Source organism: Ischnura elegans, chromosome 3 (genome assembly GCF_921293095.1).
Source record: "Ischnura elegans chromosome 3, ioIscEleg1.1, whole genome shotgun sequence".
Lineage (NCBI taxonomy): Eukaryota > Metazoa > Arthropoda > Insecta > Odonata > Coenagrionidae > Ischnura > Ischnura elegans.
The window spans coordinates 59,291,559-59,413,454 of NC_060248.1; the positions used below are offsets into that span (position 1 = coordinate 59,291,559).

At 36.8% G+C, this 121,896-nt stretch overlaps 1 protein-coding gene across 2 annotated transcripts; it reads right to left on the reverse strand.

The window, feature by feature from the left end:
• Positions 1–49,085: 49,085 nt before the first annotated feature.
• LOC124155870 lies at positions 49,086–117,851 on the reverse strand. Of its 2 annotated transcripts, none has more exons than XM_046530027.1 (14): positions 117,512–117,851; positions 86,609–86,899; positions 81,994–82,180; positions 80,708–80,830; positions 79,354–79,553; positions 70,641–71,146; positions 68,687–68,888; positions 66,552–66,738; positions 63,602–63,796; positions 62,585–62,776; positions 60,533–60,639; positions 54,471–54,638; positions 52,807–52,960; positions 49,086–50,516 (listed from the first exon to the last, which is right to left on the reverse strand). In XM_046530027.1, the coding sequence occupies exons 2-14, from the start codon at positions 86,897–86,899 to the stop codon at positions 50,302–50,304; spliced, it is 2,727 nt and encodes a 908-aa protein (XP_046385983.1). In that variant the 5' UTR covers positions 117,512–117,851; the 3' UTR covers positions 49,086–50,301. The 2 variants fall into 2 exon arrangements, with proteins under 2 accessions (XP_046385983.1, XP_046385984.1); XM_046530028.1 differs by lacking the exon at positions 117,512–117,851 and adding an exon at positions 92,042–92,283.
• Between the last annotated feature and the right edge of the window lie 4,045 nt (positions 117,852–121,896).

Genomic DNA, 121,896 nt, shown 5'->3' on the forward strand with positions numbered 1-121,896 from the left:
CGAATATTGACATAACTTGAGAATTATTTGAGATACATGAATGAAATTTGGTGAATGGGTACATATTGGTATTCCTCATAACGCACAGGGGAAATACGTTTTGTATGTCGTCTCACATTCGATATATATCGAATCCGCTTTTCATTAAAATATATCGAATTGCTATATCACATAGTATTTAGCATCCACGGGCATAGTTGTAATGGTAATAGATATTTGATGACCATAGAACGCAACTTCAATCAATAGCAATGAGTATTTCACTGTACCGATGTCAGTATAATCCCAAGTTCGATTCGATTATTACGGCAAATACGTTAATTGATATAACTTGATAAGTATTTCAGGTAGATCAAAGAAATTTGGTACATGGGTACATATTGGTATTCTTCTTAATCCAATAGTGAAATATGTTTTGTATGTAGTCTAACATTCGATATATATCGAATCTGCGTTTCCTTAAAATGTATCGATTTGCTATACCACGTAGGTTTTTGCATCCACGGGCATAGTTGAGAAGGTGAGAGATAGTGGATGACCATAGAATGAATATTAATCAATATCTATTAGCATTTTACATTATATATGTAAGTTTTTTTCGAAATATCGATTCGATTACTATAACAAATACGAATATTGACATAACTTGAAAAGTATTTGAAGTAGATGAATGAAATTTGGTAAATGAGTAAATATTGGTATTCCTCATAATGCAATTAGGAATGATGTTTTGTATTTAGTCTCTCATTCGATATATATCGAATCTGCGATTACTTAAAATGTATCAAATTGCTTTATATCATAATATTTAGTATCCAAGGGCATTTTTGAGAAGGATTATAGATAATGGATGAATGTGATGAATCCGTATGGATATAATGATGATAGTTTGAATAGACTTGCGTATTTTTCAACACAGATGTCGCATTAAGCATAAGTTCGATTCGATTATTGTAGCAAATATGCAAATTGACATATCTTCATAACTTTTTCAGTTAGAGGTATGAAATTTCGTGTGTGAGTACATATTAGTATTCCACTTGCTGTCAAATAGAAAATAATGAAGACAATGGGCTAAGTTACAATTAATATCAAATAAGAGTTTTCATAAAATTAATCGAACGGCTTTACCTTTGACATGGTGAATTTTTCGAACTTTTCAACAACTTATGGACCCAAGACCAAACTACTTAGGACACAACGATACACACTATACCCACCACGACACGCTTGAAGAATTCAAGCATTATATACTCGTTACATATATAAAAGCTGCATTCGGATTAACCATTGACTCATTGATACAAATTCACAGCCTTAACTACCGGGCCGATCGAGATGAAATTTTTGGTGGTAAAACTAAAAAAAAATTCATCGGGAGGAAAAATCTCAAAATCCCGAAAAGTGCGATATTTTTCGATATATATCGAGTTGAATTAACATGGCAGCCTTATGGGACAAAAACTATTTCCTTAATTACGACTAAACTTGGCGTCTCAGGGTAATCGTCTCCCATTGACGTAAACTAGATTTTTTGGTCAATTTTTTGGTACCTTCGTTTTTCGTCGAACTCTTACGATCACTGTCGAAATAATTTTTGAAAATCGACAATGCTTTTCTTATGGACCAACTTTGGAATTTTTTTTGACCCACTTGCAAAAGTAGTAGGACCGTCGCCGCCTAATAGAATTTATCTAATTTTTTACCTGATTTTTTGGCTATCTCGGAATTTTCGTATGTCGAATTGATTCCGATTTATTAGCATTATCGAAATAACATTGTCGAGATAGGACGATCGATGAATATCGATTTGAGAGCTGGCGCTTCAAAATTAGGCTATTCAGCTCAAAAAAGCATGCCTACAAACGTACCTTCGGTACGTACAGGTTTTCATTTTTATTTAGATTTCGTAATATTTAACGAGTTATTTCATTCCGAATTTTTCCCAAATTATTTTTTGAGCCCGCGGCAATCGCCGCCATTCCTCTCCGCCAAACGGGCGGTGGTCGGTCTATGGAAGAAATACACGCATTTCCCTATCCCATTAATGTATTTAGGCGGGTGAAATTTTCGGAGGGCTAACATAGGTCTATACCCAGTAAAGCCTCACGGCATAACTTTTTAAAGTATTGATTTTTTCATTACGTATTCGGTATCGCATGTACAACAGTCATTTGTTATATATACGGATTTCCCATTGACATTGGCCATAGGCTTAGAAGGTGAATTTACTGCAATGGTGTAATGGAAAAGAGCATAACTTCCAAAGTATTTCACCTAGGCCTATGAAATTTGGCAGATAGGTACATCATTGTATTGTTATTATGACCATATAAAATTTAGTCCAACAATGTCCGTCACTTTCGATATATATCGAACCTACGTTTTCTTTAATTCTATCGAATGTTAATAACTTATTGGAATACTCATCTCCGGGGAAAAGTTGTGCCGGCATTATATGTAAAACGACCAACCAATTGAAAAAAAAACAGATGACATGGATATTACAGAGAACCGGTGTCAGTATAATCGATTTTCGATTCGATTATTATAACTAAAATGAATATTGAGATAACTTTATAAGTATTTGCGGTAGATGAATGAAATTTGGTAAATTGGTACATATTGGTATTGCTCATAATGTAATGGGGAAATTTGTTTTGTATGTAGTCCCTTATTCGATATATATCGAATCTGCGTTTTCTTAAAATATATCGAATTGCTATAACACATACGATTCGGCATCCACGGGCATATTTGCGATGGTAATAGATAGTGGATGACCATAGAAAGATTTTCGAATCAATATCTATGAGCATTTTGCCGTACAGATTTCAGTGTAATCGAACGTTCGATTCGATTATAAGAAGAAATAGGAATATTGACATAACTTGGGATGTGTTTGAGGTAGATGAATGAAATTTGGTAAATGGGTAGATATTGGAATTTGGCATCATGCACAGGGGATATACGTTTTGTATTTTGTCTCACATTCGATATATATCGAATCTGCGTTTTCTTAAAATATATCGAATTGCTATAACACATACGATTTGGCATCCACGGGCATATGCGCGATGGTAATAGATAATGGATGACCATAGATGGAATTTCGAATCAATAGCTTTGAGCATTTTGCCGCACATATGTCAGTATAATCGAACGTTCGATTCGATTATAACAAGAAATAGTAATATTGACATAACTTGAGAAGTGTTTGAGGTAGATGAATGAAATTTGGTAAATGGGTACATATTGGTATTTGGCATAATTAACAGGGGATATATGTTTTGTATGTCGTCTCACATTCGATATATATCGAACCTTCGTTTTCTGCAAATGTATCGAATTGCTATACTACGTAAAAATTAAGCATCCACGGGCATAGTTGTGATTGAAATAGATAGTGGATCACCATAGAATGAAATTCGAAGAAATAAATGTGAGAATTTTACCATACAGATGTCATTATAATCGACGTTCGATTCGATTATTTTATGAAATACGAATATTGACATAACTTGAGAATTTTTTGGTTACATGAATGAAATTTGGTGAATGGGTACATATTGGTATTTCTCATAACGCACAGGGGAAAAACGTTTTGTATGTCGTCTCAAATTCGATATATATCGAATCCGCTTTTCATTAAAATATATCGAATTGCTATATCACATAGTACTTAGCATCCACGGGCAAAGTTTTGATGGTAATAGATATTTGATGACCATAGAACGCAACTTTAATCAATAGCAATGAGTATTTCACTGTACCGATGTCAGTATAATCGTAAGTTCGATTGTATTAATATCGCAAATACAAATATTGATATAACTTGATAAGTATTTCAGGTAGATCAAAGAAATTTGGTAAATGGGTACATATTGGTATTTCTCATTATGCCAAGGGGAAATACTTTTTGTATGTAGCCTCACATTCGATACATATCGAACCTTCGTGTCCTTAAAATGTATCGATTTGCTATACCACGTAGGTTTTGGCATCCACGGGCATAGTTGAGAAGGTGAGAGATAGTGGATGACCATAGAATGAATATTAATCAATATCTCTGAGCATTTTACTTTATGTATGTAAGTATATTCGAAATATCGATTCGATTATTATAACAAATACGAATATTGACATAACTTGAAAAGTATTTGAGGTAGATGAATGAAATTTGGTAAATGAGTAAATATTGGTATTCTTCAAAATGCACATAGGACATATGTTTTGTATTTAGTCTCTCATTCGATATATATCGAAAATGCGATTACTTAAGGTGTATCACATTGCTTTACAACATAATATTTTGTATCCACGGGCATATTCGAGAAGGTTTATAGATAATGGATGAATAGAATGAATTTGTATGGATATTTTGATGAAAGTATGAATAGATTTGTGTATTTTTCAATACAGATGTCACTTTATTCATAAGTTCGATTCGAATATTGTAGCAAATATGCAAATTGACATATCTTAATAACTATTTCAGTTAGAGGTATGAAATTTCGTGTGTGAGTACATATTAGTATTCCACTTGCTGTCAAATAGAAATTAATGAAGACTATGGGCTAAGTTCCAATTAATATCAAATATGAGTTTTCATAAAATTAATCGACTGGCTTTACCTTTGACATGGTGAATTTCTCCAACTTTTCAACAACTTATGGACCCAAGACACAACTAATTATGACACAACGATACACACTATACCCTTCACTAACACGCTTGAAGAATTCAAGCATTATATACTCGTTACATATATAAAAGCTGCAAATTCATTGATGACTGACTGATTCATCATAATTCCCAGCCCAAACTGCCGGGTCGATCGAGATGATATTTTCGGTTGTAAAACAAAAAAAATATTCATCGAGAGGAAAAATCTCAAAATTCCGAAAATTGCGATACATTTCGATATATATCGAGTTGAATTAACATGGCAGCCTTATGGGACTAAAACTCTTTCCTTAATATCGTCGCGAATAAAAGTCCCAGAGACATCTTCTCCCATTGACGTAAACTAGATTTTTTGGTCGATTTTTTGATACCTTGGTTTTTCATCGATCTCTCTCGATCACGGTCGAAATAATTTTTAAAAATCGACAATGCTTTTCTTATGGACCAACTTTGGAATTTTTTTGACCCACTTGCAAAAGTAGTGGGACGTTCGCCGCCTAATACGTTTTTTCTAATTTTTTACCTGATTTTTTGGCTATCTCGGAAAATTCGTATGTCGAATAGATTCCGAGTTATAAGCATTATCGAAATTACATTGTCGAGATAGGACGATCGATAAATATCGATTTGAGAGCTGGCGCTTCAAAATTAGGCTATTCAGCTCAAAAAAGCATGCCTACAAACGTACCTTCGGTACGTCCAGGTTTTCATTTTTATTTAGATTTCGTAATATTTAACGAGTTATTTCATTCCGAATTTTTCCCAAATTATTTTCTTGAGCCCGCGGCAATCGCCGCCATTCCTCTCCGCCAAACGGGCGGTGGTCGGTGCCCGTAAGTAATACACGCATTTCCCTATCTCATACGTGCATGTATACGGATGAAATTTGGAGAGGGCTAACATGGTTATGATCCCAGTAAAGCCTCACCACCTAACTTTTTTGAGTATTGATTTTTCATTACGTATTCGGTATCGCATATGCAACAGTCATTTGTTATATATAGGGATTTCCCATTGACATTGGCCATAGGCTTAGAAGGTGAATTAACTGCAATGGTGTAACGGAAAAGAGCATAACTTCCAAAGTATTTCACCTAGGCCAATGAAATTTGGCGAATAGGTACATCATTGTATTATTATTATGACCATATAAAATTTAGTCCAATTATGTCCAACACTTTCGATATATATCGAACCTACGTTTTCTTTAATTCTATCGAATGTTAATAACTATTTGAAATACATATCTTGAGAGTTACTTATGCCGGCATAACATTTTAAACGACCATCCAATGGAAAAAAAACAAATGACATGCGTATTTCCGAGAACCTATGTCAGTATAATCGAATTTTCGATTCGATTATTATAACTAAAATGAATATTGAGATAACTTGATAAGTATTTGAGGTAGATGAATGAAATTTGGTAAATTGGTACATATTGGTATTCCTCATAATGCATAGGGGAAATATGTTTTGCATGTAGTCCTATATTCGATATATATCGAATCTGCGTTTTCTGAAAATATATCGAATTGCTATAACACATACGATTCGGCATCCACGGGCATATGTGCGATGGTAAGAGATAGTGGATGACCAAAGAATGAATTTCGAATCAATAGCTATGAGCATTTTGCCGTAAAGATGTCAGTGTTATCGAACGTTCGATTCGATTATAATAAGAAATAGAAATATGGACATAACTTGAGAAGTATTTTACGTAGATGAATATAGTTTGGTAAATGGGTACATATTGGTATTTGGCATAATGCACAGGGGAGATACGTTTTGTATGTCGTCTAACATTCGATATATATCGAATCTGCGTTTTCTTCAAATGTATCGAATTGCTATACTACGTTAAAATGAAGCAGCCAAGGGCATAGTTTTGATGGTAATAGATTGTGGATGACCATAGAATGAAAATCGAGTCAATAGCTATGAGCATTTTGCCGTACAGATGTCAGTGTAATCGAAGTTCAATTCGATTATTATATGAAATACGAATATTGACATAACTTGAGAAATATTTGAGGTAATGAATGAAATTTGGTGAATTGGTACATGTTGGTATTCCTCATAATGCTCAGGGGGAATATATTTTGTAAGTTGAGTTACATTCGATATATATCGAATCTACGATTGCTTAAAATATATCGAATTTCTATACCAGGTAGAATTTAGCATCCACGGACAAAGTTGAGAAAGTAATAGCTAGTGGATGAAAGGAATGAATAGAAATGGAGAACATAATAAAAGTATGAATTCATTTGCGTATTTTTCAATATAGATGTCACTCTCATCACAAGTTCGTTTCGATATTAGTAGAAAATATTCAAATTAACATATCTTCATAACTATTTCAGTTACACCAATGAAATTTGGAGTGTGTGTACATATTAGTATTCGGCTTACTTCCCAATCGAATATAATGAAAATAACAGGCTAACTATCGATTTATATCGAATATAAATTTTCATAAAATATGTCCAATTGCTATAACCTGACGTGGTCGAATTTTCAAACATTTCACCAACTTATGGACCCAGGACTAGGCAACTTCTGACACTACTCGATCTCAATACCCTTCACTAACACGCTTGATATATTCAAGCGCATATCGACTCGTTACATATATAAAAGCTGCAAATTCATTGATGACTGACTGATTCATCATAATTCCCAGCCCAAACTGCCGGGTCGATCGAGATGATATTTTCGGTTGTAAAACAAAAAAAATATTCATCGAGAGGAAAAATCTCAAAATTCCGAAAATTGCGATACATTTCGATATATATCGAGTTGAATTAACATGGCAGCCTTATGGGACTAAAACTCTTTCCTTAATATCGTCGCGAATAAAAGTCCCAGAGACATCTTCTCCCATTGACGTAAACTAGATTTTTTGGTCGATTTTTTGATACCTTGGTTTTTCATCGATCTCTCTCGATCACGGTCGAAATAATTTTTAAAAATCGACAATGCTTTTCTTATGGACCAACTTTGGAATTTTTTTGACCCACTTGCAAAAGTAGTGGGACGTTCGCCGCCTAATACGTTTTTTCTAATTTTTTACCTGATTTTTTGGCTATCTCGGAAAATTCGTATGTCGAATAGATTCCGAGTTATAAGCATTATCGAAATTACATTGTCGAGATAGGACGATCGATAAATATCGATTTGAGAGCTGGCGCTTCAAAATTAGGCTATTCAGCTCAAAAAAGCATGCCTACAAACGTACCTTCGGTACGTCCAGGTTTTCATTTTTATTTAGATTTCGTAATATTTAACGAGTTATTTCATTCCGAATTTTTCCCAAATTATTTTCTTGAGCCCGCGGCAATCGCCGCCATTCCTCTCCGCCAAACGGGCGGTGGTCGGTGCCCGTAAGTAATACACGCATTTCCCTATCTCATACGTGCATGTATACGGATGAAATTTGGAGAGGGCTAACATGGTTATGATCCCAGTAAAGCCTCACCACCTAACTTTTTTGAGTATTGATTTTTCATTACGTATTCGGTATCGCATATGCAACAGTCATTTGTTATATATAGGGATTTCCCATTGACATTGGCCATAGGCTTAGAAGGTGAATTAACTGCAATGGTGTAACGGAAAAGAGCATAACTTCCAAAGTATTTCACCTAGGCCAATGAAATTTGGCGAATAGGTACATCATTGTATTATTATTATGACCATATAAAATTTAGTCCAATTATGTCCAACACTTTCGATATATATCGAACCTACGTTTTCTTTAATTCTATCGAATGTTAATAACTATTTGAAATACATATCTTGAGAGTTACTTATGCCGGCATAACATTTTAAACGACCATCCAATGGAAAAAAAAACAAATGACATGCGTATTTCCGAGAACCTATGTCAGTATAATCGAATTTTCGATTCGATTATTATAACTAAAATGAATATTGAGATAACTTGATAAGTATTTGAGGTAGATGAATGAAATTTGGTAAATTGGTACATATTGGTATTCCTCATAATGCATAGGGGAAATATGTTTTGCATGTAGTCCTATATTCGATATATATCGAATCTGCGTTTTCTGAAAATATATCGAATTGCTATAACACATACGATTCGGCATCCACGGGCATATGTGCGATGGTAAGAGATAGTGGATGACCAAAGAATGAATTTCGAATCAATAGCTATGAGCATTTTGCCGTAAAGATGTCAGTGTTATCGAACGTTCGATTCGATTATAATAAGAAATAGAAATATGGACATAACTTGAGAAGTATTTTACGTAGATGAATATAGTTTGGTAAATGGGTACATATTGGTATTTGGCATAATGCACAGGGGAGATACGTTTTGTATGTCGTCTAACATTCGATATATATCGAATCTGCGTTTTCTTCAAATGTATCGAATTGCTATACTACGTTAAAATTAAGCAGCCAAGGGCATAGTTTTGATGGTAATAGATTGTGGATGACCATAGAATGAAAATCGAGTCAATAGCTATGAGCATTTTGCCGTACAGATGTCAGTGTAATCGAAGTTCAATTCGATTATTATATGAAATACGAATATTGACATAACTTGAGAAATATTTGAGGTAATGAATGAAATTTGGTGAATTGGTACATGTTGGTATTCCTCATAATGCTCAGGGGGAATATATTTTGTAAGTTGAGTTACATTCGATATATATCGAATCTACGATTGCTTAAAATATATCGAATTTCTATACCAGGTAGAATTTAGCATCCACGGACAAAGTTGAGAAAGTAATAGCTAGTGGATGAAAGGAATGAATAGAAATGGAGAACATAATAAAAGTATGAATTCATTTGCGTATTTTTCAATATAGATGTCACTCTCATCACAAGTTCGTTTCGATATTAGTAGAAAATATTCAAATTGACATATCTTCATAACTATTTCAGTTACACCAATGAAATTTGGAGTGTGTGTACATATTAGTATTCGGCTTACTTCCCAATCGAATATAATGAAAATAACAGGCTAACTATCGATTTATATCGAATATAAATTTTCATAAAATATGTCCAATTGCTATAACCTGACGTGGTCGAATTTTCAAACATTTCACCAACTTATGGACCCAGGACTAGGCAACTTCTGACACTACTCGATCTCAATACCCTTCACTAACACGCTTGATATATTCAAGCGCATATCGACTCGTTGGATAATATAAAGCTGCATTCGGATTGATCACTTATTCATTGATACAAATTCACAGCCCAAACTGCCGGGTCGATCGAGGTGAAATTTTCGGTGGTGAAATTAAAAAAATATTCATCGGGAGAATAAATCTGAAAATTCAAAAAAGTTCGATACTTTTCGATATATATCGAGTTGAATTAACATGGCAGCCTTATGGGACTAAAACTGTTTCCTTAATTATGACATAACTAGGCGTCTCAGGGTAATCGTCTCCCATTGACGTAATCTAGATTTTTTGGTCGATTTTTCGTTACCTTAGATTTTCGTCGATCTCTTTCGATCATTGTCGAAATAATTTTTAAAAATCGACAATGCTTTTCTTATGGACCAACTTTGGAATTTTTTTTGACCCACTTGCAAAAATAGTACGTCGTTCGCCGCCTAACACGTTGATTCTTATTTTTTACCTGATTTTTTGGCTTTATCGGAACTAACGTATGTCGAATAGATTCCGAGTTATTAGCATTATCGAAATAACATTGTCGAGATAGGACGATCGATAAATATCGATTTGAGAGCTGGCGCTTCAAAATTAGGCTATTCAGCTCAAAAAAGCATGCCTACAAACGTACCTCCGGTACGTCCAGGTTTTCATTTTTATTTAGATTTCGAAATATTTAACGAGTTATTTCATTCCGAATTTTTCCCAAATTATTTTCTTGAGCCCGCGGCAATCGCCGCCATTCCTCTCCGCCAAGCGGGCGGTGGTCGGTCTCCGGAAGAAATACACGCATTTCCCTATCCCATTCATGCATTTAGGCGGGTGAAATTTGCGGAGGGCTGACAGAACTATACCCAGTAAAGCCTCACGGCATAACTTTTTAAAGTATTGATTTTTTCATTATGAAACCAGTATCGCATAGGCGACACTCATTTGTTATGTATACGGATTTTGCATTGACATGGGCCCATGTTTAGAACGTGACTTTACTGCTATGGTGAAACGGAAATGAGCATAACATCCAAAGTACTCCACCTAGGCCTATGAAATTCGGCCAGTAGGTACACCATAGTATTCCAAATATTACTATATAAAATAGAGACCGTAAATGGACATCACTTTCGATATATATCGAAATTACGTTATCTTGAATTTTATCGAATGCTACTAACTTTTTGGAATACTCATCTCCGTGTGTTGTTGTGCCGGCATAACATGTGATACGACCAACCAATGGAGAATAAAAACAAATGACATGCGTATTTCATAGAACCGGACTCAGTAAAATCGAATATTCGATTCGATTATTATAACTAAAATGAATATTGAGATAACTTTTTAAGTATTTGCGATAGATGAATGAAATTTGGTAAATTGGTACATATTGGTATTCCTCATAATGGAATGTGGAAATATGTTTTGCATGTAGTACCATATTCGATATATATCGAATCTGCGTTTTCTTAAAATATATCGAATTCCTATAACACATACGATTCGGTATCCACGGGCATATGTGCGATGGTAATAGATAGTGGATGACCATAGAATGATTTTCGAATCAATAGCTATGAGCATTTTGCCGTACATATGTCAGTGTAATCGAACGTTCGATTCGATTATAATAAGAAATAGGAATATTGACATAACTTGGGAAGTATTTGAGGTAGATGAATGAAATTTGGTAAATGGGTAGATATTGGAATTTAGCATCATGCACAGGGGCTATACGTTTTGCATTTTGTCTCGCATTCGATATATATCGAATCTGCGTTTTCTTAAAATATATCGAATTGCTATAACACATACGATTTGGCATCCACGGGCATATGCGCGATGGTAATAGATAATGGATGACCATAGATTGAATTTCGAATCAATAGCTTTGAGCATTTTGCCGCACATATGTCAGTGTAATCGAACGTTCGATTCGATTATAATAAGAAATAGGAATATTGACATAACTTGAGAAGTGTTTGAGGTAGATGAATGAAATTTGGTAAATGGGTACATATTGGTTTTTGGCATAATGAACAGGGGATATACGTTTTGTATGTCGTCTCACAATCGATATATATCGAACCTGCGTTTTCTTCAAATGTATCGAATTGCTATACTACGTAAAAATTAAGCAAACACGGGCATAGTTGTGATTGAAATAGATAGTGGATCACCATAGAATGAAATAAGAAGAAATAAATATGAGAATTTTACCATACAGATGTCATTATAATCGAAGTTCGATTCGATTATTATATGAAATACGAATATTGACATAACTTGAGAATTATTTGAGATACATGAATGAAATTTGGTGAATGGGTACATATTGGTATTCCTCATTACGCACAGGGGAAATACGTTTTGTATGTCGTCTCACATTCGATATATATCGAATCCGCTTTTCATCAAAATATATCGAATTGCTATATCACATAGTATATAGCATTCACGGGCATAGTTGTGATGGTAATAGATATTTGATGACCATAGAACGAATTTTAAATCAAAAGCAATGAGTATTTCACTGTACCGATGTCAGTATAATCGTAAGTTCGATTCGATTAATATCGCAAATACGAATATTGATATAACTTGATAAGTATTTCAGGTAGATCAAAGAAATTTGGTAAATGGGTACATATTGGTATTTCTCATTATGCCAAGGGGAAATACGTTTTGTATTTAGCCTAAAATTCGATATTTATCGAATGTTCGTTTCCTTAAAATCTATCGATTTGCTATCCCACGTAGGTTTTGGCATCCACGGGCATAGTTGAGAAGGTGAGAGATAGTGGATGACCATAGAATGAATATTAATCAATATCTCTGAGCATTTTACTTTATGTATGTAAGTATATTCGAAATATCGATTCGATTATTATAACAAATACGAATATTGACATAACTTGAAAAGTATTTGAGGTAGATGAATGAAATTTGGTAAATGAGTAAATATTGGTATTCTTCAAAATGCACATAGGACATATGTTTTGTATTTAGTCTCTCATTCGATTTATATCGAAAATGCGATTACTTAAGGTGTATCACATTGCTTTACAACATAATATTTTGTATCCACGGGCATATTCGAGAAGGTTTATAGATAATGGATGAGTAGAAAGAATTTGTATGGATATTTTGATGAAAGTTTTAATTGATTTGTGTATTTTTCAATACAGATGTCACTTTATTCATTAGTTCGATTCGATTATTGTAGCAAATATGCAAATATACATATCTTCATAACTATTTCAGTTAGAGGTATGAAATTTCGTGTGTGAGTACATATTAGTATTCCACTTGCTGTCAAATAGAAATAAATGAAGAGAGTGGCCTAAGTTCTTATAAATATCAAATATGAGTTTTCATAAAATTAATCAAATGGCTTTACCTTTGACATGGCGAATATTCGAACTTTTCAACACCTTATGGACCCAAGACACAACTACTTATGACACCACCATATCTCCTTACCCACCACGACACGCTTGAAGAATTCAAGCATTATATACTCGTTACATATATAAAAGCTGCAAATTCATTGATGACTGACTGATTCATCATAATTCCCAGCCCAAACTGCCGGGTCGATCGAGATGATATTTTCGGTTGTAAAACAAAAAAAATATTCATCGAGAGGAAAAATCTCAAAATTCCGAAAATTGCGATACATTTCGATATATATCGAGTTGAATTAACATGGCAGCCTTATGGGACTAAAACTCTTTCCTTAATATCGTCGCGAATAAAAGTCCCAGAGACATCTTCTCCCATTGACGTAAACTAGATTTTTTGGTCGATTTTTTGATACCTTGGTTTTTCATCGATCTCTCTCGATCACGGTCGAAATAATTTTTAAAAATCGACAATGCTTTTCTTATGGACCAACTTTGGAATTTTTTTGACCCACTTGCAAAAGTAGTGGGACGTTCGCCGCCTAATACGTTTTTTCTAATTTTTTACCTGATTTTTTGGCTATCTCGGAAAATTCGTATGTCGAATAGATTCCGAGTTATAAGCATTATCGAAATTACATTGTCGAGATAGGACGATCGATAAATATCGATTTGAGAGCTGGCGCTTCAAAATTAGGCTATTCAGCTCAAAAAAGCATGCCTACAAACGTACCTTCGGTACGTCCAGGTTTTCATTTTTATTTAGATTTCGTAATATTTAACGAGTTATTTCATTCCGAATTTTTCCCAAATTATTTTCTTGAGCCCGCGGCAATCGCCGCCATTCCTCTCCGCCAAACGGGCGGTGGTCGGTGCCCGTAAGTAATACACGCATTTCCCTATCTCATACGTGCATGTATACGGATGAAATTTGGAGAGGGCTAACATGGTTATGATCCCAGTAAAGCCTCACCACCTAACTTTTTTGAGTATTGATTTTTCATTACGTATTCGGTATCGCATATGCAACAGTCATTTGTTATATATAGGGATTTCCCATTGACATTGGCCATAGGCTTAGAAGGTGAATTAACTGCAATGGTGTAACGGAAAAGAGCATAACTTCCAAAGTATTTCACCTAGGCCAATGAAATTTGGCGAATAGGTACATCATTGTATTATTATTATGACCATATAAAATTTAGTCCAATTATGTCCAACACTTTCGATATATATCGAACCTACGTTTTCTTTAATTCTATCGAATGTTAATAACTATTTGAAATACATATCTTGAGAGTTACTTATGCCGGCATAACATTTTAAACGACCATCCAATGGAAAAAAAACAAATGACATGCGTATTTCCGAGAACCTATGTCAGTATAATCGAATTTTCGATTCGATTATTATAACTAAAATGAATATTGAGATAACTTGATAAGTATTTGAGGTAGATGAATGAAATTTGGTAAATTGGTACATATTGGTATTCCTCATAATGCATAGGGGAAATATGTTTTGCATGTAGTCCTATATTCGATATATATCGAATCTGCGTTTTCTGAAAATATATCGAATTGCTATAACACATACGATTCGGCATCCACGGGCATATGTGCGATGGTAAGAGATAGTGGATGACCAAAGAATGAATTTCGAATCAATAGCTATGAGCATTTTGCCGTAAAGATGTCAGTGTTATCGAACGTTCGATTCGATTATAATAAGAAATAGAAATATGGACATAACTTGAGAAGTATTTTACGTAGATGAATATAGTTTGGTAAATGGGTACATATTGGTATTTGGCATAATGCACAGGGGAGATACGTTTTGTATGTCGTCTAACATTCGATATATATCGAATCTGCGTTTTCTTCAAATGTATCGAATTGCTATACTACGTTAAAATGAAGCAGCCAAGGGCATAGTTTTGATGGTAATAGATTGTGGATGACCATAGAATGAAAATCGAGTCAATAGCTATGAGCATTTTGCCGTACAGATGTCAGTGTAATCGAAGTTCAATTCGATTATTATATGAAATACGAATATTGACATAACTTGAGAAATATTTGAGGTAATGAATGAAATTTGGTGAATTGGTACATGTTGGTATTCCTCATAATGCTCAGGGGGAATATATTTTGTAAGTTGAGTTACATTCGATATATATCGAATCTACGATTGCTTAAAATATATCGAATTTCTATACCAGGTAGAATTTAGCATCCACGGACAAAGTTGAGAAAGTAATAGCTAGTGGATGAAAGGAATGAATAGAAATGGAGAACATAATAAAAGTATGAATTCATTTGCGTATTTTTCAATATAGATGTCACTCTCATCACAAGTTCGTTTCGATATTAGTAGAAAATATTCAAATTGACATATCTTCATAACTATTTCAGTTACACCAATGAAATTTGGAGTGTGTGTACATATTAGTATTCGGCTTACTTCCCAATCGAATATAATGAAAATAACAGGCTAACTATCGATTTATATCGAATATAAATTTTCATAAAATATGTCCAATTGCTATAAACTGACGTGGTCGAATTTTCAAACATTTCACCAACTTATGGACCCAGGACTAGGCAACTTCTGACACTACTCGATCTCAATACCCTTCACTAACACGCTTGATATATTCAAGCGCATATCGACTCGTTACATATATAAAAGCTGCAAATTCATTGATGACTGACTGATTCATCATAATTCCCAGCCCAAACTGCCGGGTCGATCGAGATGATATTTTCGGTTGTAAAACAAAAAAAATATTCATCGAGAGGAAAAATCTCAAAATTCCGAAAATTGCGATACATTTCGATATATATCGAGTTGAATTAACATGGCAGCCTTATGGGACTAAAACTCTTTCCTTAATATCGTCGCGAATAAAAGTCCCAGAGACATCTTCTCCCATTGACGTAAACTAGATTTTTTGGTCGATTTTTTGATACCTTGGTTTTTCATCGATCTCTCTCGATCACGGTCGAAATAATTTTTAAAAATCGACAATGCTTTTCTTATGGACCAACTTTGGAATTTTTTTGACCCACTTGCAAAAGTAGTGGGACGTTCGCCGCCTAATACGTTTTTTCTAATTTTTTACCTGATTTTTTGGCTATCTCGGAAAATTCGTATGTCGAATAGATTCCGAGTTATAAGCATTATCGAAATTACATTGTCGAGATAGGACGATCGATAAATATCGATTTGAGAGCTGGCGCTTCAAAATTAGGCTATTCAGCTCAAAAAAGCATGCCTACAAACGTACCTTCGGTACGTCCAGGTTTTCATTTTTATTTAGATTTCGTAATATTTAACGAGTTATTTCATTCCGAATTTTTCCCAAATTATTTTCTTGAGCCCGCGGCAATCGCCGCCATTCCTCTCCGCCAAACGGGCGGTGGTCGGTGCCCGTAAGTAATACACGCATTTCCCTATCTCATACGTGCATGTATACGGATGAAATTTGGAGAGGGCTAACATGGTTATGATCCCAGTAAAGCCTCACCACCTAACTTTTTTGAGTATTGATTTTTCATTACGTATTCGGTATCGCATATGCAACAGTCATTTGTTATATATAGGGATTTCCCATTGACATTGGCCATAGGCTTAGAAGGTGAATTAACTGCAATGGTGTAACGGAAAAGAGCATAACTTCCAAAGTATTTCACCTAGGCCAATGAAATTTGGCGAATAGGTACATCATTGTATTATTATTATGACCATATAAAATTTAGTCCAATTATGTCCAACACTTTCGATATATATCGAACCTACGTTTTCTTTAATTCTATCGAATGTTAATAACTATTTGAAATACATATCTTGAGAGTTACTTATGCCGGCATAACATTTTAAACGACCATCCAATGGAAAAAAAACAAATGACATGCGTATTTCCGAGAACCTATGTCAGTATAATCGAATTTTCGATTCGATTATTATAACTAAAATGAATATTGAGATAACTTGATAAGTATTTGAGGTAGATGAATGAAATTTGGTAAATTGGTACATATTGGTATTCCTCATAATGCATAGGGGAAATATGTTTTGCATGTAGTCCTATATTCGATATATATCGAATCTGCGTTTTCTGAAAATATATCGAATTGCTATAACACATACGATTCGGCATCCACGGGCATATGTGCGATGGTAAGAGATAGTGGATGACCAAAGAATGAATTTCGAATCAATAGCTATGAGCATTTTGCCGTAAAGATGTCAGTGTTATCGAACGTTCGATTCGATTATAATAAGAAATAGAAATATGGACATAACTTGAGAAGTATTTTACGTAGATGAATATAGTTTGGTAAATGGGTACATATTGGTATTTGGCATAATGCACAGGGGAGATACGTTTTGTATGTCGTCTAACATTCGATATATATCGAATCTGCGTTTTCTTCAAATGTATCGAATTGCTATACTACGTTAAAATGAAGCAGCCAAGGGCATAGTTTTGATGGTAATAGATTGTGGATGACCATAGAATGAAAATCGAGTCAATAGCTATGAGCATTTTGCCGTACAGATGTCAGTGTAATCGAAGTTCAATTCGATTATTATATGAAATACGAATATTGACATAACTTGAGAAATATTTGAGGTAATGAATGAAATTTGGTGAATTGGTACATGTTGGTATTCCTCATAATGCTCAGGGGGAATATATTTTGTAAGTTGAGTTACATTCGATATATATCGAATCTACGATTGCTTAAAATATATCGAATTTCTATACCAGGTAGAATTTAGCATCCACGGACAAAGTTGAGAAAGTAATAGCTAGTGGATGAAAGGAATGAATAGAAATGGAGAACATAATAAAAGTATGAATTCATTTGCGTATTTTTCAATATAGATGTCACTCTCATCACAAGTTCGTTTCGATATTTGTAGAAAATATTCAAATTGACATATCTTCATAACTATTTCAGTTACACCAATGAAATTTGGAGTGTGTGTACATATTAGTATTCGGCTTACTTCCCAATCGAATATAATGAAAATAACAGGCTAACTATCGATTTATATCGAATATAAATTTTCATAAAATATGTCCAATTGCTATAAACTGACGTGGTCGAATTTTCAAACATTTCACCAACTTATGGACCCAGGACTAGGCAACTTCTGACACTACTCGATCTCAATACCCTTCACTAACACGCTTGATATATTCAAGCGCATATCGACTCGTTGGATATATTAAAGCTGCATTCGGATTGATGACTTATTGATTGATACAAATTCACAGCCCAAACTACCGGGTCGATCGAGTTGAAATTTTCGGTGGTAAAAGTAAAAAAAAATTCATCGGGAGGAAAAATCTCAAAATTCGAAAAAGTGCGATACTTTTCGATATATATCGAGTTGAATTAACATGGCAGCCTTATGGGACTAAAACTATTTCCTTAATTACGACATAACTAGGCGTCTCAGGGTAATCGTCTCCCATTGACGTAAACTAGATTTTTTGGTCGATTTTTTGGTACCTTCGTTTTTCGTCGAACTCTTTCGATCACTGTCGAAATAATTTTTGAAAATCGACAATGCTTTTCTTATGGACCAACTTTGGAATTTTTTTTGACCCACTTGCAAAAGTAGTGGGACCGTCGCCGCCAAATACAATTTATATAATTTTTTACCTGATTTTTTGGCTATCTCCGAATTTTCGTTTGTCGAATAGATTCCGAGTTATTAGCATTATCGAAATAACATTGTCGAGATAGGACGATCGATAAATATCGATTTGAGAGCTGGCGCTTCAAAATTAGGCTATTCAGCTCAAAAAAGCATGCCTACAAACGTACCTTCGGTACGTCCAGGTTTTCATTTTTATTTAGATTTCGTAATATTTAACGAGTTATTTCATTCCGAATTTTTCCCAAATTATTTTCTTGAGCCCGCGGCAATCGCCGCCATTCCTCTCCGCCAAACGGGCGGTGGTCGGTCTCCGGAAGAAATACACGCATTTCCCTATCCCATTCATGTATTTAGGCGGGTGAAATTTGCGGAGGGCTGACAGAACTATACCCAGTAAAGCCTCACGGCATAACTTTTTAAAGTATTGATTTTTTCATTATCAAACCAGTATCGCATAGGCGACACTCATTTGTTATGTATACGGATTTTGCATTGACATGGGCCCATGCTTTAGAAGGTGACTTTGCTGCTATGGTGAAACGGAAATGCGCATTACTTCCAAAGTATTTCACCTAAGCCTATGAAATTTGGCGAAACGGTACATCATTGTATTGTGCATTTGACCATATAAAATGTAGTCCTTTACTGGTCATTACTTTCGATATATATCGAAACTACGTTTTCTTGGATTTTATCGAATGCTAATAACTTATTGGAATACTCAACTCCGGGGATAGTTGTGCCGGCATAACATGTGAACCGACCAACCAATGGAAAAAAAAACAAATGACATGCGTATTTCCGAGAACCTATGTCAGTATAATCGAATTATTCGATTCGATCATTTTAACTAAAATGAATATTGAGATAACTTGACAAGTTTTTGTGGTAGATGAATGAAATTTGGTAAATTGGTACATATTGGTATTCCTCATAATGGAATGTGGAAATATGTTTTGCATGTAGTCCCATATTCGATATATATCGAATCTGCGTTTTCTTAAAATATATCGAATTGCTATAACACATACGATTCGGCATCCACGGGCATATGTGCGATGAAAAGAGATATTGGATGACCAAAGAATGAATTTCAAATGAAAAGCTATGAGCATTTTGCCGTACAGATGTCAGTGTAATCGAATGTTCGATTCGATTATAATAAGAAATAGGAATATGGACATAACTTGAGTAGTATTTCACGTAGATGAATGAAATTTGGTAAATGGGTACATATTGGTATTTGGCATAATGCACAGGGGATATACGTTTTGTATGTCGTCTCACATTCGATATATATCGAATCTGCGTTTTCTTGAAATATATCGAATTGATATACTACGTAAAAATTAAGCATCCAAGGGCATAGTTGTGATGGTAATAGATTGCGGATGACCATAGAATGAAATTCGAAACAATAGCTATGAGCATTTTGCCGTACAGATGTCAGTGCAATCGAACGTTCGATTCGATTATAATAAGAAATAGGTATATTGACATAACTTTAGAAGTGTTTGAGGTAGATGAATGAAATTTGGTGAATGGGTACATATTGGTATTTGGCATAATGAACAGGGATTATACGTTTTGTATGTCGTCTCACATTCGATATATATCGAACCTGCGTTTTCTTCAAATGTATCGAATTGCTATACTACGTAAAAATTAAGCATCCACGGGCATAGTTGTGATTGAAATAGATAGTGGATCACCATAGAATGAAATTCGAAGAAATAAATATGAGAATTTTACCATACAGATGTCATTATAATCGAAGTTCGATTCGATTATTATATGAAATACGAATATTGACATAACTTGAGAATTATTTGAGATACATGAAAGAAATTTGGTGAATGGGTACATATTGGTATTCCTCATAACGCACAGGGGAAATACGTTTTGTATGTCGTCTCACATTCGATATATATCGAATCCACTTTTCATTAAAATGTATCGAATTGCTATATCACATAATATTTAGTATCCACGGGCAAGGTTGAGAAGGTCATATACAGTTGATGAAAAGGATGAATGGAAAGGTATAATATGATGAATGTATGAATAGATTTGCTTTTTTCTCAATACAGATGTCACTTTATTCATTAGTTCGAATCGATTATGGTAGCAAATATTAAAATTGACATATTTCCTTAACTATTTCAGTTAGAGGTATGAAATTTCAGGTGTGAATACATATTAGTATTTCACTTACTGTTGAATAGAAACTAATGAAGATAATTGGCTTACTTTAAATTTATATCAAATATGCGTTTTCATATAATATATCGTATAACTTTAACTTGGTGTGATGGAATTTTCTAAGTTTTTACTAACTTATGGACCCCGGACTAGGATACTTCTGACACTACTCTACCTCCATACCCTTCACTAACACGCTTGAAGAATTCAAGCATTATATACTCGTTGGATATATTAAAGCTGCATTCGGATTGATGACTTATTGATTGATACAAATTCACAGCCCAAACTACCGGGTCGATCGAGTTGAAATTTTCGGTGGTAAAAGTAAAAAAAAATTCATCGGGAGGAAAAATCTCAAAATTCGAAAAAGTGCGATACTTTTCGATATATATCGAGTTGAATTAACATGGCAGCCTTATGGGACTAAAACTATTTCCTTAATTACGACATAACTAGGCGTCTCAGGGTAATCGTCTCCCATTGACGTAAACTAGATTTTTTGGTCGATTTTTTGGTACCTTCGTTTTTCGTCGAACTCTTTCGATCACTGTCGAAATAATTTTTGAAAATCGACAATGCTTTTCTTATGGACCAACTTTGGAATTTTTTTTGACCCACTTGCAAAAGTAGTGGGACCGTCGCCGCCAAATACAATTTATATAATTTTTTACCTGATTTTTTGGCTATCTCCGAATTTTCGTTTGTCGAATAGATTCCGAGTTATTAGCATTATCGAAATAACATTGTCGAGATAGGACGATCGATAAATATCGATTTGAGAGCTGGCGCTTCAAAATTAGGCTATTCAGCTCAAAAAAGCATGCCTACAAACGTACCTTCGGTACGTCCAGGTTTTCATTTTTATTTAGATTTCGTAATATTTAACGAGTTATTTCATTCCGAATTTTTCCCAAATTATTTTCTTGAGCCCGCGGCAATCGCCGCCATTCCTCTCCGCCAAACGGGCGGTGGTCGGTCTCCGGAAGAAATACACGCATTTCCCTATCCCATTCATGTATTTAGGCGGGTGAAATTTGCGGAGGGCTGACAGAACTATACCCAGTAAAGCCTCACGGCATAACTTTTTAAAGTATTGATTTTTTCATTATCAAACCAGTATCGCATAGGCGACACTCATTTGTTATGTATACGGATTTTGCATTGACATGGGCCCATGCTTTAGAAGGTGACTTTGCTGCTATGGTGAAACGGAAATGCGCATTACTTCCAAAGTATTTCACCTAAGCCTATGAAATTTGGCGAAACGGTACATCATTGTATTGTGCATTTGACCATATAAAATGTAGTCCTTTACTGGTCATTACTTTCGATATATATCGAAACTACGTTTTCTTGGATTTTATCGAATGCTAATAACTTATTGGAATACTCAACTCCGGGGATAGTTGTGCCGGCATAACATGTGAACCGACCAACCAATGGAAAAAAAAAACAAATGACATGCGTATTTCCGAGAACCTATGTCAGTATAATCGAATTATTCGATTCGATCATTTTAACTAAAATGAATATTGAGATAACTTGACAAGTTTTTGTGGTAGATGAATGAAATTTGGTAAATTGGTACATATTGGTATTCCTCATAATGGAATGTGGAAATATGTTTTGCATGTAGTCCCATATTCGATATATATCGAATCTGCGTTTTCTTAAAATATATCGAATTGCTATAACACATACGATTCGGCATCCACGGGCATATGTGCGATGAAAAGAGATATTGGATGACCAAAGAATGAATTTCAAATGAAAAGCTATGAGCATTTTGCCGTACAGATGTCAGTGTAATCGAATGTTCGATTCGATTATAATAAGAAATAGGAATATGGACATAACTTGAGTAGTATTTCACGTAGATGAATGAAATTTGGTAAATGGGTACATATTGGTATTTGGCATAATGCACAGGGGATATACGTTTTGTATGTCGTCTCACATTCGATATATATCGAATCTGCGTTTTCTTGAAATATATCGAATTGATATACTACGTAAAAATTAAGCATCCAAGGGCATAGTTGTGATGGTAATAGATTGCGGATGACCATAGAATGAAATTCGAAACAATAGCTATGAGCATTTTGCCGTACAGATGTCAGTGCAATCGAACGTTCGATTCGATTATAATAAGAAATAGGTATATTGACATAACTTTAGAAGTGTTTGAGGTAGATGAATGAAATTTGGTGAATGGGTACATATTGGTATTTGGCATAATGAACAGGGATTATACGTTTTGTATGTCGTCTCACATTCGATATATATCGAACCTGCGTTTTCTTCAAATGTATCGAATTGCTATACTACGTAAAAATTAAGCATCCACGGGCATAGTTGTGATTGAAATAGATAGTGGATCACCATAGAATGAAATTCGAAGAAATAAATATGAGAATTTTACCATACAGATGTCATTATAATCGAAGTTCGATTCGATTATTATATGAAATACGAATATTGACATAACTTGAGAATTATTTGAGATACATGAAAGAAATTTGGTGAATGGGTACATATTGGTATTCCTCATAACGCACAGGGGAAATACGTTTTGTATGTCGTCTCACATTCGATATATATCGAATCCACTTTTCATTAAAATGTATCGAATTGCTATATCACATAATATTTAGTATCCACGGGCAAGGTTGAGAAGGTCATATACAGTTGATGAAAAGGATGAATGGAAAGGTATAATATGATGAATGTATGAATAGATTTGCTTTTTTCTCAATACAGATGTCACTTTATTCATTAGTTCGAATCGATTATGGTAGCAAATATTAAAATTGACATATTTCCTTAACTATTTCAGTTAGAGGTATGAAATTTCAGGTGTGAATACATATTAGTATTTCACTTACTGTTGAATAGAAACTAATGAAGATAATTGGCTTACTTTAAATTTATATCAAATATGCGTTTTCATATAATATATCGTATAACTTTAACTTGGTGTGATGGAATTTTCTAAGTTTTTACTAACTTATGGACCCCGGACTAGGATACTTCTGACACTACTCTACCTCCATACCCTTCACTAACACGCTTGAAGAATTCAAGCATTATATACTCGTTATTATATATTTAAAGCTGGAAATTCATTAAAATTGCGTGATTGACCATAATTAGCAGCCCAAACTACCGGGCCGATCGAGCTGAGATTTTTTGTGGTAAAACTAAAAAAATATTCATCGGGAGAAAAAATCTGAAAATGCCAAAAAGTGCGATACTTTTCGAGATATATCGATCTACTTTAACATGGGCTCTTATGGAAAAAAAATAAATTTGCGATATGACCCACTTTAAATCGCCGCACGCGGACGAGATCCAAATGGGAAACATTAGTTTTTTGGCCGATTTTTTTGGCATGGGTTAGAAGCTTCCAAGTCGAGCCGATTTCGATATATCGATTTACACGCGTTCTTATGTGATTTCGATTTGAGAGCTGGCGAACAAAACTTAAGCTATGTAGCTCGCGAAGATGTTGGCACAAGCCTACCTACTCGGTAGACTTTGGGTTTTCTTTTTTAATTAGGTATTGTAATAGTTAATGAATTATTTCATTTTGAAATTTTCCCAAATTATTTTTTTGGCTTCCCGGCGATCGCCGCCATTCCTCCCCGCCAAACGGCTTGAGGTCGGACTCGGTAAGAAAAACGCGCATCGCCTTATAGGAGGGAGCATGGCAGTAGACGGGAGAAATACGATAAGTATGGGACGATACCCAATCAACCATCGCGGTTCATTCTTCGAAATGCATTGCTCTTTTGTTTTCAAATTATTATTATCTTAGGCCTCATGCACCATGGATGGGTATATGAGTTTGATATAAGGGCCGCCATTGCCTGTTCGGTGAACCTATGCTGCCATTGAAAAACGCGAATTTGCACTACTTGGTTGGTATTACAGGTAGACCAATGAAATTTGCAGGAATGGTACATCTTGGTATTCTTCACGGAGCAATGTTAAACATACTACTGCTGGTGGGTTCACCTTCGATATATATCGAATCTACGTTTTATTGTATTTTAACGAATGCTAATAAGTACTTGGAATATTCATAAATGGGGACAGATTAGCCAGCCTAACATTGAGAAAGACCAAGAAATGGAATACCAACCAATGAAATTGCGTATTTCAGAGTTCCGGGGTCAGCATAATCGAAAGTTCGATACGATTATTATACCAAATACGTAAAGTAGCATAACTTCTTAAATATTTTTGATAGACCGATAAAATATGGTTATTTGGTACATCATAGTATTCCTCATAATTCACTGAAAAAATATAATTTGTATGTAGTCTCATATTCGATATATATCGATTCTTCGTTTTCTTAAAATGTATCGAATTGCTATACCACATAGTATATAGCATCGAAGGGGTAAGTTGAGGTGGTATTAAATAGTTGATGAGCGTAAAAAGAATTCTGAATCATTAGAATTGCGCATTTCACCATACAGGTGTCAGTGTAATCGAAAGTTCGATTCGATTATTATACCAAATAAGTAAATTGGCATAACTTGATACGTATTTTCGTTACACCAACGAAATTTGGTAAATGTGTACATCTTGGTATTTCTCATGAAGTACACTGGGAATAAGTACTGTATGTAGTCTCACATTCGATATATATCGAATCTGCGTTTTCCAAAAATATATCGAATTGCTATAATACTTAGGATTTAACATCCACGAGCATAGTTGAGAAGGTAATAGATAGTGTAGGACCATAGAATGAAATTCTAATCAATAGCTATGAGCATTTTACTGTACAAATGACAGAATAATAGAATGTTCGATTCGATTATTATAACAAATACGAATGTTAACATAACTTGATAAGTATTTGAGGTAGATGAATGAAATTTAGTAAATGAGTACATATTGGTATTCCTCATAATGCACAGGGGAAATATGTTTACTATGTAGTCTCACATTCGATATATATCGAATCTGCCTTTCCTTAAAATATATCGAATTGCTATAACACATAGAATTTAGCATCCACGGACATAGTTGAGAAGGTAGTAGATAGTGTACGACCATAGACTGAAATTCTAATCAATAGTTATGGGCATTTTACTGTGCAGGTGTCAGTATAATCGAAAGTTCGATTCGATTATTTTACTAAATACGTAAATTGCCATAACTTAATAAGTATTGCTGTTAGACCAATGAAATTTAGTGAATTGATACATCTTGGTATTACACATAATGTGTTGTGTAAATATGTTTACTATGTAGTCTCATATTCGATATATATCGAATCTGCGTTTTCTTAAAATATATCGAATTGCTATAATGCATGGGATTTAACATCCACGGGCATAGTAGAGAAGGAAATAGATAGTGTACGACCATAGAATGAAATTCTAATCAATAGTTATGGGCATTTTACTGTGCAGATGTCAGTATATTTGAAAGTTCGATTCGATTATTTTACTAAATACGTAAATTGCCATAACTTAATAAGTATTACTGTTAGACCAATGAAATTTGGTGAATTGATACATCTTGGTATTACACATAATGTGTTGTGTAAATATGTTTACTATGTAGTCTCATATTCGATATATATCGAATCTGCGTTTTCTTAAAATATATCGAATTGCTATAATACATGGGATTTAACATCCACGGGCATAGTTGAGAAGGAAATAGATAGTGTACGACCATAGAATGAAATTCTAATCAATAGCTATGAGCATTTTACTGTACAGGTGTCAGTATAATCGAAAGTTCGATTCGATTATTACAATAAATACGAATATTGACATAACATGATAAGTATTTCAGGTAGATGAATGATATTTGGTAAATGGGTACATATTGGTATTCCTCATTATGCACAGGGGAAATATGTTTTGTATGTTGCGTCAAATTCGATATATATCGAATCTGCGTTTCCTTAAAATATAACGAATTGCCATACCGCATAGAATTTAGCATCCACGGGCATAGTTGAGAAATTAATTGATAGTCGATGAATAGAATGAATAGAAATGTATAACCTAATAAAAATATGAATAGATTTTCGTATTTTTCAAAATAGATGTTACTTTTTTTAAGTTCGATTCGATTACTGTAGAAAATATTCAAAACGACATATCTTCATAACTATTTCAGTTAGACCAATGAAATTTGAAGTGTGTGTGCATATTAGTATTCCTCTTACTTCCCAATAAAAATGAATGAAGAGAATGGACTACCTTTAGATTTATATCGAATATGCGTTTTCATAAAATATGTCGAATTGCTTTAACATTACGTGGTGAAAATTTCGAACTTTTTACCAACTTATGGACCCAGGACTAGGCTACAATTGACACCACCATATCTTCTACCCTTTACACACCCGCTTGAAGAATTCAAGCACCCAATCGACTCGTTACATATATAAAAGCTGCAAATTCATTGATGACTGACTGATTCATCATAATTCCCAGCCCAAACTGCCGGGTCGATCGAGATGATATTTTCGGTTGTAAAACAAAAAAAATATTCATCGAGAGGAAAAATCTCAAAATTCCGAAAATTGCGATACATTTCGATATATATCGAGTTGAATTAACATGGCAGCCTTATGGGACTAAAACTCTTTCCTTAATATCGTCGCGAATAAAAGTCCCAGAGACATCTTCTCCCATTGACGTAAACTAGATTTTTTGGTCGATTTTTTGATACCTTGGTTTTTCATCGATCTCTCTCGATCACGGTCGAAATAATTTTTAAAAATCGACAATGCTTTTCTTATGGACCAACTTTGGAATTTTTTTGACCCACTTGCAAAAGTAGTGGGACGTTCGCCGCCTAATACGTTTTTTCTAATTTTTTACCTGATTTTTTGGCTATCTCGGAAAATTCGTATGTCGAATAGATTCCGAGTTATAAGCATTATCGAAATTACATTGTCGAGATAGGACGATCGATAAATATCGATTTGAGAGCTGGCGCTTCAAAATTAGGCTATTCAGCTCAAAAAAGCATGCCTACAAACGTACCTTCGGTACGTCCAGGTTTTCATTTTTATTTAGATTTCGTAATATTTAACGAGTTATTTCATTCCGAATTTTTCCCAAATTATTTTCTTGAGCCCGCGACAATCGCCGCCATTCCTCTCCGCCAAACGGGCGGTGGTCGGTGCCCGTAAGTAATACACGCATTTCCCTATCTCATACGTGCATGTATACGGATGAAATTTGGAGAGGGCTAACATGGTTATGATCCCAGTAAAGCCTCACCACCTAACTTTTTTGAGTATTGATTTTTCATTACGTATTCGGTATCGCATATGCAACAGTCATTTGTTATATATAGGGATTTCCCATTGACATTGGCCATAGGCTTAGAAGGTGAATTAACTGCAATGGTGTAACGGAAAAGAGCATAACTTCCAAAGTATTTCACCTAGGCCAATGAAATTTGGCGAATAGGTACATCATTGTATTATTATTATGACCATATAAAATTTAGTCCAATTATGTCCAACACTTTCGATATATATCGAACCTACGTTTTCTTTAATTCTATCGAATGTTAATAACTATTTGAAATACATATCTTGAGAGTTACTTATGCCGGCATAACATTTTAAACGACCATCCAATGGAAAAAAAACAAATGACATGCGTATTTCCGAGAACCTATGTCAGTATAATCGAATTTTCGATTCGATTATTATAACTAAAATGAATATTGAGATAACTTGATAAGTATTTGAGGTAGATGAATGAAATTTGGTAAATTGGTACATATTGGTATTCCTCATAATGCATAGGGGAAATATGTTTTGCATGTAGTCCTATATTCGATATATATCGAATCTGCGTTTTCTGAAAATATATCGAATTGCTATAACACATACGATTCGGCATCCACGGGCATATGTGCGATGGTAAGAGATAGTGGATGACCAAAGAATGAATTTCGAATCAATAGCTATGAGCATTTTGCCGTAAAGATGTCAGTGTTATCGAACGTTCGATTCGATTATAATAAGAAATAGAAATATGGACATAACTTGAGAAGTATTTTACGTAGATGAATATAGTTTGGTAAATGGGTACATATTGGTATTTGGCATAATGCACAGGGGAGATACGTTTTGTATGTCGTCTAACATTCGATATATATCGAATCTGCGTTTTCTTCAAATGTATCGAATTGCTATACTACGTTAAAATGAAGCAGCCAAGGGCATAGTTTTGATGGTAATAGATTGTGGATGACCATAGAATGAAAATCGAGTCAATAGCTATGAGCATTTTGCCGTACAGATGTCAGTGTAATCGAAGTTCAATTCGATTATTATATGAAATACGAATATTGACATAACTTGAGAAATATTTGAGGTAATGAATGAAATTTGGTGAATTGGTACATGTTGGTATTCCTCATAATGCTCAGGGGGAATATATTTTGTAAGTTGAGTTACATTCGATATATATCGAATCTACGATTGCTTAAAATATATCGAATTTCTATACCAGGTAGAATTTAGCATCCACGGACAAAGTTGAGAAAGTAATAGCTAGTGGATGAAAGGAATGAATAGAAATGGAGAACATAATAAAAGTATGAATTCATTTGCGTATTTTTCAATATAGATGTCACTCTCATCACAAGTTCGTTTCGATATTAGTAGAAAATATTCAAATTGACATATCTTCATAACTATTTCAGTTACACCAATGAAATTTGGAGTGTGTGTACATATTAGTATTCGGCTTACTTCCCAATCGAATATAATGAAAATAACAGGCTAACTATCGATTTATATCGAATATAAATTTTCATAATATATGTCCAATTGCTATAACCTGACGTGGTCGAATTTTCAAACATTTCACCAACTTATGGACCCAGGACTAGGCAACTTCTGACACTACTCGATCTCAATACCCTTCACTAACACGCTTGATATATTCAAGCGCATATCGACTCGTTATATATTTAAAGCTGGAAATTCATTAAAATTGCGTGATTGACCATAATTAGCAGCCCAAACTACCGGGCCGATCGAGCTGAGATTTTTTGTGGTAAAACTAAAAAAATATTCATCGGGAGAAAAAATCTGAAAATGCCAAAAAGTGCGATACTTTTCGAGATATATCGATCTACTTTAACATGGGCTCTTATGGAAAAAAAATAAATTCGCGATATGACCTACTTTAAATCGCCGCACGCGGACGACATCCAAATGGGAAACATTAGTTTTTTGGCCGATTTTTTTGGCATGGGTTAGAAGCTTCCAAGTCGAGCCGATTTCGAGATATCGATTTACACGCGTTCTTATGTGATTTCGATTTGACAGCTGGCGAACGAAACTTAAGCTATGTAGCTCGCGAAGATGTTGGCACAAGCCTAACTATTCGTTAGACTTTGGGTTTTCTTTTTTAATTAGGTATCGTAATAGTTAATGAATTATTTCATTTTGAAATTTTCCCAAATTATTTTTTTGGCTTCCCGGCGATCGCCGCCATTCCTCCCCGCCAAACGGCAAGTGGTCGGACTCGGTAAGAAAAACTCGCATCGCCTTATAGGAGGGAGCATGGCAGTAGACATTGGGAACTTGCATTGGGTATGTATACGGAGATTCTTAACCAAAGACCACGGTCCATTTTTCGAAATGCGTTTTTCTATTGTTTCCAAATTAATATCTGCTATCTCATGAATATGGATATGCATATGAATACAGGATGGGTAGGACCATTGGCTCTTAGGGTCCCCTATGCCGCCATTGAAAAAAGCAAATGAACATAACTCTGTTGGTGTTTAGGATAGACCAATGAAATTTGGCAAACGGGTACATCTTGGTATTCTCCATACAGCAATGTTTAAATGACTACTGTTGGTGAGTTAACGTCCGATATATATCGAATCTACGTTTTCTTGAATATTATCGAGGGCTAACAACTTTTTGGAATATCCATCGCTTGAGATGGTTGTGCCAGCATAACATGAAGAATGACATACTAATGGAATATAACCCAATAGAAATGCGTATTTCAGAGTACCGGTGTCAGTTTAATCGAATGTTCGATTCGATTATTTTACCAAATACGTTAATTGGAATAACTTGGTAAGTATATTTGTAAGGCCAACGAAATTTGGTAAACTGATGCATCTTGGTATTACTCACAACCTGTTGTGTAAATATGTTTGCTATGTAGTCACACAATCGATATATATCGAATCTGCGTTTTCTTAAAATATATCGAATTGCTATAATACATAGGATTTAACATCTACGGGCAAAGTTGAGAAGGAATATTATAGTGTAAGACCACAGAAGGTAATTTGAATAAGTACCTTTGCGCATTTTACTCAACAGGTGTCATTATAATCGAGAGTTCGATTCGATTATTATAGCAAATACGAATATTTGTATAACTTAATAAGTAATACTGTTAGACCAATGAAATTTAGTGAATTGATACATATTGGTATTACACATAATGCATTGTGTAAATATGTTTACTATGTAGTCTTATATTCGATATATATCGAATCTGCGTTTTCTTAAAATATATCGAATTGCTATAATACATAGGATTTAACATCTACGGGCAAAGATGAGGAGGAATATTATAGCGTAAAACCACAGAAGGTTAATTAAATCAGTAGGATTGCGCATTTTACTGTACAGGTGTCAGTATAATCGAAAATTCGATTCGATTATTATAGCAAATACGAATATTGGTATAACTTAATAAGTATTACTGTTAGACCAATGAAATTTAGTGAATTGATACATATTGGTATTACACATAATGCATTGTGTAAATATGTTTACTATGTTGTCTCATATTCGATATATATCGAATCTGCGTTTTCTTAAAATATATCGAATTGCTATAATACATAGGATTTAACATCTACTGGCAAAGTTGAGGAGGAATATTATAGTGTAAGACCACAGAAGGTAATTAAATCAGTAGCATTGCGCATTTTACTGTACAGGTGTCAGTATAATCGAAAATTCGATTCGATTATTATAGCAAATACGAATATTGGTATAACTTAATAAGTATTACAGTTATACCAATGAAATTTAGTGAATTGATACATATTGGTATTACACCTAATGCATTGAGTAAATGTGTTTACTATGTTGTCTCATATTCGATATATATCGAATCTGCGTTTTCTTAAAATATATCGAATTGCTATAATACGAGGGATTTAACATCCACGGTCAAAGTTTAGGGAGAATATTATAGTGTAAGACCACAGAAGGTTATTTGAATCAGTAGCATTGCGCATTTTACTGTACAGGTGTCGGTATTATCGAAATTTCGATTCGATTATTATACCAAATAAATAAATTGGCAATTCTTGACATGTATTTATCGTAAACCAACCAAATTTGGTAAATAAGTACATTTTTGTATAATCCTCATGATGAACTTTGAGAATAGGTACTGTATGTAGTCTAAAATTCGATATATATCGAATATTCGTTTTCTTAAAATACATCGAATTGCTAAATCTCATAGGATTTAACACTCACGGGGAGAGTTGAGTAGGAAATAGGTAGTGGATGAGCAAAGAATTGAATTTTTAACACTAGCAATGCACATTTCACTTTACAGGTGTAAGTTTAATCGAAAGTTCGATTCGATTATTATACCAAATAAGTATATTGGCATAACTTGATAAGTATTTTTGTTACACCAACGAAATTTGGTAAATGAGTACATCTTGGTATTCCTCATGATGTAAAGTGGGAATACGTAAGGTATGTAGTCTCACATTCGATATATATCGAATCTGCGTTTTCTAAATATATATCGAATTGATATACCACATAGGATTTAACATCCACAGGGAAAGTTGAGTAGGAAATATGAGGTGGATGACTAGAGAATCAAATTTGAATGAATAGCATTGCGCATTTCACTTTACAGGTGTCAATTTAATCGAAAGTTCGGTTCGATTATTATACCAAATAAGTAAATTGGCATAACTTGATAAGTTTTTTCGTTACACCAACGAAATTCGGTAAATGAGTACATCTTGGTAATCCTCTCGACGTACATTGAGAATAGTTACCGTATATAGTTTCACATTCGATATATATCGAATCTGCGTTTTCTTAAAATATATCGAATTGCTATAATACATAGGATTTAATACCTACGGGCAAAGTTGAGGCTGAATTTTGTTGTGGATGACAATAGAATTAATTCTGAATGATTTCAATTGCGAATTTTATCTTACAAGCGTCCGCATAATCGAAATTCCGATTCGATTATTATAAGAAATACGAATATTGACATAACTTGATAAGCATTTGAGGTATATGAATTAAATTTGGTTAATGGGTATATGTTGGTAGTCCCCATAACGCACGGGGGAAATATGCTTCTTATGAAGTCTCACATTCGATATATATCGTTTATGCGTTTCCGTAAAATATATCGAATTGCAATACCACATAGCATTTAGCAACAACCGGCATAGTTGATACGGTAATAGATAGTGTACGACCATAAAATGAAATTCTAATCAATAGTTATAAGCATTTTACTGTACAGCTGTCAGAATAATCGAATGTTCGATTCGATTATTATAACAAATACGAATGTTGACATAACTTGATAAGTATTTGAGGTAGATGAATGAAATTTGGTAAATAAGTACATATTGTCATTTCTCATAATGCACAGGGAAAATATGTTTATATGTTGTTTCATATTCGATATATATCGAATCTGCGTTTCCTTAAAATATATCGAATTGCTATAGCACATAGAATTTAAAATCCATGGGCATACCTGATAAGGTAATAGATAGTGGATGACCATAGAATGAAACTCTAATCAATAGCTATGAGCATTTTACTGTACAGATGTCAGTATAATCGAAAGTTCAATTCGATTATTATAACAAATACGAATATTGACATAACTTGATAAGTGTTTGAGGTAGGTGAATGAAATTTGGTAAATGGGTACATATTGGTATTCCTCATAATGCACACGGTAAATATGTTGTCTATGAAGTCTCACATACGATAAATATCGAATCTGCGTTTCCTTAAAATATATCGAATTGCTATACCACATCATCACTATCGAAGGGCATAGTTGAGAAAGTAATAGATATTGGATCAATAGAATGAACAGAAATGGATAACATTATAAAAACATGAATAGAATTGCGTATTTTTCAATACAGATGTCACTTTATTCATTTGATTCCATTATTGTAACCAATATTCAAATATATATATTTTCATAACTATATCAGTTAGACCAATAAAATTTGGTATGTGAGTACATATTAGTATTCCACGTACTTTTCAATAGAAATCAATGCAGAGGATGGACTATCTTTCGATAAATATCGAATCTGCGCTATCATAAAATATATCGAATTGCTTTGACATTACGTGGTGGAATTTTAGAACTTTTCAAAAACGTATGGACACGAGAGTCGAAACCACGTGACACAATTATGTTTTCTCTACCCTCTCCAACCCGCTTGAAGAATTCAAGCACCCATCCACTCGTCCACAATTACAATCGAAGTAATGCCATAAATGTTAAAAATATTCAAACCCCCTATGTTGGTGGGTGAGTAGATTTAAAGTAATAAAAATATAGGTCCAAAAATGTCTCCATCTATGACAGGAAATTTTTTTGCAGCAGGATGAATTAATAACAGAGGAATAAAAAAATATCAATGATGCTTGATGCATTGAAAATGTAAAAATAATTTTCAATTTTATAAAACCGTGCCCAATTAGTGGGATAAAAGCTCTCAGGAATTAAAATATCTTTTTTATCCGTCTGTAAACATGAAGAAAAAGACCAAGACAATACCCTAATGACTCTGCTAAAATACACAGCACTTATACAATTTCAATGTGTATAACTGAGCTCACTTAGCATTTTTGACCCGACAGCAAAGTTGTATAAAGGTCTTCGGATGTCGCGGGAGGGTCGATAAAATATCAGGTAAATGCCTTTATTTTGTTAACTGAGCGTGTGAGTGTACAAAAGTGGGCAGTGGATTTTCATGTAAAAATAAATAGGGGTCAACTTTTGAATATCAATACAAATTTCAAAAAGAGTCGCTCTGATATTTTTTCAAGCAATATGAATTTGAATCACTCACAAATTCAATTTCAAAAACGCAGATAATTAGAGGTGTTAATATGATTATATGGGATCAAAATGCCGCATAACATTCAGTTATGCAATGATTTTTGAATTTTTGGATTCCTGATATAGTTCTGGTTGAGAATTTGCGCTAAGGAAAATGAGTGTGCGAATTATAAACGATTAAATTGTACGGGACAGTTTTTGTGATAACGGGATATTTTATTCTCAATTTGTACGGCTGGATTGCTTCGAAAATAAAGATTAACGCGATTTTAACTTTATGGAGAGCGTTATAAATAAAAGAAGCTGACATCTATGAAAAGTAATGGACTAGAGTAAAGTTGTACATTATGAGAACACGAATTTTTATGTGATAGGCGATAGTGATACGCACTTCAGTCAGATTGATACATGGCTGCTTCTTTCAGCATACTGTCGTACTGGGCGTGAAAACGCCCTAGATTTCTTCGAGGCCAGCAACATTTTTTGCAGGAGGTGAAGTTTGTTGACCAATCCAGTATAGTGCGCAATATGAACGAGCAGCAAGCTTGGTCGATCGCTTACAATTCATGCCTTGTTTCAATTGAACAAAAAGCTGACAGTTAAGATTAAAATAACCTCTATGTAGACGCCATTGACACCTACCGAGCTGACCTTAGTACTGTAAACCTCTACCCCAGTGCTGGCCACTTTCAATACTTTTGCGTAATTTCTTGATAACCAACCTATGATGCGAGGAATGGGTGTTTGGTATCATTCTAAAGAATGAATTTCTTTTGTTTTTTTTCATTTATATTTTAAAGGTTAAGATTCAGAGGTTTACCAATTTGTTAAAAAAAATGGCAAACTACGATTTTCAATGGACGGATGGCGTAATATTTCGCCCTAAGTAAAAATTGATGGATTTCACGTGGCGTAATCATTACCACACCTTTTTATCATCTTTATGTCTGAATTTCATAATTAACAATGTAGAAAATTTTCTGTGCATTAATTCACATGAATCTAATCCCATTTTCAATATATACCTTTGCGTTTAATTAAACGGGAGTATTGGGGGAGTATCAACAATACGATTGCGCTATCTCACCCATTTTGAGATTTTTTTAGACAATAATAATCGCACAATTTCGTCCAGACTTATTTATCATCCTTAAAAGTCCAGAGTATTAAATAAAATGTCGAAAAGACTGGATGTCCAAGAAAAAACGTTTTCATGGTTACTAATAAGTGCACACAAAAAATTGTTTGCGTTGCCATAGCTCAGTAACTAAGGAGGGTCCTCAACCTCTTAATTCAACGGAAAACTTCGTTAAGATCACGACTGATCCGAGACATTTTTAGTGGTGTTTTGATTGCCACCCAAACTTTCCCTTCCCATTCCATTGGCTCAAAAACTCGGGGTTATTAGATCAGCTGCACGAGGATCTGGATCCGAGGCGGTGACCCCTCCCCCACCCCCAAGATGCTGCTCACGACGCGTCACAATTGATTCCTTGGTTCGGCGTCCCCTTGGTCCGTTAGAGACGAGGAATTCACCGAACAGAACGAGAGAAAGTCTCCACGTTTCCGTCACTTCCAAAGGTCAGTGGGTCGCTCGTCCATGACCTAGGACAATGAAAAGCGATGGCGTTCCAGCTACCTAATACTACACTATCACTGGCACAGAGGCTCTAGCAAGTAGCGCAATAAACTTTCTTTATAGGCTTACATTTAAAACACGTTACTATTACGTAGTGTGCTGTAAAATAATGCACTTCAGACCCAAACCAATTCTGGAAATTAATTTTAAACGGTAACAAAAGAGATAGACAACAGTTATCATTTTTAAAGTAAAATGTTTCGCTGCATCACATAGTGCTGAACTTATGGAACACCTTCGTAATTTACGGTGGTTTGTAGTCTTATTTACTGAATCACTTTACATATTCGTTATTTTATAATCATTAGTGTTTAAGGCGTTAAAAAATTAGTTTTACATGCCAAATTCGATAAGTAATTCTAATTTTCAATGACAATGTTGAAAATATTACCTTGAATTTTTGACGATATTTGTCATTTGAAGAATAGTTATAAAATGCTTGGGCTGGAATTTCCGAACTCATTGTTTTATACAAGATGGTTTAACTAGCCTATAAGTTCCAGACACAACTTCATTAACGCAGGTCATCGTTATAGTCTAGAAATCAGATTTGCCTAAAATGAAAGGTATAGGAAATCTCCAGAATATTGTTTTATCCGTTTACACGAATCCATTTCCATTATTCTTCAATTTTATCTTCATTATACGAGGTGCGTCCAAGTTTTAAGGCCTCCAATTTTTTTCTCCAGGCTGGAAACAAATAGAAATATGTGTACTGATTTAAAGTTAGCGCGCACTCTTTGTCAATACGTAACGGAGATGTATGTACTGTAGGACTGATTGAACTCTTTCGGCAGCATGTAGCGTGAGATCTGTTTAAGATACTTGAAATGAAGTTTTCCTTACACGAGCAGCGTGCAATCATTCGTTTTCTGCATTTACATCGTCTGAAATCAATGGCGTAGCCACGGGGGGGGGTCTCCGGGCTACAACCCCCCTTGAGCCATTAGAAGAGGCGCCAAAAAACGAGTAAGATGGCCACGTCAAATAAGTTTTAATAAATACTCGTACAAAATTACTGTTTTTGAGTCCTAAAAATCCCATTTTCAAGGTCCAAAATCCCAAAAATCTCCGAGGGGGGACCCCATTTGCCCTGGGGTGTTTTCCATACACCCTGGAAGCACCTCGAAATCTTAGGTTAAACCCCAACCCATTTCAAATCCTGGCTACGCTACACTGTAAAAACATATGAAATTGATCGAAAGTAAAAGGAGACATGTGGTGATGGTCTTAGGATTGTGTCGAAAGAGCGTTCATGGGCGCGATAGTATAATGAAGGTAGAACATTAAGTGACGACAAGCCAAAACAATCCAGGCGATTTTACAGTGATTAAAACGGATTTCCGAATCCCAGTTTCATAGTTTTCGGGTGTGTAGCCAGTTATGAAAATGATCGGAGGCCTCAGAACAGAAGCGGATACATATGGGGGGCGCCCCCCCCCCTTCGCGGAGCTGCCCGCATTGCCGAACATTGCAGAACCACAATGAGAACTTGCATGAATTTTTTTTTATTTCACAGGCGGACAGAAAATTATTTTATGAATTCAACAAAAAAACCGCATGTAAATCTGAGTTTTCCTTCGCGAGATATTCAATGATAAATATAACGAATTTTAAAGCGCGCCAAAAACTCCCTCACCCTCCAAGCCACTACCGACGAAGCCTCGCTGACGTCAAAGGTGCCTAAACATCACGCGAAGCCATTGTTGTGATTGATTGCAATAGTTGCCAGCAGTTGTGAGAGCTTCATTTGTGAGACGTGTTAATTATTTTCTATTTAAAGATAAATATCCGACGATAGAGGCTCGGAAGCCCTCATATTTTGCATTATTTATATAATTAACATCTGAGTAAGGACATAAAATATAAAACTGGAGCAGTTAAGCCAAAAATTTTATAATACCTAATTAACATCGTTGTAGGAGCCACGGCCGTTGGAAGGGGGATACGTTAATTGTAAGTTGATGTTATTTACGGCGTCTGATTCATTTAAATATGTAATTAGAACAATTTTGATGTCATTTAATGCCTGCTATGCTTTTATGTACAATAACTTCATCCATTTATTCGTAGGTACCGGAGAATTAGTCGTTTATCACTGCCTTTGCTTGTATTATGAGGTGAATTCAAGTCAATGCAACTTTTGCTCGCTGATTGGAGACATCTAGGAACATTTTTTGTGCCAAAATAGTGTTATTTTCAACGTGACATCTCCCGTTAAGCTACTGCTAATAATCATAGTGTCAGTGGTTGTAATGCACAAAGTTTGACAATGTTGAAAAATATCGGCCAAGAGTTGTAAATATCAGTGTTCCATCATGATTGAATTGTAAAAAGTGCTTTTACGCTATCGATAAATGTCTAACAGTAGTGTCAGTGGCGTGTTAACCTCCGTTGTTCACCGTAGATAAGACATTTCACGATCAAGCTATTAAAATCAAAACTGTGTGTGAAGTTTGTTATTCTATTATTTCAAGGAATAGTAGTGAGAAAAGTCACCTGTGTCACATGCGTGGGCTAGTGAATCTTTGAACCAGTGAATAAATAGTTATTTTCATCATAACGAGCTCAGTTATTGTAAGTTGTACGTGATGAATATAATAATGGTAGTGATTTCCAGTTTTCGATAATTGTGTTTGCCTATTTCCCACTATATTTTTATGGTATATGCTAGTATATTGTTTATGGATTTACCTATAACATTGAAATAGGTTGTAGCTTGTGTGTGTGTGTGTTGGCAGCGGAACCGATTCGCGATCTCACATGTGGATTGTGTGCATACTGTTTTGCTGTGAATTCGTACCGTCGGTCGGATAGAACTACATTCTCCGCTAATACGGCGATGCCAAATTCAACAACACAGCTCGTAAGCTTACGATCGTTATTCTCCAGTAATACAAGTTTCTTTTACGCCTCGATTTGCCGACGACGTATAGCAATAATTTGTCATAACAAATTCCATGAGGGTCGTGGCACCAGTTTTTGGTGTTCTACAAAAAGGCTGGTGTCCTAACACCCCCTGCCACACGCCTAATAGGCGGCTTACGGGGTATTGTGTAGATGTAGATGAATTTCAGGTGTACTATTCGAACGAGCGGCAATGTTATCATCCATTTTTATGATAACTAAAACATACGAAGTGAAACGCTTGTACTTCATCATCCCGATGTTGCATTATTAATATCCCAAGTAATAATCGTAGCACAATAGCAATAGGAAAACTTGCCCAAGAATAACAGAACAAAATAAAGTGACGATGAGCGGCTAAATAATCCTTCAAAACAAATTTTACAGCATGCACTCAGCGTATTTCCCAACTCCCTACGGTTGTTTAGGCATCCAAGACGTCACGCCTGGCCTCGGCAACGCTCGGGTGTCATCGCGCAGTGGTCGGCTCAGAGAAATTTTCCTCGATTTTGAAGTCAATTTTTTTATTTCTTTTGATGATGAAGGGAGAAACTTAAGGTATTTTTGCGAGCTTATGTATCCATTTTACTTATTCAAAATAGTTTTTAGAGCAATCGACGACCCACGCAAGTTCCCCATTGTAACTTTATTATATCACAAGATAGCATTATCTTATATAAGCGTATAAGTTAAGCAAGTTAAACTAACTAAACTTTTGTATGCAACTTGATTATTTTTTACTGCGATAAAAGTATAGGTAGCTCAAAATATCTTTTGCGCCCTCCCTTGATTTTTTTCTGTAGGTATCCGTTACTGACTCAGAACTTTAATGTACCTCGTACAATCCATGCACAACATTCTGTGTTATTTTTTCAGGACAATTAGTGTGTCTGCGAAATTATAACATGTGATACTTTCAGCAAGACCTGGTCACCTTATGTGCCCTTGTTGCAACCATGCTATGAGACCAACGGAGCCGATTGTGAAATTTTGGCAAGCGGTAGAAACGATGATACACGGGAAATTGTGTTGAGAAGATTGCAGGGAGAAAGTGAATTTATTTCGATTCGAGCTCCTTAATTGCAGGTTATGATTGGCGTCCAAAAATTAAATCCTCACCCGCAGTGTGAAAAGAACAAGCTTGCTTGCTGGCTTGACTTGGAGATCACAAAAGGTGAATCAAGAACAAGAAGGGGAAGACTAAGTAAAAAATTCGACCTATTTCACTTTCGTAATTGGAAGCAAATGCTTTCCAAGTCTGCCTTCACTGGCCCAGTAAAATCAGACACGGATATAATAAGCATAATGACAGCCTAATTTCGTGATCAGTAATCAGGTACTTCCCGATAATTTCAGTAAAATTCCAAAATTTCCGAAAAAATACAACCGCGGTGGGTAGCGGTAAGTGTGAGTCTTCCCCGGGTAACCTAGAGATACACTAAGTAATTCATAAGAAGAGAAAATTTTGGAGAGCATTAAAGAAAAATTACTTTGTCAATTATAGTTTCACTATACACTTTGCTGGATACAAATAATTATATTTTTAAGATATACGATGAAATAAAAATGCTGAAAAAATTTCTTAAATTAATTAATTAATTACATAAATTGATGTAATTCATTATTCAAAGTATTTGCAGCCAAATTTGCAAAATAAAGCTACAATAGTAGGGTGCAGGTAGCTCAATGTCGAGTTCCGTTCAAGTAATGAGGAAGCATATTTAACAGGGGGTACTTATCTTACCGAGAAAATCGTTCGCTGTGGCCTAGAAAAATATCCTGAACTACTAGACATGGAAGAACACTTTCGTAAATATTAAAGAGCATTTTAGAAGTTGCGAGTAAAAATCCCAGCAGGGTGGGAATTACCATCCAGAACGTGTGGTTTTATAGATTGTTCATTGCCAGAGAGGTAAATGCATCAATTTTAGTGAGGTGACAGTAGAAGCAATTAGGTAAAAAAAATCATCGCTTGCCACATTGACCTCCAGTTGATGAAAAATGATGGACAAAAGCAGGAGTGCTCCATCAAAAGCGGCTATTCATAAAAAATAGCAAAATTTCAGCATAAAAATAAACGCCCTCAAGCTGAAAAAATTGATATTCATACCGTTCACGTGTATTGTGGAATTATATGGGTAATAGTCATTGACTATGAAACATGGACTCTGGGACAATAGGATAAGAAGACACTAACCTCATTCGAACAATCGGGCCACATATGTAAGAAAATCACATATTATATAAAATTAAGAAATACAAAATAAAATAAATAGAAAAAAGATCACGGCAATCGGTCGTCACTACAGTAATACAAAACAAAAATATATTTTCATAAAAACAGTAATATATCGCGAACTAAAAATAATAAAAGTAAATTTTTTCAATCATGTTTTCAATGAACTTTGATGCAAACTTTTCATACTTATTCTACTTTCAGGGATGCAAATATGTACGCGACGGTCAACAACAACCAGCAAACAGCACTAAAACAATAAATTTTGTAGTCATAATAAGAAAATACGCCAACTAAAATGGAAATCATTAGATGAGACAAAACAAATTTAAAAATTCATGTAGCATGTACTTCAAAATCGAATTATTTTATTACGGAATAATAAAATGAATAAAATAAATAAACCCATAAACACAAAGATGAAATGCATTGGAGAATGGAGGCCCTAGAATCCCCTTCACAAACTCGAGATCAAATTTGATAGGCATAGTACAATTCAAGAAGCGCTTCAATTAGTGTTGACAGCCGATTATCTGATGAGAAGTTAACTCTAGGTAGGCGTCTCGGCTACTTTAAGTAGGAGATCCTTTTATGTTAACATCATTGCTGAAGTAATGTTTCCCATATTCCTTTTCGCTACATAAAATTTCCCATATTCATATCTCCAATTATCATTTACGGCGCCTAAAGAAAAATTACGGCGCCATCACTTCTCATTTTGTGGTCGTACCTTTCCCTACGAACATTCTCACGTTTCGCTGGTGGTGGTTGGCGGTGCTTCAGTAACAGCGCGTGATTCTCAGATCCTAAACGTCTCCTAAACATAGTGATTTGTCGTACTCATCGCGGTCAAATTTGATCGATAATTTTGGCCAAATAATAGCAATTATCATTCACCTTCCTCCAAATTATCATGAATCGACCCAGAATATTTTTGTCCTTTTCAGAAGTCAAAGTGTATGAACTATGGCCCAGATTTACCGTGTACTGTGAAGAGTCACCACCTCGTTGATTAGCCACTAACCCAAATATCCGTGGGGGAGGGCCCTCAATAGATTGGAGTGCTGCATCGGGAAAAGATTAACATCCAAGATACTTACTTCGTCTCTCTTGAGAAATTCGTAAATATCATAGAAATATTTCGTAATAAATAATATTTTCACAATAAAAACTCAATAAATAGCTAATTGTGAGTTAGTGGTCTGTGGCATTAAGATTAAAAAACGAGGTGTCTCTTTCTAGTAGTATAATGAAATTATCTGGAGTTCGCTCTGAAATTGAGCTGTAAGTGATTATTTTCAGGTTGATCAGGGGTCGTATTCTGTAACTCCAAACCGATCGGTGCGGCACCGATTCCTCGGGTGCGACGTCACACCGACTCCCGGTAAGAAGTCGTGCGATTCTGTACGAACCCGATCGGTGCGGCACCGACGTGAGGGCGAGAGATCGTCGGTAGCCGTACCGACAGCAAAAAGGTGTCGGTACGGCCACCGACTAGTGGGTTTCATCAACTCCCCGGTGCGCATTGTACGTTTTATTGTGTTTTTATCTCATCACCGAGTAAATAATGAGGTTTGCTGCAATGTTATCTTTTTATGCCCCTTCGAATAGGCCACTATAATTCACTGTGTCAACATCTATATTGATTACCTTGACATAAATATAAGATATTGGTTAATAAACATGAGGTTTGCCACTATATAATGACTTTCTCTCATTTATGTTACCACTTTCACTCGCTTTTGTAATAGGATTTCTTTCACTCTATCATCATTTATTTGCTCATTTGACATAAAAAAGATATTTTTGATTAAATATGAGTTTTGCCGCAATGTTATCACTTTGTCTCACTCTGAATAGGCAACTATTATTTCACTCAATCATCATTTGGCGTTTCTCTCGGCATAGAAATAAGATCTTTTTATTTAAGTATGAAGTTTGCCACAACGGTATCAGTTTCTTTCATTTGTAACAGGCAACTATATTTCATTTTATCGTCAGCCATTGATTCCCTTGACGATAAAAGAAGATATTTGTTAATAGGTACATTCCCTTCGATTCTGTAGGTACAGCATTACTACCACACATTATATCAGCATTGTTAACAACTTATCCAATATCGTTTATCTTAATCTAGCAATAAGTCGTAATTTCCGCAAATAAAAAGATTGAGAATGACGACAACAAACTGTGCCAATGAGTCTTCACTTGTTTTTACCCTTCTTTCATTGGTGGAGATACGTTACATGACTTCTAACTTCGGATATATTCGGATTTTCCCTGTTTGAGAAGGAGGGGGAACCGTACCGACTGGTTTGATACCGACGACCATACTGAATCGCTGAATTAGCCGTCGTCGGTATGGAAACCGTCGTCGGTACGGAATGATGTGCTGTCGGTGGGCTGGGTAGGGAAACCGACCGGTGCGGTACCGACGAAATACAGAATACGGCCCCAGAACAGGAAAGGGGTGAAAAATTGTTTTAGCAACGAAGGGAAACATTCAACGGAACCCGAAACTCAGTCTTTCTATTGCTGTGAAAACAGTTGAATACTCCCGCTCATATTTTAAACCTAAATAACTTCGGAAAAAAAAACTCTTCACACCCTCTTGGGCAAGCTGGAGATCAAATTTATACTGACGGGTTCCATAATGAAGCACTTCAAGAAAGATGAGTCTATACCCATCGCTAAATCCCTCATCGTACGAGTCGCTTAATCAAAGATTTTTGGCTACTGTAACGATTATTTGAGATTGATGAACGCAATTATCCAATTCCTATAATTTTCCCGAATATTTCCGGTCATACTTGATCTTCTTATCACCTAAACTATCAATCATTATCCCCAAAATAATGGACGGCATGACCCGGAATACTTTCTCCTTTCTAATAGATAAAACGGCGTGGCGGCACACGACCCCAGAACACGATCTGCGGCCCATCTTTCCTGTGCATCACGACTGACAATGAGTAAAGATTCACCGCGTAGTAGATTAGACTCGAACGCAGATGTCAGTGGGGGTGGACCCAGTAAAATTGGAGATATTTATTGGAAGAAAATGAAAAAAAACTAGAAACATTCGCCGTCTCTCGTGATAATAACTCGAAACCAATCGGTAAATAACCTCCATTCGCGTCGTGAACGGAATGGATACAAAAATTTGAAAGTCGTTCAAAATACGTAAAAAAATATAAGGTCGCAGAGAGGAGAAATGTGTTCTTGGAACTTTCATCATCCCATTACGTGAGAACATCGTCATGAATTGGAGAATCATTTAGATAGCACCGGAATGAATCGCAGAGAGCTGTTAACATCCACAAATGCGATTAATTAGCGTGAAATTGGGTCCGAAAGCAAATAGAGGTAACACTTACCGTTAGCAGCCAGGCAGAAAACTTTGACGGTTGAAACGCAGCCCAAAAGGATGATGCCATCGTCGGTGTTCAGCTGGAATTTAATCGCGGATTAACTCTATATTGCCTTCGGAGAAATGAAATTCCAGCAAAACATAAAGAAATGAGCACATCGATACTGATGAAAGCTATCAGCTCCAATGATGATCCTCAAGAAGCAGAAACGTAAGGTTCGTCCGCAGTGGGGTAGCGAGGGGGAGGTCTGGGGGGTCCGGACCCCCCTCCGAAATATAAAAACACAAATACTTTCCTTGATAAAAGAAAAACAAAGTATTGAAAAATCATAAATTTACAAAAGATTTCTTTGACACCTGCAGTTTTTTCGATTATGGAAAGTGCTAAAAGTAGTATAAAACCTACTCTACTCAATATCCTTTTTTTTTCAAAAAAATACTTTGGTTTTGGTTTTCTCCTGGTTTTGGACTCCCCTGAACTAAATTACTGGCTACCCCACTGTTCGTCCGTTGAAACGTCCGTAAAGAAGAACAGAATTCACTCCAATTTCAATACATACGCGAAGAAAGCTAGTTGTATGCGTAGCCTTAAAATATGCATACCTTTAATTGCTTGTCAAAGGTAACAATTATTATTCTGAATGTTGATGAAACGTGCAATTGCAACATACCATCTGAATGTATCCTCAGATTACTGCCTACATTGACGTTATTTTAACACTCACGGAATCCAGAAGGAACGCGGTAGATCACTGAGACAGTTGAAGTGAAAAACACGCTTCTACTGGCTTCAGTTCAATGTGCTCATCTAAAAACATCTACGGAATTCTTACTTACTTCTCTTCGCTCTTGAACGTCCGACTCGCCAGAGAGTTGCACGTGCTATCGATGAGGAATTCAACTAGGGTGAGGTTCTCTACGAGTAGTTTGTGATATTGCGTTTAATGGGGGCTTATAAGTCATATTTAAACTGGGGAAAAATTCCAAACAATATCCCATTAGATTCAGCCATCATACTGGTCAGTGCCATTTTGAGGACAATCCAGTGCCATTTTGGGGATAACAGCAGAGCAGTTGCGTAGCCAGGAATTTCGTTCGAGGGGAGGGGGTTCAAAACCAGAGGGGGGAGGGAATTTTTGAAAAACATGGTACTAAGTGATGGGTTTTAAACTAATTTTAACACTTTTAATAATCGAAAAAACTTCATTTGTTAAAGAAATATTTTTTAAAATCATGATTTTTCAATATTTTGTTTTCTTTTAAGAAGGAAAATGATTGTGTTTTTATATTTCGGGGGGGGGGGGGGGTCCGGACCCCCCGGACCCCTTCATGGCTACGCCACTGCAGCAGAGGAAGGAACGGGGAAACGATTGAACATATATACTTTTTTTAAATAGAGGATAATGGTGAATAATAATAACATAAGGATTACTTTTTTAAATATTTTACTGTAATTTTTATTAAATTATTTATTTAAATTAGTAATATATTTATAATTCATTTATTTAAATTTTGTATCTATTAAAAATTATTTATTTTCTCCAATCTTGGAATGAGATTTAACAGAGGCTGCCAATTGACGCATCAGCGAAGGAAAAGAAACACTCCTGTGACAGTCTTTCTTGCTTGACTAGAAGACCGAGATCTGGCGGCGGCCGGCGCGCCAAAAATCTTTTGTTCTCCTATATACAGTGAGTCCTCGTTTAACGTCACCTACCGTTCCTGAAAAATGTGACGATAAACGAAATGACGTTAATCGAAGCATAATATCCCATAAAAACAATGTAAAAATTGAATATCGGTTCCTAGACCTCACAATTCCTATGCAAAAAAATTTTGTCGTATCATATCTGGGACATTTTTTACGATGGGAATGCCAAACTATGGCATAAATACGAGTTCCTGTCTTCATCGACGACAATAGCAGCAGTGACGTAAATCCTTCTCCATTTTTGTATCTTCCCGCATTTGCTTTTCGGCTTCGCTATGGTGGTCGCCCGGGCGAGCGTCGCCTCGGCATCATCATCGCTGAAGCATCGTCGTAGTTACAGGAACCAACATTATTGTGAACTCGGCAAAAAAGTGACGACAAAAATGGAAAAATGCTTTGAAATCGATTTTTAGGTTCCTGAAAACCATTATGTCAAGTAAAACCTTGAATGAATGCTACCAGACGCCACAGACCGGGGATCCGGTGCTCCGGGCCACAGGCCCTACCCTCGCTACGAGAATTTCTTTTCGGACCGGTCAGGAGCGAAATCAAAATGACGGAAATGAGAGAGGGCGGGCAAACTGGGATTATGAAATCGAAGAGATGGTTTTAATTGCGAATTAAGGCGGGCGGGCGTCGCCTGGGTATCATCATCGCAGTAACAGGAACCAAAATTAATGTGAAAATTGTTCTCTTGGACATTGTCGTGGAAATGTCTCTAGTGCTAAAATTTGCCAAAACCGTTATCGCAATTAACAATATACACACCGTTATACACTTTGAATGGACTGACCGTATTACCGCCCACGAAACAAACAACCTGCAACGCCTGCCACTTCGCCTTTTTTCTCGCGCGAAATATAAAATACGTGACGTTATCGCGAAGCGAAGGGACGATAAACGAATCACGGTCGTAAAATTTTCGTGACGTTATCGCGAAATGACGTTAAACGGGGTGACGTAGAACGAGGACTCACTGTATTCCTATTAAACATATGCAAACTCTGTAAAAGATCCCTGGCCCAGGGGAAGATGGGGCCAGATTGTTGCCTCACCAGGGCCAGGTGAAATAAATACTAAGTCAAGTCAAGTAAAGGTACGTAAAATAAATATTTTAAATTCAATATTTAGGAGTAACGCTACGTGAAATTGAAACATAAATAAACATTATCGCATTTAATAGCATTTTGGCACATTGAAGCAATATGGCAGTGAAATGTGGGCGGTGAAGAGAATCTAGTAGCTGTAAAAATGGTTTTTCACGGAAGGGTAGCAGGCAAATCCAGGATTAATGGAGTAAGACATGAGATTGTAGGAGAAGTAATGAAGACGGACAGCCATTCTACCCGCACAAAGTTTTTGTATGGGATCTTTAAGATCGAAGTGATGGCACAAGATATGAGAGTAGAGACCTTGCTTTTATGATTTTCGGTTTTACACCGCGTTTTTTCATGCCTGATGACGACAGATTCGCCCACAATCGTCCGAGCATATTCATATCAAAAGGTGTCAAATCGTTCTTGGGAAGATCTACGTCAGACCTAAAGATGCTGGAGGGATTTCCATCGAAACTATGGTCATTAGACATAAAACAACGCGGTGGAAGCCTTTGGTAGAACCTGCAGTGACCTTGGTGATGGCACTGTGTTAAAACCAAGATCGGTTGTAGGACACTCAAGGCAAACACTTGCACACACCATAATGAGTCGAATCATAAAAAAACTACTCACCTACGCAAAAGTGGAACTTAAATGAGCTGAAAGCCTTTCAAGGTGGTTATTTGGGAACTACAGAATTCTGCATAGCTCTGAGAAATTAACCAATGAAGGATACAGCAGGAGAAACTTTATAGACATGCGATTATCTTAGCTTATTAGGACAGGAAATCTACAGTAAAAAGTGAATAATCAAGGACATTTACCAAAAGAAAATGAAAAATCAATAGCGTAAAAAATGTCTTTATTAAAACAATTAAATACTAGGCATTGTAGGTTTTTCATTCACAACCGCGTGATCTAAATTATACCGTTATGCAAGGAGAATAGTTTTTCTTCAGGAGTTACAAAAGCCATGACTCACATATTTGAACACGAAGTCACTGCATCCTATTGTCGAGATGAAAATGAGACGCTGTGCAAACATTCGCTCATTTTCTTAAAGACACAATGCTCACAACATCTACAGAATTACACGAGATGGATCACAATTAAACAGAGGCCACAGAATGTACAAAATAGAAAAATAGGCACATAAGCATCACTCTTGAGTAACAAGGTTTACAAAAAATTAACTACAACAATCACTGGGTTATTATTCACTTAGTTTTCACGTTACATCAATTTCAGTATGAGTTGTGATCAAAGAGGAGCGACTAACATTCAAAAAGAGGAATATTATGAAGATATAATACCGAATAGTTGAACCGTTTCATTAAAAACGGGAATTAGTTTCACATGGACACATTTTGGCAATTCATTTCATGCCTATAAGATATTCAAAATTTGTTAACATGCGTCACAAGTTTTTGGATTCATGGACATTCCCTTGCGGGCGAAAAATGATCCACTGATCACGGGCATGATCCACTGCGTAAGAACCATAAATGAGTCCTTCCATGCAACAAAAATACATTGAAATCGGTGTAACTCCGTCTGAATGACTTCCAAGCGACCAGAACGGCAGCCATATTCATAAGCATCGATATTTATGTATCAATTTCAAGCAAGAAAAGCAAAACATTAGATGCCGTTTGTGTACGGGTGATACACAAAATCTGATTATTTTATCAAATTCAGAGATTGAAATTAGTCAACTTTTGTTTCACTGTAAAATTTTCTTTATGTTAAACGTCCAATGAAATAAAAAAAAATCGTCGAAAAAGTTAGCTGGCCTTTTCTTCAATCGAAACTCCCTTCTAGAGCATAGTAACAGTTCTGCTTCTATGCACATAATATATCACTGGCATATTTTTTAAAACCTTGAATTTAAGTCAATCGAGAACGCAATCTCGATTAACGAAATTCACAAAGCATTGGTAAATCAATGATAAAAAGCAATGCCGGACACTTGCGGTATTGCTATCCTTTCTGTCTATATTTATTGTCTTTTTTGTCAAATAGACAAATGTTTCAGTTTTTCAAATGTTAAGATGATATTCCTCAACGATACTGCTCGATCCAGCCGTGATATTTGGTCACATCGGTGAACACGACGTAGTTCTTTGCGCTGCACTCTATTCCGTTGTTTGGTGACAAGGCGAAAGAGGCGACTCCCCGAATAGCCCACGTGGGCGAGTCTTCTGTGCCGGCCGTCTGGTTCCCGCGCACGGGGAAGTACATACCATCGCCACTCTCGCCGTTGCAAATCGTCGTCTCTGTGCAAAGAAAGAAACCAAAATTAAATCATACATATTTGTGTGAACTTCTCTTGGGCTTGCCACAGCGAATTAAAACTGAAGACAGCCGACGTTTCGGGTTCCGACCACTGAACTGTAAGTAATGTAATGCTGATACAAGCTTTCTAATATGTGAGGCTAATAAATTGCGCATCTTGCCATCTTGAAAAGGACCTCCGGAGTTGCACTCAATTTAAATACATGAACATAATTGATGGTTTCAGCAATGCTTTTATTTACAAATATACTTTGAAAAAAATGGAACATTCTGTGGAAAATTAACAAAAAAGAAGAGTCACTTTGACATACATTTGTGCAATTTTTATCTATGGTAACTAAGCTAATATAATTCACCGGTTACCTGTCAATTTTAATTATTAAAATTACCTGTTACCTCCCAATATGAATAATCAAAATTAACAGGTAACCATGAATTGTATTAGCTTAGTCAGGGTCGGTTTGAGGTAATGGGGGGACCTCGGCTGGGGCCCACCATGGGGCCCTCGTTGCCGGTAGCTTCGGAGGTTCTTCCCCAAAAAATTTAGGAAATTGCATCTCCAGAAATGGATTTTTACGTTATTTTGGTTCTTAAAACTAGATAAAAGTTAATAAAAATACAATTTCGTGGGAAAAAATACTGTAATTTTCGTGGGAAAAAATACTGTTAAAAAAGAGCAATTTCACGACTTATAAAATTTAATAACGTATTATGGTTCTATTATATATTTAGGGGATTTATTCCTTGATACTGTAGTGAAATCTAAAAAAAAAACTCTAGTTGTTTTAAACTGTTAGGAATGTCCCTTTTCAAAAAGCATCAGGATGTCTTTATTATTCTGAACCCTTTATTTAATTTATTTTTTATGATAATTTTACATTGATTTTGTTGGAAATAAAGATAATAAATGGAAACATTGAATTTTATAATAGTAAAATAATTATGTTCAAAAGGTCCGAGTCTTTTTTTAATCACACCTTTCATATATGCATCACGATAGACGCGAGCGTTGTGGAGGGCCCCTAAGCTCAGGGCCCTCGGCGATTGCCGACTAGCCGATCTGGCCAGGCCGCCCCTGATCCTACAATGTTGTTATGTTAGTTACCATCAATAAACATTGCAAAAAGGTATGCCAAAATTCTAGCCTCTTATTATTTGTTAAATTACAACTGAATGCTCCTTTGCTATCATTTTAAACACATTGTTGTAACCATTTATCATGTTAATGTATCAAATTTATAAACTCATTTTCATTTCAAGCCCTGAAGATAGAAAACTTTCATTTATCAAACTTGCACTCTCAATTTTAAGACCTACACTCCAAGATTCAAATCTAATATTAAATATAGACATCGGGAAAACGAAAAAAAGCTCTTTTATAATGCATGGGACATCGCGAAATTCTGAATATTTTTTTTCAGCTCATACTTTTCGGATAAATTTGCCATTTGAAAGATAAATAATCTGGATCGTAGACGACAGTTTTTTCACTTCAAAATAAATAATTCTTTCAATCGAATTTTGCGCAACAGCCTTCAGTTCAGCCTGCCTTCAACTGCTCCCATGCGCGGTGTATTGCTACGAATATTTCACTGTTTAAGAGTTCATTGGCTACGACTTGCTACCCTTCCTCAAGACTGCTGATGCTATTCGAAGGTCCCAGTCATAGTATTATGGTACACGAGTAATGCACAACAAGATATAATTTAGGAGATAATAAAAAAAATGTAACTAGTCAATTATTTTTTCGCACAATTTTCTTAATAAGTTAAGTACGCAATGAAATATTTTTTGATTCGATGGGATTTTTTATCCTGAGATTCTTAAGTTTATGCAGTTCATTTATTAAAGAATGTATAGCTAAATTTTCAAAATAAAGCTCCAATCGTATGATGCATATGGCTCAATTTCGAGTACCGTTCGAACAATGAGGAAGCATACCTAACGTGGTGCTACACTCTAGATATAATATTACATTCATGGCAAATGAAACTAAAAGAGCTCATAAACAGATCGTCGACAATAATTAGCACACGATGGAAATAGATAGCTGATGGCTGTGGCCTAGAAAATATCCTGAACCAATTGACATGGAATAACAAATACAAAAATGCTTATGAACTCGAGAAATACCAAAGGATATATTTCAGCCTCCATAAGAAAACTCGATGTGAAATTTACTACAGCGAGGCTATTGGCTCTTTAGGTGGAGTACATATCTCAAAACAAGCAGAAAATAAAGGACTTATTATTAATTTCAGGTATACTCACCGCTTCTATATCCTGCACAGTAAATATTTTCGGAAAGGAATCGGAATAATTCTGGATAATTCCATAAACAGGCTCGCTGATACAGTACAGGCATTTTGGCTATCACCAAATCCTCTTCCAAAAGTCCAAGTTTGTCGTAACCCCAACCAGCAACCTAAAAATAAAGCAGCAGTTCAATTTAATGGAAGCCATTTGGTTATATTCGATTGGATTATAGCAATATTGCAGATAAAAAAATAGAACTTAAGAGAGTGATGAAATTTAAGCCTAATGTCAGTGTCAATAGCTCTTAAAATGTTATAGAGTTTTTAAATCGTCATTTAATATACCTTATACACTCTGGATATCCTGAGAATCAATATTTTTAATTATAATTACTCTTTTATTCAGATTCATTTTGATTGCCTGAGCTCTCATATGCAACAGCAGTTTCAAAACATCATTTCATTTAGAGTTAATCATTTGATAGCAAACTAAATTCTGAAAAATTATTTAGAACTACAATATATAAAAAATTGAAATACTTAAAAAATTCGGATACAATAAATGAATGTAAGCAAGAATGAATATCTTTCCCTTAATTGCACCATAAGGTATATAATTAGTCGTGAGTGAGGCAATTATTGATAAAGTAACGGTAGAATTAAAAACTCGAGGTGTACGTAATTGCCGAGTTGGAATGACGAGTCAAGACTTCTTTGAAACAAGTTTTTTTTTTTTTTCTGACACCAAGATGAAATAATTCGGTAGTTAGCTCTTACATAATTGGACTTTCATGGACATGTAAATGAAGTTTTCTCCCCAAAACTTTAAAACTAATTTTAATAATTTTTTCTATAGATCGTGACATGAGGTACTAATACATTTCCAAGCAAAGGTAGACAAAGAAAAGCATAAAAATGTGAGATTCCAACCACTAGGTTCAAAGCTTATTGTGAATGTAGATAAAAATTCATAACTTCGGAGAGACAATAAGTGGCAATTGTCACTCCGAAATCGTCTAAACATTTTTGGGCGAATAATGAAAATTATTTACCCTTGTACTCTTTTGGACCCTATTTTGTAAGGGAGGTTTTTCACTTATAGCCTTAGCATCACCTCTATCAACACTGAAACTAATCCAGGGTGTAGTTACAGTGTAAATAAGTTTGTAACAAATATCCCATCAAAATAAAAGGCATTATAAATTAATTACGCTTATTATCATGGGAAGTAAAGAGAATAAGCAAGTTAAAAACTTAAGTACATGGGAATTTATCTCTCTACTGAAATGAGATAACACAATAGTGAGAGCTAATGCAGTATAATACACTACAGCCATAATAATGCATTCCATCATAATAAACAAGTAAACGAGGGGATGAATACTATAAAATCAATTTCAGGCAAAAACTTCCTGCGACATCAGGGTCAGAGAAAGAGAAATAAGTAAACACTCTTATCCTCCCGAGTAGCTATAAATATATACCAAATTCAAAACAGAAAAAGAAGTTTTGCATTCTCAATAAATGTATTCACAACTTTTATTTGTGTAACACTATTGCAACAGTTTTAAAATATTCCGATAAATTCGTGCTTAGAAGTTTAATGAAGGAACTCAAAATACGAAGAGTGATATAGAGATTAAAAAATAAACGACGGTGGTTCGTAGAATTTTCACTTACCACGCCCTCTTCACCTCGGACGTCATTCGGTTCCTCTTCAATGCCATTCCACAGGCAAACCGGCCTCACGAATTTCGAAATCTCCACGGGACTACTGAGGGATAGCACCGCGAGATTTCCATCGAGATTCGTGCTGTTGTATTGAGGATTAATGTGAACGTCGCTAACCTGAAAAAAAAGAAAGTTGAACTTGGATTCAAAAGCACATGATTTTGCTTTAAGTAATTCGTGAATCTATTATCAGTGTAATCTCTGATCAAGCGCGTGTGATAGTTCTGTGTACTACTTTGTAATTTCTCTGGAGTAAAATGCCTCTTAATTCATGGCACTACAAAAGTTTATGTTTATTGCTCTGGAGTAATAATTAAAACACAATATCCATAAGTATTAAAATGCATTAAACACATTTCAGCTGATTTTTACATTTGTTTATTTATTTCAACCGAGAATAGTTTTACAATAATGTACCACTATCAAGGTGAAGATGCTGTTTAGCATAATACACGATGCTATAATTATACTTTCATGGAAAATTAATCTAAAAGAACACATTAAGCGATCTTTGCTAATAATAAGAATACGTTTGAAATAGACAGTTTTTTACGTATCGAATATAGTTTGAAATAGGCGTCTCTTATGCATCCTACGTAATAATCTCCATTTTCCCTGGAACACTCTAAGAGTGGCTCAAATAGTGAGCTTTATTGGTCCAGTGAATAATATATTTAAGATAATAATCCGTGACCACAAGATTAATGATAATTGAAATTCACTTCGCTAAACGTATAGCCAAGGAGAATTTTTCAACAATATTGTACGTATTTAATCAATTTCAATAATACCCATTACATGGCCACGTTCAACAGGGAAGTATCTCAATGAATCGAGGTACGAAATAATAAAATACGCTATAAAAAAGTTACTATGGATGATATGAGGAGGCATTAGATGATAAAAAATGGCAAATATTCCGGAGTAAATTAGCACCGAATGTTTGGGAAACGAATTCATATTTCAGGGAAATGAGGTTGAGAAAAGTAAAAATAAACTCGCTGTAAATATGATTGGCCTGTATTTGTTGATTGAAACTTAAATGTATGCAGCTCTGGGAAGCGAGGTAACTTAGCGGGTAGAGTGATTGACTGCTGTTCAAGTAGTCCTGCGTTCATATACCGGGTGGAGTCTTCTAAAACTTCCAATTAAAATACGACTATCTGCTATAGCCGGGAATTGATTGAAATTAAACTTGTTATAATAAACGCTGCTCGATCTGGATAAGAATGCTGGAAATTAGTTGGTTACAATTCATTTCGACTCGTAAAATATTAATATTATCAGTATTTATTGGCCTGATAATGCGCTACACGCCTAAACGCGTTTTAACCTACTAATTTTCACCATTAAAAAGAGGGGACAGAACAAAAAGTTATTCAATCCATTTCATCACAAAGTTCCAACCTAACTCGTTGATATAGTTGAGCTTCCATGACCAAAAATCCTTGACACTTTAAGTTAAAATCCAAGTCAAAAGTATTCTAGTTATAACATCATCAAACATTCCAATCTATAAAATGATTAGTTGTTAGGTATTTCGGGGAGACCGAAGGCTTAGGTCATTCGCGTCTACGGGAAAGGCGGATAAGGAGGGGTGGAGAGAAGCTCGGATTCGGAATTAGTCAGCCATTAGAAAAAGGCGCTCAGGAGACCACGAATTTACGTCCTATTCGACGCAAGCAGAGCTGTCTCACGGGATTTGAACCCAGATCCATAGGGTGGAAGGACAATACTCTAGCCACCACACCAACCTGAACCATTCTAAGAAAAGTATATTGACTTAAAATGGGACTCAACCTTACCACTACAAATGACTCTCATAAATCGATGCATCATTTGAATGGGTTTAGAAAATTCGCCACTCGCGTCGCTGACGGACAAATTGATCTGAGTATCACGGAGAAACATGGTATGATTAGGGGTTTTAAACGAAATTTATATACATGATGACGAATTCTCTATCAAATTAATAACTTTTCAATGCCATTCCTCGAAATAACAAACACTACACTGCAAAGTATTGGGAAAAAAATTCGATCGCATCGTACTCATCACCGCGCCGCGGACATTTTTGAAATCCGATTAAAATGCGACCGAAGTGGCAACAGAAATCAGCCTTCTATGGGATACAATTGGGCCTCCTCTATGCAGCCCCCTTGGTACTAATAATCTTCAAATGTTTTCCTTTGAAAGGCCAATCATTTAAACTCGCAAAATTGCTCTCTAAGGCCTCTACTTTCGTTCTCTCTAGTTCCTCAACGGCTGAAAACCCACTCCTTCATTTCTGTTCGATATTCCCTACAAAGAATCGGTCCTTTCACGCCGGGTCCAAAACCGTTGATGGCCTCACCGTTCCCTCTCACTAAACGCTCTCAAGCAGGTTAACGATCGCTAATAATCCTCTTTATATTCCGCATGACCAGCATGGAGTGTTTCTCACACAGTCTTGGTTCGCGGTAAACATGATGCTCTTCTCCGACGTGGCCATAAGTAGTACTTTCAGCAGGAGCCAAGCATGACTCTAGATGGAAGCATAAGTGGAAAAACGAAGCAAAAGGCAGGCGAAGACGAACTCTATTTATGTTCTGCTTATATCCCCTATTTTTTCTGTGGTTCTTTTTAAATGGAATGGTAGGTAATGAAATGGTATTTTGTAGTTCGCAATTAATGTAGAACAGTGACAAAATTAACAGTGATCATTAAACATCGAGAACACAGCTATCACTACTCGTACAAATTCACTTTATTCCTCCCAATGCATTATATTTCATGAAATATGAGTTCTCTATGTATATTACGGATGTTATAACATTGTCAAACTTTCAAAATATTTATACTGTTCCCCTAAATAGCGCTAAAATTATGAACATATATTGACGAGCTATACTCGCCATTGCGCGATTTGGCATCGGACGTTCATGACGACCTCCTCTCGTCATTGTAGCGCAAAAGGTGAAAAGATTTTTGTGTCCCACGGGTCAACAGAATGAATTATTTCCCAAGACAGGTTTCTTGTTTCGGTGGAGATGAATGTAATGGCGATCAAATCCTCAGAAACAGAAGAAAATTTCTTTTTATGGACTTTCTCAATGGCTGTGCAACGTTTTCGGCAGTCAACATATTTTAGGTGGACCGGAAAATAGAAAAAAATAGATCCGTATACGCATGCATTGACAAATATTACATTTGGATATTTCAAAATTTATTTATAAGCCTAAGCGTCCGGTTTAGGCTGGCTTTCGAGCCATCATCAGTGAACCGGATGATAGTAGTCGAAACAATCAGAACGGCGTAAATAGACGCGATTTTGAATTTGGAAATTTCCTAAATTTATTTCACAACATGAGTGTCCGGTTTAGGTTGTCTAACCACCGTTAAAATGATCCAGATGACATTTATGGGCACAATGAGGACAATACGAATGTCATGGGCACAGATTTAGCCTGCGAAGTTTCACAATTCATTTCAAAACGATACATATGGGACTCGATTATCAAATCATCATCAGTGACACAATGTCCCAATGATGACAGACTAAAGCAGTTGGTCGCATTACGAAATTATTAATGGATATAAAAAAACAATATTTGCTCTCGCACAGACTTTCGACCACTTAAATGCTTTATACGTCTTTTTATTTAATTTTAACCACTCAACACTCGAGTTGTTACGTCCAAGAATTGGCAGTTTATGGAATCTCTAAATACGCATGGGAAATACATGAGACGCAGAATGCTCCTGAGGCCAATAAATTCATAACTTTGCAAGGTTATTATTGTTTAAGATACCTAGGGTCGCCCACATGCGCGCTCTAAATAGTAAATTATACTCACAAATGAAAAGACGACTTCGTTGGCTTCCACTGATTTATTTTCTTGATACGAGATGTTTCGATCAATAGAGGTCATTTTCATGCACCCTGAGAGGTATTAAGAAGTACTTGAAAATAACCTCTATGGATCGAAACATGTCTTACCAAGAAAATAAATCAATCGAAGTCAACGAAGTCGTCTTTTCATTTGTGAATATCAACTTCCACATAGTTGAGCCTGATGCCATTGAACGAGTCAATTAGCGGCTAAACTATCACAGAAACAAAAAAAAAAAAACGGGGCAGTCGTGGGACTGGCCGACAGAAGTGAAAACTGAAATAATTATTATCCATTTATTTTTTATATAGATTTAATATCATTAAAGAACTAATTTTTCCAGTAATACTCATTTTTCAACAAAAATTGAAATTATCTTTTTCTTCAAAACTTTATTATTAAATACATATTAAAAATACGATGTGTATGAATAGAAAGTATCATTATTTATATATTAAAATATAATATGTTTTTATTTCTTTTATTTAATATGCATTAAACCTATAATTGTTCACTGTGCACAGAAAAGAAACTGCCTTAAATTGTACTGACCTGTATTTTTATAGCGTGTACACTCTTCTGCATGTTCATGCACGAGCTCTTTATATTTAATGAACCTATACAATATACACTATAGATTTTTGTTTTCAATTTTAATATTTTAAAAACAAAAAGACTATAACAGTCTATATATATTAACAAAGTGTATATATTAATCTCTATTAACAGTCTACAAAATAATACGCACTGTATAGAAAAAGTACATATGTACAGTATAGAACTAGAAGCAGACAGATGCCAGTATTCAGCATGTACTATACATATGTATATCTCGCTGTAGCGATCGCGGTGTCGGGTCGGTGACGCTCACGCGAATTCTATGCTTTTTCCCCATCCCGCAAAAATGCTTAACGCCACTAAAGAAGTTTTCACTTAAAAAATATGGACAACATAGTTAGACAAAGTACCGTAACACGGAAAAATATATTGAAACAGACAGTGAAATAATTCATTTTTAGATTTTTAGCCCATCCTCCCCTTAGCCCCTCTCTTGAAGATGTGCTAGAAGTATACCTTGATGCTACATTTACAATCGTTTACTGCAATGCATCGGCAATTATTGCCGCTGAGCAATTCTTCTGGTTTCATTTTAGTCTCATCATTGAGTAGTGACTGGAAATTTTACTCTTAATTTAGCATACTAAATGTGGAAATTTTACTCTCAGAGTTTTAATTCCGTAAGTCCATAAAAAAGGATCCTGAATGTATAAAATTGGATACTTAATTTTGTATCTGTCACAGATACTGGGAAGAATTGAACTCCTTGACCCCACTCAGTGGTCTCCAAATAGTTGTTTACGCGTCCTTGGTTATATTTTGGTCCTTGAAATGGACGTTTGAATTGCATTAGACTTAGTTCACCCCATCCCATCCCCGAAGTATATTTCTGGCTAAGTGCCTGACAGGTGGGAAAACTTACGGAAGAAAAAGATGAACACATGAAGGAAGGTCATGGTGTTGAAAACATAGGCCTTCAGTCGATAAAAAACGTTAAGAGGACGAATAACTCCGACTCAACTAGCCTTTATTGGTGACGGATTACTCATGTTGAAATGAAAAATCTGGTACAATTCCACAATAAATGTATGCTAAACACCGATCATGGTGTCAACACAGCGTCATTATCAAGGACACGTGCCCAACTTTCTCCATTCAATATATACATTCGGAATTTCCTTGAAATAAATTCTGACGTTATTTTATGTGACGGAATAGCTTGCTCAAAGCTTGCGCTATCATTTTGAAAATTTCGCGGTAAAAAGAGCCCCTACATTCGTACAAATCAAAATGAGTAATATCTTCTACATTTTTCCATTTTATTTTGCAAATTTTACGGCGATGTTTTCTCATACACATTTTTTTCATACTACCAAAACGGGGAAAAGTTGACAAAGACTCAAAAAATAATTCAAGATAATAACTAAATTACGAACGCGTGGTACGTTACCAAAAAGGCAATATGACCGATTGAGATGTGGGTATGCGTTCCCTTATGATGCTTTTCAAGCTCTTCACCCCAAACATACACTTACGTAATAATTTATATTAATACTTGCATCAACTTTGAATGCCTCTTACCTCTTTGGATTGGACTTCTTCGCCCCACATGTGGAGAGTGTGCATTCCCACGTAGACGACGAGAGATTCTCGGTTCACTGGCTTTCCATCGCTGAGACAGCGGGCGGCTGTGATGACGAATGTTTGATATTAGGTTAAAACGGAGAGATATATGTTAGCGACCATGGACAGGGGCGCAGCAAGGAATAAAGGCTAGGGGGGGTTTCAGGCGTAACAAATACTGGGGGGCCTGGGGGTGTGGCATATCCGCCAGGGTAAGCGGGAGGTGCGGGGGCCCTCCGCCAGAAAAAATAAAGGTAAATGGTTCAAAATGGTGAGTTTTATGGCATTCTGAGAGATATTTTATTAATCCTTACACTATTCTATAAGTGATATTAATCCAATTAAGTAAAATAGATTAAATTAAAAAATTTCTCTGAGCTCTGAGGGGGGGGGGGATTTATCCCCCAAAACTCCCTCGCTGCGCCACTGACCATGGACATATGTTGGACCCTTATTCTTAATTCCGAATTCAATGAAACCCGCCGTGAGGACGTGAGGTGTGCTGATGATTTGGCAATTGAATGGGCCGGGTAAAAAGTGTGTCAACCATGATTTTTGGCGAAACTGGATGGGCAAAAAATGCAGAAGCCATTCCAGTTCATCTGGTAGTAAATTGATAATGTGATTTAAAATTAAAATATATAGACTTAATACCAATGTGGTGAAACTGGTTGTCAAATATTTACAAAGATTTATGGATTTCACCTAGCTTTAAAATGTGAACATGTCAAAAAACCAGAAATCATGGTTGGCACTATAATAACACGGCCCCTACATTAAAGTAGATCAAGTTATTAAAGGTTTATACTATAATGGACATACACCGTAAAAAAAGATGGCCAATGTTCATCGTCATGGCATGGGGTTTACTTTTAGACAATCAGAACGCTTTTTCAAAAGGAGTGATGTGAATGCAGTGTCTCGCCAAACCGGAAGTGGGTGGTTGGTAGTCCAGTTGACCACTGTCATATGTCAAAGAAATGAAAATTGCACGAAATGCGTGTCGAATGAAACGTAAACAAACAAATATCCGATTGAATATTATGTTCACGCTTCACTGAGTGAAATATTATAAATAATGAGTTTAGTAGTTTGATATTGACCCTTTCTGACCCAGAGCTGCTTCAAGAAAAAAGATTTTTCATTTTGAAAACTTGAAAATTATGCACTCAATCATAACTATCGTTGCAGCTAAATATTTCGTCATTACAATTCACACCACAAAATAATGCAAACATTTCCTAAATGGAGCAGAAAATTTATACATTTTTGATGTTGCTTAGGAGCAACATTGGATTATCATGGGTTAACTATCACCCGAGGATGAAGGATAGATATTAGCATTACGAGTAGGTAACACCAACAATGTTTGATGTAATGTCTGGTTTTCTTCTTTCTGGCGAACAAAGGCAGTTAAGATTTCTAGGGTGACACATCGGGTAAGATCCGCCGTATCTCCCTCTAACGTTTCGATGTACAACTCACCCTGACTACCAGAGGACGGAATGGCATTGAATTACTGAATCTCTGAGGACGATAGGCGAGTTACACATCGAATTGTTGGAAGGAGATATGGAAGAACTTACCCGGTGTGAAATCCGAAGAATCTTAACTGCCGCTAACATTATTTGTATCAAGTCGCTTGACGTGGCTAAAAACATCGGGAAATTGGGATCATCATTATAAAAGCGTCAAATAATAGCATAGAGAGTGCGGGAGAATATATTTTGAAAAAAAAGTATCTCGGCAAACTCCGGCATCATACGAAAAAAAGATAAAAAGTTACAGACATAATATCGGAACCCAACTGTTTCCGTCTGCGCCTTGATTTTGAACACTTTCCTCGCGTATTGCTCCGAGCATTGAAGTCAAGCAATTTCTCACGGCATACTTTTTATGGCAAAATACTGATGCCTACATATGCCTCATTGTGGACCAGCTTTCGGGCCTTTTCCTTCCCGTATGACTTTGTTAGCAGAAAGGATTTGATTTGGAGCAGGGGGTACAGACCTGTCAGAACGGACTGTTTTCCGATGAGAGTGCCTCCGCAGATGTAGAATTGGTCGTCGCCCCTCGTCTGGTAGACGGCCACGTGCCACGGCCATTGGCCCTTATTGGTGCGCTGGTCGTAGGAGGAGGCGGGAATCTGCTCAACCTCCATCTTCCCACACGACATGTCGTCATCTGCCGCGTTTCCTGGAACTGTTTAAATTATTATTGGATTTCCTTAGAAGATGGTATAGAATAATATGCTAGTCTTTCCCATCTGTGAGAAAGACATCGGGAAACTATGCAGCCAGGGACAGATCCATGATTTTTTCCTGGCGGGGGGCACAAGAGTCTGACAGGTGTTCTCATATTTGAGTGCGTTGGATGCCAAGGGGTACAGGTGATTTCTCTTTTCTATACAGAGTTAGGTATAGAAATTAGGTATAGAAAAGAAACGAGATCACTTAGATACTTAGTAGTGCATTTGATTTTCCACTAGATGTCAGAACAGAACGGAGACTCACTCGTTTCCCGTGGCAACCAGGTTTTGTGTATTTATTCTAACAATTAACTTTACCCTACCCTGTTGAGAAAAAAAATCACTTTCACCCCTTGGCTTTCAACCCACTCAATTGAGATTAAATACAAAATATACAATTACTGTAGAGAATATTCTCTTTGTTTTGATATGAAAGTTATTTATATAAAATGAAATGATTGATGCTCCGTAATACACTAAATAAAACCAACGAAATGATAACCGTATTAATAATCTTGTCTATATTTTTAAACGTCTAGGGGTGCACGTGCCCCCGTGCCCTCCCATAAATCCGTTTATGTAAACAGCTAATAAATTGTTTTAGTTTAATATTTAGAGTTGACGAAAGCGTAAAAAAATAACGTGAACGGAGCAGTAATGGCGTAAAAAATACACGCTCTCGTGATCTCGCTAGACCCAGCCTCGGTTCTACTGCTAAACGCAGGCGTAATCTCGTTCAAGATTTTTTGAAAGAGAAGATAGTGTCACAACCAACTTACCTTGAACTTGCGGCTTTGTTGTAGAGTAGTCTAAGGGCTCTGGTCCTGAAGGTAGTGGCGAATTTACTTCCTCCTTCAGCTCCTTTTCTGGCCTCGATGACGTCATCGGTTCTTCCGTCGGAAAATCAGGATATACTGTTGTTTCGTGGGTGTCCTCACCTTCATCAATGCCTGGCCGGATCACGGTGGTCGTCACTTATGAGAGAAATGTGAGTTTTCATTGGTGTCCTTTCGGGCCATTTAAACTATGCAATGAAATGTACACTGTAATGAAGCCGTTTGCGTAGTCGAGAGTGCCTGAGAACAATTTCAGCAGGCACTGTTTTGCACTTTAACCATGAATTTGCCCATTTTTTTAAGTTCTCCGCTATTCAAGGTGCAATTTTACTGCGCCTTAGCAATTACCAAACATTTCACGCATTATCAATTACCAAAAAAAATCTTGCACAATCAAATACTTTTGAATGCTGAAAATTTGGGAAAAATTACCTGAACCCCATCAAAGCAATGAAATAAAATTGGTTTTTGACTGGGACCACAAAAAAAGAAAAAGTATTTCTTCAGAACTTCTAGCAAATACTTTTATCGTTCAGGGTTCACTTTGACGGCGATAGCGTGGTGATGATCAATGAAACCATTTATACTCGTATTAGTGATTGTTTCGCGTTTCAAACTTAAAAAAACAATGAGCAGTATGCGCAAGTATTTTATTCATAGATTTTTTCGATAGGGTGGAGTCAGAATAATATACGTTCTAACTTTTTGAACTTGAATTTAAAATACCTATCGTTAGTTTTTGTTACCACCACGCGAAATACAAATATTTACGACATAAATTTGAAATATCTACTGCAAAAACCTTTTCGGCCACAACATGAGACTTGATGGACTGATGAAGATATAGTCATAGAAGGGGTAGGGAGAATGGCATAGAAAGGGTACGCATTGATTACGTGCGAGCGAGTAACAAATTACAAGAGAAAAAGACATATTTGGAGAAAGATTAGCTGTCAAGAGATTGATTGTAGTGACCGGTCAAATGAAAGATAGATCTTTTGCATTTAAAGCCTGGATCGAACGATCATTTTATCCCTCCTTTCCGAGTGATCACTACAGCATTCACTAGAATGATCACTCTCAAATGATCGTCGCCGGCAATTGTTTTTCGCGATCACTCTAATTATGAGGATTTCCATCACTTTTTTCATCACTCGTCTGGTCGCTTTTTCCGTCGCTGAAACCGTCACCAAAACCCCATATCAGCCAATCAGAACGTAATCCCGTATGGAGCGATTGTAGCGCAACGTTTGGCAATCGTGGGAACGACATAGATAAACAAACACGCTATATATTTTCGTTATGCGGGTCCTCTGACAACGAGCTGTGATATCGAAAGTGATGCGAAAGGTGACAGCGGGAGGGACCGTGCGATTCAGAAAAATGATCAATAATGCAGCAATAATGAAGCTGGTCGCGAAAAGCGATCGCTAGGGTGATCACTTTTCGCGACGAAAGAAAACGATCGAGTAATTCAGGCTTAAAGCATTGCGCGATTCATAGACTTATGGAAACCAGGGCCGGATCAAAGAGGCCCGGGACCTGGGCCGTCTACCAAGCATGAATCTTCCGCCAATATAGACGTAAATCTAACAAAATTGGAAAAACAGAAAAAAAATCATGTATATCGATGGCTAAGTTCTAACAACACGTACATCAAAAATGGCAACTTTTCAGAGGAGCAAAAAAACGATTTTTTACAATTGTGTGTGATTTTAATTTAAATTAAAAACAAAAATGCATAAAACGGAAAAAAAGCATACATTTGCTAACAAAGAGTTGTTTTTTGCTTGAATTTTGTTTTTTTATTAACAGTATTAGCAGTATTAATTCAGACCGGCCAAATTTTAAGATACATGTTGTTAGAACTTAGCCATCGATATGGAGATTCGAAATGAAGGTGGATTGTATTTGGTTTAAAATCTGAGAAAGGATTTGAGGAAAAACTGGGGTAACATATTCAAATAAGAGCTGAAGGAAATAATTGAAAAGGCTCTTTTTTACGCATTCTGAAAATTTCAAAGAGCTTAACTGTCAATAGGGTAGTTTCCTTCATCAAAGAAAACGAAAGTCATTGATTGCGATTCGTTACCCACCATTACTGTATTCATAATATACAAATTATTTCGTTTAGAAATACCGGTTTAGACGAATGGCAATGGTCCATTTTTATCCTCATTTGAAAACGGCCAGATTGGCGCCCACGCGATGCCACTCCACGTGACGTCACAGGGACCTAGTTTCTATACGAGTAGATAGGAGTTATACATCGCCAGAGATTACCAATGCATGCATGAGGCGCAGATCTCAGGGAAACATGTCTTAATAATCACTTATTAAAACTGGCTAAGGTCGGAAAGTTTTCTTCGTTTGATAAGGTATTAATAATCCTTATTTTAGCCAAGCGCTACCAGCTAGCACGGTACTCAGCTACCCGCTAGCAGCCTGCGTCGTATCAGCGCTCAAGCCTCCCTCAAGGTCACCTCACAGTGCGGCAGCGGGAACGAGAAATACGTCACACGGAGAGATTTCCCGGCATTCATACTTACGCGTCGCGTTTTCGCGCGCTAGAAAATTTTCACTTTTCATTTAATCGCGAAAAATATATATCGTCATTTAAAAATCTAAAAGCGTGAAATACGTACTCCAGGAGTAATAATCTTTCGATTTAGGCAATAAAAAATAATAGGAAACCACCCTATTGGGTAGTTGTCACAAAAAAAATGACCGGTCAAGTGGGAGGTTAGCGTTATCTTAAGATAGATTTCTGAGATAGACAGCCAGTTATATGCTTTTTTGAATGATAATTTTTCTATGTCATCATTAGACCGATGATTGATGAGTGTAAATGAAGTCCTTGATCATGAATTTTTACTATCTTAAAAAAACTAACCTTTTCTTGGCGGGCAGATCTGTCTCCCGTTGAACCTAATAGCCTTTATTCTTGGAGGAGTGTCATCTTGCTGGTCGTAGGTCGCAAATAAGTCTGCGTTTATAGTCCCACCAGAGGAGATCAAAGTTGTGTAATCCCAAACGGTGTAGCTGACATTCTTTGAATTCATAATTTCACCAAATAGGGGCTGAAATGAGAGAAAATAAAGTGTTAGAGTTACTGAGGAATCCTCGGCATCACCTGAGAAAAAAAAAAGAAAATTACTCATAGCTTTGATGAGGGGCCATATTTAATACGACTGAGTTGGCCGTGATATTCACTTTATCTAGATCAATTCATAAATTGAGGGCACAGTTTTTGTAAGCATGAAATTGAATTCTAATATGAACACACCAAATGCAGTGTAGAACTTGCGCACCTTTCGATGAGAATGTGGTATCATTCAGAAAGTAATAATGAGGTTGAATAATGTGAAATGGGCTACGCGTAAGAAGTTGTAGAAAACCTCATTCAAAGAAAAAATGAATATAGTTGTAAAGAAAAACGCTGCGTAAAAACGATTTTCTCAACTCAACTTAAGCTAAAACAGGCGAATTTCAGGTTGGGTTCAAGTAATTTTGTGTTTTTTTGCAGAAGTAAATTTATAAGCGAAATTGAATTTCAGCTAAAATTATTTACTATCGTAAATGCAGCAAATTTAAAAATGCTTAATTTTATATCAATTTCAAAAAAACTTACTAATATGTTGGGAATAAAATGGCGAAGATGATTATTTATTATAACTTTTTTTATAGTTTACTTTCTAAGCACTTCATTTCGGAGAGTAGCTTCTGTATAAAGAAGATGATTATCAGTCTGTAGTGCAGTGGATCGGGTTGGTGTGATAGCTAGAGTGTTGGCTTCCCACCCCGTGGGCTTTAATTCAAATCCCGGCGGAGATTCTCATTCAAATTGACTATACGCATGTACAAGACAATGCCATCTTATGATATCAAAATGTTATAATTGTGGTTCTGCAATGTTAGGTAATGCGGGAGGCCCCGCAAAGGGGGGCATGCACTCCCATATGTATCAGCTATTGCTTCAGGTTAGTGCCATCAGATATCTGCTGCACAAATGTTTTTAGGAAATGAATGATATTTTGCTCAGAAGGAAGGCATGCCGGGGGATCGGGTTGATGTGGTGGCTAGAGTGTTGGCTTCCCACCCGGCGGGCTCGGGTTCAAATCCCGGTAGTGGCAGAGAATTTTCAGAGACTGCCCGATCCGTGCTTGAGTGTTGTGTGGAGGACATTTCAAGCGCAACATTCCGTTCGTCGGATGGGACGTTAAGCCGTGGTACTCTTGGCGCCTCTCGTAAAGAGCAGGCTAACGCCGACGCCGGGTCTCTCTCCGCCCTTCCTTCCATAATTTGGCTTCCCTCATGGCGCAAATGACCTCTGCTGTCGGTCAACTCCGCCAAATACCCAGGGATGGCAATAATAACTAAACGAAAGTCAAAACCAGTAAAATTTCAATAGTTTTTTTTTCCCCGGGAGCGAAATGTAGAAACGAAACGAAATGAATTCTATCCTGGGGAGCTGAACTCGGGGTCGATACGAAATCGGAGTCAAAACTACTTCGGGTCGAAACTAAACTAAAACTCTGGGACGAAACGCAGATAATGTTTCGCACCATAGGGACCACGTGCTTCAACTCCGAACAGTTTAGTTTCGACGCACACAACGAGTACGAAGTAGGTATGGTTGAATGAAGTAGAGTTTCGGCCTACCGCCATTAGATGCAAGGGGCACTCATATTTTTACCACAAACAGGAGAACGGTGAACGCAAACTGGCCATTCGATATTTAATCTCGATGTTTCAAACTCTCTACTCGTATGTCAAACGTAATGGGTCGAAACTATTCCCTCTTATCCCCCTCCACTCAACTTCTGGGATCGAAACTTAACTATGAGCAGCGGAGTTTCGATGAATTTAGTTTCGTTCCTGGGATTAAAGTTTCGTCCCGGTCGAAACTAAACTCCTTGGTGATTTTAATTTCGTGCGGGAACGAAACTAAACTAAGGCCTCGTATTTTTGTTTCTTTTCACTTGCCGTCCCTGCAAAGACCATACCATGCCATCGATGGGCGCTTACCCCGACAATGAGGAGACGCGCGGGTTTGTCCAGCTGAATGTCCAGTCTGATGCCTAGGATGTCCTCTTTGGCGATGAGCGAGAGCGTGCCGTTCCATGCACCCTCTACGATGGACTCTGGCAGGTAGGAGAACACTTTGGGGCACGGCGAAGACCACATGGCCATGAAGTCGTCGTCTACACTTCCATGGTCAGTCGTGGGACTGTAACATTAATGTATTTGATGCAGTCCAAAAATAGCACAAAGCTAACAACAGAAGACCCACAAAAACAAAGAAAACAATTAAAAAAGAGTAATCATAACATACCCAAAAATGAACATGGTAATAGTATCGTCAAATAAAGAACAAAATTGTAGTATTCATAATATGGTGCGAGGATTAGGGGAAATTGACGATGGAGATGGTGCGAGATGGATTAGGGATGAATAAAAGATCAAAATTTGGAACACATTTTGAATAGGGAGTTAATGGAAGAAGGGAGTCTGAATAGAAAAGAACTTTTAGAGACGGAAAGGCGGGGTGTGAAACAATGAAATAGGTCACTCGACCTCGCCGTGCGCAAAGGAACACGAAGCGGAATAATCCATAGAAGTTTGGATGGTCTGTATTTGCCATTCATAATAATAAGTAATTCATATGACGGATAAAACCTCATTAATAGCAACTTATTATTATTAAAAATGCTGAGGAAAAGAACCTAACTCAGCGATGCAATACCATCTGCGACATGTACATAACAGGAAACATACCAATGGACTTATGGGCGGAGTTCAGTGTTTTATGTTGGGCGGGCGAGCAGACCATCTGGGGATTTGGGGCTATAGAATACCCCCAGTGAAACGGGGTGGCACCCGGGGTGAGATTGAGAAATCATAATGCTGATACTCTCCCAAAACTCTCGTTTAATTAGGCTCAAAGATTGTTTTAGACAATAGGGTGGTTTCCTCCATCAAAGAAACCGAAAGGCATTGATTGCGATTCGTTACCCACCATTACTGTATTCATAATATACAAATTATTTCGTTTCAGAAATACCGGTTTAGACGAATGGCAGTGGTCCATTTTTATCCTCATTTGAAAAGGGCCAGATTGGCGCCCATGCGATTCCACTCCACGTGACGTCACAGGGACCTAGTTTCTACACGAGAGGATAGGAGTTATACATCGTCTAAGGTTACCAATGCATGCATGAGGCACAGAGCTCGGGGAAACATGTCTTAATAATCACCTATTAAAACTGGCTTAGGTCGGAAAGTTTCCTTCGTTTGATAAGGTATTAATAAACCTTTTTTAAGCCAGGCGCTACCAGCCAGCAAGGTACTCAGCTACCCGCTAGCATCCTGCGTCCTATCAGCGCTCAGAGCCTCGATCAAGGTCACCTCACAAGGCGGGAGGGGGAACCAGAAATACGTCACAGTGTCACACGGAGAGATTTCCTTACCCGTCGCGTTTTCGCGCGCTTGAAAATTTTCACTTTTCATTTAATCGAGAAAAATAGATATCGTCATTTAAAAATCTAAAAGCGTGAAATACGTACTCCAGGAGTAATAATCTTCCGATATAGGCAATAAAAAAATAATAGGAAACCACCCTATTATAATGCACATTTTTATGCAAACTTAATTATGTTTAAAGATCATACCAGATTATAAAATAAAACCTTGAAAAAGCTGGATAGTGAATACCCAAGAAAAACCGTTTCCATGGTAACTACAAAGTGCATTCAAAAAATGTTTTCGTTGCCTGGATGCGGCCATGGAGGAGATTACTCGGTGGAACACCCGAGCAGCGTTCACCACCAGTTTTTCGATTGTCTTCAGTAATTATTGGCGGGGAGAAGTGATAACACGCCGTGGGGTAAGATAAAAGTGCAGTAATAATTGAAGTTGGATGCTTACGTTGACGCTTGACCAAGAAAATAGCATTGTCCTTGGCAACGTGGGCAAAGCTTACCTATCTGTCTCGCAAGGAACATAAGGGGTAGTCTCGTAGACCGTCGTGGGCACCTCTGTTGTTGTAGTGGTAGTGGTAGTCGTAGTGGTAGTGGTAGTTGTAGTGGTAGTAGTTGTGGGGGTAGGAGTAGTGGTAGTGGGTGCCGGACGCCCGGTTGTGTATGGCTGCTCCGGTTCTGCCGCAGGGATGAATATCGACGGAGCCTCTGTTTCCGGAGTGAAGGCAGGCACCTCCTCCTGCTGTTCACCCTTCCCTTGGTGTTCCGTGCCCGAAACCTGGACCCCCGTTGATCCCAAAACGGTCAACCCGTGTTCGCTCTCCGATCCACCGAACACTTGGCTCAAGAGTTCGTCCACGTTTCCGATCTGAGGATTGAAGGACACGCCCTTTCCGTTCCTGTCTTCACCATCCCCTCCGATGAGGGATACCTCTCCGCCGGAGTGACCATGGTCCAGTTTCGGTGGTCGGGCGATCAGCAGAATCAACAGAGAAGCATTCGACTTGATCTGTAGGGAGGAACAAAAAGGTAAAGTTGTGGAACTTGTACAATTTATCACAGATCTGATATTTATTATTAGTGACAATGGATATAAAAATAAAATTTTAAGATACATATGTTTTTAATGTGACATAGTTTAGCATATTTTTTTTAATCTGAAAATTTAAAATTTTCCGCAAAAATATAAAACTTTATAGCGTTTTCGCAGTCTAATCATATTATTTATCAGTGATAATATCTTTAGACTGCTCCTTTAGGCCTAATATTTTATGCCGTTCATTATAGTGCTAGTACACAACTTTTAAGATATACATGTTTTTGATCGGATGCATTAAACTTTTTTCGGCCCACCCTATTGTACATTTATACATATTACCCTTCGAATCCCCTAAAGTGTGCTCGGTAGGAATTGCGTATTTATGACCAACAAGAAATGCAGAATAAATAAATCAAGGCTGTACTCTTCACGTGCGAAAGTTCCACAGAAAAAAATGTTCGCTTTGACCGGGATTTGAACCTGAATCCCCCGATTTCCAGTCGAGTACTTTAGCCAGTCAAGCTACATATTTGCGGAAAGTTGTGGACTATTCGCCTCAGTAGTTTAACTGGCTAAAGCTTTCGATCGGGAATCGGAGAAACCGGGTTCTAAACCCGGTGAAGGCTAATGATTTTTTCACTTTGTAATTTTTCGCACATTTTATGCATTACAGGTGACTGCGTAAATTTATCACCGTGGCTGGTCCGAGTACACTTAAATTAGTCCGTACTCTTCCGTTGGAAAGCTAAGGGACTAGAGAAAGAAGCTTCACAGGCAGATTTTAGCTTCATGGGCAGATTGCCTTCATAAGTAGGATATAGATTAAGCCGATTGCTTATTTGTCTTATGTAGCTTACATGTTGCATAGTGCATGTACGTGGAGGCAACTTTTAATCCTCTAGTGAACTTGGTGATGGTTCACCATCTGCCAAACAGCTCTGTAGGTGACTTGAAGGGTAATATTTATATGTACTCTTTACACTGTGGCCTTAACTCACCTTCTCATTGCTATAATGAGTACGAGATTGCAATTTCTTTTTCGTTATGGCGGAAACAAACTTGAGTGACAGCCGCTAAGACGATCGCAGGAAATTTAAAAGGAGAGGAGTTGCATTTTAAATAGTGTTTGATTGCGTCACGATTAAGTCTGAATCACACGATCATTTCTTTCGTCCCTCTTAGTGATTACTCGAGCGATCGCTTTTCCGGTCGCGAAAAACTATCGCTCGAGTGATCATTTTTCTAAATCACACGATCCCTCCCGCCGTCAGTTCTCGCATGATTACCGATATAACAGCACGTTGTCCTTTGACGCGCATCACGAAAATACATTGCGTGTTTATGTTTACCTAGGTCGTTCCTACGATTGTTAAACTTTGCTCGCTCCACATGGGCATGCATTCTGATTGGCTGATATGGGTTATCAGTGATGATTTCAGCGACGTAAAAAGCGACGAGACTAGTGATGAAAAAAGTGATGGGAATCCTGATCATTGAAGTGATCGCGAAAAACAATTGCGCGCGACGATCATTTCCGAGTGATCGCTGGAGTGATCACTCGAAAATGACGAAAAAAATGATCGTGTGATTCAGGCTTTAGGAAAAACTCTTTTGACAAATTGTTGCAATATGTCCAATGCACGACTCTGCTTGAAACTCATTGGTTCCATGAAATAGTCTTGTGAAATAACCTCATCCATTAGGTGAATTTCGCCCACCCAATCACCGAAATCCCTCACGATGTAAGTGGTACGGGACCACGAAGCATTTTGGGCCAAATGGAGACATCAGCATGAAAGGTCATTCGTCGCACTTGATTCATTTTTCCATATTCCCGTGGGGATTTTAAGTTGGGCCACTTCCAGGTACCTGGCGAAGGATATCTCAACGGACGTCACGATAATTTTACACATGTTTTTCATCATCATCACTGTTCAACAATCCTAAGATTGGTTTGATGCAGCTCTCCTCTTAATTTTTGAATATTTTGATACTGTCCGATAACGCTTTATCCATCAGTTCACCGTGCGTTTGCCGATTTCTACTTGTCGAGCAATGACACTTATTTCTACTCCCGCCTCTCTATAATAGGGTAATTTTCTTCATCAAAGAAAACGAAATGCATTAATTGCGATTCGTTACCCACCATTAGTGTATTCATAATATACCAATTATTTGGTTTTAGAAATACCGGTTTAGACGAATGGAAATGGTCAATTTTATTCTCATTTGAAAAAGGCCAGATTGGCGCCCATGTGATGCCACTCCACATGACGTCACAGGGACCTAGCTTCTATACGAGTAGGTACGAGTTTTACATCGCCTGAGGTTACCAATGCATGCATGAGGCTCAGAGCTCAGGGAAACATGTCTTAATAATTACCTATTAAAACTGCCTAAGGTCGGAAAGTTTTCCTCGTTTGATAAGGTATTAATAATCCTTATTTAAGCCAAGCGCTACCAGCTAGCATGGTACTCTGCTACCTGCTAGCACCCTGCGTCGTATCAGCGCTCAGAGTCTCGCCCCAAGGTCACCTCACTTGCGGCAGCGGGAACTAGAAATACGTCACACGGACTTTTCCCATCATTCCTACTTAGCCGTCGCGTTTTCGCGCGCTTGAAAATTTTCACTTTTCGTTTAGTCGCGAAAAATAGATATCGTCATTTAAAAATCTAAAATCATGAAATACGTACTCTAGGAGTAATAATCTTTCGATTTAGGCAATAAAAAATAATACGAAACCACCCTATTACCCTTAATCACCTTTCTCCGTCATTCGAAAATCTAAGAGCATGAAATGCGCTCTCCAGGAGTAATAATCTTTCGACTTAGGCAATAAAAAAAAATAGGAAACCACCTCCTTTGCTCCTCTTGGAGCCTGACGTAGTGGAATACCGAACTTGCTGAAATCACAAGAATCTCATTGCCCGCATATTTTTTTACAATTTAAAATTGATGCTTTCGAATTCTTTCAAGAACCGCTGTGTGGTTTTATTAGGACAATTTTTTCGTATAATCTATTCGTAACCTCGAATGTTTTGAAAACATTTCCGCCAAAACCAACGATTTACGATCGTGTGGAACGGCAAAACACAAAAGTTGAAAGTGCAAAAATGTCAGGTACAAAATAGATAGTTATACGTTAAAAATAAACAAAAGAATGCATCTACGCATATCAGATAATATTGTTTACTTGCATGCCAGGAAATTACTTTAAGATTAAATGAAATTGCATGCTAATAACCTAAAAGCGTCAATAGATATACGTAACATTATTCAGTAGAATAGCGCAGGTGAAGAGGGATTATACAAAAATAAGAATTTTTTTTACAGCTGAGAATACAAGCATAGAAGTAAGGGAATAATTCATCAGATGTTACATATGGAATATGTTTCTTTATGAAAGCGAGGCTTGGACGTTGACAGTAGCAGAGAAGTCAAGAGTGAAAGCATTCGAAATGTGGTGCTACCGGAGAATGATGAAGATAAAATGGATCGACCGTGTAAGTAACGAGGAAGTGTTAAGAAGAGTGGGGAAAAAGAGAAGTCTTCTAAAAACCTTAAGCAGAAGACGTGACCACTTAGTTGGCCACACTGTGAGACATGATGGCCTGATGAAAACAATCGTAGAACGTCGCTATGAGAAGGTTAGCGTATAGGAGGGAGGAATGGAGAGCTGCGTCAAACCATTGTTGATGAATGATGATGATATTCTAACATGTAATTATGTAGTACCATGATAGCATAATTCCCGCTAGTTAAGTTTTTTGGCAGTATCATTTTCATTTTAGAGAAGTTTATATTATGGGATAGCCGGTATTATGGGATAGCCGGTAACAATAATGATTCATTGCTTTTAAGAACTGCTTTTAGTTCTTAAATAGAAATTTCGTGCCACGTCACGAGCCATTTGAGCTTCTTTTTATCGATTATTTCAACCATATTCATCGAACACTTAAAACATATCAATATTTACATGCATCGTGTAAACCATGACACCTGAAAATATTAATTAGCAGATAAAATAAACCAAATACCTTCTTTGAATTTGTCCGTTCCAGCACAGCGCAATGGAATTATAATTTATCTTTATACCATCCTCTTTCCAGGGAAATGATTTCGGGTGTTAAGAACTCTCCCATAGCCAAAATTGACAGTCAATTTACGTATTATATGCCTATATCATTAAGGTAAAATAGGAGAAAATATCAAGTTTCATATGAAAAGCTATTTAAAAAATAATGTTATGGGTACTTAACTAATACGAATGATTTCCTTTTCTTTACTTGTTCCCTTCGACGTTTATTGATAATTATAGAAGAACTATGAAAAATATAAGTAGTTTAACAGGTACGTGAATATTCATGCAAACGTAATTGCGTGAATCACACGGAATAATATCTAATAGGCTTGTATACTTAAGCGGAAAAGAATACCTACCCATGTAAATTTAAAATCCGGTCCAAAAGAAAAGCACTTTCACTTTGTATTCTTAGGTGGCTGGGAAAATATTCGGTAGGAATTTCACGTTATTATAATTTTTGGCCGAGTTCGGAAAATGGAAATCCAGCCTTCGAAGTTTCGTGCTAAGAATTCACCTTTAATTGCTGGGATCACCTTCCCCGCGTGACTGACCATGAACATTGTTAATGGGACGAGAAAGAAGCTGGCTCTGAGGAAATACTCGACCTGGAAGTATAAAGCATGATCCCATCTGCGCAGCGTGAGCGCCTAATTCATCGGGGTCAGGGGCAGTGATCACAATGGGACGAGCTGTAGGCAAGCTGTAAGTACGCCTCGCGGCGAGAAAATTGGAAATCAACCGCATCATGATCGATTACATGTCAAATTGATTTTTCTCACAAAACAGCTCCATTGGCGGATGTTAACGTCCATTTCAAAAACCTGTAACGGGTAGAAGGATGCTGGAAAATGGCACTGCCAAATTCATTCATGTAATACACCAGTGAATAGTAAAAAAATCTGCATTTTATTCATGAAAAGAAGGATTTTCTCCAATTGTTATTTAAATAAAGTATTATTTTGGTAACTCATAGCCGTAGACAATTGAAAATCATTGTTCTGCGTACAAAAATGTAATATATGAATGTCAACTAAATGTAATACATATGTACATTACTATTTCACCACTGAAACTCAAAGTAACGAGGACTTAAATAAAAAAAAGCGGCTACATCATGTATGATTTAAAAAAATAGAGCAAATTGCTCAGTTTTTTGATCTTTCATTCGGATTTCTTGCAGGCTATTCGGAAAAACTTAGAAGTGATTGATAAGTATGGAATTTACCACTTCCAGTCAAAGCTTGCAGAAGCGTTCAAAAATATTAATATTGCTCTACGAGAACTAAATTTAACACTTGGGACTCGTGGCAAATCATAGATTTCAACGATGATTTTTTGATCGAAATGGGAAACTCGAAGTGCTATTTCATTTCCAGGCATAAAAAACCTAACAATTTTTGAGATTTCATTAAAATTTTATGTCAGAGATTATTTATATGTTTCTTAAAATTTTTAACGGCTGTTGTATTAATGTTTACCTGCTAGATACATAAGAGTATAGGGAAATCATATCTCATGATGGAAATGCTTGATGACCCTCAAACAAAGTTATATGCAAACGCCTCTGTATTCAATCATATGCTAGAATTTGATGCAATAAATATAATCATTCGATGGAATCGATATCTTTTCAAAGATAGGAATGAGTCACTTTCCGCATGAAGCATTGTTATGGAAACAAATGTTTCACCTGACGCATACAAAAACGTGACAAGAAAAAGACAATTGTTCAATGAAAACGTTGCAGGAATTGAAGTGGAGCTTATAATAGACAGGCTCACAGATATGTAATAAAATTTTAAACTAAAACAAAGTTATTACTGAGGCGGAGGAGGATTTTGGACTCGAAGACGGAAGCTGGAACGTGCCCGGAACTGTCGTCCACCGAAAATGAGTCGACACGGCATAAATCCGAAAAACAACAAATAATTAAAACAAAGTTAGTTTTTAGCCTGTTTTTCTTAACAATCAACACTGAAATGCACAATGTATCGTAATGTCTGCAAGCTATATTCCTAATGAGATTACGCTGAAAATCATAAGTGCCTAAAAGATATACTTCATCTACAAAATACCCCGCAAGCCGCCAAAAAGGCGTGTGGCAGGGGGTGTTAGGACACCAGCCATTTACAAATAAAAATGAAGTGCTTTAAGGAAATTATGAAAATTACGGAATTTAAGAAAATTAGAATTTATTGAAATCCTTTATGGTTCGGGGGAAAAACGAATTCGCATATCTATCCGTTCGGCAAAACATCTCTCTTAATTTATCGCTTCTGTCAGACCTGGATATATAGTTCGGCTCTAATATTATGTTCTCCGTGTCGTTCTTAAAGATATCCATTCTCAACTGTTCAAGCAATCTAGTTAAGTCACTGTAAGTCAGATCGCAAACCAGAAGTGCCCAAAAATCCAAATTGAATTCACGGAAAGGCAGTTGGCGATGGTCTGAAATGACCGAGGCAATTAAGGCTCTTAATTCGACTCCATTGCTAACCATTCGTTCCCACAACCTTCTCACCCCTCTCATCGGCCAGCATTCTCTTTCGCACGACTTCAAATGGGCACGTAAGTTAAGTGCTGCTGAGGTCATTGCGCCATCGCGAAATTTATTTTAGGTCGCCTCTTGCGCCATGACGCCCATGTCGAATGTCCGCCCACTGCTAAGCTCGCGGACAGGCCCCAGTGACCTTGGTGCGCACGTACAATGTGACCCGTGGAGAGAGAGAGAACACACTCCATCCAAGTGGGGTGACTCAGACCCAGACTCCCAAGGAAATGGGTTTATCCCAGGAACCGTGTTCCAGGAAACGAAAAAATTTCGAAGATGACGGAGCACGTAGAATATGGCCCACCCAAGATTTAATCAAGAAATGGAGGTGTGAACGCTAATCTCGTGCAGGGATACAAAGCTCGCAGGTGGTGACAGAAACAGCCCAGCAAGGGAGAAGGTTTTAGGCAGATAGACAGAGTTCAGAGTTCATTGTTATAATTATTATCTGACGATTCTGTTTCTCGTCCAATTTTTCCCTAGAATCAGAAAGACAGACAGAATCCCCGTCCAATTTTTCCCTGGAATCAGATAATCTGGCAGACAGAAAGATCGGCAGAGTCATACAAGGGAGCATTACTGTCAGGTGGTGACAGAAGCAGGCCTGCAGGGGAGAGGGGCAGTGGAGCAGCGAGGGGGGAGGGGGGTTAGGGGATAAAACCCCCCAAGAGCTCAGAGAAATTTTTAATTTTAATCCATTTCACTTAATTGGATTGACATTACTAATAGAATAGTGTAAGGATTATATGATATTCCTCAGAAAGCCGTAAAACTCACCATTTTGAACCATTTATCTTCAAATTCCGCAAATTATTAATCTCGCACATATCGCTTATCCTGGTGGGTATTCCATACCTCCACACACCCCGATATTGGTTGCACCTAGACCCCCCCATCCAGCCTTAATTCCTAGCTGCGCCCCTGTAGAGGGGTTTTAGCAGTTAAAAAGTTTGATATTATTCATCTGACGATTCTGCCACTGGCCCGTTTTGTCGCTGGAATCCTAGTAGGCAGACAGTTTTGATGTTTTCCAAAGGGACGATATTTACAATGCAGAAACAACGACCGATTTTGTAGCGATCATTGCAACATAGATAGAGATCGTTGAAAAATCGCCATAAAATAAATATAAATGAAAATGTTTTTGCATATATTTTTACGACGTTTGAAGGTTTTCTAGCCAACCGCAGGTATTATGCGATCTCTTAATTTTACACTTCCTCAATCGTATCAAAATTACGTAGCCACAGCGTGAATCCGTCAGTCTCATCTGATATGTCAAGTTGAAATCCTCAGCCATGCTCTTATTTCGGTAAAGGCCAAATTAACAAATGGCTCATACTAAACAGATATTGAATAACCAGCTCAAAGTTTTTATGGACTCCGAAATCACCTGGATACCGTCCAAAAGCTACTATTACTTCGAAGTGATAACATAAATGTAGCAAGGACAGTTTAACTCCTGAATTTTTTATCACAAAAAAGATGATCGACACAAATACGACTACGATGTTTCTTTATGCTAGGGTCAGCACATTTACCTTGAACTCTCCGTTGATCATGTACAGCTCCGGGGTGTCGGAAAGTTTGCCAATTATTTTCTTCGGATTTCCCTTCCACTCGATCTCATATTCATTCGAATCTGGATCGCCAATTCGGCTGGCCAACTGGCTTTCCTCCTGCCTATTTGATCTGGCTGCAGAGTTATCTAGTGGTACAATATCTTGTAATATTGCTTCTCCTGGAAATAATGGTGTTAAATACATATGATTTCACAACGTACAAGAAAATTTCTATCTTCAACACTTAATAAAAATTTCGTATTAAAAATTTTCAATAAAAATAATTTTTGGAACAACAATAATCATTTAATTCGTTTATCAAATATCGTTAGGATTGAATAAAAATTGGGATACGGGATTACGAAGAGGAATAATGATTTCATCAGCGCAGAGGAAATTTTACCAATCCCTAACCCTGATTGAAACCTTTATGACTGATTATGAATATGGAATAACGCGGAACAAAATTCCCTGCGGCTAAAATGAATTTTTTTCGATTTCTCAAAGAACAATTGAATATTCCATACATCTGTGCCACTGTATCGTAAGCTCCTAAGTTTTTAAAGCCACTGCCATGTTTGAATTAGATCACATCACATTACGTATTCATTTGATAAGAATGGTGATTTTTTCATACGCAGAGTGAACTGAAAAAAATTAATATGTACGAGAGAAGATTGGAGGCATTCGAGATGTGGGTATGGAGAAGAATAGAGAGGGTGACGGACAAATGGACGGAGAGGAAAAGGAACGACGAAGTGCTGGACATGGTGGGTGAGGAGAGGCAGCTTTTAGATGAGATACGGAGGAGACAGAAGGTATGGATGGAGTTAGTGCTTAGCGGGGAGAGGACGTTGAAAATGGTGTTAGAGGGTAGAATGTTAGGGAAACGAGGGAGGGGAAGGAAAAGAATAGGATTTTTAGATAGATTGAAAGGGATTAGGCCTTACAGTGAATTAAAGACGGCAGTGCTGGAAGGAAAGGAAGGCTTCCAGATCACTTCTTGAACACTCCATGGAAGCCTACCTTAATCGGTAGAATACTATAATAATAATAATAATATATAATTTTATGCATACCAGGATTTCAACACACTACATAAATCGTCTAAAGTACTAAGCTAAAGTTGACGGAATATTTCCATCCAGGGATATTTGTTGGCGTTGTAATTCACAAACGACGCACAAAGTACGTAGAGGATACAGTGAGGAGGGCCCCTACAAAAGTTATAGTTTCTTTTTTTTCAATAAATAAAGAGTATCTTGGGAATGTCGCGTTGAGAAGATCAAGGTTCTGATTACATTTTGAACACTACGACTGAAAGCGTGCTTACCAGAAAGCCCTTCAAAACGGTTTTCCGTCTCCGGTTGCACTTGTGCGGCTGGCGTTGTTGTTGGGTTGATGTAAGTGGGCTCCGATGTGGCTGGCGAAGACGGCTGCGGCTCTGGTGCGTGCTCTGACAAAAAGTGACAAAATAGAGAATTTTTCGCTGAAAGAACACATCAGCATAGGAACAACACGACTTAATCGTATTATTGAATCGTTATAAGCAGGAAAACGATTATATTTTCAAAATCACCGAGTTCAAATAGCACATGGCCGCGAAGAAATGAACGGTGGAAACATTCAATAATGAAAATGAAACGGTCTTTTCCAATATGAAATGAGAAATTTAAGACTCTACCAATGAGCTTAGATAAAAAATAGGATAGTGGTTCGTCTAATCAACTAGTTTGGCAGCACCTCCTTCAGCCACCTGAGCTAATAAGGTTACATCAAAATTTGTCTCATTACCTGAGGGTGATAGCGGAGTGAAAAAAAGCTCCCCAAGTTTGATATTTATTAATGGTTAATGATAAAAAAATACCAAAAAGAAGAACTGTATATATTGAAATAATATTATTATATTTTTCCTTGATTGAATTTTGTAGGCCCTGTAAGAGGTTAAATTTGTTTTCATAAAAAATCGACGGTGGGTTTTTCTCGCGAAATTTGTTCAATTTTGACTATAAATAATATATATTGCTTACGTTAGGTCACAGGAAAAAAATTGGAGCGTCAAGAACAAATTATTTTAAAATATTTCCGACAAAGTTTCAAATTAACCCGAAACCAAAAGTTTCAACCCAAGAATAAAAAAGTTGTCCGAGGTTTTGGCCAGTATTTTTCAATTTCATCCCACTGTGCGTCGGCATGGGGCCAAACAGTGCTTAATTTCTAAACTTTTTGGTAGCGGAACGCTTACCCACACATTTAATCCACACGCGATTTTAAAATGTTATCCAACCCCATCGAAAACTTTCGATTTTTTTAAAACTTGCAATAAAAGTTAAAATGAGGAATCATGTTTCAACAAATATAAAAAACAATGCATATTTAAAACTGCCGGCGCAGCGTCAAATTATATGAAAACGCTGTTCCGGCGCGTCACGGCCGAAATTAAGCACTGGAGCCAAATCTATAATCATGGAAATTTCTCTTCAACTCACTCACCGGGTAAACTTTATCAGTCATTAATCAAATTTTAGTCAAATTTAATTTATATTTTTCTTTTTTTTCTATTTCATATTCTATTTTATTCGAATTTTAATCAATACTTTTAATCAAACTCGTACTGACCTTCTTCGAGGGGACAAATCTGCTTGCCGTTGAAAGCAATCGCTTTGACGTTGGGTGGACCTCCTGCTGCCCTATCGTATTTCACGAAAAATCGCATCGGAATGATTTGGCCGGGCTCCACTTTTCTGTTCTCATTCGTGATGCTGTAGATGTAGCTATCCTCGGTGAAGATTTTGCCAAAGGACGACTGTAAAATAAATAAAAAAAACATTCGGCGTTCAAATAGGTTCTAGTGTGATATGAGTTTTTAGTTTTAGGGAAATGGTAAAAATTTTAAAATTCAGAAATTTTCTTTTATGGATTTAGTTTTAATTAAAAAAAAACCACATACAGCAGTACTGACAATTTATATTTGCCCAATAACCAGTATTGCATGTGATGTACATAGTTTAATAAATGAGGAGATCCTTATTTTTTCCGTTTTATTGATCTGAGTCTTCCTTTTCTCAGTGGTGGATTTAGGGGGCCATTGGGGTCATGAGTACCCTCTACCCCCAATTTATTAATTTTTTAAATTATTTTAATAGTTTTTGCATCCTTATAAAGGAGTGAACATTTTCCAATTAATTATTTACACATTTTCTGTAGCATAAAACATAATTATTTTATAAGTATTTAGAACTTTAGTAAGGCTATTTATTTCCTCTCCATTGCTAAACTTCTTAAATGCCTAAAATTTTTAAATTTCATCTGTTCTTAAGAATAAAAATGAAATTTTAGGCTCCGAAAAGTGTAAACATTTGGCATTTCAAAATTTACACCGGAGAACGCCCCCAGACCCAGGTTATGACCCCTCCCAATTTTGATGCTGAATACGCCCCCGCCTTCTCTAGCTATATGTCGCGAAAAATTGTCGTCTCAACCCTTCAAAAGTAAAGTTGATGACGTCACGAAATCATGTGTAGCACGTCTTTGCGTCTCAGCTTCTCCTCGGCCATTTACCTCGGCCTCTTGTGGGTCCTTACTGTTTGAACTCTTGTTAGCCAATGCACACGGTTTCAACCCTTAGGATGTTAAGGTATGACGTCACTAACTCATGAGCAACCTGCCACTGAGTCTTATCCTCTCCTTGGTTTATTTCCTCGGTCTCGTGTGGTTAGTTGCTGTTTACACTCTTGCTAGCTAATCCTGACGGTCTCAACCCTTACGAATTTAAATTAATGACGTCACAAACTCATGAGTAACTTGCCACTGGGTGCTTTCCATTCATTCGACTCACGCGACGACTAGCGTTGACTCACGGAAATTTCTTATAACTCTCAAATACTTGCACGTAAACGTTTGTTGACTTGTGCCACAACAGTCGGAGACACTCACAAAATGGAACACGAAAACCGCGGCACAAGTCGACTTGTGTCGACGTATGTCGATGAATGGAAAGCACCCACTGAGTCTCACCTATTCCTCAGTCTTTTACCTCGGCCTCGCGCGGTTCGTTGCTTTACTCTCTTGCTAGCCATTCTTATACTAATTGTAAGTGAATATTCCACCTGATCTTTTCGATGATCCAAAACTCAAATGACGTCACGCATGGAGAGTGGTCGGCACCATTTTTAAATTACCATAGAGTGATTATGCATGACGATATTCTTTACTTCTCATGCAAGAATTTCATCATACAATCTTTGCCCCATCTATCTGCTGATTGAATGTTTTTCCTTTCTCTTTTTCTTTATTCTTTTTTAGTTTTTATATAGTTACTTTATTTTGTCTAATTCAAGTTTTGTTAAAATGCTCACTGTATTCTTCTTCTTACTTACGATTACTTGATAATCACTGGCCGCACCAACAAGAAAGTTAGATTTGATATTGAGTGTCAAATTTGTGTATTTTCGATGCAAATCCCTTCCACTTCACACACAGAGTATACTTTTCGGCCACGTACTTTGAAATCAGGGAGCTTTCTCACTTTTCAAGAACTTTTTCAAGAAAGCTTCACGGATGCATTAAAAAAGTATTTAAATAAACAAAATAAATAAAAAAGCATCGCATTAACTTACCCTTCCATCAACCCAAATCTTTTAATGCCTTTCGATTTCGGGAGTGAGCAAGCGACATAAAATCGCAGTTTTTTCGTCCCATTTAAATGTAGAAAGCTTTGTCAAACCATAAGTTAAACCAAGACCTTTGCAATAATTCAGAGGATATTATTACTCTAGGGTAAGCTACACCCTCACATACCAAATCAAACCTAGGGTTTTATCGCTGAGAGAGTAAATGATATGTTCTTGAAAAGTGAGAAAGCTCCCTGATTTCAAAGTACGTGGCCGATAAAGTCTGCTCTAACGTCAGCTTCACACTACACGTGATCAGATCTGAAGTGGATGGGATTTGCATCGAAAATGCACTAAATTGACACTCAATATCAAATATAACTTACTTATTGGTTCGGCCAGTGATGATAAAGTAATCGAAAGTCTAAGAAACGCACCGAATCGGTGAATCAAATTAACGTAGTTGCGATGAGGGGGTAATAGCATTTCGATGAGGAATGAACGATATTTAATGTTCATACCAAAATTTAATAAATATAATAATAAAACACCAAATAGGATAAAAATAAGGTCTCTGGACTCATTGAACAAGAGTTTCATCGATATTTGGAAAAAAATAGGAGAAAGTGACTGACCCAGAAATTATGCTTAGGATGATAGAAGATTCCTCAAGCCAGTAATTCTTGTTTTGGATGCGAAAGGTAGAAGAAAGTGGTATACATTTGGCAGCCTTTGTAGACGTAAAAAACTCATACTTTGTCTCTTTCGGGATGATTAATGCCTCTTCATCAATTTTTTCAAACGATCGAATATTATCTTCCATTTCGCAGCGAAAATTGCTTATTTTTTCAACCAAAAACTGGTTCCTTCACTGACCTCGTAGTAATTATGCTAATGAACTGTAACACATTACGTCACTTGAGATTGCGTGTCACGGGCATTAGCGGTAAAATAATAACGGCATCTTCTCATGAAATTCATTTGTTAAAATCTTGATCAAGATTTGTTAAAATTTAGTGAAAAAGTAAAAAAATGTTAAAATAAAGTTAAAAAATGTTAAAATCATGAAGGTGGATGGTAAAGGACAATTATTATTAAATTAAAAATACATCACAGGATTACATAACCCTTAAAAGATTTCAAAGCAAACTATTATAAAAACCATGAATAAAAATCCATCGGTTTCATTACATTAAAAAAATAATTTCTATTTCTTCTCCAGCGCATAATTTGATTTTGCAGGCATCGGTGGCGGCAGGAATATGTCCTGGCATACCGTACATCGAGGAGGTCGCGGATTCGAGTCCCGTCTGGATAGGTTGCCCCCAAACACGGCATGCATGAGAGTGAGAGAGTCAATTGTAAATTATTCTTGAAACCCTCAAAGTTGAAAGCCCAGATTGTGCTGCTCTCGAGGAATATTGATATAAATATAAATAAATATATATATAAATAAACTATGTAAAAATATTTCATTCAAATCGGTGGTAATCTATGCCTAGTACTCTTTCTCCTGGAATATGAAAAATATAAAGGGATATGGAGCGGACTCTAACGCATATTTTGATGCCTGAGAAAAGTTGGCAAGTGACTCACTTGCAAGCAAGTGTCATGAAACCAGTCGTCGGTTAGTCATTTGCGGAGGCGACAGATAGAATAAGTGACTTGTGCCATTTCGGACTCTGACGTAGGTTGGCAACGAAGCTAAACATGGGTTTATTTGGATTGAGGAGAAAAAACTGTCGCCGTTTTTAAAATTTATAACTGTTGCATTCATAGCTTCAACGAAATAAGCAGCGAAATTTCTAATCCGATGGACGGATAACTAAACGCACTACTGTGTAGACGGAAAAAATTAAGGAATATCAACATTCAGTATCACCAGTCGTATTCCTATGAAAAATCGGCCATTCCTAATCTCAAATCTTGTCACTCAGAGCGTGAGACTAATAGTCCAGCTGTCAAACCTCAATCTCTATGGACTGATTTCCTGCAGAATTATCTCAAAAAGCAGGAGAAAATGCATATTTTGAAATTCAGGTTAATAATGCATGTTCTTCCTTATCTTTTTATATTCTCTGTTTTTGAATGGAAAACATATTTTAATGTACCCTGCATTTTTCGATGACGTAATAAAAACAAGAGAAAACAGCCTTTCATAACTGTAAAGTAACATAAAAACCTATTCAAGCAGTAGCGTGTGACCTAGCAGTGCTCAGCTGATGATAGAATTCGGGAAATACTTTTGAATGAAATGTAAAATTTTGAGAAAACAAACGTCCTATGTAATATGAGTGGATTACTGCGATAAAAATTTTTTTGGAGGAATTTTTCCCAAAATACTAAGCTTTACCCACTTAAAAAAGCTGCTGACTTCGTCAGATATGTTCAATAATTTTACTTAAATAATTAATTCATATTTATTTTTCTAGGAGGCCGAAATATATATTAATAATGTTATTTAGGGAGTTTTAAAGGCAGTAGCGTGAGTAATATTTTAGCTATCTCACTATATCAAATTTTGATTGTTATATTCACATTACCTAATAATATCCTTTTATTTTCATCATTTACCAAATAAAAAGATTCGGAGATGTGGAGAACTGAAGAAAACAACTCACCCCCACCGAGTCCGCTGGCCTGTCGAGTAAAACTTCGAAGACGGCTCCGGTTGCCTCCTCCTCCACAGTGGCGGATATCACTCCATACCATCGACTCCTGTTCCGAGCGATCTTGATGTTGGAGAGGACGTCCGGGCAAGGGGATCTGAGGCGCGGCCGAAAGCCCTCTGACCTCGAGATCTGCCGGTGCGGCCGCTCACGGGTCCCCGTGTTTGTCGCTGAAATCCTTTGAGCCGATCCTGTGGATAGAACCGCCAGCACCAACAGTGGAATGGAACCCCGGAAAAGCATCTGGAAGGGAATGAAATACCAATGAATTAGTTGTGATTAAAGAGCAAAACTAAAGTGTATACCAACATATTTTTTCCAGGATTATATTTCCAAAAAAATGTCTCCCACTTATGCCCAAATGGATTCGTTTTAAATGAATCATTTTCATTTACGGAGGAAAATCATTTAAATTTTTTCTAAAAATTGCATTTTTTTCAAACATCCCTACTCTAAGAATTATGCAATTCTAAAATTTTCCGACTTCTCACTCTCGCGAAAACGCGAATACAAAAAGTTCACCACAACTCGCGTTAAAACATTGGTATACATTTAAAATTTCGTTATTGCATTCATAAAAGTATTTTCTCTTTCACGTTTTCGACCGAGGACCACTGCGAATCAAGGTTCATAGGCGGATACAAAAAAAATTCTTTTAACGCTCTCATAACCTTTAGTTTCACAATTATCCTGAATACTTTGAAGAGAAATCGTCAAGAGAATCCTCGCGAAAAATTTATTGGGGAATATTGAGAGACAATAAAATTTAATATTTATGCCAAAATACATAAGTTATTTTTAAATAAACTGTTTTTATTTACGGAGGAAATTCATTTCTCATAGCATTTATTTTAAACTTACCTTCATCAGGAAAAGTTTAACGTCATCGTGTTAAGTTAAAACTTTTCCGATGTCATTCTTAGACCAATCAAAACTTTTAGTGGGGTTCCCCGGCAGATGTCATGCAAAAATATTTTCCCTTGCACCTTGTGAGTACCCTAACACCCACTAGTTCACAAGTAAATTATTGAGGCTTAATTTTCATTTATTTTTTCGTATATTATCCATATAATGCCTGTATTGAGGTGAACAAATGACGGCGATTTTGGGTGGTGGAAAGTACTAGCCACTCCAATTATAAATAGTCCTCAGGATTTGAACACGGCGTCTCACACGGGAAAATTCGCCCGCTTGCGCAACCGCGAACACAAAGGAGAAGGAAAGAGTTGGCGGGCCTATCCTTCCATTCACAGAGCATCGCGAAAAAGGCATTTCTCCCGGGAGAGTGGGACTTTATTGGCCTATTCATTAGCGGCCGGTTTTTCCCAGGGAACCAAACAGTTCTCCCCGCCTGATGCGATGATTTCACATTGTTTTCGTGTTTGGGATCAGCTTTCCTAACCACTGGTCTCCCAAGTGTACTCCGCCTCTATAAGCCATGGTCATGGCATGGCATAAGTCAATTCCATTTAAAGGAATGCATTTCGGTTGAGAATACCGCATTGCTAAGAGGACGCATCACTTCCTCTAGACATGTCGTATCCTGTCTCTTTTCGCCTCAGACTATTCGTATAAAGCCTATGACATATTGAAATTTTCATGGTACATACATGGAGTAAACCTTTGTCAAAATTTCCCTTTATCCATATAGTTTTCGGCAGCCACGGTGGCGTCGGGGTAATGAATGTCCCCATCCGTGAACCTAAAGGTCGCGGGTTAGAACAACGTGTATTTACAATCCCGGGCATGGATATATCTGATTGTCAAACAAGTGCATTGTAGGAAAGTACTACCTAGTCCCAAATTCAATTGTAATGAAGACGACATTATTATTATCATTATTTCACCATAAAAACCCACTTCCGAAGACTCAATTACTCATACATTTTTTGGGGTGAGCGAGACGAGATACAACAAAAATTTCCCCCCAAACAAAGTTATAAATGAGGGAAAATAAAAAAAAAAATATGGTAATTTTAAGTTCATATGCAGTTCAAATTCAAATTTGTACCGTATGCACCATTTTTGTGAAATGTGGAGTATCAATCACAGCTGCATCTCAAATATTTGCTTGTTCTTAAGATAGATAAGACTCCATCTAAACCCTAGGAAAGCTTGTCGAAAAACTCAATTTCCGATTTTCTATCCATCTATAAAAAATGAAATAAAATATGGGGATTAGTTCGAAAATGGCCACCAAAATCCAATGGTGGCGCTGCGATCGCTCAAAAGAAAGGAGAGCGAGCGATAGCGAGCCAAGAACATAAAAATGTTGCATAAGAGGTCGTACTGAGGTGAATGTTACAAATTTGGAACGCATGTTAGTATTGGAAAAGGTCTACCTTTTATACTGTGAAATTTTCGAGATAATTGCACACGTTTTAAACGAGTAATGTGTCACGAATAAGGACCGGTTGAGTCGGAGTGAAAAATCATCTTAATCTTAGAAAATCACGTGACAAAATCAATCACGGTCAATCAATACGTGTACAAGTTTCCTAATAAAAAATTACTAGTGGACGAAATCAAGAGTAAAGTAAAAGTTTGTACGTTATAATAACCTAATACGGTTGTAAAGAGAATAAAACGGTATACTATTAAACTGAAATCATCTTAAAATCGACTGTTCCAACAATATCTGAGCTATATTCACGAATTTCAACGAGATAATTTTATTAATATTTCTTTAAATCTGCTTGGATGATTAAGTAATCACGTGAGTGCCATACTGTTGACACGTGGCATTTTGCACACAACAAAATATCTTGATTATGATGATGGTACTCTTCACTTGCAACAAAGTTATTAATGAGGAAATTAAAAAATATTGTAAGTTTAAGTCCATATGCAGTTCAAATGCAAATTTATACCCTATGCACCATTATTATGAAATGTAGAGTATTATTTACAGTAGCATTTAAACATTTGATTGTTTTTAGAATTTTTGTGTTTTGTTTGTTTCCAATCGATTTTCTCCAGTAAAATGTTACTGCTATTTTCTGCAGCTAATGAACACATTCGGAAAATGTAATTTATATGCCGATTTCAGGGGTATAGAGTATTTTTAGTATTAAATTACGTGGGAATACCTGCATTAGCAATGGTAGCATACCTACTAGTACATGTAATACTATTACATTTTAAAATTATCTGCTCAAAAATATTTTGATTATAATGAATACATTTACTGTTCAAAGCGGTTCTCGGGAAAAAATTCAATTACAATATTGCAAGACCGACAGTTGATTTCCGAAATACTTAAATGAACTGAGTTTCTACGCTGATATGGCTGAGAACAACGATTGGTTCTTCAGGTTAGCAAGCAAAGAAATTTAAAAAAAGACAAATTTTGAGGCAAATTTAGAACTGTAACAACGAGCAATGAGCGGAATTTTTACTCTGTTTGCGAATAAGGTTGGGCACGATTAGTCGTCAATTCGTGATACATGTTGAAAATGGTTGTTATTTTTGAGATTATTTTTATACACGTATTTTAATCATATTTACATAATTTATTTTGTCTATAAACCCATCTGTTAAGGCCTTAGTGCTGTTTTTGGCGTTATATAAATAAATAAATAAATAAAATAAATAAATGGATAAACAGCATACAAATCTGCGTCAATTCTTTAGCCAAGAAATTATTTCGAAAGACCCATGCCATTTCCCACGAATGATCAGAGAGGCTATGACAATAGCAAATAACAACAATAGCAGAAGATGATAAAAATGAAGAAGGAAAGAATAAATATAGGAGACTACTTAGTGCGGCATTTAAACTCTTCTTGCGAGTGGGGATTGCATACACATGATTCCGAAAGCGATTCTTCAGCCTTATAAAGCGAATAAAAATAATCCCTCTTGTTGGCGCACTTTATTGACCTCATATCCTTTCTTTTTATTCGAAACCAAATAAAAAAAGGATGAATATTTTTGGACCTCCTTTCTGATTGTCGTAAAAGACACACCATTTAGCTTTCACTCCGGTCCATCGCAAACCCTTTCCATCTCCGCTATCTGCATACTCATCTTGTGCTCTTTGGCGAAATGTTTTTTTTTTCGAATACTTTCGTTAAAACTCAACCTTTACAGATATTGAGAAACTAAATCCCATTCAACTGCACAACGTGCTGCTGATAGCACAAAAGGCGAAAACATCTATTTAGCCCCGTCTTGAAATGTTGATTTCAAAGAAAGGTTTTTGGGGTAACATATATATCGGGGTGAAAACGTTTCAGGCTTGACGTGATGGAAATTCGATGTATCCATGATAAAATATCATGTATCATATATACATCCCCTCCAATTCTTAATAAATGGATTCATTTCGAAGGAATTAAGGTATGGCAAGGTATTTAGAGGTGGCGACTGACAACAAAGGTCGTTTGAGCTATAAGGAAAAGATAAGAAAGGAAGGGTGGACAGAAAACCGATTTTGCCACCGTATCCACGTTGCTACACGATACCATGCTGGTCAATTGAGGCTCTTGATGAAAAACTGCGCAATATTTTGTTATCCTGTCATCAATATTCACTCACAAGTTGTTTCACTTCTTCTATCCATTAATAATTCTTGCTCTGCGCATGTTCAAACCTTACCATCTACATGCCAATGCCATTATGCACTACCAATGGGGGAGATACATGAAAAAATACTGACGCTTTCAAACTTGCCACAACTTGATAGGTACATTCTGGAGAAATTATATCAAAGCATTTCATTTTTATATCTGTAAACTACAAGCAATCTTTCCTTCAGTAGTACATCGCGGACTATTGTTCGGAATTTTTGGAAAAATCAGCTGAAACCATTAATATCTCAAAACTACGATAAGAAAACCACATCCAGCTAGGGAATTGAGGATCTATTTACAGATTTCAGGCAAAAGCAGTCGTTAAAAATCTCCACCATTGACAAAAATGAGTATTGTAATCATGGGCAAGCAAGTCAATTTTTACAAGAGACTTTAAAAATTTTCCGGTTTATCAGATTCTAACCACAAAAGCCCATGAGTTACGAGGGAAATATTCCAAAAATACATTTTCGACTAAAACTCACTATCATGCGCATCTATTCGACACAACTTAGCAGTTGTTGTCCATATCTTACAGCAATTATTCTTGTGAAAATTAATTTTTCTTTTACTTTCCTCACCCCTATTAAATACTTATTTTTTTATAAAATCTTTCTCAACAATGAGGAAATAAAATGATCAAAATGAAATAAAATTATGGTAAATATTTCGGATTTTCAACCAGTTATCTTCTTTATCCCGTTAGCAAAGTAAGCAATTGAAACATGTCGGTCTTTAAAGAAGTTACCCAGAAGGAAACCCGATAAATACGGCACAAGACAACTGCGTGCATTCAGATAGATATACTCACTGTACAGCTTCACAGGTAAAAAGAACTGTATCACCAATCGCAGTTCCTTTCTTCAGACGTTTGGGCATCCATGAAATGATTTCGGATCCGCTTCGCCGTCTAAAATCACAACACCCAACAATCCGGTTTTAACGCTGCAATAGTTAAACCGAGACCGCTTTTCCTGCTCGCGACACGACCTTGACGCGGGCAAGGCATTTCGTGGACATTTCGAATTCCGATTTTTTCCATTACGGCCGTCTGAAGTGGCGAGGGAAGCGCCGCACAGTGGTCGGAAATCGAAAAACGCCGGACAAAAGTCCGAAATGGCTTTTTTTGAGGTAGACAATTGAAATTTGGCACAAATACGGGGAAATAGTTGCTAATTTTGAAATAGCAAGTCATTTTTATTAAGTCTCAGCCGTTATGGAGTTACGGAGGCTTAAACATGACGAAATTTCGAAAAACTTGCCATTTATCATTTTTCTTCGAAAATGTAAAATGTTACGCAGATGGTAGAGCAGTGGATGGATTTTCATGAAATTTTTAACATGTTCATCTGTCATTATAGTTTCTTGCCTGTACTTTGCATAAGTTTCAGACATTTTTGTTGATATTTGTGTGCTGTAATGTATCAAAATGGCGGAAGCTTTTTTCAAGCAAAATTTCACTTAAAGCAGTCATTATCTTTTTTATAAGAAATATGTATGTCGAGATACTTCGCAATAATACTAAGAAAACATATTTAAACGTTTGTCTGCAAATGGTTTGGGAAAAAGTTTGCGGCCCTGAGAGAAAATTCGAATTTTCGACCGCGCGTCGCGGTCCGGCTCCACGCGGCGGACCCCGGTAATATCGATTGCGTGTGATGGTTGAAGTTGTTTGCACCTAAATTCCTCAAATTTGCCTTTTTCAAGCAAAAAACACTTTTCTGGATTCCCTAAGGTTCTATATCGAAGATATTTTGAAAGCAGTATTGTTCATTAGGTCATAAAATGGCGGACATTTTGTTAGGCAAAAGTTAACATAAAGTAGTCATTATCTCTGGTTTTAGAAAAATGCATATCATAATTTTTCGTCAGGGTATCATGTAAAAATAATTTTAAAGTATTCTACAAAAATCTGTGGAAAAAGTTTGCGACCCTGAGAAAAAATTCCAATTTTCGATCGCGTTTCGCGGCCCGGCTCGGCTCAGCGCGGCCTCGAAACTCCGACTCCCCACACTGACGAATTTCTGAGGACCTTAATGTCCTGTATTCGCCTTACTCAAGACATCCATGCTGTCAATGATAACCAAATGTCATATATTTATTATCATAGAGGGATACTATATCCAGCGCATGTGTTTGTAGACTGTGATGCCTAACTGTGATGAATATGCTTTTCTTCGGTTACTCCACGGAATTTTCCGAGTAATTATGAACTCCTTCAATTCCTGAGTGCACATGAGGGTGTTTTGTTCCTCATACACTCTTTTGTGGAAGGGTGTGGGGTTGGCTGTTTTCCCTTTCCACTCTCTTTGCATTTTCAAACTGCAAGCCGCCAAATCCCTCCGCCTTCACAGCACCATGCGACTCGGTCCCTGAGGGAGTTTTTATGACACCGCGCACCCTTTAACAGTTATGATGGGTTTTCCCTGGGTGGACCTTCCCTATCTTATAGAAAATGCATGTTGAGCTGTAGTTCTATCTTGGCATTTGTGGTGAAGTGATGTGGTGAAGTGAATTGGGAGAAATCTGTTCTGATAAAATATTTTTTACTCGCGATATTGAGTGTGAGTGATAGGAATCCTTACCGAGTTTTTTTTTCTAAGGTTTACATCAGTGTTTTTTTCCTCAGCAATCCACACCTTATTCGAGGTAAGATATCTGTCCATGTGTTTTTACCTGGTTTTAGTCATTCGTGCTTTTTCGTCCCAGTTTTCTTACGTCCCTTGAACTATTTTTTACAAACTTTCTTCAATACCGATTTTTCGCCCCTACTTTCTGGCGTTATGTAGCCTACCGGTGTTGAACAATTTGTGGAATGGGTAGATTCATTCTATTACATTAATTTTCAGACCTTAGACAAGTTTTTCAGTCCTGATTGGATATGTCTTCCAATTTTATCACACGGCTTGATCTCCATAATACATTGATGGGCATAAAGTTCAAATCACCAACTGAAAAAATGGAATATTTGGTGGATTTTCTTGTGCGAAGATTTGATTTAGGTCAATTTGATGACGCTATTAGAAGTGTTCGTGAATTTGTCAGAATAAGCTTTTTGTTGCCCTACTTGCAAAGGTGGAATAGAAGTTCTCGGAATAAAAATACATTTTTAAAGCGAAATAACGCATGGCTCATGGAGTCGATGAACTTTCCTGACACCGTGCGTCAGTATTTGACTAGCACTTCTGCTGACACTAGTAAGTGCCATCCGGTGAAAACCTTCCTTTTTCATTGAACGACATAACATTTTTCTTCTTGGGTTATTTACTTTTAAATAATTACTTCCTAAGTTCACTGGGAAGGCCGGAAATAGATTTTAGTGTTTCCTCGGAGAGATCAAAAAGACGTAAGGTCCAAAATATTAAAATGTCTTCCTCTGCTGCGGAGCTCGCATTGGCAACCTCTCTGAGTTTAAGGGAGGAAGGAGATATTGCGGCCGCCGAACTAATTTCCGAGGTAACGACAACCACTCCTAGTAGGGCGAGAAGAGTTTTGTCTAAATGGAGAAAAAGGGATAATCCCCAGAGGGAAATGACCCCTGAAGAAGCTGTGTCTCTCGTTATTACAACTGAGCTAACGAAGAGTCAGTACAATACACTGAGACGCTCGGCTCAAAAGTATAGACACAAGCTTTATCCAAGCTACGATAGAGTCCTAAACGCGAAAAGTATGGCATACCCCGAAGGAATCAGGGTAACTGAAAACATGTGCGAAGTGAGTCTTCAAACTCTCTTAAATCACACAGCTTCGCGAATTCTGTCATACGTTTCAACTGCTGAAACCTCATACGATGAAGTAGATTGCACACTAGTGTTCAAAAATATGGATTTTTTATGAGCTCCCTGGTGCCACTTAGGTTACTAAATGACAATACAGGAATGAGATTTACGTGTCTATTTTATCTGTAATTTATCTAATTGGAATCATTACGGGAATTTTTAGTACTTTTAATATTCCAGGTGAGATATTATGGGCGAATCCTCGGCCATCTTCTACGAGATTTTGCCGACCTATTCGCCTTCAGTGGCTAAAAGAGACTAGAGAAGTTGCGAAACCAGAGAGAGATTACATAAAAGAACAGATTGATGGATTGGATAAATTGAATTTTAGGGATTATTCAGTAGCATTCAATTTGCTACTAACAATGATAAACGGAAAAGTAAGGCCAATTCCAATCTCAAATGCAGTAAATTACTATATGGCTTAAATTATTAACCTTAAAAAATATTTCTTAGGTTTGCAATGCATTGACTGACTGTGCAAGCATGAGATGTTACATCTGCGGAGCAAAAACTTCCGAAACGAATGACATCAATGCGATGAAACGGCGACCGATTAAGGTCCTCAGAAATTCGTCAGTGCGGGGAGTCGGAGTTTCGAGGCCGCGCTGAGCCGAGCCGGGCCGCGAAACGCGATCGAAAATTGGAATTTTTTCTCAGGGTCGCAAACTTTTTCCACAGATTTTTGTAGAATACTTTAAAATTATTTTTACATGATACCCTGACGAAAAATTATGATATGCATTTTTCTAAAACCAGAGATAATGACTACTTTATGTTAACTTTTGCCTAACAAAATGTCCGCCATTTTATGACCTAATGAACAATACTGCTTTCAAAATATCTTCGATATAGAACCTTAGGGAATCCAGAAAAGTGTTTTTTGCTTGAAAAAGGCAAATTTGAGGAATTTAGGTGCAAACAACTTCAACCATCACACGCAATCGATATTACCGGGGTCCGCCGCGTGGAGCCGGACCGCGACGCGCGGTCGAAAATTCGAATTTTCTCTCAGGGCCGCAAACTTTTTCCCAAACCATTTGCAGACAAACGTTTAAATATGTTTTCTTAGTATTATTGCGAAGTATCTCGACATACATATTTCTTATAAAAAAGATAATGACTGCTTTAAGTGAAATTTTGCTTGAAAAAAGCTTCCGCCATTTTGATACATTACAGCACACAAATATCAACAAAAATGTCTGAAACTTATGCAAAGTACAGGCAAGAAACTATAATGACAGATGAACATGTTAAAAATTTCATGAAAATCCATCCACTGCTCTACCATCTGCGTAACATTTTACATTTTCGAAGAAAAATGATAAATGGCAAGTTTTTCGAAATTTCGTCATGTTTAAGCCTCCGTAACTCCATAACGGCTGAGACTTAATAAAAATGACTTGCTATTTCAAAATTAGCAACTATTTCCCCGTATTTGTGCCAAATTTCAATTGTCTACCTCAAAAAAAGCCATATCGGACTTTTGTCCGGCGTTTTTCGATTTCCGACCACTGTGCGCCGGCCAGAAAGATGACCATTCATCGTGGGTATCTGAGGTACCCAGGTAGGCTCTCAAGACGCCTATGTCTTATCAAAGCGACTGGAAAGATTTGCAAGGTCACGTATGGAGCAGCACCTCCGAGCAGGATGCGGGGTCTCACCTGCTCCAAACAGGATGAAGTGGTTGAGACTCGGCGCCTTTGAACAGGATGCAAGCGACTCGGAAATTGTCACGGGAAGGAAATTAAAACTTCACTTGCAAGTTCCTTTTCTCGCCAAGTACTCCATGTAATTCCTTTGCGCAGGTCTTCGAGCATATACGTTAACATGCACGCACATTCATACGCTTTATCAGATAGTTCTACGTCCTAAATTTAGTATTACATTGTAAATATTTCTAACTTAATTATTTTATAGATGATTGAGATATTAATTTTTTATACATGATAAATATTTATATTGTTACTATGCAAAGGATTTACTTCGCCAAAAATAAACATTCATTCTGGCTTTGACCACAATACTGTGGCCGTCGCGGTAAGATTTGTATTTCAAGTTGAGTTATGGTGTTCTTATTTCGGGCTAATATTTTTAATTAAGTTCCAAGAACCCTTAGTTATTTAGTTAGTTTGCTTTTTAGCTAAGTAGTTTTTTGAATTGATTTGCGTATAAGTACTGAGCAAGGCCGAGAAAATGTTTGGGGAGGAGGTTATGCAGTGGGGGGTATATAGCAGGGTGAGTAGTTAATTTAGAGGTGGTTCACTTCACACAGTACCAATACGAGGTGTCCGAAAAGTATCAGACCTGCGTTTATATCTCCGCGTGAGTGCTATCCTTCGTTATCGTGGCCGTGGCATCCTTCGAAGTAGTCCCACTTGATTGAACCACGCATTCCCAGCGGTTCTTCCTAGAGGTCTACATAGAGGAGGCCCAATTCCATCCCATAAAAGCCTTATTTCTATTGCCGCTTCGGTCGAACTTTAATCAGTTTTCAAAAATGTCCGCAGCGCGATGATGAGTGCGATGCGATCCACTTTTTTTCTTCCAATATTTGGTTTTATTATGTTCGTAATTGCGAGGAATAGCGTTGAAAAGTTATGGATTTGATAGATCACATAATCATGAACATAAATTTAGGTTAAAACCGTCAATTATACCTTATTTCCCCGTGAAAATTGGATCAATTTGTCCGTCTCGACACGAGTGGCGACTTTTTAAACTCATTTAAATGCGCGGTGGGTGACAACACATTTAAAGGCCGACTTGGAGTACCCTTTATCCTGCCGTCGTGGGTTCTTCCATATCTGAAAGCAGTCCTCGAACAAAGTCTTTGGAATGGACTTGAGCTACCGCGTCGCATCACTCTGAATGGTCTTGATGTTGTCAAACTGCTTTCCTTTGAGCGCCATTTTCAATTTATAAAACATAAAAAAGTCGCAGGAAGCTATATCGGGACCATACATAGGCTGGCGAAGCTGTACAATCTTGTGTTTCCCCAAAAATTGCGGCACAAGGTGCGATGGATGCGCTAGCGCGTTACCGTGGTGAAGAAGCCAGTCACCGCTTGACCAGAAAGGCGGTCGTTTTCTATACGCGGCAAAATGCAATCTTTACAGAAATTCAACTTAATATTCGCTGTTGATTGTCTGACATCTTGGAGCAAATTCGCAATGCATAACACCCTCACAATTGTAAAAATAACCAGCATTGACTTGACATGGCGTCCTCGGCCATGTCAAGGTCGGCCAGAACGAGGGTCACTGCCAACAGATGTTCGACCATTTTTAAACCACCTTTACCTCTTTACCTACCTTTACCTCTGTGTTATGTCCATACCTTTAACCCCAAAGACCTTCTGTATCATTTTAATCGTCTCCGTACAACTCTTACCGAGACTGAAGCAAAAATTTATGCAAATTCGTTGATCTGTTCTTTCTGCCATTTTCAACAGTAAACAAATGCGACGAACAGAAAAAAACACGTTGGACATAAACACACGCTGCGCACGGCTCATGCCGTCCAACCGATAACTAAGGCATTCAGGGAGGTCTTGAGGGACTACTGGTTACGCTTTTACCTCTTATAGGCAAATCGAGCGCTCTGGGGCGAAGATATAAACGCAGGTCGGATACTTTTCAGACACACCTCGGATAATCTAAGCTTTTGGTGGTGATTTTATCCCCCACACCCTTCCCTCCCGCTACGGCCTTGGCATCGGACGATATTCATCACAGGCGCTTTCTAGGCAGTGTTAAGTATCAGCATATTGATGCGAAGCCATTTCCAGCATCTAAGAGTATCCACTAACATTAAATTTTGAAAGCACTGATATGGGTTCACAGTAAAAATTAGAAACACATAGTTATTCATATGAATTTAAATAAAAAAATTTAAAAATATTTTTTTTCACTATTTTTTCTACGCTATTTCTTTTTTTCCTAAAAAGCTCGTCATTAAAGCTTATCTCCTTGCTTATTTAATTATCTTTTTTGTTTACATGTTTGATAATCCTTTGAAGGAGAAACTCATTGGTTGCATTGTCTAAAATTGGCAGAAATATCGCGAGACATTTTGTTTCAAATCATCATCAACATGCTTCGTCCTCCATAGGTTTTCTCTGAACCTGCCCGGTAAGTTTCATAGATTTCTCTCAATCCTCTTGATTACATTTACCTGCATCGGAGGCGTTGGTGAAAGAGCCACGCTTGCTGACCTAAAGGTCGCGCGTCCGTTTCCCGCCTGAGTGATTTTTTCAATTGCCTGTGTAAGGATGTTTGTGATGGTTCAGAGGAGTAAATGTTAGAGGGACTCACAGCCCTGAGGACGATGGCCGAGTCGGGCATCGGAACGTCGGCAGTTGCAGTTCCTGACCCGGTGGCGATCCCGAGAACTCTTCACTAACAATAAGTCTGTTCGCCGGGAAAGCACGAAATCTTTCTTAGAGGGACTTACTTTCCTGATTATTTCAATTTAAAAGAGTAAGATATGAATATCTTTCAAATAACTTTTACCTGAACATTCCATAGCTTAATTTGATCCTCATCTTTTCAGATAGGCAACATTACCAATAGGACCACCCCGATTTCCTTAACATCACCTATTACTGTTCTCTTCTAAGTCTTCCAGTGATAACCCCGTTTTCTTCTTCCTCGTTGGTTCCAACAGAGATTAAGACTTTGGTCCGCTCTTCTGATTTAAGGTGGTACTCGTAGAGAGCATGAAATATCCATTTCTATCCTCAAAAATTTTCTCCCTGCATTATCTCCACTTTCCCTTGTAGGCGGTACTTATCTCGGGAGGAAAAATTGTTCTCTGTCCCACCAAAAAAGAAATAAGTGTCATTTTCTAGATAATTTTGTAGCATATATTTCATCTCGTTATCTACCGACAATTATTGGAAAGGTTGGGCTCTCCACGTTTTTAATATATTTTTTCCGTCTTTTATTGAGCCACGAAAAGCCCTTTCCCATATCTCTTTTCCAAGTTTCTGTGACTCTCAAGCCTTCGAGTTTCCTATATATCCTAATCATAGCTTGGGCGCGTTATTTTTACCAGTCTTCTAGTGGTTTTCCTCTCCTACTCTCCTACTCTTGTTAATTCTCTATATTTTTGGTCCAACTTTTCTTCACCTTTCCTTATTTTTACGTCCATTCCATTAGCATTTTTTGCACTTTTTGGCACAATGTTATCTTCTATGTGTATTATTTTTATTATCATTTGATTTATTATTTTGTATAGTTTTGATTTTCTGTATTATATTACAGTTTATAACTTTGAATTTTTTTCATTTTCTGCTGCTTCCTTTTAAAACAATAATTTATTAATGTAACTTTTCTTCGCCTTTCCTTTTATTCGACCATTCCATTTGCCCTTTTTCGCTCTTTTTGGCACAATGTTACCTTCTACCTGCATCATTTTTATTATGATTTGATTTATTATTTTGTATAGTTTTGATTTTCTGTATTATATTATAGTTTATAACTTTATATTGTTTTTATTTTATGCTGCTTCCCTTTAAAACTTTAATGTGCACGACCTCCAATTCTCTGTTTATCCCTTTTGGCCATATCCTACGCCTCTGCTCCGTAAAAGAGTATGCTTTTAACGACTATTTGCAATTTTTTTCCTACATATTCCTCTCCACTATAATATGGGTACTAATTATTTAATTTACCTCTGGTTTTGACTGATTTACTGTCTCATTTTCGCTGGTTCCTTCTATTCTAATCGTTGCACCTAAGTATTCATACTCACGGCTGACTTCGGTGAGATATACTTGTATCTCCAACTTAGTTTTATTTTAATTTATTACCATATATATTTTTACATGAAATTCACTTTCAGACCCGCCTTCTCATATTTTTCTATATTAGCCATTATCTTATGTTCCGCATCGCATTAACTTTTGCCATCATAATTAGATATTAAGCAAAACCTACTACATGTAATGAGTCTTTGTAAATATTTATTTCCATTTCAGCACATTTGTTTCTCCAACATTTCCAAGCCTCGAATATCATCATAATTACTTCACACATTCCGAAAACATACGTTGCTAAAACCGCGTAGATATTGAAAAATCAAAATATAGGTGAAGATAAACCGTCATTTACACGCAATTAACCACTGGCACAATAATTAATCTCCGAAGAAATGAGTTTTCCTAGCTTAACTCCCGACGATATACCAAGTACTAATAAAGAACGCACAACGGCAATCAGTTCGAAAGAAAACAAATTCAGCCTTAAAGCTACCCCATGATGGAACGAGCCAACTTTTATCCCAAAAAGAGGTCATCACTCATGAACATTTTAAGTTCTTCCCGACCGTAATCGACAATCCAGCCACAGCGAAGATGAGCACTTCGCCGAATTCAAATTTCTCATCAATTAAAATTCTGTGGCCTAATTAGTTCAACTCCCTATTGAAGCCTGACTTTATTCAGCATGAAATTATCACTTTATTTTCCCCGAACTTTCCTTGAGGTTTGGCTCGTGCATCGAGCTTAACGAAAACGCAATCCCATGCTTTGTGCAACATGGTCGTTACTCTCTCAAAACTACGGCTCTAGGTAGGCAGCATGCTGGGACATTACTTTCACTCCTTTAGGTCCTTCACGCACCATTCTCCACGGGAAGGAACGACAGAAGACAAGTTTTCCACCATTGCCGTGTAGTAAGTGGGTCGCCTTTGCAATCGAACATGTTGGTGCATATGGGTGCAGAACTGGTAAAGCGGAAATCTTTAAGTTCCATCGATATTCATATAACAAATTTAAATGTTACGGCAATCTCTTAGTATTAGCTCGTTAATTATCTTATTAAAACCATATAGAGCTGGGTGGGATTCCAAGAGGACAAATTGAAGTTTGAGGAGGAAGGAGGGATAGTTTCTGAAGGAGCTAGGTTCGCGACTTCGCTATTCAAAACTTTTATTTTTTTTTCGTATTTTATTGAAAAGATTTTTGTCGTCATAGTCACCATTGATCGGGGCTACTAATTAAATTGACGGTACACAGTTACATGATGACATGGAAACAAACAAATGACGAACAAATATCATTCCTTGTGTTGTTAGCCCCCTCTCTCTCGCTAAACCCGTGATGTATTTCTCAAATTGAGGTTGTTTTATGCATTGAATGGGAAATGAGAGTTGTATTCAGGAGAATAGCATAAGAGTACAACCTACTATGTGTCAATTATGAGGAAAAAAGTTGTATTGAGTTTATTTTAATGCCCCACCATGAACCAGGGAAGCGCAAATGAATATTCCAGAACTTGATGTGAAACTCGATGGGCGGTTGTGAACAAAATAATATTTTTTGTAGAAAATAAAAAAAGCGTTCTTTCATCATTCATTTACACCTTTACCAGGTAGTAAGAAGTCTGCTAGGACTCAAAAATAACTAGGAATTCAATACAAATACTTGTCTATCTAATATCTTGCTAATATAATAATAAAAACTTGAAAAAAGCCGTGACTTGCTTCGATAGAGGGTTAACGATTCACCTGGTTAAAGCAATGGAGCCGGAATTTCGACGGTACTTCACAGCAATAGCTTCACTGGTTTGACATAGCAATAAATTCACTGGTAACGGTCAACTTCTTCCGTAATTCTGATATTTCAACTGATTTAGATGCTCTGACAGGGATACTACATAAATGATGTCTCGTAAAGATCTGACGTTTTTCCGTTTTCACGAAGTCACGAATTCGTTGTTTTCTATCACGAATTATTATTTATACATACATAATATATATACATTGACCCATGAAAGAATGAAAAGTGACTGGAATCTATTATTTTAATTGTTTTCTATATTCCATCCCTCAATTAAGGAACTCTCGTATTTCTGAAAATTATAATTTTTTTACCAATGATATTATTTTATTTATCAAAAACTATGAATGAGTTATCTATTACCAAATAAAAAGTCATATTCTTGATAAAATAATGAGCGAATTTAGCAAATGCTAAATGTTCACATAGCCAGAAGATATATTATGAGCAGAAAACTTCATGGCTGCATCTTCAATAGTTTTGGATGAATGCATGGGTGTATCCAGCGGGGGGCAAAAGGGGGCATCTGCCCCCCTAGAAGCATAAGTAGATTTAGTTCAAAACGAAAGTTTTGAACTAATTTTCTTTGATTCAAAGGAAAGCGATAATACTAAAAATGATATAATTAAAATAAAATATTTTTTCCGAGCATATTATTTTCAAAACTAATAAAGCGACGCAATAATTTTCTGAAAATTTTGGTCTTTTCTGTGTTACAACTTGAACAACCACGACTTGCCCCCTTCTAGTTTTGATCCAGGGTACGCCCTCGGATGTATGTTGAAGAGTAGTTGAATGATTTAGTCAGGGCACGCTGCTTGATACGAGAGAAAAATGGCAGAATAGAAGTCGAAGGTTGTTATTGGCGCATGGAGTGTACTGGTAGTGGTGGTGCTTGCGTTCAATGCATCTATTTCCCTCTCTCTTCCAAGCATCAATATTTGGAAAAATTTCATCAGAGCACCGTTTATTTCTAGAAAAAAATGCCATTAGTGTACTAGTAGCAGTTTCTTCATCGAGTCTATGAATTTATTTTCATTTTAAGGTGCACTCACGTGAGATGCATCGATGTAGAATTTAACAAATAATGTAAATTTGAAATTGCATTGAATCAATTTTCAGAGCTATTTACGAATTATTGCGTAAGGGAAAATTACCACCATATTACTAATTAAACGATTTGATGAAAAAGGTCGCATAGAAGTCACTACTTTCAATTACAATTCACTCTATTGATCGCAGGCAATAATGAGCAAAAATAATAGCTTAAAAAATGTTGTCAATCAGTTGAAGATCATCAAAGCCCAAATAAGGCCTGCTCTTCGCAAGTTACGAACTCGTGTTGGAGATGGATGAGGTCAAATGCACCACCATGAATGCATAAACATGCTAAAGAGCTGGCAGTCGGTGGACTGCTGTGAGTAGGGTACGGAATAGTTCTCTTGAAGAGGAGAAATAAAATAGCCATCTTCTCTTCTTTCCAAGAAGCAAAACATGGCATTAACACTATGATGGGTAATATTTTCTTCTGACCTTTCGTTCAGCTCAGTTATTGCATGGAAATCCCATAAGAGAATACCGTCTTAGAACCGCAATATATTTTCAGGCTCGAATTAAATGATTGAATAAGAGACATATTTTTGGTTACGCATATGAATTCGATTATCAACTAAAAAATAAAGCACTTTCATGATTTCTCAGGAAGTCAAATTTCTCACAGTGAGCTGCAATTTTTGGCACGATTCTTCATAACTTGCATCGTCTGTTTGTCCGTTCCGTTGACGGAATCTGGTAATTGGCTAACCCAATTGCCGTCGTCGTCACGACTTGAATTTTTTGTACACTACCTTCCTTCTGATAAAAATTTAATATTTCATGATCAGATATTTGATTTTTCCATTTGCTCTACATACTTAAACAAATTTCCATACGAAAAAATATTTTTAAATTTTCTCAATATATGGTAATAAATATAATGTTTCGGGAAAAATTTCGTTAAGAACTCTGATTTAATAGGTTTCGTGAAACACCCTTGAAATGTAGAAAATAAAAATGAAATAAAAAAGATTAAAAACCGTGTAAAATGCCCTTAAAAGTGGAATGAATAAGCTTTCCATAACTCGGAGAACGAAGTGTGGGTTATTAATATTTTTAAAAATATTATTTAAAATATTAATGAAATATTTTCATTCTGTGTTATTTCTTTTGCATTCTCGTACAGGTTAACGGCTAATGACCTAACACATCCCGGCGCAAGCCTATCGAGACGGATTGCGGGGCAATTTGTAGATATGTGTTCGAGATGTAGGTGTAGACATCAGTAAAGATTATAGTGCTGCCAGATAGAGGATGGAAACATCCTACGGCAGGGCCGGAACTAGAAATTTTGTCAGGGGGTGGAACGAAGATTAGTTTGCCGCCCCCACTCCCCTTTTCGCGCTATATCCTCTCTCCCCCACCAATAAAATATAATACATACATACGCAACCTTTTTTTATGTTGAAATTATGCACCGTACGATTGCTATTAAGAATTTTTACAAATATTATTAATTAATAATTTCTAAATTAATAATACGAGGGTCTTTCAATAAGTAATGCCCCACATTTTTTTTAACAGCCAATGATATACATAGATCAATCTCCTAATCGTTGATTCAAAATTGATGCTTGTTCTCTGCGCTGATGAAGTTTGACACCGTTCTAGCAAATAGCAGAACCGTAGTACATCGTCAAAATGGCGTCTACGTACGACTCACGTTAAAAGCAGCGTGCTGTTATTGAACTTCACTGTACAGAAAAAGAAACCGTGGTGAACATCCATAAACGTTTGTGTGCAGTGTATGGCAACGCTGCAGTTGGTAGGAGTGAAGATGGGCGATGGGTAAAGAATGTTACAGCCTCAGGAGATGCAGAAAAAGAACTCCATGATCAGCCACTCTCGGCATGGCAACGCCTACAAGAGAAGAGCTTTTACCACCAGGAATACATGCTCTCCCAAAATGTTGGCGCCTTAGAACGTAATGGGTACCACGTAGAAAAATAGGGCACAGACAAGACATGTTGATGCATATTGTCACCAAATTCTGACTCTTTACAATAAATATATTCTGAGAAAAAAATAAGGGGCATTACTTATTGAACGACCCTCGTAATTACGAAATAATATATTTAGATAAATTGAATACTTAAATTTTTTAATAAACTTTTGAAATGTTTCACCTCCAGAAATCTGCCGCCCGTGGCACGAGCCCCCCTTTCCCCGCCGTAGTTCCAGGCCTTAGGGGCGCAGCTAGGAATTAAAGCTAAGGGGGGGGGGGTTTAAGGTGCAACTAATATCGGGGTGAGCGGCGGAATGGAATACCCACCAGGATAAGCGGCAGGTGCGAAATAAATAAATTGCGGAATTTTAAAATAAATGGTTCAAAATGGTGAGTTTTACGGCTTTCTGAGGGATATTTTATTAATCCTTACACTATTCTATTAGTAATATCAATCCAATTAAGTAAAATGGATTAAACTTAAAAATTTCTCTGAGCTCTGGGGGGGGGGGGGTTTATCACCCAAAATCCCCCCCTCGCTGCGCCACTGCCAGGCCTGTCCTGCGGATTCAAAGCAGTGCTAAAGCATTGCACAAACATGTACTCACTAGATTTCTTTCGTTTGTAGCTGTGAGGAAAAGAAGGAAGTAAGGAGGGATTGGGCGTGGACGTGAGTGATCGACAGGACGATACGAAAATAAATTTTTCGAGGCGAGACTCGAAAGACATCGTTGTGGGGGAAAGGGAACGCAATGTGCGAGCATCAGTGATCGAGAGAGAAGGAGAGGGATGTTACAAAACCCAGAAGTGAGGACGAGTGAATGTTCCACGACGGAGAAATTCGCGTCCCCGGATATCGCTTTCATTTGAAGAAGCGTGCGTCTGCATGACTCGTCGCCCGCGAAGATGAGCCCCGCTGGAGAAGATGCTGACCCCCTGCGGAGAAAGGAGGTTGCCAAACACTGCAACGCCCCCTCGTTGCAACCAAATTCTGTGCCCCGCCGGCACGCCGACAGAGTGCCACGTTGAATTGGACTATGGATAGGTCTGCGTGCTTTTGACACCGAATTTTAGTTCTAGACCCGTCGCCCTTGACAAGTCTACTGAATAAAATCGTTAATTTTGAAAAAAATGGTAAATACCCTCCTGGTCGATCATCGAAAGCAAGAGTTTGTAGTTTATGTGATATTTTTAAAGAATTCGTACTGGTGTAACTTCCTGGAATGCTCTAACGTAACATAACATTGAAATCATAGAAGTGACTTTGTATTTCCACAGTTTTATCCAAAGATAGTTCTCCCTAGAGCACTTTTAATATTGAGTGGTACCTGAGAATACTTTATATCAGTGAAAATAGAACCAAGAAGTAAATAATCGTGTAAATATATATTAATACTTATGATTTCATTATCATTCCATTAAGTAAAACTTGAAATCAAGCATTATGCATATTATTACAATAAACACATTCTGTACCCAAAAATAGTTCAATTGAATCGACCTGATAACTGGCAAATAACCAGAAAAGGCACTGTTTGCTGCAATCCGGGTTGGCACTCATTGAATTTGCGCGATTTTTTTTTCGATATGAGCACCATCATCAAGTGACCTATACATAATTGGTTACTGTCGCGTAAAAATAAAAGTTTTAAGAAATTTTTAAGCAAGACGTACATACACATTCCGTTAATTATTTGCCGTCGTTTCAGAAGGTTTGACACGTCAGTCCCACAAATTTTGACAACTTGGCTTTAAAAGTACTAGGAAAATATCTACAAAAATTCTTAATTGGAGCGGAATATATTGATATGTAAGAAAATATTCATTTTTGTACTTGTTATATCCTAGTTCTGGGTTTTTATCCCGCCCGAATCAATTTCGACCCCGAGTTTTTTTTGCACTCACGAGAGCTTGCCAAGGTTTTGTACTGCCGCGCAGCAATGGTAAAGAATCTAAAATGAAAAATATTTGGAAATTCAATTTCATATTTTTCTAACGGAAACAGTTCACGGAAAAACAAGAAACAAAGTTTCCTTCAATACCTGAACGCGGGACTATGATAAAGGAACGTAAGCCTAAGGTTTGATTAAATATATATTTTGCTTGCATCTGTAAACTAAAACTGACGAGACTTATTTGAGCGACGGAAAAAACTGACGAAATAGAGAAAGTACATGTGGTGAGAGAAGTAGGTGCGATTCACACTAAAGAAAAACCTTAAACGAGGCAAGTCGTGACAAAAATTTGTGAAAAAAGCGTTAGGGAAGCGATAAAAAGACTGAAGTCTGTAAACACGTAGAATATAATTTGTGAAAGATTTGTTTGACAGCGTCAATAGGTTGACTGCCTAGTATATCGAAGAAGAAAGCGGCCTATACGGGGATAATCTCGTACCAGCGAATTTTGACCACGAAATAGAGAGAGTTCAGGAAAGGACACCAGGACAAGGAAAGTAGTTGAAAAGGACATCCTTTCAGAGCTGTCAAATAATTCAGGAAATGATTGAGGGAGAAGGCTTTTCCAGTCTGTTCGTAGGATTCACGAAGAGAGAATATGATCGGAGGAATTCGTGAAAATGTATTTCTTAAGATTCTGTAATAAAAATGGAAGTGGTGAAATATACAGGTAATATCGCTAAAAGTTCAATGTCATACGAGATCATGTCTCGTATTCACCACACGAACAATGGGAAATTCATTGGACGTCGAGACTGCAACGAAATTGAGGAATTAATCTCGTCGTCTCTCCTCAACCTCCATTGAACAATCAACTTGTAGGAAATGGCCTATCCAAGTCAACGATATGTCCAAATTCAGAAAAAGGCAGGTAAGTAATTGGAGATTCGATGAAAATGGTGAGGATAATTGCCGTAAGGAAGTCAAGGTCCAATAAGTTCATATTTTCAGTATATTTTAGACAAATTGAGCAAACACGAAAATTTCATCGAAGTATGTTTTAGAATAAAAGTAGATGGATATAATTTAAGATTCATTCGTAGCGCGTGCATTTCACAGAAAGATTTGGCTAGGTAGATACTTATTTGTCGGGGAGTGAAACAAATCCCATTATTACTAAGATATTCATGCCAACTTGGTTTTCCTGGAAATGGACTTCTTCTCCGGGTACCATTCTTCCTGAGCAACCCGGGTGGCCGGCTAGTAACTAATCAAATCAACTTTTTCTGGGGAGATATCATGGAACTGCATATCGAATGATAAACCAAATATCATACTGCCCAATAATTTCTTTCAAAAGCTCACGATTTATACAAAAGCTTTGTTTCGATTGCCTTCCAATCATCATCCGGTGCTAATACTTACAATTATCATCAGGCACCAATCCCTGATGATATTTGCAAGGCAATCGAAACATGCATAGTAAGTTGTTAGATAATAAAACTAGTGGGCAGTACGGTATATTTGTTTCTCATTTAATCATTACTGATGTCTAAACCTACATCTCAAGCACATCTATGAACTATCTCGCCAGCCGCCTCAGTAGGCTTGGGAAGAGTTAGATTTATGGATACGATCATAACAATATGGGTAGATACATATTGAAGTCTGTAATGACCTTTTGTAGAGCAACAAGATATGAGCTTATAATAATCATTTTGAAAGGTAATCCGCCGGTTACGACAGTTTTTTGCTGAACACCCCGCATTGTCTCCATTCACTAATAAGACTTCCCATTTTGATTCACAATAAGGCCTATTCGTTTTCAGTAGCTATAAATCCTATTCTCATTCTCTTACCAAGTATTTTTCCTTATGACGGTTTTCATCTTCCCGTCCCCGCTTAATAATCGCTGCTTCTAGACCATGTCTCTCCTCCATTTCACCTCCAAAAGTTTCGTCACCTCACCCACCGTATCCATAGCAATTCTTTACATTTCCGTCCAGTTCACCTTCTCTTAGAGAATAACTCTTCCTTGCGTTCATCTCGAACGCATCCGGTCTTTTACATGAATTGCTATGAGAAAATATTCCCCTGGACCGGGAATCGAACCACAGACCTTTGGATTTCCAGGCCACAATCGCCATAGTAATCCAAAACCCTGGATAGCGTAGTGTTCTACGCAGTGTCCCGGAAGACCAAAGGTTCGTGGTTTGATTCCCAGTCTAGGGGAATTTCTTTTCTTTGCAACTAATGCATATTTCACCGCCGTTCACGCGGCAGGCTTCGAAATATTACGCATCCGGTCTTTTCCCGTCGTCTTCCATCGGCAACCACATTCTGAACCGTAGAGCGCTGAACTTTAGGTCAGTCAGTACACAAGCCTTTACTTTTAACTATCCCCCATCATCTATTTCCTATTCATGAACGTTTCCTTTGCTGACGCAATTGTTTTCCTGATATCCTTAACGCAGAGTCCGTTTTTCTCAATGAAGCTGCCCCAATAGTTCGAAAGAGATATCGTCGTAGATGAGTATAATCTCGGACTGGGGAATTTTGACTACGTAATAGAGAGAGCTCTAAAGGACACGAGGGCAGCAAGGAAAGAAGTTTGGGAGGACATCTCTTCGGAGCTGCCAAATAATTCAGGAAATGATCGAGGGAGAAGGATTTTCCAATCTGTTCTTCGGATACACGATGAGAGAATATGACCAAAGCAATTGGGGTAACTTAATTTATTAAAATTCTGCAAAACATATCGAAGTGGTGGAATAAACAGTCACCTAAATACCATGAAAATCGCAAGAAGTTATTTTTCTAGGCAGAGATGGGTTGAGTGATACACGAAAATATCGTTCTGTCCACTTAATTTAAATTTTAAAAACTTCGACTCCATATGTTTCGATTGGCTTGAAATCAACGCCAGGTACTACCTTTAGTAGAAGTTTGTGAAGTTAAAATTACGTGGACAGCACGATATCTTTGTATGTCATTCGTCTATCTTTTGTTTGGTGACCGTTAAAAGACATCAACCCTTTCAAGACCGAACTAACTTACCCACCGATTTTGATTATTTTTTGCGTAACCTATTTATTTTACAACTAATTAAGAGATATTATGAAAGAAAACCCGAACAAAAATTTTTAAATGCGTTTTCAAGCATTTTCTCAATTTATAACATGCCACAAAATTTTTCTATTGCTTAAAAAATAAATATACACTTGAGGAAAAAGAATGTAATGTGAGGAAAGTTTAAGAATGTAATGTGAGGGGATGAGAAGACAAAAGGTACTAGTGATATATTTCTCAACATAGTTAGGTAAACTTAATTGTTAGAAGTAATACACAAAAATTGGGTTCCCAAGGATACAAGTGAGTCTCTTTTATTTGCTGACATCGCATCGAGTGGAAAATCAAGTGCACCACTAAAATTGTTCTCGTTTGTTATCTATTGCTAATTTCTGTACCAAACTCTATTTAGAAAAAAGAAATCACTTGTACCCCTTGGCTTCTAACCCTCTCATACAACATGCAACAGAGAATAAATAGTACCTTATTTTGAATAAATTAGCATTTGTTACAGGAGAGCAAGTGTACGGAAGATATCGAATAAACCGAATACTAACTACAGAGGTGATGAAAATAACCAATTGTGAAATGACATAATTAACGAACAACATATGCAAAAGTCATGCGATTCACTTAAAAAATACTTCCAACTTTATTTACGTAACAAAAGCTATAAAAGTAATCACAGGTACGAAATATAATCGTCATGAATTTTTATAAATGTGTTCCCTGATGGGAACATTGGACTTTAAACGGTTAAATAGGAAATACCAGGTGTATTCACTGGTCTTGCCCACCTCAAATTCAAACAGTGCGATTTTTCCGGTAATCGTAGCTTCCTAGAAGGAGGAAATTTCCCAAGAGAATGAAAGTGGCCACCCAACGCTATGAGAGATTCACACGCCGAGCGAAATCTTCCCTTGCCTAGAACACCTAACTTACGACTGACTCACGCTTAAATCAGGTTGCGCCGGAAGTAGTCGCCTCTGAAATGTAATTTTCGGGTATGGTTGATTGCTGGCTGTTGAGAAAGTAAATGTCATTCTCCGATAAGGGAAAATAGTATATTTGAAAGAATTCAATTAGAATTTTAATGAAGACTAGTTTGGTCTGTATAAATCTTGGAGTAATATTATCAAATGTACTCTATTTCAATTTTTTAATGAGGAAATGCTCCCGAGTAAAATATGAAAAAGTGAGCCATCCCTAATAACTACAGTTTAGATCATATGAACACAGAAAATAATTTTTTTTTTAATAACACGAAGATGGCAATATTACACAAGTTTATTGTCCGTACAACGCGTTTCGACCGTTAGGTCATTATCAAGTACAATAATAATACAATAATGACCTAACGGTCGAAACGCGTTGTACGGACAATAAACTTGTGGAATATTGCCATCTTCGTGTTATTTAAAAAAAAAACTTAGAATGTCATTCCACTACATAACGCCTGCTTCTGTTACTTTTATACAGAAAATAATATTGAGAGAATACTAATGCATTAGCCAATTAAACGTTTGAGTGCTTCAATAATTTTTAGAGTCAAAGCAATGGCGAGTGAGAGCTATTAAAAGCTAGAAGAATTCGTTTTAGTTACGGGAGAAATATACTGCGATGGAAATATCGATAACAGCCTATTCAGAATCATCAAAAAATTATCACACTGAACTTCATGGGCTATATTATGCAACCACGCATTACACTACGGCAATGCTATACAGTGACGTCGGACGACGATCGTCGTCAACTTTGAAATTACAATTTTCCATTAAAAATTTTTTTTTCGCAACTTCCAATGAATAATCTATACATAATGAGACAAAAATCATCTAAAACCAAAGGCTTAAAATTCAGTCACCGGCAAAACTTAAAAAATTACCGCCGCGTTGAAAGTGTTTAAGTATAATAAAAATTGGGTCAAACGTATTAATTTACCAATGAGCCAACAATTGTAGATAGCATAAGTGCTGCAGATGAATGCAAATTAATGAACATTATAATAGAGCTTAAAATAACGATAATAATAATCATTTAAAATTCAATTATTAGTCCATACAAAAGAATAGTTTTACCAAGGATAATCGTTCATTCATAACAGACCTGATGATTCGTTGCATCAACAAATATTTTTTTAATGATCCGAATAAAGGCAAGAAATGTCACGGTATGATTTTGAGAAAACAATTTAGTATTGATTATCTTTTTAGATAACCTAGCAAGTCCATTTCTATGCTGTGCCTATATTCTAGGCGGTTGGAATGGGGAAGATCTCCAATGATACGTCCTGTTCACCTAATCCTGTCATCGACTTGCGTGGTTTACCTATAAAGTAGCATCTTTTATTTAGCAAATAACTTATTTTATTCCAGTGAAAACTGTTGAGCCCAGAGTAATATAAAAAGCCCTTTCACTAAATATTCATAAGTTATGCCAATCTCCAATTATCTCCCGGTGACCTCCACCCACATATATCCAACGTACTTTCAAGCTGATCAATTATCGGTGACATGAGAATGAACTACTTTCGGACTCATTAAGTGAAACTGGAGTGAAAGAGTGTATTCTTAACCGCCAATTTTTTTAGGAACTGAAGCCTCCCACCTATCTACCAAACAGATAAAATTGTTCCACTGCCCTAGGTTCAGGGGATACAAAAACATCGTTGGGAATTACCATACAGTTACAGCTACATATGTATCATTAATGTTAGCTAGGTGATCACCTTAGCGTGCCAAGAATTTCCGTTCCGTATGAAGACGAATAGAAGCTCTCAAGATTGTTCAAATCAATACGGAATAACACTCAAATAAAATCTTTTAGACATAGGTATATGTTTTAATAGAATGAATAACCAGTGGGTTATACCAAGGGTATTCAACATGCGACCCCCGGGCCGCATAGTCCGCCGGCTAATTTCTTGCGGCGCCTAGAGGCTAAAGAAAATATTTTATCGCGAACCAAATATCGATACTCCAGTCAAAAATATAAAAAATGTCAAAAATTGTATTGATAGATTTAGCTTTTCAAAATATAAAGGTTATTGCACTTCGAAATTATGTTTTTCAAATATATTTTCCGTATGTGATGGTAAAGTTACATGGAGCATTTTGGCCCTCCGCACGATGTGAAATCGATTTTTGGCCCTTGCATTAAAAAAGTTTGAAGACCCCTGGATTATACCGTTTTCCAATCATATCACAATAAATAATCACAATAAATTGAAAAACAAATGCTTATGAATGAATTTAATGTAATATAGAAAAATGACTAACAGAATGCCAGACAATTATTCATCAGGATGAGGAAATGTCATCGAATGTATGAGTATATGTACTACATTTGACTTCGTCACTTTGAAAGGGCGGTTTTCTCATCTTGCTAATCAAAACGGGCAACAAAGATACGAGTATTTAGCATAATCACGGATCTGGCCTTTCTTGCAGGAAGAATGACAGGAGTTTTACCTGATTTGTCTCAATTTTATTCGATTACAAAGAAAACGGAGTCGCCGATGGTAATTATTATCAAGCATCGCCATTTGTATTGAATAAACAGGGAGCACATGGGGTCCGGTGTAGAAAGACTTAAACCGTGGGTTTAATATTATACAAAACTGCTACGAGCGAACGGAAAAGGTCACACAGCTTTTACACGAATTAGGCTGGGAGCCCTTCGGCACTAGGAAGCTATGTACCAGACTTAGATGGCTGAAGCAATTAAGCAGAAAAGAATAGATATCTTTAGTACGACACGGCGAACAATAAGAAATAGGGATGAGTCGATTCCACAATTTCTCGATTCCGATTTCGATTCTTTCAAATCGATTCCGATTCAATCGATTCTTGCTCATGATAACAGGTGAGATATTGGTTTTTCAGTAGCATTTCCGGCATCGAAATTAAAGAATTAAATGGAAATAAATAACAAAGACAACTATATTGCCCAAAAAGTATTGTCATCATTATGAGACAACAATCCTAAGATTGGTTTGACGCAGCTCCCCATTCCTCTCTCCCATCCACTAAACCTTTTCATAGCGACGCATTTCTTCTCTTTTGCATCCTTTACAACAAAACCTATGAAACTCATTCGTAGCCGTCCCTTGCCCTTCTTCCCTTCCACCTGTTCTTCTACGATTGTCTTCATCAGGTCTCAAATTGTGGCCAACTAAATTGTCCCGTCTTTTGTTTAAGGTTTTTAAGAATCTTCTTTTTTCTCCCTTTCTTCTTATCACTTCCTCGTTACTTACATGGTCATTTCTATTTATCTTCATAATTATTCGGTAGAACCACATTTCGAATGTTTCCACTCTTGAATTCTCTGCTGTTGTCAACGCCCAAGTCTCGCATTTATTAAAAATAGCGAATTAGTATTATATTAATATATTTCTCAGCTTTAATAAAATTATAAACACTTTAACGGTTTCAGATATAAGTTGTTAATTTAATGAGGCACAGTGTACTTTGGCTAAGGTTTTCAACCCCCCCAATCCGAAGAAAATGTTTTTAATAAATGCTATGTAGACTCATATCTTTATTTTCATTTTGCTAACGGCTGAAGTCCTAACACCCCCCTTCATAAGCACATTTAGGCGGTTTGCGGGGTAGTATGTTGATGTAGATCAGAACGCATGTTCCCAGAGGTGTGGCTTCTTACGGCTAACCTTCGGTTGCAACCCCGTAGGATGTCGCACTAAACAAAGGTCAATTTGAGTTCGCTTGATTTTTTACGATGGAGACAGAGAACTCCATTGTGTGTCCCTAAGTTCGCCCACTTGCACTACCCACATTTTTTTAAGACAAAGTGAGTATTCTCCATCAATAAATTACACAAAAAATATATTTCCTTAGCTCTCTCCCATCACGACATTTTTTTCTTGGCTCTTAATAAGCTTCGCAGTACACTTCTTTGACATCTACGTACTACACCGCAAGCCCCTTAAAAAGGCGTGTGGCGTTAGGGCACCAGCCGTTTACATAAAAAAGCGAATGCAAAAACAAAATTAGGACTAACATTTATTAAAGTCCTTTATAGTTCAGGGTAAAAAAGAATTTCTATATCTATCCTTTCTGCAAACAATTGTACAAGCAATCTCAGCTTAGCGCGCAGCCTCCTAGTCTCATTTTTCGCTTAACGTCCGGGTGACGCTTTGAATTTGCTTTTGCTTTGTTTTTTATTCAGTTACTATATTACTTATAATAATTGTAATTTTATTTATTCATCTCAATTACCCCCGCAAACAGCACATTATTATGATAATAATACATATAATAACTATCTCTATAACTAACTAACTCAAAATATATTCAGTATACACGTATACAAGTATTAGCAATTTTGCTCTATGGTTCCCTATCTCTATGTAAGTATGAGATGTAACAAAATTACTCATTGCCTCCGGAGGCTCTACTCTGGGTACAGTATTATTGAAATTTTTTGCGAAAAAAAACAAAAACAAAGTATAATAAGATGGAAGCATACTGAACGCAATGTATAACTCGATTTGGAAAACTGAGTATCCTTAGCGACGGGGGAATCCCTCAAATTTAAAGGCAGGCTCGGACTCCGTTTTGGATACAGTCCATGCAATTCTTAGTTTTATAGAAGCGAGTACGTATGTTGCTCGGTATTCCCGCATAAAATATGTATCACAGCAGTTACTTACAATTTTCATATCCGAAACAATCATTCACAAAAACGGAATAATACTTCAGAGTGCGAAACCATTTGTCCCATTATTCAGTGAGCTGAAAGTAATATGGCACCTCAAAATAGCACTAACTTCAAGAAATCACTTGTTCATTATTCAAAATAAAAGTATATTTCCTTGCTGGGTGATGTTTCTCCAAATTGATTTCCAATTGCAAGTTTTCATGAGAAATGAATTCAGAAATGTATATCGGATACAGTAATACCTTGGACGGCTGAAATGTTCAATAATTCAAGCTAGCCGAGAAATTTCATTTTGAATTGACAGTAAAAGAACCTAAATACGGCCATTTATTTTTTGCTTAACAGATTTTCCTTGAAAAAACCATCGGTATTCCAAATGCATAAACTGTTTGGACTTCAAAAAATTTCCTATGCATCACCAATCCCTAATATTCCTCTTATTAATTTAATGAAAAAAAATCCTTGGAAACCATTTACAATGGATAGTTTTTAATTTACGTACGTAAGTACGCGCTTTGATACACATGGAGATCACCTGTTTCGAATTTTTTTTAAAGAAAAGTTCTTAAATATATAAAAAAAAACTCAAATATTCCTCATATTTATTCACAGAAAGAAATTGAAATAATTTCTCGGAAAACATTCATGTGGATGGTCAAAATTTACTTCTCGGCCAAAACCATCGACTATATCTCTATCGTATCGGGCTCAACTTTGTGGAAGTTCATTTTAATAATAAATAAATAAACTGTTTTTCCGCCAAATTATTTTTTAATGTTAAATAAATTGGTGGAATAAAATAATTTTTTTCATGTTGTTCTCATCGACTGTCGTCATCACCACTGAAGTTATTCCTCTTCAATATGCAACTGACAAATACTTGCTTTGCCACGGATATAGATCACTTGCCTATGAGGCTCACGAGGGGAGAATAATGTATGAGTGCACTGGTTCCACATTGGTTAGAGAGGCCTACCGAGAAATCAGAACAGGTACACGAGACCTACACATATGCCTCCGCCGGATATGAACCTGGTATATGCGTGGTCAGTGACCCAATACTAAGGCGTTGCCCACGAGGGCACTCCGGACGACGAGCGTCGTTATCGGCAGAAAATCACAAAAGAAAAGAAAATTGCATCACACCGCTCGGTCACGCACAACCAGCAGAACTACGCTACCGAACAGTCCACCAGTGCAGTAAACACTTTGCGCGCAATAATAAACAGGCGGGAATATTTTTCCATCCGCTCACCTTGAGATGATCTTCACGTCTTCCTCTTGCAGACGATAATTCCTCGCGACGAATGTTCACCGCGTCCCGCGATCTGACGGGAGTCGACGCAGGTATTCCAGGGGAACCTTCGGCCTGCCTCGCCGGTGGAGTCTTGCCAGCCAAACCTCTTGAAGGAAGTGCAGAGGTGACTAACTAGTTGGGTGGTGCCGAAATCCAAGAAGCGGTACCTCTCCTCGCGAATTCCCGGGTGATGGGGGGGTGGGATGCCGGGGTAAACTCGCGCTGGCCGAGGAAGAGTGCTGTTATAAGCGCTCTTATCTCGACCGGTGCAGGATCGAGAGTGAGGGACGCCGCGATTTGGCATTTGAAAGCAGCGCTCAGCGGTGGGGTGGCGGCGCGAACTTCGTCCTTCAGCCGCGTGCGGTACGAGGAAGAGTCAAACCGGTTCCCAGGTGTTGCTTGGCCGTCGTCGTGGTCCTCCGGTGAACCACCGTCACCGTTCCCCGTTGCCCGAGTAACCAAAGACGCCGATTTCAGTTTTCGGGACCGCTACGGAAAGGATCAATCGTGCGGGTCTCGCAACGGATTTCGCAACCTCGGAGGAAAACATTTCTCCAAGGAGAATAACATCGTGACTCGAACTAGTTGATCGTAGAAAGTGAAAAGCATTTTACGAGAGGGAAAATAAGAAAGGATGTACACGCGCCGTCCGTAAGTTTATTAGATAAGACAAAACCCAATCATTTTTTTCACTGAGATAAATTAAATAGATTGAAAAAATTGAATCTTTATTTTAATTTTCGGAATATTTCGTCAGTGTTTCAATGATAGATACTTTCCAATAAATACAGCTTGAATCTGTCGATATCAAAAAGGTTGAACACCTCAGCTGAGGCTTATTCGACCCACGAAGTTTTTTTCAAATGATAAATTTATAGTGTTGATGAACAGGGAATTGCAGTAGCTTGAATTTTTGCCGCTATGAGGTGAGGAGAATGGAAAAAGTAAAGCTATTTTTAAAATCTATTACATTCACGCCAAAGTTTTGTATCAAACAAATGTAAGTCATTTTCTCCTAGTAAATAAAGTAAAATAGATACAAAACTTGCAAAAACTTTCCTCAGAGCAAGTTTTATATGGCAAGAATTAAAATTATTTCTCAATTCTATCTTCCATTTATCATAATGAGCATCTTATGCAACGTAAAGGATACGATGTTATCAGTTATTTTCCAATGAAAGAGCAAATAGTAGAATTTACGAGTAAGTGCAGTAAAATTAGTCACTGTTCCAAGTCATCGTATTAAATCGTACCTCATAAATTGATTTAAATTCGCTGTATTAAATTTTTTTGGTAAAGATGGATTTTATTTTGTATTATAATTAATCATTTAAAAATTAAAAATCATATTTTTTTGTTGAAAATACAATTTTACGGAGCAATATTTTTTTTAACCTGGAACCATTGGAATTGAATTGCATTTCCTCCAACTCTGGGTACAATAGACCAAGTAGCATAAAAGATTTTTGAGGTACGTTGACATCTATGGTCATTTTACACAGCAAATGCCTTGTTCTTTGTTGTTGCTCTTCTTCTTGCTCATCTTCTTTGTTGTTGTTTAAATAAAAAGGAGGGTTTTTTTTATTAACTTTGTGATTTGTAGTAAATTTTTCTTCTAATTAGCTTATTGAAAAACTTATTTATTTCGATTAATCAAATATTAATCATACGATCATGAAAATAATGATTACTTACTGGTATATACTAATCTAAATTTGAACGCAAATCACTCATTTTTTTGAGCCAATCGCCGGAACAAAGTGGAAAGAACAAGAGTGATCCGGTGCAAGAAGCCGACCAAGTCCTTCGCTCGAATTGATCGCTCTCTTGTAATTGCGGAGAGGAAAGACACCAACGGCTCGACGTCTGCAATCTTAAGACGACCTCACTCACTCTTTGAAGATTCGGGCGCGCCCAGCCATTAATTACAACAGCCCGAGTTATTTCGGGACAACTTCTAAGGCCGATGAGAGCAATTCGCTCTTGGCAGCGAATAGCTGGCCTTTTATTTAATCGCTCACTTGCACGTCAGTAATTCATTCGTTCCCCTTCGACGAACCGTCAATTGGCTACGATTCTTACAGTGACACGCGATTAACTTCGACACACGAACACCTGAACTTTACCTTTCTCTTCTCTTTACTTCATTGTATTTTCCTAGAGATGCTAGTCGTAAAACGGAGGCTGAGGTGATAACTGTGGAATATTCTTTCCTGCATCGCAGGATAGGGGATATAAACGGTATACCAAAAGCAGTTTATGAATCCTTTCCGCGTAACCTTTACGAGAATGTTAATTAATATTGAGTTGTTCATTTCGTATGTTCACTGATCATCATCAACTGGTTCTCTGCCCACTGGCGGTGTGCAAATGCCAAAGTCGTCTCCATCTCCTCCATTCTCATTCTTATTGGTGTATGTTTACTATTTTTGGATTTAAGTTTCCATTGTATACTAGTTTATTTGTTTCCCCGTGTATTGTTTTCTTTTTCTTCTCATAACAAAATAATTTATTAACTTGGGTAAAATCAATCTTTGTTACCATTCGACCGAATGGTTGACTTGTACTTAATTTTTAATAATAATAATAATAATTGGCCCACTGTATTATTATTCCGAGATATTATGCGTTTCAACATGTCTAATGATTAAATAATTCCTGGAGTATAGGTCATAAATAATGCAAAGTGTTGTTAGCAATGCTTCGGTTTATTTTATAACCTTCATCAGGGCTTAGTTTTGCACATATTTGTTATTGTTACACGTGCCTTGAATTTATACTTTCTCAACGATAACATCATTTAACGGAAGCAGGGACCATCCAGAGAGAGTGATAATTTCATAAAGGTGGACGGGGGAGCTGCTTTGAATATTGAAATTATTACAATTGGACAATAGTTAATATTGCGGTAAATAAAAACCAATTTAAAAAATCATGTTTTCGTTCGAACTAAAAAGAAGAAAATAAATCTTGTATATAATCTATTATATGTCTTGCACCTAGGTCCCACGTTTAGATTACACAGATAAAGGACTACTTCGTCAAAACCAAAAACGATGCGCACATTTGCTTTACCTTAGAGTGATATCCATTCATCATCATGCATTTGACATCATACCTGTAGTTGTTATCGATAATTGGAGAGAAATAAATTGGTTTGAGATGCTAAAATTGATACGTTCTACGTTTTTTGGATTTGAACATGTAGTTTTGTATCTTTAAAACTTAAAAGTGGGAACTAGAGCACAGGCAGGTTGATTTATTTTCTTCATTTTAGTTCAAATAAAAACGTGGGTAAATTAATTTTGCGATTTAGTGTGAAAAGTTCTTCTTTTTAGTTGAATAAAAACTTGTTTATTTAGATTAATCAAATATTAACATATAATTTATTGCAATAATCGATCCATTTATTTAAAAAATATTACTTTATTATTACTAAACTCGATTGTTAATATTCGCTCCTGAATAGCCGGAAACAGTTTTCAATTATCGCTAATGGTTAAAATTTATACTGCATCTGAGCCATTCTTGCAAATGTTAATCGTCAAAAATGGCAGCTCATTATGACTCATAAGAACCAGAAATAGATTAAGTATTCATTTTCATCGGATTCTGATCTGTAACGAAAATTTTAAGTCGATAGCTAAGTCCATTCATTACATGAGGTGGTGCTAGCGATTTGGGCCCTCCCTCCTAAGTGAGATATCGTGAGATTTGGCTCGACCCCCTCCCTCTAATCTCTCGAGAGATTGTTCAAAATGCGTATTTTCAATGTAAATACGTTAATCCATGCTTAATTGCGTTGGATGTATTAAAATAAAATTTTTTTTAAATTATTTTTATTTAAGATTATTTAAGACTAGTATTTAAGGCTGCTAATATTGTTGCCTAGAAACATATTTTTCACTGATTCTGGCAGAAAAAAATTACGTGATACTGGCTAAGACTCCCTCCCCTCCCCAACGTGATATTAGATGAGAATCTGCATGACCCCTTTCACCCCCTCCTGAACGCCTCACATAATTAATGGATGCCGTCGAATCAGAAATTGGGTTAAACTTGCGTTTCAAGATTTTATCCGGAAGGACAGCAAAAAAAAAGAAACTAAGAAAGTGACGTATAAAAATGTTTGGTTAAATATATCCTAGAACATATTCATACTTCCATGTAAAGTGTGCTTATTTGTCAAAATTATCTCCATGAATTTTATTTCATTTAAATACTAATACCTGGTATCAGTTTCCAAAGTCAGTGAATGGGATCTACTCGGTTTTTTCCTCGCAACATGCTTATTAAGAGCATAAAATAAATTCCGTGTATTAGCAGAGAGATTTAACAGAGGA

Bases quoted from the DNA above. Each gene is read 5' to 3' on its own strand.
- LOC124155870 (XM_046530027.1), bottom strand. From the start codon at position 86,899: ATGCTTTTCCGGGGTTCCATTCCACTGTTGGTGCTGGCGGTTCTATCC. The intron at 68,889-70,640 runs GTAAGCTTTGCC...TTAATGTTACAG, and splicing joins GTTCCTTGCGAGACAGATAG to TCCCACGACTGACCATGGAA. The intron at 66,739-68,686 runs GTAAGCGCCCAT...CTCTCATTTCAG, and splicing joins CGCGTCTCCTCATTGTCGGG to CCCCTATTTGGTGAAATTAT.